General features: G+C 44.4%; 2 protein-coding genes and 1 long non-coding RNA gene across 7 annotated transcripts; 2 read left to right on the forward strand and 1 right to left on the reverse strand.

Moving 5' to 3' along the window:
- Positions 1-9,458: 9,458 nt before the first annotated feature.
- RTP1 (receptor transporter protein 1) lies at positions 9,459-12,019 on the forward strand. The gene is made up of 2 exons (XM_057740162.1): positions 9,459-9,730; positions 11,500-12,019. Exons 1-2 carry the CDS (start codon positions 9,459-9,461, stop codon positions 12,017-12,019), a joined length of 792 nt encoding a protein of 263 aa, XP_057596145.1.
- A 7,073-nt stretch (positions 12,020-19,092) lies between these two features.
- Positions 19,093-81,146, reverse strand: MASP1 (MBL associated serine protease 1). Of its 5 annotated transcripts, XM_057738597.1 has the most exons (17): positions 80,798-81,135; positions 75,110-75,341; positions 55,889-56,066; positions 54,147-54,278; positions 51,790-51,986; positions 50,183-50,330; positions 48,729-48,847; positions 47,688-47,766; positions 41,346-41,483; positions 40,466-40,540; positions 30,672-30,809; positions 28,421-28,534; positions 27,357-27,542; positions 25,488-25,555; positions 25,194-25,256; positions 23,393-23,492; positions 19,093-22,948 (listed from the first exon to the last, which is right to left on the reverse strand). In XM_057738597.1, the coding sequence occupies exons 1-17, from the start codon at positions 80,800-80,802 to the stop codon at positions 22,758-22,760; spliced, it is 2,163 nt and encodes a 720-aa protein (XP_057594580.1). In that variant the 5' UTR covers positions 80,803-81,135; the 3' UTR covers positions 19,093-22,757. The 5 variants fall into 5 exon arrangements, 4 of the variants coding, with proteins under 4 accessions (XP_057594580.1, XP_057594581.1, XP_057594579.1 ...); XM_057738598.1 differs by lacking the exon at positions 25,194-25,256 and having other exon boundaries at positions 80,798-81,133; XR_009054278.1 differs by lacking the exons at positions 25,194-25,256; positions 25,488-25,555 and having other exon boundaries at positions 22,825-22,948; positions 80,798-81,136.
- LOC130855267 (uncharacterized) lies at positions 80,331-85,051 on the forward strand. The gene is made up of 3 exons (XR_009054279.1): positions 80,331-80,702; positions 81,090-81,169; positions 84,430-85,051. It is a non-coding gene; the product is annotated as an uncharacterized LOC130855267 (long non-coding RNA).
- The last annotated feature ends 59,128 nt before the right edge of the window (positions 85,052-144,179 follow it).

Consider the following 144,179-nt stretch of genomic DNA (forward strand, 5'->3'; position numbering starts at 1 on the left):
GGAATCCTTTTAGACTATTCTTGTGCATATAAGGTTGTCATTACAACGATAGAAAGATGTATCGAAAAATTCAGACCACAAAGGATTAAACTAGATGCCTATAGCTACAAGTTACAAGAAGCATGGGTTCATGGTTTTCAAAGCAAAGTTAGGAGAGAACGAAGAGCAAAAGAAAAAATGCTTATTTACTTTTTATTATGGAAAGTTTCGACATAAGAAAGTAGAGAGACTAGTATAATAAATGCACACGTACCCTCCAACTCAAAGTCAAAACTAATGAACTCGTGGTTAATCATGGTTCATTTATACCCTCACCCATAATATTTTGAAGGAAATCTCAAATATTATGTTAAAGAAAATGGTTTAGAATGGCAGAAGCCTGCTGGTTGTTGAAGCTGGGTGATGGATACGTGGAGTTTCACTGTTTTCCATTGTTGTTCACTTTCATATGTGCTTGAAAGATTCCGTGACAAACCGATTATCAAATAGGAACTGTTTCGCTTTTGCCAGTACAGAAAATTATGTCAGAGAATAGAATAAATAATACTCTTTCCCCTAAAGTTGTGTTTCAGCTTCGATATAAGGTATTCTTAATAAAAGCTTTCATGTTTAAAGAATAAAAAAAGCAGTGATGCTCTGACAAAATAGATTTTGACCAATTATTTAAATAGAGGCTTCCAACAGAAAAAGTACAGCACACTTTCCCCCCTCTAAAAGTAATTTGGGACTTCTTAGGTGGCACAGTGGTTGGGAATGCAGAGGACATGGGTTTGATCCCTGCTCCAGGAGGATCCCACATGCCGTGGAGCAATTAAGCCCATGTACCACAATTATTGAGCCTGGGCTCTAGAGCCATGAGCCACAACTATTGAGCCCATGTGCTGCAACTACTGAAGCCTACTCGCCAAGAGCCTATACTCTGCAACAGGAGAAGCCTCCACAATGAGGAGCCTGCACACTAAAATGAAGGGTAGCCCCCGCTCACTGCAACTAGAGAAAGCCCGTGTGCAGCAACGAAGACCCAATGCAGCCAATAAATAAATTAATTAATTAATTAAAAAAAAGAAACAATGCTATCCAAGAGTACTTGTTAAAAAATAAAATAAAAGTAGTTAATTTATCGACTGCTTACTGTGGGCTAGGACTTTGTTAAGTGCTCTGTATTGCAAGGCACAGTGAATTGAGGTTTCAGGGAGTGAGAGGTCAGCATACAGCTAAGAAGACCTTTTCAACAGCCAGAGCTTAGCTAGATCTGCTGCCTCTGGACAGAGTGCACTCCATGACACTGGGGGTGTTCATGTCAGGCTGGGCGACCGTTTGACTATCAATGGGCCTCTGTGATTACTTGGACTTCAGTAGTAACCCTAATCCTGGATCACTGGGTCTGTCTGAAGACAGAGAGTGAATGGTCTCCTTACTCTGGACGAAGAGTTGCCTTTATACTAAATTAAAAGCTGATCATCTTGTGTCTATGTAAAGCTTCACATGTGATAAATTAGAGTCACTGGTGCATCTGATCAGGGTTGGACTAGATAAACCCCCAGACCTCTTCCACTCCTTGACTCTGTTCTCTATACACTTCTGTCTTTTCAGATCAGGTGGTAGAAGCTGAGCCAAAGTAATTAAATGTAACTGTGATCCAGGATTATTCTGTGGCTGCCGTGAAAGACACATTTGCTGTCCAGAGCAGTTTCCCATCCCTTCCAAAGAAGAGAACCACATGTTCTCGTCTCATGGCTTTTCTTGGAAAGGTCAGGTTTGGAAGGAGGACAGTGTGTGGTGTGATGGAACTTTCTCCTCCATTCCCTACACTGCTTCTTCCTTTACCTTGCTGAGTAGAGGATCTTTGATATATGAGAACGAAAGGACAGAAACCTTGCTAATGAATCAAAGTCGCGCAATGGTAGGTGGTCAGTATCAGTAGGAGGAACATTTATTGCTTGTAGATGCTTCACTCTAAAGACTGAATCAGGGCCCTGAAGAGAAAGCAGAAGAGGAGAAGATAGAAGGGAGATCAGAGTCTATGGCCATACCACCTTGAATGTGCCTGATCTTGTCAGAAGGGAGATCAGAGAGAGAAGGGAAAGTTCTAGACATGCATCCTAGGTGGATTTTCAGTGGACTGATGGGTGACTTCAATGGAAAAGTAAAGTTGTACCTTGTCCTCTGATAGTGCCCTGAAGGATAACAGCACATCGGACTCACAGACTGGGCAATAGCTGAGAAAAGAAGCTCAGCGGTGGTAGTGAGGGCAGGAGGGGAAGGAGAGGAAGGGATTCCTACACATCATGATAGGGCACGCAGGGATGTGTGGTGGTGGTGAGCTGAGTACTTGCAATGCTTTCCTTTACTGGGTTTCAGGGTGAGCAGCCTACTGCTCCTTTCTGGTTATGTTTTGAGTTCGGGCTTGCTGGATTTAGTTTACTATTTGACTGCTTTGCCTCTCTGATCTGTAGTTTCCTTTTCTGCAAAATAATGTCAACCTCAACTTACATCATAGAATTTGACGTAGCTTTTTCGAGACACTAAGCTTTGAAGGATAAGAACAAACTATTGGGCATTGCGGTAGATAGTCTGCAAAGGTGGCCACCAATTCCTTTCCTCCCTGTAGATATATGCCACTTCCCTATCAAGAGGTGGAGTTTATTATAAGCTTTTACACAAAAAAGGAAACCATAAACAAAACAAAAAGACAACCTACTGAATGGGAGAAAATATTTGCAAACGGTATGACCAACGAAGGCTTAATTTTCAACATATACATATAGCTCATACAGCTCAGTATCAAAAAAACAAGCAACCTAATCAAAAAATGGGCAGAAGGCCTAAATAGACATTTCTCCAAAGAAGACATACAGATGGCCAAGAGGCACATGAAAGGATACTCAACACTGCTAATTATTAGAGAAATGCAAATCAAAACTACAATTAGTTATTACCTTACATTGGTCAGAATGGTCATCATCAAATAGTCTACAAATAATAAATGCTGGAGAGGGTATGGAGAAAAGGGACCCTCCTACACTGCTGGTGGGAATGTAAATTGGTGCAGCCACTATGGAGAACAGTATCGAGGTTCTTTAAAAAACTAGAAATAGAATTACCATATGATCCAGCAATCCCATTTCTGGCATATATACAGAAAAAACAAAAACTCTAATTTGAAAAGATACATGAACCCCAATGTTCATAGCAGCACTATTTAGAACAGTCAAGAAAGACATGGAAGTAACCTAAGTATCCATCGACAAATGAATGGATAAAGAAGATATGGTGTATATATATGTACACAATGGGGTATTAGCCGTAAAAAAGAATGAAATAATGCCATCTGCAGCAACATGGATGGACCTAAAGATTATTATACTGAGTGAAGTAAATCAGAGACAGACAAATATCTTATGATATTGCTTATATGTGGAATCTAAAAAATAATACAAAGAAACTTATTTACGAAACAGAAAGAGACTCACAGAATAGAAAACAAATTTATGGTTACCAAAGGGAAGAGCAGGGGTGGGGAGGGTTAATTTAGGAGTTTGGGATTAACAGATACACACTACTATATATAAAATAAAAAACAAAGACCTACTGTATAGCACAGGGAAATATATTCAATATCTTGTAATAACCTATGATGGAAAAGAATCTGGAAAAGAATATATGTATATACATATATATAGCTGGATCCCTTTGCTGTACATCTGAAACTAAAACAACATTGCAAATCAACTATACTTCAGTTAAAAGAAAAAAGTGGGGACTTCCCTGGTGGCACAGTGGTTAAGAATCCGCCTGCCAGTGCAGGGGACACAGGTTCGATCCTTGTTCCGGGAAGATCCCACATGCCGTGGAGCAACTAAGCCCATGTGCCTCAACTACTGAGAATGCGTGCCACAACTGCTGAAGCCTCTGCTCTCTAGGGCCCGCAACTACTGAGCCTGCGTGCCTAGAGCCCGTGCTTTGCAACAAGAGAAGCCACCACCATGAGAAGCCCACACATGGCAACGGAGAGGAGCCCCCACTCACCACAACTAGAGAAAGCCCGTGTGCAGCAACAAAGACTCAATGCAGAGAAAAAAAAAAAAAAAAAAAAAAAAAAAGTGAAGTTTATTTTCCATCTCCTTAACTCTGGCCCTGTGATTGCTCTGACTCCCAGGACATGATGGGAGTGATGGTCTGGGCTTCCTGATGTAGCCCTAAGAGGACTGGCAGCTTCCACTTCCTTCCTTTTGGAATGCTCCTTCTTGGAAACCATCCGCCAAGTAGTGAGGAAGCCTAAGCAACTGAGAATACCATCATGGTGACTAGGGCATTCTGAAAGTCCACAAATGACAGAGCATTGTGGGGAAGGAAGGGAAACCTATGTCCATAGTAACCGTCTATTCCAGTGAAAACAAAGTTCTGCCCATTTCCATTTCCCTGATGGAAATGGCCCAATATAAACCAAACTGCTACCAGGTGGTTGCAGTGTTGATCTCTGCTATGGTCATCTGGACACTCAGCAGTGAACTTAGAGGATACCTTATTTGCCACTGTGATGTTCTGTATAGAATTGCTTCTGACTAGGAACAGGTCTTTAAAGCAAATGAAATCTGGCAATGGGTTTATGCACGGAATTCATTTGTCTTACTGTATATCCCATCACTCTGAAGCAGCTGGCCCGACGGAACAGTGGGAGACCTCTGGCAGACTCAGCTGCAGAGCCATCTCCGTGACAATATCTTGCAGGCCTGGGGTATTGTTCTCGAGGATGCGGCATGTACTCTGAATTAGCATCCAAGGTTTGGTGCTATTTTCCTCGGTTCCAAGAATTAAGTGGAAAAGCTCTCTCAAAATTACCTCAGGTGGTACACGAGTGATGTTAGCTCGTTTATTTTTTTGGTTTATTCTTTGCTTCCTACCCCCCACAACTTTGGACTCTGCTGGTTTAGAGGTCTTGGTTCCCAAGGGAGGAATGTTTCCACCAAGGAAGGAAACAATGGTTTTATTAAGTTGGAAGTTGAGACTATTCGGGCTCTTTACACCAATAAGCCAACAGATCATGGATGGGCTCACTATTTGGGTTCAGCAGAGGTAGGTCATTCTGGGAAGGAAAATTCTTTTTCGTGGAACTGTCAGGTACATTTAGGTCCTTGGTCTCCGGGCACTGCATGCCAGCAGAAATTTCTATTCATTGATCCAACCCCCAAACATACACACCCCTCTTTCCAAATGCCCTTTAGGGATATGGAATTGTCTCTGGTTGAGAATCACCTGTCCTTAGTGCATTATTTCAAGAGTTTATTTTTGTAACATTTTGATAAGCAACCATAGAATAATAAACTATAAAATATTTCTTATTGATCCAAATAACAAATTAGAGACATAGCTTTCTTTCTTCTCTCCCCACCCCCCCACCCCCACCCCGCCTCCCCTGCCACTCTGTTTTCTAGTTGGGGATTTAGTTTTAAACCATTTTATGGATTTAAATGTGATCACAAACTTTAAGAAACTGGTCAAGGTGAGGCCATTGGCTTTAAAGATGTCTAGATTTTAGACAAGCTAGGACCTGGGACCCTTTGCTGCTGTGCTTGTACCTGGACAAATGTCTCCTTGAGCAACAAAATACAAAGACACTGTAAGGGACTGAACAAAACTGCATGCCTGTGCCATTGGGGCAAATTATGAACAACAAGATACGAAAAGACCAAAAACGCAACTGCCACGTCTGAAGAGTCCAGAGCAAAAGCAGGGACTGGGCATGCCTCCTGCGCTCAACACCACCAAAGAGGCAGGCAAACCACCGAAGCCACCCCTGCGGCACCATCCCTGGGCCCGCCCCAACCCTTATCCCATATAAAGAACCAGCTTGCCCCCTATCCCCACCCCAGGGAGTGAGCAAGGGAAACTGTTACGCGTTTTCACTCCCTCCTGCTACAGCACAAGTCCCAGTAAAGCCTTGCCTGAGTTTCTCTTCTGGCCTCTTATCAAATTCTATTGATTAAAGGGTCCAAGAACTCTGGTCAGTAACAGGTTGGCAATCTCTAAACTGTAGATTTCATGGCATCAGAGTTCATTTGATAGAGAGCTAGTTGCAATACCAGAGGGTTATTTGTCTTGATAGAAACATCATTTTATTAGAGAAAACATTCTGCTATAAAGAAGGATGTATGACATTGCTCTCTGCATAGTAAGCTCAGGTTCTAAATTAAACTTAATTTATGCCAATGGGAATTGCATCAGCTGGTTACACACACACACGTGTACACACACACACACACACACAACTCTGGTGATTCTTACCTTCCGTGTTCTTGTTTTTCATCATAATGTTTATTGTAGCAACATCTGCAAAATAATTCTAGAGAATTTGTTCCTGGTGTTGGGTAATACACTTTGGCTCCAGGGCACGTTCTATAAGCTTCTCTCAGCTTTACATACTTTCTGGAAATGTCCTCAGTTTCCATCCTCTCCTTGGCCTGTGGCTGCAATATGAGACAGCTCCCATCACACCTCTGAGGCTGGTTAAGTCAGTTTACTTCTCTGGGTATTGACTGCCTTCATTCAGAGGCAAGAATACTGACTCGAAGGATACAAAGCTTAATGAAATTAAAAACCCTTTCCAGCATTAATGTTCAGTGGCTCTGATTTAATTTCTGTCCTTCTTACTCTGTCCAGTACAAAGCTAGTGGAGTGACACCTCCCCCGAGGTCTTCAATTATGCAGCAGCCCCCAAGGAGACAGCCCCTGACTCCAGGCACTACCTGCAATGCCTCATTAGAAGCATCCCTCTTCCATCTAGTAGCCTCCATCCCCTACCTCCCGCCCTCCAAGGATTCAGGTTTCTAAGTATAAAGCTCTTTGAATTCATTTGTGGCTACAGCCAGAGGGGACCTCAGCCTTGCCATCTATTCTAATTCTTCACTGAACAGAGGAACAAACTGAGACCAAGAGAAGTGACTTGCCCATGGTCACAAAGCAGGGCTGCGATGAATATTGATATATCCTGCCTTCCAGTTCAGTGTTCTCTCCACTGAACCCGGGTGCCTGTCATCAAATGATGATGACTTCACAGGAATGGTGTTTCTAAAGATGGCTTTATGCACTGTATTTCCTTTGGTAAGATTTCAAGCTGAATTTCTCTTTCAGTTCTAAAATCTTTACACTGGGCACCAGGGGTCTGTGGACACCTGCTCCGTGAAGCTCACATGAAGCTCAGCAGCAGAGGTGGCATCCACAGTGGTCCCAGGGAACCTGGTGGGTTAAATACACTCACTCCTCACTCCTCTTTCCAGGGGCTATGGCCTCAGGGTGGCCTACTGAAGTATTTGCTGAAAGGATATAAATTTCAATTCTCTGAGTCTGGAATGGCAATCTCCAGTGATGAGAAGGTAGAAAGGCACATTTATTTAGCAAATGTTTTGTCTTAATATTCTATGCTGAGCAGTGTAGTGATTAAGCTGGGGCTTTGGAAACAATTTTTTAGGTTCAAATCCCAGTCCCACTAATTATTAGCTGTTGAATCTTGGGCAAGTTATCTAATCTCTCTGCTTTAGTTTACGTATTTGCAAAATGGAGCTGCTACTGATATTACCTATATAGAGAGATTATTTTTAAGATGAAATCAATTAATATGTATAAAGCACTTAGAAAAATGCCTAATACCTAGTAAGTGCTACATAGTGATTGCTGTTACTACACAAATTAAAAATATATTCACATAAAATATCAACACACATTCTGAAATGACACATATTAAATATATTAGAATAGCTACCTACGAGGATATAAGAGCATTCAAAAAAAAAAAAAAAAAAAAAAGAAGGAAAACCAAACCCCAGGCAAATAATTCCAGGGCTCCTACTTTCAATCACTAAAGACATTGCTTCCTTATTATCCCATTGCCAGTCTGAATAAACCGAGGCTAAAATAAAGGATGCCAAGGCATCAAGCGTTCATGCAGAGGCAGGAGAAGAACTTGGAAGACAGTGTCCAGAATCAGATGGGAGTTTTAGGCTCTTCTTTTTCATCCCTAACCTTCAGAATCTATATGTTATCTACAAGTTATACTACTTGAGGAGCCTGCTCAGATTCTTCTAGCCACACCAAGCTTCTGCAGGGAGTAGAGTCAAGAGTGTGTTTTCCAACTGCAGGAACCATCATCTCTGATGCCTGAAATTCAGGTCCATGAACTTCAGCGATAAGTTTTATTCAAATAGCAAGCAAGAGTGTAATTGTGAGAGATTGAAAAAAATTAATGCCCTCAAAAGAATGGTTGCCTAAATAAATCATGCCCAGTCATATAACAGCATATAGGCAGCCTCCAAGCTGGAATAATCTTAATGACCTAGACCTAGAAAATGATCTAGAAAAATATTTGTGACATATTGTTATTTAAAAAATAGATCACAGCGTAGTATGTAGAATGTGTGTATATATACACACATGCATATAAACATGTACATATACACACATACATGTACAGAAAAAGAGCAGGCACTGTGTGTACATCATAATATTAACAGTGACTATCTTGAGCATGGGTATTAGGAAGAGTCTTACTTTTGCCTTATTTTATCTATATTTTCCAATTTTCTATAATAAGCCTGTATGACTTTCATAAAGGGAAACTAATTTATTAAAAAATAGCCAAAGAGGCACCAATAGTAAAGGCTGCTTTTCCCGTGGATGTTATGTTCCTCTTCTATAATCAAGTTGAAAATTATCTTTTCTACTCCTTCCAGGCTGATACAGCGGCTTCACCTTTGTGCACAGGTGGCTGCTCTTATACACAGCTGTCACAGCATGGATCCTGTTGCATTCTGGTTACTGTGTGCATACCCATTTACAACCATCTGGCATATGTAGAACCTGGCACATGGGTATGTTTGACACGAATGAATTAATTGGTGCGGGCTCAATAGCTTGGATTTGGCTACGGGGTCTGCCATTTATAAGCTAGGTGAGTCCCAGTCCCCTGATCTGTACAGCGGCAATAACAATTTGGGGTTGAGAGACCTCCAGTAGTTTTTGTAAATGGCAAGACGGGTGAGGGTGCAGAGAGAGGGTTTATTATTATTGCTGCATCTATTAACAGGTCTACATCTTCCCATCCCTTATTTCTCTTTGGCTCCCTAAGGCATCGTGGTTACCATAGCAGCCAGATGCTGATGATACCTCCAGGGGCAGCCAGGTAAAGCTGAGCCAGTTCCCAGGTCCTCGCCTCTGCATGCCCTTGGCAGGCCAGTGTGAGATGGTCTGAAGCTCAGCTTCATTTCAGGCCCCCCACTCTGCCTAGGGTCACTTAGATCCACAAACCTTGCCTCTGCAGCCTCAGTTTGGGGCCCTGAAACACCCCTTCAGAGACTCCATCCTTCTCAACCTCTGTCTCTTGGCGCCCTGCCTGGTTGCCGTGGAAACAGGTTCCACTGCGGACAAAGGAGGGAGCTGGGTCCTGCTTGCTCCCGGTCCTGCCGATGAGGATTTTTAGACCGTGGAGACTGCGCTGCCCTGCCCTGCACCTGCCCTCACTTCCCGTGTTCTCACTCAAGTGGAGCTTGCCCTCCCTCACCACTGACGAGACCATGTGTAAAAGTGTGACCACAGGTGAATGGAAGAAAATCTTCTATGAGAAGATGGAGGAGGCAAAGCCAGCTGACAGCTGGGACCTCATCATCGATCCCAACCTCAAGCACAACGTGCTGGCCCCTGGCTGGAAGCAGTACCTGGAATTGCATGCCTCGGGCAGGTGAGTAGCCCAGGAAGTAGGGGCCCTGCAGGCAGCTCCTGGGACACCTTCCAAGAAGAGACAGAAAGAGGGAGAACCCAGGTGCTAAGGGTCCACCTCACTGTTGGGCCACTTAGACTGGAAGAAAGCATAGCTAACTGGGTGTTGGGACACCTGAGTTTGATTCCACTGAGCACCTGGTAACTTTCCCTCTCTGAGTCATCATTTCCCCTTCTGAAAAAGAGGTGGAATATATTTATTAGTTCTAAACGCTATTTTACATATTTATATTTTAATAACCTCTTAAAATGATTGAAAGCCAAGAGAAGCAGGGGCATGTGGGTCAAGAGGTCTGTGTTCTGGTCCTGGGACAGTTCAGTTTCAATCTGTTTAACTCGGCTTGACTTAATATGAAATATTGAACACGTGAGGTGTGTGGAAACTAGCTCTACTCTTTAGGGTCTTTGAGCAATTCAGTTTCCTTCTTGGACCTCACTTTCCCCACTTGCGGAAGGAATGGGTAGCATAGGTCCTTGCCTCGTGGTTCTTGGACCAGCAGCAGCAGCATCACCTGGAACTTGTTAAAGATGCAGAATCTCGGGCCTCATTCTAGACCTACTGAATCAGAATCTGCATTTCAACAAGGTCCCTAGGTGTTTTGCATGTACAATAATGTCTGAGATGGCTCTCCAGCACTCCTGTCCATGGGTGGGTTATGTAAAGACTTACCTCTAGGACAGGAGACGTGGAGGCTGAGTGGTGCAGCCTGTGGGCTAGAAGCAAGGCCTTTCTTCCTCCCCTGATTCAGTTCATTCAGTTCAATTCAAGGAACATCTATTGGGCACCTGTTATGTGCTGGATACTGGCTCTGCCTCTAACTCACTATGCGTACAGCTTTCCTACTCTCTGTGTCTCAGAGTAAAACAAAGCATTAGTTACGTGATTTCTAAGTCCCTCCAGTTCTGACATTTTCCATTCCCTGTTTTGTAGTCTAGTTTGGGAGAGGGAAAACAGTCCCCAAAGGATGTGAGTAAAAGGGAAGAGATGAGAACGGACATGTGGAACCCTTTAACCAGCTGATGGGAGGGATGCAAAGGACTGGACACTTGCTGACAGGGCCCAGGAGTTTCTCAAACACCTGGAAGCCTTGTGGGCTGAGGGGGGTGGGGAGTGTGTATCCTCCCGACCTGGCCGATGACCTGAGAACCCAAGCTGGCCCCAGTTAGCTCACTCTGGGCCTACACTGCCTCCACCTCCAGGCCTCCAGATATGTTCATCCTGACACTGGCCCAGAGGCTGAGAAGTGATGATGGTGTCATTTTCTCCGGATTTGGGTCTAGCCTGTTCACAGTCAGTGTTGACAGGCAACTGTGGGGATGGAGGTTGCATTTTCTATGCAGTGCGTGCCATCTGTTATCAGACTCAAAGGATATTTGAGCGGGAAGGACTCTTTTAGTGTAATGTGCACATGTTACAGATGAGGAAAGCTACCCAGAGCCAAATGCCCAAAGGCAAGGCCTGAGGGCGCTGAAAGGGAGGGCACTGAGCCTTCTGCAGGGCACAAGAGGAGGGCCCAGTGATTACAGAGCGCTGCTGGATGCCAGGTGCACCCTGAGGCGCCTGCTCTGGTCCTAACAGAGCACACAAGGGGGCAGCCACCTGGGGAAAGCTAACGAACCCAGAGGGCCATAAACACACCACCTCTGCCTCCAGGCTCTGCCCACTGCGCCTGACCTCCTTCCCAGATCTGTTTCCACCACCTCCACTCCGTCCTCTCCTCCCCTTCATAGGTTCCACTGCTCCTGGTGCTGGCACACCTGGCAGTCGCCCCACGTGGTCATCCTCTTCCACATGTACCTGGACCGCGCCCAGCGGGCGGGCTCGGTGCGCATGCGCGTCTTCAAGCAGCTGTGCTACGAGTGCGGCACGGCGCGGCTGGACGAGTCGAGCATGCTGGAGGAGAACATCGAGTGCCTGGTGGACAACCTCATCACCAGCCTGCGCGAGCAGTGCTACGGCGAGCGCGGCGGCCAGTACCGCATCCACGTGGCCAGCCGCCAAGACAACCGGCGGCACCGCGGCGAGTTCTGCGAGGCCTGCCAGGAGGGCATCGTGCACTGGAAGCCCAGCGAGAAGCTGCTGGAGGAGGAGGCGACTACCTACACTTTCTCCCGGGCGCCTAGCCCCACCAAGCCGCAGGCAGAGGAGGGTTCTGGCTGCAACTTCTTCTCCATCCCCTGGTGCTTGTTTTGGGCCACGGTCCTGCTGCTGATCATCTACCTGCAGTTCTCCTTCGGCAGCTCCGTCTAAGGTTCCCTTGCTGGGCCCAGGGGACGCTAGGGGCCCAAGGCCTGAGGAGCCAGCCAGCTGGTGGGAGGGCGTGAAGAGAGACCCGGGTTGGAAGTGAGGTTAACTTCTAGCGCTGGAGCTGCCACGGACTCAGTGGGTACCCTGGACAAATCACCCAGCTTTCTCATCTATAAAATTGAGGGTTTGGGCTAGATCACTGGCTTTTCAAAGTGAGACCCAGGGCCCCAATGTTCTGCATAGGTGCCTCAGGGACTTTTGGCTTTGGAAGGTAGACTGAGTGAGTGGGTTTCCCATCCTGGTCACACCGCCCATCCCCAACTCCTACCTACACCTCTTGCTTTCATCAGAGCAGCTCCAAGTTACATGGAGCTTTATTTAAGATTTTTGTATGAAAAAAGGTCCAGTGCTTCTAAAAAGTTTGAAAATTACAGGACTAGGTGATCTCAAACGGCCTTTCCACAGAGATGAGCTCATCCTTGGTTTCGTGTATCCCTCAGCCCTGGCCCTTATTATCGCACACATCCGGAGCTGCAGCCTTAAATCAGCCTCTGTCTAGTGTAGAAGTCTCTCTACAGCTCTCTCTCCACGCACACCGCAGAGGTTCCTCTTGAAGAGAGAGAGGTGGGGGCACGAGGCTGCCCCTTTGTTCCTGGGTACGCAAGGTCCCTTGCTTCTGTTTTCCACACTCCCAGTTTTCAGCTTCCCTCCACTCAGGGTGGATTCTGGGGCCTGTCTGGCACGGAGATAGTGATTAGGGTGGAGTCCCATAGAGCTAGGCTTCCACCCACTGCATATGAACCATCAGAGAATTTAGGAGAGATTTAGAAGGTAGAGTGTTAGAAGCAACGCACAAAATCCCTAGGAAATAAATATAGTGCCTCTCCATTATCATGAAGAGTCTTCAGAGTTCAGGATCCAGAATTTAGGGACCAGGTCCAACTGATTCTCAATGGTTCTGATGGTCAGAATACAGGAACAGGAACCTGGCTTGCTGGTTTATTTGTTGAAACCCTTGTTGAGAGGCTTTCCTATATTGGCCAGGCGTGGGCCCTCTCACCCATGATCATCTGCCCCCCTAGAACCACAGGAATGGGGGTCCATTAGTAAGAGAGGGAGCATTAAAGATGTGAAGTGTTTTGTCCGTAGAGAAGTGCGTAGATATGTGGGAGAATCCTAATCTCTTTCCAATGGGATGTAATATGGTTTGGAGAGGGAGGAAAGAAGACTTTCTGATGTAGGGGTACAGAGTGATGTATGGGGGGGGGGCAGAAAGCAAGAAGTGGGACGCCACCCTGCATTTCTGAGGGTCCTCATTCACCTCACCTTTGTTAATACCTTGACTCCTCCTCCTTCCCCCACGGCTCCCCTTCCTAATGGAAAGTCACCCCCACCTGTAGTGGTGGAGGGAGGAGGGCCACTTCTATAAAGACAGGGTACTTCAATAAAGATGAGATGTCTTCAAGCAGGCTTAGTAGTGGTTAATGTGTGTTTGGGATGCAGCAGTGTTCCTGATCTGCAACGGCCTGTTCCCTCTCTCCTGTTTCTGGGGTCCCCACATAAAGCTTGAGCTAGCTCTAGCTTCAGGGTCTGGGCCAATCATGAACATAGTTAGGAGGGAGGCAGGCAGCCCTTGGTCAGTCATCCCGGGGACTCAGTGAAGGTCACTCTTACCCTTGCTCTGATTCTGGTAACTGGCTGGTGCCTTCCTTTACTTCGTGTACACAGTATCTATTCCTTTATCTGGCAGACACATCCTTAGTGTCTTCTGTCTGGCGAGGCCTGATTTGGGTGCTGGGATCCAGTGGGCACGAAGGGGCAGGCCCTGTCTCCCAGACGTCTCTGCTTACTGCAGATATTCTCAGCCTTGGCTGTACTTTAGAAATCCTGGGTCGCTTTTAAAGAAATGTCCGTGCGCAGCCACCAGCTCAGACCAACAGAATCAGAACTTTTAGGTGTGGGGCCTGAGCGTTTGAATTAGAATAAGACCCCCAGGTGACCTACCTGAGCTGCCTGGTGTAATGCCTCCTCACTGAGAAATAGGCTTCCTTCTGCACCCAGGCTTATCATAATGAGCCCTGAGATTCTCCTTGATGACCTGCCTTGGATTCGCTGGGACTTGGACACAGCTTCCCCACTCTCTCCCCACTCACTGCCCTGGGGACTTGACCCTCCCTCAAACCTCCCAGCTCCTTCCTGTCCACCTGCTACAATGGCTTTCTCCTGCTCTGAGAGTCTCCATCTCTGAGCTCTGGCACCCTTGTCAGCTGTTTATCAACTTTGTTGTGATTACCTGTCTATAGCTCTGCTCCCTGCTAAAGCACGATCACGGTATGGAAGTGACTTACCCCAGGTCCCACTGCCAGGTAGTGGCAGAGAAAGGAGTCCAACCCTCACCTAGTTTTAGTCCGGAACTCTTTCCTAAAGCATTAGGCCTCCTCCTGCTCTGTAGGAAGTTGTCTACAATCTAAGAACGCCTCCTCTGTCTCCCTTATTGTCCCTTATACTTGCTAGGCTTGCTCACAGTGTAGCCCTTGTCTTAGCAAAGAATTCCCTGGGACAGTTCTTTCTTTGCACACGTGGCCACATGCCACTTGATGAACTTGTTAGATGTACGCTTGGTATCATACATAAACTCCTCAGGGACATTCCAGGGCCCCAGCCCTCCGCCACTGGTGCTTCTATGCATTAATTTTGATGTTCAAGCCAGGAGGAGACCTGCAGGCACTGAATTGGGGTTCCAGAGGTGGTAATCCTTAGTGTATGGTCAGCAAGAAGTGCCTTGATCACTCCCTTCAAACTCAGGAGAACAGGGGACCAGCCCCATGGGAGAACCCTTCCTGGGGCTCAGGAATCCTGCGAACCCAGATCACCGACTGAGGACAATTGCCGATATAAAAAGTCCATAGGCCATCAGAGCTGTGAGACAGTTAGAGATGTCTTGATTAAGTGCCCTTATTTCATGGAGAAGAAACTGAAGCCCAAAGAAGGTACAAAAGTTGACCAGCACTGTAGAGCATAGAGGAAGGCAAGATCATGAAATCTGGGGTTAAGAAATACCTGAGTCCTAGTTCTGCTACTTACTAGCTGTACGGCCTTAGGCAAATTAGTTAAGCTCCTTGAGCCCCAATTTTCCTCCTTGTCAAAAGGGGAATAATAGATCTGCCATGGAAGGCTATTGTAAGCAATAAATAATACATTATCTATGACATTCCAGATACAAAGCCCATATTCTTTCTCTTCTTTCTGATGAGACTGAACACTCATGTCTTCTTCTCCTTTCCCTCTCAATTGGCAGCCTCATCTTTGAGTCCTGAAAGGCTCTTTTCTCTTTGTGATTTCAGTGCTGTTGGTAAATACTTTAGGGAAAAAATGGGAGGTAAGCATTAACTTCCCAGCCCAAGGGTTAGAGCTGGTTTATTTTAATATATGTAGTGTCATTTCTTCTCTTCTCCTCATATATCTTTCAAAGCAAGACTTCATTTTTTCCAGCAGCATGGTAGCTATTCTTCATTATTCAAAGACAACTATTTAAAAAATCTCCCCAAACAGAAAACATCAGTGATTTCTGGGCTCCATTCCCATTGGCTGTAATACCCCAAAAGGAATTTAGTTCTTTTCCAAGTCCCGTTCTGGTTCTCTGTAGGACTCCCAGCTAAGAAATTTCCTTTGGGACCATTTTTGGCATTGCGTGGGTATTGCCACATGAATCAGGGAAATGAAATCCGCCTGTTGTATGGCTATTTTGTGACAGGCAGGTGGGGTGTTGGTTGTAGTGTAGAAAGCTCATTGGCCTGAGAGCCAGAAACCTGGGTTTCAGCTCTGGCTTAGCCATTATCTAGGCATCTAGACTGCTGACCTTGGATGACCTAGTCTTCTCCCTCCGCTGGATCTCAGTTTCCTCATTTTTAAAGCAAAGAGGTAAGGTGATCTGAAGGGTCCCTGCTAGCTCTGACGTGGCTCAAAAACTGCTGCTTAGCCTTATTTTGTCCTCTGGCATTCGGGATGGTGCCTTGACCCTGTCCTCTCTAACAGGCCATTTAGTTGTTGCACCAAGATTTCAGTCTGCCTAGGTCAGCTTGGGGTTGGACCTTCGTATCTGAATATTCATAACATTTTCCTTTCCTTTCCTTTCTGGAAGCAAATAGCTATGCATCTTACTGTGACTCAATCTCTCTCTACCTGTATTCACATTTTAAAATATTTTTATTTTTATACATCTTTATTGGAGTATAATTGCTTTACAATGTTGTGTTAGTTTCTGCTGGACAACGAAGTGAATCAGCTGTATTTATACATATATCCCCATATTCCCTCCTTCTTGAGCCTCCCTCCCACCCTCCGCATCCCACCCCTCTAGGTCATCACCAAGCACCAAGCTGATCTCCCTGTGTTATGCAACAGCTTCCCACTAGCTATCTATTTTACATTTGGCAGTGTATATATGTCAATGCTACTCTCTCACTACATCCCAGCACCCCTCCCACCCTGCATCCTCAAGTCCGTTCTCTATGTCTTCGTCTTTGTTCTTTCCCTGCCACTAGGTTCATGAGTACCATTTTTCTAGATTATATATATATGCATTAGCAGACACTATTTGTTTTTCTCTTTATGACTTATTTCACTCTGTATGACAGACTCTAGGTCCATCTACCTCACTACAAATAACTCAATTTTTTGCCTTTTTATGGCTGAGTAATATTCCATTGTATATATGTGCCACATCTTCTTTATCCATTCCAGACACTATAAAACTCTTAGAGGAAAACATAGGCAGAACACTGTATGACATAAATCACAGTAAGATCCTTTTTGACCCATCTCCTAGAGTAATGGAAATAAAAACAAAAATAAACAAATGGGACCTAATTAAACTTAAAAGCTTTTGCACAGCAAAAGCTTGTGTTTCATAAACAAGATGAAAAGACAACCTTAAGAATGGGAGAGAACATTTGCAAATGAAATAACAAACAAAGGATTAACCTCCAAACTACACAAACAACTCATGCAGCTCAATATCAAAAAAACAAACAACCCAATCCAAAAATGGGTGGAAGACTTAAATAGTCATTTCTCCAAAGAAGGTATTCACATTTTGCAAGGCAGTTACCTTGAGTGGTGTCACCTTAATCAAGGACTAGGTTGGTAGTGTTGGAATTTCAGACTGTGTCTTATCCCCTGACTTCTAAAATAAGCCCAATAATTCTTCACTCCCATCTTAATAGGCTTATAGTATTATTTTGAGGACATAATATTTCCTGTTTTCAAGATTTTTTCACTCAACAAATGTTTACTGAGTACATATTATGTGCCAGGCATTGTTCTAGGCACGGGGGATATAGTGGAGAGCAAAGTGACTAAATTACTGACCTTATGGATAGTAGAGAAACTAGATGGCAAACAATATGAGTAAGCAGTGTGGTCTACTAGATAGTGTTAAGTACTAAGGAGAAGAATAAAGTAGGCAAAGGGGATAGGAAGGGCCGGGGATGGAGTTACAAGTTTAGATTAGGTAGCTAGGGAAGGTTTTACTAAGAAGGTGACATTTGAAAAAAGATGAAGGAATTGAGTAAGGGGGGAGCGCATGTGCAAAGGCCCTGAGGTAGGAGCAGCCTGGAATGTTGAACTGTGAGGAGGCCAATGTGGCTGGAATGCAGTTCAGGCTTAGTAGTCATTACTAAGTGGGGGGATCAGAGCATATATGCCATAGGCCATTATCAGGACATTGGTTTTTAATTTAAATGAGACAAGGAGCCATCGAGGGTTTGAGCAGTGGGGTGATGTAATCCAACTTACTGTCACTATGTTGAGAATGACCATAGAGGGACAAGAATGAAAGAGGAAAGATTAGCTAGGAGGCTCCTACAACAATCCAGCAAAGAGCGGATAGTGACCTGTTCCAGGGTGGGGACCTGTACCAGGGTGGTAGCAACTGGGATTGAATTTGGCTCTTTTTTTTTTTTTAATTTTATTTATTATTTTTTTGGGGGTACACCAAGTTCAATCATCTGTTTTTATACACATATCCCCGTATTCCCTCCCTCCCTCGACTCCCCCCCCCCACCCTCCCCGTCCCAGTCCTCTAAGGCATCATCCATCCTCGAGTTGAACTCCCTTTGTTATACAGCAGCTTCCCACTGGCTATCTACTTTACAGTTGGTAGTATATATATGTCTATGGCTCTATTTTAAAGTCGAGCTGAGGGGATTTGTTGGTGACTCAGATGTGTCATCAGATGTGTGAGAGAACCAGGAATCAAAGATACCCCAAGATTTTTGGTCAGGTCAGCTGGAAGAGTGGAGCTACTGCTTTCTGAGATGGGGAAGGCTGTGTGAGGGACAGATGTGGGGGCCATATCAGGAGCTTGGTTGTGGACATGTGAAGTTTGAGATGCTTTTTAGATATCCTGTTAGACACTGAATACGAGAAATACCAAGGCAGTTGAATAGTCATACCTGTGGTTCAGAGGAGATGCAAGTGAAGTCATTAGCATTTCAATGACGTTAAATCATGCGATTAGACGAGATTACTCAGGGAGTGAGGGTAGAGAGTACAGGAAGGAGGCCCGAGGACTGAGCCCTGGGGCTCTCCATGTGTAGAGCTGGGAAAGAAGGAGAAACTCACAGGAGACTGTGGAAACTGAGCACATGCTCCACTTGAGCTTTCAGAACCATTAGGCAGCAGAGCTGGGGCTGGAGCCCAACTCTTCAGGGTCAGGGCTCAGATCTCTTTCCACGCATTCAACTCACGGCACCGACTTACTCCTTGAATGGGAATCCTGCCCATTCCCCCTGCAGGGGGTGTGTTGTTTCATCAGATCTGAGCAGAACGTGGGTTTGTGTTTTTCTCTCTCTCTCTCTCTTGTTTTTTTGGTACATTTCAAGTATTTCATCATGTTGAAATGCACTGAAATAAAAAGATTTAGTGGGAAGGCTAGACTACTACCATGGATTGGGCATTGGACATGCAAACTCAGACCAAAGGGAGTTGCTGGAGTTGTTTAAAGTGTTGCAGAAAAAAACTGATCCCACGAGAAACCAAGCACAACACTCGGAGAGTTGGAGAACTCAGGTTTATTGAGCCGGCGGACCCAGATGAGCTAACGCTCCAAAATTCTGGGGCCCCTTTTCAGGGGAGTCTTCTCCTTATATAGGTTAAAACATACAGCTATAATTGGTACAAACTGATTGGCTACAAATTACTATAGGTCACGGGCAGTTACAGAGCACCGAGTTGCCATGGGTTACACACATAGCAGGGGGTCCTAACAGGAACTTGTAGGAGCCGGACATTCCATTCCTATCAGGACTAAGGTCACAACTGGCATTCTCATACTGGTTGCAGGTTGAAGTTAACGGTCACTTAACAAGTCTATGTGCAAAGGGTCTCAAACAAAGGCTTGGGGGTGGGTGCCTGAGAGCGAGACATTCTTCCCTTATCTGATCACTCTTAGTCATTCATTTTACTGTTTAACTGAGAGTGGCGAGCAGGCCTTTGCAAGATAGAGGAGAGTAAGCAATTACAAGTATGGAAGTTTCAATTTCCTCATCAAAAGGAAGGATTCTATTGTCTGGGATCCTGTTGGCAGGTCTGGGCCACATGTGAGGATTTAGTGGGCATGGATTAAATAAGCCGAATGGTCCTGGGAGATGGGCAAGATAGAACAATGTCACAGGATAAACATCTCCAGGGGAAATGAGAGTCCTCACTTTCAAAATAGTTAAGCATCATCTGAGACCTCGGCCTGGACCACATCTACACTGCACCCTTTGGTGCTATTGAAAGATTGGCATACTGGGATATTTTGATAACTTATAGGAGCAATAGCACACTGTATTTAATCAGAACTGACCTGAGAAGCCTAAGAAGTGCTTTCGTATCGATAATTTGATCTTCCCATAATGTCTCTTTCTCTCTTCATGGTACAGGGATCCTAATCCGATACAGAGAAATGTTGATAAATGAAAACACAACTCACCAGAACCATGAGTACGTGAAAAACATACCAGCCAAACAGGATGCTTTGACTCAATACAGATGTTTACTGGAACAAATGTGCAGTTATAGCTACACATGTTGTACAGCAACATCTTTTCTGCTTCTGATGAAACTGGGCGTGACCATTATTGCTAAAACAACACTCATGGTACTGATTCATAGCTTTAGATATACTAGCTATATTCTGGGAGGTGGATTTCTGTTGCATAGAAGAGAGACCTTTCTAAGAGACAGCACATTTTGAAGTTGCAATTGGCTATATTTGGAGGTAGTGAATTTTCCATCTTTAGATATGTTCAGGAACAAGGTCATAGAGTTAGACAGTATGGTCCTAACAGACACTCCAACCCTCTGCTTCTATGAAATTCTGGTTTCTTGGATGCTAGCAGCAGTGCAGGGGCTGGTATATCTAGTAAATTCTTGTAAATCAAGGGTGAGCTGAAGCCCAGCAGCACATCTAGATCCCTTAGAATAAGGATGAAATTGCATTGGGGGAATAAACAGGATAAACTGGGTCCAGGCAGAGTTGTCTAATTTGTATGCTAATTCTGAGGCTGCTTCAAGTCCCAGAGTTGTCTGATTTTAAGGAGAAATGTTCTAGATGTTAGCTCTGATCCTGGAGTCAGAGCACTGGTCTGCTGGACACGTCACTTTTGTGAGAGAAGCTAGTGTAATCTCAGGAAAGCCTGAGTGGACCTGTCCTCTTGCTGTCTTTCTACCTGGAAGGCCTCCCTCTGTCTTACCTGTGGAAATGCCCACCCTCTTCAAGGCTCAGCTCCAACACCATCTCCTCTGGGATGCCTTCCTGAAGTCCCCTTCTCCAATGTCTCCATACCAGAATGGCCTTTCTTTCGCCTCTGTGCTGTTCTGACACCTAGCACTTGGTGGGCTTCATTCTGTTTATGGTAGGCACTTGTGTATGTCTCAGTTCTTCCTGTAGGAGCTCCTGGAAGCTATGAATCATGTTCCCCTCATCTCGGTGGTCTGCATAGCAGTCAGCACAGCCTAGCACATGCAGACACCCAGGCAGTGCTATGAAATGGGGAGACACGGTATTTGGAATGCCTTACAGTAGTTCCCAAACTCTGCACTGCAGTCTTCCTCGGTGTCTGAAATAGAGCTCCAGTTTGCTTGACACACGTCTGGTGGGATTGAGTATGATTTCCATCTCCCGTTTACAGAATAAATAGCAGGGCACAAAACGGTAGAATGGCTTGCTCAAAGAATCAAAAGCAGGCTGTGGATTGCTGCCCCCGAGTGGTCAGCCTAAGGCTTAGTGTCCATAAGTCCTCATTGCTCAGTATCTTCTTCTTTTGGCAAGAGACCCTGAATGATTTCAGCAACTGCCGTGCAGGTCAAGAACTGAAATCTCCCATGAAGACCAACTTTGATACAACAGATGTCAGGGACTTGGGGCTTCTGATCCCTTGAAGGGCTTAAATCTCAGAGCTCTGGAGGGGAGGAGGTCCCTGCAAGCTTCCTGAGAGGGGATAGCTCTTGGAGAGGTGAGGCATTCTGCTTGAGAAGCACTTATGACCCTGCAGGGCTGGGGTCTTCAGGGTGAGGAACAAGGGAATGGCAGCTTGGGATCAGCTGTGGACACAGGGAGGGAGAGTGCAGGGGCCTGAGTCTAGCCTCCCAGGGCCTGTCTCCTGCAGCTCAGGTTCCCAGGAAGAAAAGGAGGCGGAGCCTAGAGCAGAGGCTCTGCAGAGGAGTGAGGAAAGGCCCCTTGGCTAGCGCTTTGCCTGGGCTATGTTGTCGCTGGGAACCAGGGTGTGGGGCACAGGGGTGGGTGTTGCAGTAGCAGCTGTGTTTGGTCTGCATCAAAGCTCTATTGAACCTAAGGCAAACTTTGCCTTTTGGTTATTTTAACTTTAACTCATTTCATCAAGGAGAAATGGCTTCATTGGCTCCTAGACTGTCAGAGCTGGGAGGGTTCTTTGTGATGAGAGGAAGGGACTTGCATAGAATCACAGGGAGCTGGGGGCAGAGCTGGTTCTAGAACTTGGTATCTGACTTCCCAATTCACCATTCCCAGTCTCCCTGTGCCCTGCTTCTCTCCCATCCCTGCTTCTCTCCCATCCCTGCTTCTCTCAGGCACTCTCAACGTTTGGTAGCCAGCTCATGGTCACAAGTACATCACTATGGGACACGCCATAGACTAGGAGCCTTGTCTCTTTTACCTTTTTACGGGGAGGGGGTGGGGATTGGGGTTGGGAAATACATGGTAGTAAAGAAGCATAGAGCATTCGGGGGCAGGCAAAGGAGATGCTTGAGGTTGAGGGGAAGGGTGCACACCGATCAGCCCTAAGGCCCAGCCAGGATTTGTAAGAGAACGTAATGTGCCCGGTAGACACACTGGCCTTCTGCTCAGTCACATGTATTGAGCACTTAGTTTATGCCTGCCCTGTGCTAAGTGCTATGTATATATTAACTAAATTTGACCCCCATCAGACTTTTATGAGGTAGGTAAGGTATGCCATTTCTATAACATGGAATGAGGAAACAGGCTCAAAGAGGTGAAGTCACCGGCTCAGCATTGCAAAGCTCGTAAGTGGTACAACCTAGATTCTGACCACCCTGCCATTCTGCTTCTTTAAAGAGAGTGAGGAGGGGGCTCCTTTATTGGCCGGTAATAGATGGGCTGAATGAGGCGCACGTAGGGCGCGGGGCGTCTTGCATCAGGTAATCATCAGAGCATGATTGACCATAGACAGGTGAGGAGGAGGGTGTGGAGCTGCAGTCAATTCCTCATCCCAGTGACCCTCTGGATCCAGTCCTTGTTGTGGAAGATGTAGGAATACACTCCGTAGCGGTCCTTCTTTCCGCAGTCCACACCCCAGGACACCGTGCCCACCAGGTGCCACTGGCCTCTCTCTCCATCCAGGGTCACCATTGGCCCTCCAGAATCACCCGCACAGGCATCCTTCCCACCTAGAGGAAGAAGTGAGGCAGGTGAAAGTGTCTGCTTCCCTAGCCCCACATCCGGAGGAGCCTCCGTCTCCCCGCAACTGACTTGTAGCTCAGAGAACTGAGCACCAGGGGGCGCAGCAGACCATTGGACCCAGACCTGGGCTCTGAGCCGCTGCAGGTCAGGCCCCCTCAGACCTCAGTGACTTTAGAACGCGCAGGCTCGGGACTCTCCATTTCACAGGGGAAAAGCTGGGCCGGGAGGAGGGAATTAAGGAAATTCCTTGCTCGGCACACTTGTCTCTGATGCAGCTTCTGCAGGGGAATCCTTCCTCTCACGGCCATCCTCCCCCTCCCCTGCCTCTGTTGCTCAACCTGCCGGCTCGAGGTCTGCAGTCCTTCCACGGCTGGGCTTGGTGCCCCTCCCGGGCTGGTGGTGCCCTGTTGTATGCCGGCCTCTTGACTTACCTTCTGTCTCCCCAGCACAGATCATGTCTCTGGTCACTGTCTTCCTCAGCGGGGCATAGGCCTCCTGGCAGATGCGGTGATCAACGATTGGGATTTCGATCTGGAACACAAGGCCGTTGTTGGTCCCCACTCCTGGCTGAGGAGTCCTGCTATTCGGACGCCCCTGGAACTGACTCCTCTCCATTCACTTCCTGCACGAGCCTGGGTCTGCCTTAGACCTGACCTCAGAAACTGCCCTATGGTGTAGGTAAAGGAACACTGAATGCAGAATCGGGAGATCCATGTCGTGGTTCAGTCTTGATCATGAACTTGCCGTGTGACCTTGTGCGTGTTATTCGCCCTTTCTGGGCCTCAGTTTTCTTATCTGTAAAATGGAGTTGATAGTACTTGCCTAGCACGCGCATTATGTCAGATATGGTAGTGTATGCAAAACATACGGGCCATCTTCTTTTCCCCACCCTTACATTACTGCTTGTGGGACCTGGGGCATGTAGCCTTCACCACTGTTTTTTCAGATCTTTGAAGCTCTGTTTCCTCATCTGAAATATGGGAGTCACAATATTTGACACACTAGTCACATAGAGTTGTTGTGCAAAGAGGAGCTGAACGAGCTGATGGTCTGTAAACTACAAAGACTGCATACATAGTAGTGGTGTAGGGGTTAGCGAGGCTCACCTTGCAGCAAACATTCACTTACATTCTCCCCCACCACAGTGTGAGCTTCCAGACATTTGGTCTGTATGTTGTCCATTTCTATTTTACCTAGCTTGGAACATGGTCAGTACTCAGGAAATGCTATTTTGAATTTACGTGATAACACTGATATATAAAGGTAAGGTATCGTGATTATTATTGACCTTGATTCAGTGTGGGTATAAAAATTGGAGTGGATGTCTAGAAGAAAAAGAGGAAACATATGAGTCCCATTCAGCCAAACCGAGAACTAAATGGGTCACATCCCCCAAAAGCACAACTCCTGTCGGCCCTTGCTGGGAGGGGACAAGAGGCATTCAGATCCCTTTGGGGCCATGGCCTTCCCAGAGAAGGGGGGAGAGGAAGTCAGCCAGGGTGGTTGTGAGCACCCGTCCACAGCAAACTGCCAAGTGCCTCTATCCATTGCTCATACATCATTTAAGTGTCACTTCCTCTGGGAAGCCCTTCTGCTCCCCTAAAACAAGGTCAGAGCCCCTATTGTACATTCCAGAGCATCCCGCACCTCTTCCCCCTTCTATGGATCACATTGATAACTACTTTCTGTCTATCCCACCTGACGGTAAGCCCAGGGAGGCCAGGGCCCAGATCTGTCCTCTTACCTCCAGCACACCTAGAAGCTAATACAATGTCGGTACACGGGAGGCACCGAATAAACACTCTAGAATTAATGATTGAAGGGGTAAATGGTTGTTGCAAATCCAAAATTTTAAAGTACATTAACATTATGTATGTTGAAGGGTTTAGAGACTACCTGTGGCAGGCGTAGAACCTGGTAATGTCTGAGCCAGGCAGCTCTTGGAGGACATCTAGTGTTGCCCCTGACTTTGCAGCTTGAGATACTGCACTGCGGTCTAGAGAGGCAAGATGATTTGTTTAAGATCACCCAGCACGTTACTAGGAGCCAGGACTTGGACCATGACTCCTTACTCCTGGTTCAGTGTGCTTTTCTGAAATGACAAGAATGTGAACTTCTAAATGCAACAGTCAAGTTCATTGCTGCAAGGACTGCTGCTCTCCAGGCCCATTCCTTGGCCCATTCGTGGTTACTCTATTATGTGAGTCTTCATGATATATATAGATGGCTCACCTTTTGGGGTGTCCAAGCCTGCTGTTTTCTGGGAGAATTTCTATAAATTGAGCCTTTAATAAGCTACGGAAACATTGAACAATGTTTAAAGGCTAGAGCCCTGTGACATGTAGAACAAACAGGTCAAACTAGTTGGAATTCAGTCTCATTTAACTTAGGAGTGAATCTGGGCCCCTGGAACCCCTCTCCCCCACCCCCTGTCCATGCCTCCAAACCCCTGAGGGGCACTATGGCACAGGAAGGGCCAATGAAGGGCAGAGGCATCACTCCCTGAAGGGTATAAATGAACTTCACCTCCATCAGGGTCTTTGGGAAACTTTGCAAGAACTGCTTCCCCCAGCCGCTGACGATGACCAGGGTCCCTGGAGGAGAGAAGACACAGTGAGAGCAGAGAGGCTGTCTGGGGTTTGCAGAGGGTGGCATCTTGCAGCCCCATCATCCTCTGCCTGTGGAGGAAGGGCTGAGTTTGCCCCCTCAGAGAACGGCCGCGTGGTGGGGAGGAAGAGGTCCCCTGCCACAGAGGTCTGGGCGTTTGTTTCTATGAGACGTTAGCTGGTTTATTTGTTTACTTGTCTGTTCTCTCCCACTCCCAACTAGCTTGGAACCTAGGCTCCATGAGAGTAGTAATCTCACCTGTCTTACTCAGTGCTATGTCCCCATGCCTACAGCAGTGCTGACACACAGTAGGTGCTCAGTCAATAACTGAATAAATACAAAGTCTAGCCTAGACCACAATGAGCTATGCTTCCTCCCCTTCTGAGCCTGTTTCCCCATCCATAAAATGAAGAGGCTGGACTTGGTATTCTCTAAAACCCTTCCCAGCTCTGATATTCTAGAAGTCTATGAAGTTGGCAAATCTGGAGGCAATGTGGAAATAGGTTGAGCACTGACAGAGCACTTATCTCTTCATTTGAAAGGAGGCTGGATTCTGAAAACAGCACTGGGCTAGACGTTGGAAGACCCGGATTCTAGCCTCAGATCTACTTCTTATAAGCTGAATCTTGGGTAAGTCACTTCACTTTGCTGAGTCTCAGTTTTCTCATCTGGAAAATGGGATGACAATACTACCTCACAAGGCTTTTGTAAGTAGTACATAAATTAATTAATATAAATCAAGTGGTACGTGGTAGGCGCATGGCATCTGATGAATCAAATCCATACCTGTGTCTTTCCTGTTGGCTTACTTCCCCTGAATACTTCTCAGATTCCATTCAGCCATTTTTAAAAATAATATCTTTGAACTACAGGTGGTTAGTTGTGACTTGGCACCACTGAATTTAGAACAGGATGAAACGAAAGCCAACTGCCCTGGGTCAACTCTCACTCTACGTTGGATATGTTTGACTATTATTTCATTTAAACATCACAACCACCCATGGGGTATTCTTCCCAGCTTAGAGAGAAGGGGCTTGTTGTTCGGCAACTTCCTCAAGGTCACCCAACTAGGAAATGGCAGCACGGGGATTTGAGATTGTGCTGGTGATTAAGATACTGTCTCTCAGCTCTAAATGTACCCTTCTATACTCTGTGATGCTGCAAATGAGACTCTGAGTTGGCAAGTCCGCTTTGTCAGGGGCGTTCCTGAAAATAGGAGGCACTTCCAGGAGGGCTTGCCATTACTGTTGGCATCACGCTAGCAATGGTTCCTCACCCCCAGCAGTGGCTGCTGGTTCCAGCCATTGTCCTTAGCACCATCAGCACAGGACCTCTTCTGCAGAGTCTGAATTCCTGCTTCACAGGGCTGCTGTTCAAGCTTCTAGATTCTGTAACTCCAAACTCTTCTCTTTGTTCCTTCAGCCCCAGCAGTGGTGGTTTCTTCCTGCAAGTGCTGTCTCTATTATCTCAGCATCCCCCTTTACTTCTCCAGTCCTCCGATATCCTATATTAAATTCTCTCTGATATAACAACTAGTCTGGTTTCTGTTTTCCCATCTGGATCCTGACAGATACAGGGCTTGCAGTACTGATTAAGCCTGCCTGTTTACTTGTGCCACCTTGGAACTAGTTTTGACTTAGCTGTTTTAGGCTAAGGAGGCAGGTGAGGAATCACACAGACAGGGTCAGCTGGCTCAGTGGGCACCAGAGCCCGATCACTGCTGGAGAAGAAGGTGCTATAGAGGCACCAGGTGCCCAGCAGAGGTGGAATCACGGGTGGGGGCAGTACCTTCCTGCAGTGGCTGCTGGGGCAGACAGATGGGCATCACGAAGTCATTCAGCACTGGGCTCTTTGCCAGCTCCACCAGAGCCACATCATTCTCAAACGTGTTGGGGTTATACAGGGGATGGAGGAAGATTTGTTTGATGCCAAGACTCTGTTCGTTCTCATCTGACTGGTGCCTCCAATGCTTGCCTGGGCAGGAAGAAGGCGTGTGAGGCATGAGGGCAATGGAAGCTTAGAGGATAAGATCACACCTTGTTCCCTGTCAGCCCCTGTCCATCCAGCCCATGTTTCCAGGCTTAACCCTTATACTGCCCTTTATCTACCTTCTCCAAGCCATCCCATTCTACATGCCCTGCTCCATGTATTCTCAAGGGCTCCGACCTCTGTCTTTCTTCATGATCTGATCCCATTGCCTTGTAATATTCATTCCAGTGCCCATTGCCATATGCCCAAACCATCATCACCCTTCCTTGCCCGGGTCATGTATTGCCTCCTCCGTGAAACCTCTCAGATTCTTGAGTTAGATTCTTCAGTTAGAAGTCTCTGTCCTATGAACTCCCAAACACTTTATCTGTTCCTCTCCTATAGAACTTACTGTTTCCTACTTTATATTAAAGGTCTCTTTGCTCATATTTTATTCCTTTATTAGACTATAAGTCCTTGTGGGCAGGAACTTGTGTTGTTAGATCCTGGGATAGTGTCAGGACATAGATATGTGGTGAACTACACTGAATCAGCCAGTGGTCTTGATTTTACAAAGGGGAGGAGAAACTTGGGTTGTTGCTGTATGATCCACTGGAAACCACAGATTCACAGAAACCTGAGGCATCTTTGGAAATTATCCAGATGGGGCTCTTTATGATAAAAACTGCACCTCACCTTCAATAACCTGCTCATGGTCCCATCATCTAAGAGTCACAGCCTTGGACTTAGATGCAGTTCCCTGGACTCCAGTCCTGACTTGTCCTTCATCCCAGGCACCTTCCCTGATGACTGATTGAATACGTGGACACACCCCACCCCCAGAACCACAGCTGGCGTCAGAAATCAGCTTGCCCCGCACTCACCCATGATGATTTTGAAGGCAGAGGGGCTGAGCAAGTGCAAGTCACGAAAGGTTGCGTCCTCTGCATCCAGCAATTCGTGGAGGCAGTGAGCCGCGGTCACTATCCATTTGGAGCCTGAGAACAGATTGTACGCATACACTGTCCTCATGGTCCCAACCTGCTTCCCACTGCCTCCAGCTGAGGGCGTTCACACCCCTCCTCTCCTTGGCGCCCCTCTCCCTTGCATTTCACAGCCCCAAGTCAGAAACTCATATGATCCCAGTCTGAAGATGAGCAGTGGCATCTGTGATTTCATCTGCCTTTTCCAACCGAGGCCCAAACTGCACGTTTTAAAGATGATTGCAGGTCTCCCTTAAATCCATGGGCTTGGCGAGCTCCAGACAGCCCAAGGTGTCCACAAAAAAAACTTCTTGCTCACTGGCCACCCCTCAGGCCTTGCTACTCAAGGTGTGGTCCCTGGACCAGTAGCAGCGGCCTCACCCGGGAGATTCTTGGAAATGCAGACTCTGAGGCCCCACCTCAGGTTCACCGAATCAGAGTCTGCACTCAGTAGGAAAATCTGAGGATTTTCATAAGCTCTCCGGGTAACTTCTGTGCGTATTAAAGTTTGAAAAGCACTGCCATACATGGTTCTTCTCAACTTTGGGTGCACATTTAGAATCACCTGGGGAATCAAAAATAGCCAAACAAATAAATCCCTCCCAAAAGTGCCTGGGCCTGAAGCCAGACCATCTAAGTCATGGGAGTGAGGTCCAGGTACAAATACACTTTAAAGGAGCCCCAGATGCTTCTACTGCCACAAGGGCTGAGAACGGCGGCTCTGATCCAAACCTCTCCTTTTACAGATATGGATTCTTAGGCCTGGAGGAGAGCAGGGATGGCAGGGCAACACTGCAGGTTGGTGGCAGGGCCAGGGCCAGACCCTGGTCTCCTGATGGTCAGCCTAGCACACCTCTTATATGTAGGCTGTCTTTTCCCCTTGACGGACAGATTCCCGCCCTTTGCTTAATACAGGGTCAGGTTCATCCTTAAGGTGGAACAGATGACAAACACATAAATAGCTGAGCCCAGAGACATCCTGGGATCAGCCAAGCAGAAAGGAAGGCCCCAGGGCTTTGGGAAGGAGGTATCAGGGCAGAGTTCAGAGTCCAGGGCAGAGGTCCCTTTCAGGAGCAGGTCCCAGCTCCACTTGGCCCTCTCAGGAGCAGCTATGTGCTCTGGCTACTGGCTTCTGGATAGAGCTCCACGGAGTCCACCTTCTTTTTCCCCTGATGGCATTTTTGATTCCTGTCCATAGCCAGGGACTGTTGGCTAATTTTCCGGGTGGATAAAGCGGGATAAGGTACCCAGATTAGGGAGCCTGCCTTGGAGCAAGGCTCTGGGCCATTTCGATGAATATAGGGTATGCAGTGGTGAGTCCAAAGACATGGCTTTGCCTCCCGGCTTTGCAAATACCGAGCCCTTGAGCCAGGATCCATCTGCCCAGGCTTCAGGGTGGGCACTGAATAGGTGCGTTCCCTCTTTCTGTCCCTCAGGTCCTTCCCTGCTTCCTCCGCCCTCTCTCGCCTTTCCCTTCTGCTATAAAACTAGAACAGGAGGCGGGGAGAGATTCTAGACAAGGAGAGCTGTGGGGAGGGCTAAGTATCTGCCTCGTTTCTCTCCCTCGTCCGCTGTCCTTGTTCTGAGGCTGATGACTTCTCTCCCCACTAGTGCACTAGAGTCGCCTCGTTGGACTCGTGGCTTCCAGATTCACCCTTCTTTCAACCCACGCTGACCCAGGAGACACCTTTCCAGAACATGCTTGTCAACCTGGAGCAGCATTCAGGATAAAAATAAGTTCCCAAGCATGGCATTCAAGGCTTTATAAAGCTGCCTTCTCTGGGTGGGTTTCCTGGTTTTCCCTGGTCCCACAGCACCGGCACAGCCTGACTTTAAGCCGCATGTAAGTACCTTGTGTTGTAATCCATGTTTAAGGGTCTGACTCCCTAACCCTTCTTAGTGCCAGAGAGGCTGACCAGGGCTCGGGTGGTGTTGTTGGCTGAAGGAGCCAGCTAGAGCAGAACACGTCTCCTGGCACCAGCTAAGGGCTCTTCTACCACGTTGTACTTCTGGGCCCTGCTACTAGCGTGGAAGATTCTCAGTAAAGAAATCTTGCCAGTCTCCATGAAGAGGGTCAGGTCCCTTCCCTTCTACCGTACCCTCTATTCCTGGGTCCCCCCCCCCCACCACCCCGCTTCCACCTTCTCCTTACCTAAAAGGGAGCCCCCGCAGAAGGGCTGCCCATTCAGGTGTGACAGCATGGCAATCCAAGGGGTGGTGCCCTTCTGGGCCTGGTGTCCACTGATGATCCTGGCAATCAGATTCCGGGAGAATCTGGGGATCCCACACACTGCAGCCAAGGGAGGGAGGACAGATCACACTCTGGGCTCCACCTTGCCCTTTGCCAGAGCTGCTAGCTCATCACCCTCTGTTAAGAGCCTCTGTTATTTTTGGTTTCTCATCATCCATTGCTCCTTTCAGTACCAGCACCCCAATTTTCCTCTGGGGTCCACTCCTTCTCCATTTCTTGTCCATATAGCCTGAGTTGCAATGATCTTACCTCTGGCTCTAGGGGTAGGAGTGGGACCCAGATCTGACTAATGAAAGCCTCTTACACACTGGTCACAGTGATTGCTTAGAGCTGGGAATGTAACCTTTTCATTGGCCAGGCCAATGAAAGCCTGCCTTGGGAATTTTGCTAGAAGGTCCTTCTCTGCTGGGGTTGCTAAGCTGCTGCTATCAGCCCAGATCTGCCAACGATCACTTCATGGAAACTTTGTAAAAAAAAAGTTGCTACTAACAGAAAAAACAAAAACAACAAACAAACATCTAAAAAAAATCCTCCTCTCCATCTGCTCCCTCTGTAAACTTCCTTCTCTTCAAGAACTAATTCTGAGCTCTGGATCCCTTCACTCCCAAACTCTTAGGGACCTGGTTTTGAGGATTCGTACCCCTCTCTTCTATCTTGCATCTCTCCTTTGTCTATGCCTCCAAAACATGATCAAGACCTCTCATCCTGAAGAGCAAATTTCCACTTTCCCTGCTTCCCATTCATGCCACAGTCTCTCCCTCTTCTCTCTTCCACAGTCAAGCTTCTGGAAAGCAGAGTCAACACCCAGTATCCATATCCTTCCCTGTCCTTTGGAGGAGGCTTCAAAAGAAGAAAGTGCCACGCTCTGCACAAACTTGGACATAAAGTGGCCCTTTGAATATTTAATAGATCTGTAATCATACATGGAGATATTGAATAGAATGGCTCTGGGCCCATAACTGGAACTTCAATGGTGATATTTACATGTGTAGGAGAACGCTACTTTTGAAATTTTATCTCACGTATTATTCACTCTAGGAATTCTCCTTGCCTTGTGGCTGCCCACTGTTAAAACTGGAGCATCTGTTGTTTTAGGTGAGGCTAGATACAGATTTGACTTTTGAAAGAGCAAAGCAGAAGCCAAAGTCTGGAAACACAAACTCATTTGAAGAGTCAGACTGTGATAAGAATAAGAGATTTGTAGGTTTCAATGAAGCAAAACCTGGAGAACTGAGCATAAAAGCCACAGAGAAGGGAGGATGTAAGGTCAGTGTGCTGCCTCTGGAAAGAGATAAAAATCTAGGAGAAGCCTGGAGAGACAAAGAGAGAGAAGGTGGGAGCTTGTGAGAGGGAGAGAGAAGGTGGAGGGGTGGAGAAAGAGGAGGAGGATTAAGGATGAGGAGGATAAAGAAAGGGGGAAGGAGAGTTGGGGACTTCAACATAAGCACATGCCTGCTCCCTGGATCCTTTCTCAGAGCTGACAGTAGAGACCGGGTCCAAGCACCCAGGAATGTCCAGCCTGGAGGTGTCCTCTGGACTGCCCTGGGTCACTTGCATTGTTGAGCACTTCATCCTTCTTGACATTTTCCCTCCTTGACTTCTGAAAGCTCTTCTCTTCTTGTGTTTCCAATTCCTACTTTTTGTCTCTTTCTTGAGGTTTCTCTCCTCTCTGTGCCTTCCATGCTGGTGTTTCCCTTTTTAGTCCTCAGCCCCCTTATCTTTTCTTTTCTTTTACAGTAGATAATGCCATCTCCTCCCATGCCGTCATACCACTTAGACCCTGATGAATCTCAGATCAGTGTCTCTAATGTGCCCTCGCCTTTGAACTCCTCCTTCCTTACATCGCCAGCTGGATTACTCATGAATGTCTCAAACACAGCAAAACCAAGTCCTGGTCTCCACCCTTCGCCGCCGGCTCCCCTTTGTTATTCCAGATGTTTATTAAAGTCTGCACGGACTGCATCCTTGTTGCCTCCCTTTTCTCCAATCCCTGTATTTAATCAGCCACTAAACTGGTAGAAAAGTCACCCAGAGAAGCAAGAGTAATGTCACAATATGCTTTCCATGCAACCTTATGAAACCTCAGAGTCTCAATATATCACAACATAAAATCCAAATATCTAGAGGAAAGTAAAAATCTGAAATATAGTAAAACACAAGACATGATAATCTTTGAAACCAGCTACAAATAAAGTGTAAAGCATAATGTAAAAAGCGTGACAGTTTCATTATGATACAAACCTAGACAAAGGCAAACTATGAGTGTACCGCGTGGGGAGACCTCACTAACAGATTAGCTTGTGTTACTCCACACCTCTGTATCTGCACTACTTCACGTGATGCCTCTACACCAAGCCCTGCCAGATACACTACTTAAGTGCTTTCAGACTCCCTCACCCCCACATCTGCAGTGTCATGTCCTAGGTCTGGGGGGTTTCCACCACCTCTCTCCGGAATGGTTGCAGTAGTTTCCCAACTGCTCTCTCTAACTTGGTCCCTAGCCCCCACCCCCACTTTCCACAGCGTGCTGCCACGCTCCGGCCTGCTGATTGAGAATTTCCCATAGGTGAGACCCAGGAATCTGCATTCCTAACAAGCACCCCAGGTGGCTCTGATATACCCCAAATCAGAGAATCATTGGTTACAGGACAGAGCACTAGTACGACCTTCGAGACTCTCTTCACCCTCCCCTTGTCCCTTCCGCCCTCACTCCACTCGGGCACACTTTCCTGCTCAATCTTTGTCCTCTCTCCCCTCCCCTCCCATCTCCCAGTGTGTCCTGTGTAATCTCTCTGCAAAGCTATCCAGATCCCCTTCAGCTGTATGAAGCCCCTCCCCCCCGCCAGCTTCCCTTACTACTGCAATCTCCACTCTTCTAATGACGTTGAACTCCCTTTGCCAGTGTGCGCCCTAGGTGCACACCATCTAGCCTTGCATGCTCATTTGAGCTCTTTGAACTCAAGGACTTAAATGATGAAACAGGCAGGCACTTCTCTGATGGAACAGGCAGCCTCCAGGAGGACACATGTGCATAGCCTCCTCATCACCCTTTCTTGGATGATGTCCAGGTGACAAAAATTGCACTCGTTCTGCCATGGGAGAGATTTTGGCTTAATGAGGGGCCAGATTTTCTTTAAAAAGCCAAAACAAACAAGCAAACAAACATTGACAACAACCAAACCCCCCAAAAGGCTGTTGGTTATCCACAGAGTTTATTTCCACTTTAGTCCCTGATGGGAGAAATAGAGTGCAGAGGCACCTTACAGAGGAGTGACGTTCGTGGCATAAAATATACAGGATACAGCATCCTCTACATGCACTGCGCTTACACATAGGAGTGTGCTTTCAGGGCCCGGCTGGAAAAGCGGATGCTTCCCAATTGCCCTCTTGGAAATTCTCTCAGGGCTTCTTTCTCTGATGGAGAGTCCTCAGGAGAATGAGCCCAGGGAGAAGGAGGACGATCAGGCCTGTGAGGGCCAGGGAGAGGCTGCTGGCACTGGAAGCACTGGCTGCTGGAGCTGGAAGGACCCTGAGGGGGATCTGATGTCTTCCTTTTACAGATGGGGAAACTGAGGCCCAGAGAGGGAAAGTGATTTGTTAAAGGTTACACAGCCAGTTGGGGGCAGAGCTGGGGCTAGAACCCAGGACTCTGGGCTCTGCATCTCTTCTCACTGCCTTTCTCGAGCAAATCCCTACTTCCTTTGACTCTGGCTCCTGGAAACCAGAGGAGTGGATCCCTCTGAATATCCATGCTGGGTGGGTTCTCTGTAGAGCTCAGACCGCAGGCACGCCGGGCAGTCTGGTGGGGTCGGGTCACTCCCATGTCTTGAGCTCACCCTTCTTCCATTTCCCTGCCCAGAGGCACAGCAGGGCACGGTGTAAGCCTTCTCTTGCTCCAAGCAATCCGGCTGAGTCTCCACACCTGGAACTGAGGCTCAGGTAGCCTTTTCAGATGACACATTTCAAGGCTGGAAGGTTGCTTCGTGTTTGTCTGGAGTGTCAGGTGTGGACACCTGTGTTGTCAGCTGGTATTCGGGAGTGACGTATGGGTCCAAGTGACATGTTCTGAGTTGACAGTAGGAAGGTGACGGGGTTGGGGAGCCTCCCACTGGTCTTCTCCTCCCCTCAGTCACCACAGAGCTTCCCAGCATTCTCTTTGTCCTTTGAAATTCCTTTATCAGGGAACAGAATGGATAAGGCTTGGAGTGCAAGAAGACTTTAGGAGAGAAAACCCAGGAACGAAAGTACTACCAGGCATTACACTCGGAGAGAGAGACCTCTGAGGTGTCATCCCTGTCTCCCCAAACCTGAGGGGTTTTCTGCTAGAAAAGGGTTTAGAATGTACCCAGAGGGCAGAGCTGGGAAAATACATGGACTCAGCTCAAGGCAAGGAAACATTTTCTAACAGTCAGGTCCAAGCTCAGTTACGCCAACAGTGGGACCATTGGGTTTGACAAATGCCTAGGAGTGAATGAGGCCCCCAGGGTAAGGATTCTGGGAGAGGAGTGGGGGGACTGGCCCCAAGTCTAGCTCCCTCATCGGACTGCAGGGGAGCGAGGCCCTACGAGGGGAAGGGACTCCCCCAGGGCCAGAGATCCAGGTCTCCTGTGTAGAGCCTTTTTCCTGTATCACGCTGCTGCCTCTTGGGGTCCCAGGGGCTGTCTTGGGAGGGTGGGAGCGGCGTCTTCCATCCCGCTGGTCTCATGAGTAACATGGAGTGTGCCTTCGCCGGGAGTGTATGGTGCAGACTCGCGCGGGCCGGGCAGGGCAGGCACCCCGAGGAAGCCAGGCAGCTCACCGCTCCACCTGGAGCTCCCCCAAGCCCCACGGGGAGCCCATCTGCTCCCACACCCAGTCCACGTAGTTGGAGACCTTGGTGTAGACCCCATACACCTGCTTGCTGCCACATTCTTCGGGGCCCCCCCAGGACACCAGGCCTTGGGCCACCCAGCGCTGGCTCGAGTCATCGAGGATGACGAAGGCCCCACCGCTGTCTCCCAGGCACGTGTCCTTGCCGCCCTCATAGTAGCCGGCGCAGAACATGTTCTCTGTGACGCTGTAGTTGCCAGACCGGGACTCATAGCTGGTCTTGCACTCGGCGTGCGGCACCACGGGCAACTTGACGTACTGCAGGACGTCGGACAGTGTCCGCGTGCCACTGCTGATGATCTCGTCCACCGTCACGTTAGGATTGGAGATGCCCCAGCCGGCTACCAGCCCCAGCACGTGGGGCGCCGGGCCTTCAGGCTCCGGCCGCGGCAGGCAGACGGGCATGATGCGGGGCCCCAGGGGCACGGGCTCCCGCAGCTGCACCAGAGCGATGTCGTGGTTGTAGTTCTGGATGTCGAAGTCTGGGTGGAGCACCACGCGGGCTGCCGAGCTGTTGACGGCCCCCGACTTGTCCCGCACGTCATGCAGGCCCAGGTAGACGGTGACGTGCTCCTTGGAGACGGGTGTCACGGTGTTGTCTCTGCGCTGGGAGCGCAGCACGTGGGCTGCTGTGAGGATCCAGGACTCGGAGAGCAGGGCCCCGCTCCCGAACCACTTGTCGTTGGGCACCCTCGAGGTGTCCTCCACTACGATCAGGGCCTGCCACGGGAAGAGGCCAGGCTCGGCGTTCCGGCCCCCAATGATCCGCTTGACCAGGTTTGGCAGGGAGCGGGAGGGCTGCCCGCACGCTGTAAGGAAAAAGAGGGAGTGGGGACAAGAGATGGAGACTGGTCAGGTCAGCCAGGTGAAAAGAGCCTCTGAAAGAAATTCATATCTCGCCCATTGTAGATTTTGCCACCACGGACGCTGCTCTACATCACGGGGCCATGCTAGCCTGGGAGAGCTCTGAGTGGGGTCATCTTTGGCCTAAGCCTTTCTAGTCTGGTCCATCTGTAGTCTGCCCCTTCTGTAGCCAGGGCCATCTATGGACCAGACCATTTTATATGTGGGCCTTCACCACCCTGAACACCCTGAACCACTCCAGCCAAGATCACTTGTGGCCTGGAGCATCTTTAGCTAGGACTATCTCTAGTAGTGGTCACTTTGCCCCTTTCTTCCCTAGAAAGGCATCTCAGAACCCAGATGTGGTCCATGCTTTGGGCACTAAGAAAACTTCTAAAAACCACAGGTCAATGGCTTTGAGAGATGGAAGGAAATCAAAAGACTGTCTAGCAGGTCACAACAAACACTGGATTGGGAACTGAGACACCTAGAGCCTTTATCTGGCTTTTCTCTCCTCTGTCCTGTGTGACTCTAGGTAAGTAAATTTCCTTCTCTGGATTTCAAGTTTTGATCTGTTAAATCAGACAGTTGGTCAAGATGATCTCCAAGGATCCTTTAAATTCCAAATTCCTTTGATTTTATTTCATTTGCCCTGGCCACTCCCATTTTATAGGTGAGTAAAACTCTCCAGAGGTTAAATGACTAGCCCAAGGTCACATGGCTATTAAGTTGAGTAGCAAGGGCTTAACTAGATTCTAAGATGAGTGTTTTGTCCTGTATCCCACAATGCCTCATTACATATGAAGACCACGGTCATGGGCCCTGTAACCGTTTCCTCTCTGGCCTAAAGGACACTTGCTATGAAGGGATGCCCAGGGCATCCACAGTGAGGGAAAGGTGGCATAATCTACATGCAATGATGCATGGGCTCTGCTCTGAGCCACCCATCATTGCACCCGGGAACCCAGTAGTACCTGCAGGGGGAGAAGAAAGGTCTGATCAAACTTCGTTGCACCAAGTGGTCCCCCGAGCACACACATGCAGCACCAGCCTCCTGCAGCCACGCACCTTTGGCCCGTGAACAGAGGGGCTTCAGTACCAGCCCCCCGCTGGCTAAGAACAGGCTCACAAAGGCCCCACCCAGCAGGGTGCTTAAGTCTGCAGGGTAAGCCTGATATGAGCGTGCACCTCCTCTTGGTTGCAAGTTGCCAGACTACACCCCATGGCCCTGCATACTTTCAGCAATCCTTTAAAGACCAAGGAGCATTTGAGTTTTCTTGGCAACTTCGAGAGGTCAGGCTTCCAGCAACCTAATGCTTTTCAGATGCTCCTCTTCCGGATGCCTTATGTGATCCTGAGGCACCCTGCTGTTCACCCCAGGCCAGATGTGAGCTGGTTTTTGCTAATTGTCTGTGGCCTGGCCTTTCAGAGTTGAAGGCCAGACTCCCAATTACAAGCGGCAGCCTACAAAGTGACATCTCGAGGCAGGTCTGTGACTGGCCCTGCACGACAACACATTGAGTGTGGAAAGGCCCTCAGCAGATGAGGGACATGTCTGTGGCTCAGTCCATGGTCATAGCAAAGCCAGAGCTGAATGGTGCCTTTTTCCAACCAAGGTGCCAGTGGTATACCCCAGGGCACAGAATATCTGAGCTGGAGAAGCTTGGAGAACAGCTAACTTACAGATGGAGAAATTGAAGTTCAGAGAAGGCAAGTGACATACTCAAAGTCATTAGTGGCAGAGCCAGCAGTGGAGCCCATTTCTTTTGACTCTAGCTTCATTTTTTTCCACCAAAGCCTGTTTTTCTTCTTGAAATGCTCTTGTCCTTTCAAGAGGCTGAATGATGCAGCAAGCCTTTTAGAGCGCTCATTGAAATGGGGCCGTTCTTTTGGGCTGCTACCATTCTCCATCCAGTCTTTCCTGGGGCAAAGGAATTGCCTTGAAATACTAGGGCTTCAGCTGTGCTGAAGTCAGATCTAGGCTCTAGAAGACTGGGGGTACTGTGGGAGGGCCCTAAAAACAAAAATGTGATATTCTAGAATTCTGGGTTCATGAGGATGGCAGAGTCAAGAGTTCAGCATTGCTTGTGTTGACATCAAAAGCCTTAGTTCTGCTTCCACCATTTTGTAGGTAACCTTGGAAGAATCATTACACCTCCCTTAGCTTTCTTATGTGTAAAATAGGGGACAAATAATATTTTCTTAACAGTTTCCTTGGAGTGGTGGGTATTACAATGCCAGATGAAATGGCTTTCTCCATTCTGTCTTGCCTTGGGTTCAATCTCGGTGTTTTAGGAGGAGAGAATTTAGAATTATCTGGACTTGTTCAATGATACAGAATGTTAATACCAGGTTTTAAAAGAATTTCATGACTCATTGTATCCAAGATGCTTTGTATAAATCTCGGGAATGATGACCACTGAGTCATAGAATGTCGTGGATCACCTGGTTCTGCTCCCTCACTTCTGAGGTATGAAATCCTAGCCCCAAAGAGGTGATGTTACTTACTAAGGACTGCGATTAGGAAAAGACAACCAGGACTAGGACCTGGGCCGCTGACTCCCAGCTCAGTGCCTTGTCTCCTTCTAGGTGTCACAACGTGGCTGCCCAGGATGGAATCCATCTGCAGTGTCATTTTCTTTGGCTCACATACTACTTGTATTTTAGCAAAATGGGGATCTGACCTCCAGTTTGCCACCGCTCCACTACTCCCCATCTTCTCTGAGGCTTCCCCAGCTGGACCCTTGGGTGTGCTCCTGGGTAAGCCTAACTGAGATGATGGGGATCAGAAGAGTGTGGATGGGTTGACCTTTCCCCTTTTCCAGCTCCTCATGAATTCTTTGCGTTTTCTTAGAACTAAAGTTCCCCTCAGCGAAGTCTTCCAAACCAGTCTTCATCCCTCTGCTCCCAGACAACCGCATGCAGGGACTTCTTTCTTCTCTGGGATCTCGTAGCAGCTGTGATGGCCAAAGCTGATGCCCAAATGCTAACACTTTCTTCAGTTCTCAAGGATAATGATAGCTCCATAGCCTTTCCACTTTAATGTCTAAATCTAACAACTAGAAGCCAACTGAGTGCCTATTAAAGTTTACTAAAATGCACCGTTCAAATAATACACTATATCAGTTTACCCAACACTAGTTCAGTAAAATACGAATGCTGCCCAACACTTAACCATACCTCACCGCTACTGAATGAAGAAATCAACACTGCTCCTCAGTGGCATCTTGAATGATTACATCTTTCAATCACTGCTACTCTTATTTCTTTTCTAAGTGTAAATTTCCGTGGTGTGACCATTAAATTTAATTTTTGTGGGTTATTTATTTAACCAAAAGGTGTGCATTTGGGGCTATAATTTTCTAAGTCACTGTGAATATGTGTGTATACCATGACTGTCATGTAGATCATCCATGCTTCTAATGCTAACGTAAATATCCGTTAAATATCCCCCGCATGTGTGTGCACAGGGACACTCCCTGTTACCAGCATATTCCGTGTTCATTTTAAAGTGGGGACAGTAGGCAAGCTAGGGGGAGGCAGCAGTCACTACGACTTGAACACACTGCTTTGGAAGGATGTGTTGCTCTGTCCTATGGCCATTTGGTATTTGTCTGATTTGCACCTCCTCTACAACACAGGAAGGGCTTGAGGATGGGGTGCCCACTTTCTCACTTTTCCTGGTGCACAGCCGGCGCAAACACCAACAGTGTGGGGTGAAAAACCTGGTGGCAAGGGAGCAGAACTGCAGAGAGAGGAGGCAGCAAGGCTCCTGGTGTGATAGAACAGGTTGAAGGTAGAGGCTGGTTGGTCTGAGAAAATGTGGGGCTAGGTTTTTCTGACCTTTAACTTTCTGAAGATATCTCTTAAAAATCAATCAAAGCATCTTGCCCCCTGCCTCCCCCCCACCGACAGCCAGAGCATCTGTGGCCTGAGGGCCTTGCATGGGAGACCTTGAAGCAGAGAACTTGAGGGTGAGGTACCTGGCAGGCAGGTGGGCTGGCTTCTCCCCAGGACTTCATTCATCCAGACTCCTTGGGCAGAACAGGTATATACACCTGGGGAAGGGAGAAAAGGTTGAAGAAGAAGAACATCGTTGAGTTATAGCACATGGAAAATAGATCCGGGCTCTTCACTCCTCTGCTGGGGATCACTGCACGTCTTCCAGAGAGTCTTCCTGATCCCATTCTTTCTGAGCCAGTCCTGTCTGCAACTTGAAGCATCTTTCTAAAAATGGGAATCTGACCTCCTCCTGTCCCTGCTCAAAATCAAAAGACCCCCCCCACTGGCCTCAAAAATAAACATCATGCTCTTCAGTATGGTGGCCAAGGTGCTGAGCAGTCTGACTCCTGTCTGTCGGGGCCCCGCCCAGGCCCTGGAAAGTGCTGCTCATCATTCGTCGCACAGCTCTCTGTGGTGCACTTGCCCTGCCCCCGCTTCTCCACGTAATAAACCCTTGCATGGACCACACTCGTGCGCACCATCTCATGAGGCTTACGCTAGCCCTGTGAGCTCTATCACTATTCCCCTTCTGGAGGGAGGACTTGGAGGCTTTGAGAAATCAGGAGAATTTTATTAGTGCTAGTCTGTGATGGAGGCAGAACTGACTGGCCTTCACATCTCCTTGGGGGTTCCTTCCCTGCCAGGGGCTGTGAGTGTGTCTGTGTGGGTACTGCGATGCCATGCAGCTTAACTTGTGGGGAGCAGACCTGAGGCAGGAGAGGTGAGACAGGTCTCCAAGGGTTCCTCCTCCCAATTCCTCCCAAACTGTGGCCAACGGGATGGCTGTTTCAGCTCCCAGCCTAACCCTGGGACCCAGAGTGTGTGAGGAGGGAGTGGGCTGGTTTAGCACAGAAGGCTCACCTGTGATACTGTGTAGCATCTTGTAGTAGGGCTGCCGGCAGGAGTATCTGATCTCAGATTTGTATGTGGTAAGGTTGTTCCTGGTGGAAAAGGTGAGCAGCCCGTTTTCCAGCTCTGCTGGGGCTCCGCAGTCCGCAACTGAGAGAGAAGAGAGTGAGATCCCGCAATTACCCCTTCCTCTTCTTCTTGGGGCCATCTGGTGGGTCTGTCTCATACAGTGTGCAGGTTGTACCCTGCACACAACTCCAGAGAGCAACGCTGTAGCTTATGTGAATGGCGGCCTGCATGTGGGGTCTCTCCCGTCTACGACAGTGCTATTGTGTGGTCAACTCACCTGGCCTTGTGTCAGTTGCAGGGCAGAGGCAGGTCTGCTGAGATGCAAGCAGATCCCAGTCTTTTCCCCACCAGGGCCCCTTCCTTGACTTCCAATTCTATCGTGCAATTCTCTTATCCTCTTCTGCCCAAGCATGAAGCCCATGGCTCAGTGAGAAAATTCTGGCTCACACGAACCAAAGAAACTTCAGTTCTTCCAGCCCCGACCATATGCTGAATAAGAGCAGTTATTGTGCTTACTTTGGAGTTTGGCATAAAAAAAACCAAAAACAAACAAAAAGAAACCCAGCTCCTGCCTGAATACACAGCCCCAGCCTGCTGGCTCTCTGCAGGCACAGAAGGCAGGAGAGGGATGAGGGTGGATCTACTTTTAGACGTAGCCTCCTCGTTTTCTCTGGTTGCTGGTGGCTGGACGCTGGGACTGGCTGCAGGGCAAGACCAAAGATGCCTGCTCCTCAGAGGTGGTCTTAGGAGAGCTTACCAGTCCATCCAAATCTTAGGGGAGTTGCCAGCACGAGTCTGCCAGGAGCCAGGTCAGGGGCTGTGGACCCAATTTGTCAAAGTCCCTTCAGGGGCCTTCATTAGGGGACGGTGCTCATTTCTAAGGAAATCCTAATTCTTAGCCTCTGCCAGAACTGAAGAATCCCAGAACTTCACAGGTGGAAAGGAATCTGAAGTCAGGCAATCTACAACATCATCTCTACTTACAGATGAGCCCAGGGAGGAGACTTGACTGGTCTAAGGTCACACTGTGAGTTACAGTCAGAGAACTAGACCTGACCTTAAACTCAGTGTCCTTTTAAGTAAACCAGACTGATGGTTCTTAGGATGTGTTTCCTCGTGAAAATGGCCTATAATCAATACTAGCTGGTTAATGGTGGATATTAGCTGTCCATCTTCTGATAATTTCAAAGGATTGCATCCTAAAGCCAGAGTTTCCCTCCTGAATTTTACCTGCTCACCTTGGGAAACAGAGACAGGGGCAATTGACCCCTGAGAAACTACTCAGAAATTGTGATTTTTGACTTCAGGACTCCAAGTTTATCTTGTTTGATTGAACAGAGAGTTATCTAACTTAAAATATAGGTGATTCTAAGACCCTCCAGGGTGGAGGAGAGGGATGAAGGAGGAGAGTAAGTGCAGATGGGTACCTCCTATCCACCAGGAAGGCAAATGCCAAGAGAACCGCTTAGTGTTGTTTCCTGGCCTCCAACCCTCCTGGACAAATCGCTCCCGTTTGTTTTCATCTCCCAAAAGTAGAGACACCCTTCTCCTCTGGGGGGAAGGTATAAGGTCGGCACTACGATGACAAGAGGCAATAATATTTACTATCTAAAACTATAAACAATTTTAAATGTATTTTCCTACTGAGTCTCAAAGCAGATTTTTCTTCCTTTTTTAGGAAATACCATTGATGAGTGCCCGGATCTTTGTGCTACTCTTGTCTCTCTTAACTTCGGTCTGGCAGTTTATTTTGCCCAAATTATCCTCAAGACCTAATACCTAGTTCTAGGTGGAGGAATTCCAGGGTCAATCTTAGACACGGCAAGGTGGTCAGGCCATTGAGAGCCTGTAGGCAACAAGCACTGCGTACAGTGCAGAGATTGTCTGGACTGAGGGCCTGCTTTCACTTCCCTCCAGAGAAGTAACTTTGCCACTGATGAAGCTGGTCTTACAACCAGTCAGAGCGGGTGATGGATAGGGGGTCACTTCAGCTTGGGTATAGTGAGTGGGGAAGAGGTGAACCTTTTTCCCAAGTCTACAGTGGCAGGCAAAGAGCCACGTCTGTCTGGGACCTGGAGACAGGACCTCTTGGAAGGTCCTTTGAGCTCTGCCTGGCACAATCCAAGATGCTAGATCCAGACCCTGCTTCCTCACTTAGTCTATCTTCTTTGCTTGAGAAAGGGTCTCATCATTGTCTCTAAAGTGTGTCTGGCCACTTCTCTACTCTGGAATGAAAATGCTCTTCCTTTCCCCGTTTTCTTGGCCTCCCTTTCTTATCATTCTCTGGGTTGGGTGGTGCCACCCACACCCCCTCTCCACCATCACTCTTGCTGCCATTTATTTTCCTTCAGACATGTCTTTCTTGACCTGCCATCCTGAGGATACTTTGACACAGTCTCGGGGCTTCCTAGGGAACCACACACATAGGCTTACGTGACTCAGGCGCCAGGGATGCCCCTGCCCCGCCCCACCCAGCTTCATCTCCACCCCTCTCATGCTGCCCTTGTGCTCGCATCAGACCCCTCACTGTACTGCTTTCCCCACACGGGAAACCCTGCGGTTCATGCTCCAGCCCTTGATCAAACATCGCTGCTTCTTGAAAGCCTCTTCTCCTTCTTCTAATTGGAGAGGGCTTCCTCCTCACCTCTCCTTGTATGGCCCTTTATTCATTGCTCTGTGATGCAGGTACCTTATGTTGCCTTGTATTGCAATTATTTGGGTTCATGTCATCTTCTGTCTAAATTATGATCCCCTCTATCACGCTGTGCGTGTTATACTTTGTGGTCTTAAAAATATGGATTCAACTGATGCTTATCGTTAGCGATTGCCCCATCACCTCCTTGACCTAGGACGGTGCCACAGTCTCCCAACCTTTCGTTGTCCAACTTTGCAGGATTCTGCCCTCATTAAGAGGCCTTTCAATCCGCAAACAGACTGAGCAGTCACAATGTAATGCAAGGGTTCTCTCATATGTCTACCCAGGTTTTGTTCAGGCGGAAGCAGAGATTCCCAGCCTCCACAGCCCTTTCTTTATCATTATTTATGACCCAGTGGTGTCCCGTGGCACTAGAGCTGAGGACTGCTGCTTTCAAGCACGATGCCTATCTTTTGATAAACTTTAATGAGGAAATTTTCAGAGGTGCAAAATTTATACGCCCCGGAGGAGAGATCCTCTGATGGTGGAATTTCAGCCCTGTGTTAGGTACAAGGGGAAGAGAAACTTCTGGGCGGGAGAATAGGTCTAGGTTTCCTAAAAATCCATGCTATATGCGTTACTGTTAGTTTCACCTACTCATGGTTGTTAAGAAAGTAGCAATGGGTACAAATATTAAAGTCATAAAGTCACAGGCATTCTGGCCCATTTAAACGTGAAGCGTGGAGTGGAAATCAGGGCCCGCTTTGACCTGGTCCACCTAAGACCATTTGAATGTATATTGTCATGCGTCTCTAGAACCAAAGCCATTTTTCCTTTGGGAAGAGTATAATCACATAGAAGTGCTTTAAAAAAAAAAAATCCCCCCATTGTCATTTCATTATTTTCCAGCATACTGTTTGAATGATGGGTGAACCCTCAAAAGGAGAATTTTTCTCATACACGCGGCAGTTGCAACTGCTGGGGCCTGCGTTGCCTGGTTCAGCATCCATTCTAATCCGCACTGAAATGGGAAATGGAGTGTTGGCAGGAGGGGGAGGGATGGAGGAGCTCTGGGACCCAGGGCTCCTGTGAGTGGTCCATTCCTGGATGTCTGCCCTGTGTGGGGTCCCGTCATTCACTCTGCCACTTGCTCTGACTCGGGTCCGCTCTCCACATCCATTTCCGTTTCTGCCACCATGATGATCAAAGAGGGGTCAGGAGGTACAGAGGAAGGCAGCAGAGAGAAGGAGGGAAAAAGAAAAAGAAGAGAAAGAGAAAAATTAGCAGGCAAAGCAGAAACAGTTTATGCAGGAAACACAGAAACCACTCCACCAGAATTAAGAACGCATAGTGCAGGTACAGCCAGTGTGAAGGACAGCTTGGGATTGTGGAATGTGTACCATTCTAAGAATTTGCACAGTCATAAATCCTGGTTCACGGCAATGATAACATTCTGCCCCTGGAGCAAGCTTTGCATTCATCTTGTCCAAACTCTCATTTGACAGATGGCATCAGAGTGGAGCAGGACTTGTTCAGGGTCACCACAGCAAGATGGAGGCAGGGCAGGAACCACAACCCATATGCCCCCTTCCAGTTCTGGTGTAAGTTTCTTCCCTGCACATGCACACATCCTGTCTGTTCCCAGCCCCTTTCCCCACAGTTCCCGGGGACTCTCAACTTCCCAGTCTGTTTTGTCTTTTCTTCTCCGCTAGGACCCAGCACATGCCTGGGACAAAGGCGCTCGATAAATACCTACTCAGTGAACAAGCAGCAGTGCCGGGTGTATCCAAGTGGGGAGTCTAATAGTCCTGATTCAGGCTGTGCTGGGAGAACCAGGCCACATTAGGGGGAAAAAAAATTCCTCTTTTCTTTAGTACAAAGTAACAGGCATACTTTTGTATACTAGCATACGCCACATAAAATAGTACCATCAAACACATTAGTGCCTTATTCTATCAACAGTTCTGTTACAGTAAAAAGTGTGGTTTCATCAGGGAAAAGAAAAATTATTACCAACGTTTCCTACTTTCCAAGAGTATGAATGAGAGACACCAAACCTCTTCCTGTGAGGGGGTTGGGTAGGGAAAACTAATGAGCTTTTATTGAGTTCTTACTTTTTCTTGGTGCTCCAGAAGTGTGATATGTACATTAATTCAGATGACAGAAAAGTCAGGAACACAGGAAACTCAGGCCAAATGAGTATGAGTCAATTGTTCAGGGACACTGAACTGGTGGAGCCTGGGTTTGAATCTAGAACTTCCTGTCTCCAAAGCAACTGCCTGTCTTCTCTACTCACACCCTCTGCCTCCTCTTTCAGAATGCTTCCTTGCTTTGTCCCACAAAGTGCTTCACACAGAACTCAGTCACAGTACCACACATGAGCCACATGTTGGAGGAAGTGGTGGATGTGTCTACTGGCATTTGAGTTCTTTAATGTCTGGACTTTGCTTTTCCATCTGAATTCCCTACGGGTCTCTGCACAGCCATCCAGTAAGTGTCTACTGAAACTTTTTGTTGAAGCCATAAAATGACCCCTTTCCCACACTGGGCTCTCACTCCAGCCACATCATCGTATAAAAAAGAAAATTAAAAACAAGCACTTTCTGCTCCAAAATTATGCCTGAGATTTGCCTCAAGGGAGACCCACCCTGACAGTGTCCCCGTGGGGCAGTGGGAGTAGATTTGTCTGCCTACTGGACCCAAGCCATTTAGGAGAAGGGACGAGGACAGCACTCTAAAGTTTGTATGAGGTCATGAAATGGGTCTGAGCAGGAGCTACGCTAATTCTTGACTTCTCACCTCTCCATTCGAAAATAAACCCTCCTTCCCTCCCTCCCTCTCTTCTCCTTCCTTTTCTGTCACGAGGCCTCCTCTCATCACCGTTGCCACAGATAAGTTTTCTAAAATTGTGGTCCTTGCAAGTCTTGCATTGAAATCACCTGGGTAGGGGGACAAGGCGTGGTGGCTGGTGATTTGTACTTTTACAAATCTCACTAGGTGATTTATACAGACTACACTATTTCAGAACCAGTGGTATATATTCTAGAATATTAACACTAGTCCAGAATCTTTACTTTACAGCTAAGGTGAAGAATCTTGTCCATGGGCACAGCATGGGTTGGGGCAGAGCCAAGGCAAGAACTCTGAGTTGCAAGAACCAGCACAGAACTGGTCCCCTGCTTCATGTAGGTGCACTGTGCTGACAGCACAGCCCTTCCTGCACAGCCCTAGCTTACGAGCTGTCCCAGGAGACAGTGGATATGACTGATGGACATGTAAAGACTGGCAAGGTCACTGGGCTCTGGACACCCATGCCAAAACAGTTCCCTGACTTAGCAATTGCCAGAGCTAGTGTAGAACCTGGAAACAAGCTATTCCTCTAGCAAGTCTGGCAACCTGTCTGCAGGCAGAGGTAAAATTGGTATTTAGAAAGCAAACTGGGACCCACCAGGTCCTTTTGGAATCCTAACATCTTATTGCTGAAAGAAACATTAATAGACTTTTGTCCAACCCCAATGTGTCTGTGGAATTCCTGAGCCAGCCCCCTCAGAGGGCACCTGCCAGGTTTTCCCGCTTGTGTGGGCTCTGCTTGGACCCCACCAGTGCTGGGAACTCATGATCCTTATAAACAACTGACTGTGTTTTCTTACTTTTACAGGTGGGAATCTTGTTACTCCATGTCCCATCCTTCAGACACTCAATCTGGAGCGTGTCCATCTCCACGTTATCCTGGGAAGAAACATGAAGAAGGTATGGGAAGAAGGAAGAGGGGTGGGGTTTGGGGTTTTTCCCCAGTGAAACCAGCTCGAACTCCAAAGCTGGCTTTCCTCCACTGAGCTTTCCCAACTGTGGGCCTCCAAGGGCTTGAAGCTAAGGGGAAGACAGACCCTGGACTCATGGCCCCCGTTCCTACTTTGGAGAGATGCCAGGACTATGTGTAAGAAGTGGTCTGGGAGGCTGTCTCTGAAGGGAAACCTGGGCCTGTGACTCCACAGCAGCGACTCTCAACCCTGAGTGGGCAACAGCCTCCCTGAGTCCCTGAGGGCTTTTGCACAGATCACTGGGCCCCGCCCCCAGAATTTCTGAATCACTGGGTCTGGCCTGGGGACGACAATTTTGCAGTTCCAGCAGGTGATGTGCTGGTGTGGTGGGGTCCCCACTTGGATTACCATTCCTTGAGAGCAGTGGTCCACTAGCCTGGCTCACATCGGACTCACCTGGGCAACTTAACAGAAAACAGACACTGGGCCCCGCCCCAGAGATTCTGCTTTAATTGATCTTAGGTAGGGTCTGGGACGTGATTTTGTTTTAAGCTAACCGTGGGGTTCCTAGGACAACCACTGCTTCAAAGAGTGAGCAATGCCCACCTGCCACCTTTAAAATCTCTGCTTCTGTCCCAGGTTCCCCCCAAAAGCCTGATAAACTGTGTTAAGGCTGTTTGTACTGATTGTTGGGCTGAATGGATTTGATGTTTTGCTCGACTTTTGTGGCACTTTCAGAAGTGAGAGTCAGGCGTACACACTTTGAATTTTTAGAAGGCGGAAATTTCTGGTGCATCTTGGAAGTTTATGGGGAAGCTAGGAAATACTGTGGTGGGACCAGTACAAGCTCTGGAAGCCCATCTGCCCTGAGAAGCTCTGGAGAATTCCTCTGGCCTGGAGGCCCTCCCTCGCCCCGGCAGGACCCTCTACCTTCAGCACTTTGTAGCCTGTGTCACAGCTGATGAGCACCTGGTCTTTGAAGAAGTACTTGGCTTGCAAGGGCTCGATTTTCCCATGGACAGGAGGCTGCAGCTTGGAGCACTCATTCCCTGGCGGTGCGGGGCGGGGTGGGGGGAGACAATGAAAGGAGTAGGTGAGAAAACAAGGAAAAGTCTGGTCCCGAGAGGCCATTCCCTAGAATGAGGCCTGATGGAGGTGGAAATACCATAACACCATACAAAAACCATACCCTTAGGGTATGGGGCCCGAACATACCAGGCCTTAAAGAAAGCTTACTTCTGAAACTTGAGCAGGTCACTTTCCAGTGTGGACCTCTATTTCCTCATTTGTAAAATGAGGTGGCTGGTCAGATGATTTCATCAAAACTCAGAGTTGGAAAAGATATTAAATGTCACTGAATGCAACTCTTGTCTGGTGTTGCCTTTACATTTTCCATAGTAGAATTCAGACATCTATTTGCATTCCTACAGGGACAGCTCAATACCTCCCAACCTGTACCATTCATACCAGACTCCTCTGATTAAAGGGACAGAATTTTCATATTCGACTGAAATTTATACCCTTGTAATTTTTACGCAGTGGGCATAGTTTACTCTTTTGGGCCACTCATGATGACCCCACTCTTTCTTCCCAAGACCATTCTTCAAAGTGTTAGAGAGACTGTGATTATATGTCTCTGAGCCCTCTCTTCAAAGGGCTAAATTAGATAGGATTCCTATCCCTGATGTGTTTCCTGGACAAACTCTCCTTCATTAATATCCTCTTTGTGCCTCTCCCCACGAGCAGGCACTGAATGTGATGAGGTAGAGAAGACCAGGATATAGAGTCTCTGAACCTCATGTCTTGTCACTGATGTCCGTCCCCTTCTTCCCTGAGTTACTGCAGGCCCATTGGGTCAAATAGCTTCAGCAGGCTTTGGACCAGAACTGGGTGCCTTAAGGTACTGGGGCATGAGGCCTGTGGGCCTTGTCAGTCTGCGGGGCACAAGGAGGCAAACTGCCATAATGAAGCATTTTGAGCTACAGGCTCACACCCAAATTCCTGCCCTGGACTTGGGGAGGGCTGGCGCTGGAAAGGTCCTCCCCAGACCCAGTGAGGCACAGTGTGAAGGGGTGAAGGTCAGGAAACAGTTTTGTTTTTTGTTTTCTTTAATCTCCCTAGGTGATGCTGAAGTGCAGGCAGTTTTGGAATCTACGTCTAGTCCAAACCCACCATCGTTGCTGCCCTTGCCCCTATTTTACAGGTGGGAAACTGAGTCAGCAGAGAGAATTTGCCTTGGTCCCAAGCTGCTCGGTGGCAGAGCTGGGAGCCCTGCCACATCCCTGGAGGAGCCCCAGGCCTGCACCCACTCACTCCCAGACACTGCCCTGTGAGGGCTGAGCACGGAAGCCAAGTGTGACCCAGGAGCGGAGAGGCCGCGTTACCTATCGTGCTGTATGACAGCCGCCAGCCCCGGTTCTCGCCCGAGTTGTCACTGCGGAACAGGATCTGGACGCTGTGGCTCTGGGTGTTGATGGGTTCTGGGGCTTTCTCTCCACAGAAGGGCCCCAGAACTTTTGGACCGGCTTTAATCTGTGAGGGGCGAGATAGAGAAGGAGCAGGAGAGCTGCTGCAGGGATTGTCCCTACACTGCACTGGGGTTTTCTGGAAGCTTCCATGTGAGCCCATGATGGTCACTCACATTTGTAGTGGGCACTACCATTCACCAAAGGGTTCCATCTGCACTCTCCCATTTACAGTTTACAGTGATCCTGGAAGTGGACAAGGCAGGTTAATAATCCTCTGCTCAGGGATGAACACATTATGACCTGGAAAGGGGCAGAGCCCTGTCCAGGTGCACAGGACAGAAAAGGCCTCTGCTCTCAAAGACCCTGCAGTCTAGCCGGGGAAGACTAATAGATAATAAACAAAATAATTACAGGCTGTGGTAAGCGTTATAAAAGTAATCAGGATGATATACATATATAATATAAATATATGCTATATGCCTACGATTTATGCCGTAAAATCCATGTCACTTGTATAATTCATCATTAATATAATGGGTAATAACTTTAAATAGATAGTCAGGGAAGGCCTCTTTGAGGAGGTGACATTGGATTTGAAATATGTAGGATAAGCAGGAGCTTGTTATTTGAAGAGGAGGGAAGAACAATTTCCAGGTAGAGAAAACATATATAAAGTTGGAGGCCAGGGAAAGAGCCTAGCAAGTATCAAGAAGAGGAATAAAGCCAGGGGGACTGGAGCAGAGGGCATGCCCTGGCTCAGGGTTGGAAAGGCAGGCAAGGGCTGTACTGTGCTGAGGAATTTATGTTTATTCCAAGTATAATCTTGATGTAAGCTGGCTTTTATAAAGTTTACCTTGGATGCTATGAGAGAGCACACCGTGTAGAGCAAGAGTAGAAGCTAGAAAACCCACCAGGTAGCTTTGCAGTTGACCGGAAGAGATGGGGTTTGCACTCAGGTAGAGACAGTGGGGATGGAGAGAAAGGAAGAGGCACTCTGCGCTGGTCTGGATTTCCCAGATCCTAGGCGGGGGTCTTGCCTATGCCTTTAACTCCTTCTCCTTCCACCTCTGAGGACCGGCATTCCTTAACCCTCATTTGATGACGTCTATGATCCTGGGTGCATCTTCATCTTGTCACCCTTAGTGTGGCGACAGGGAAACGTGAAGCCCCAAGGGGTTGTGTGCCTGTATAAGGCTCATAGCATAGCTCCTGGGATATGATATGTGGTAGACAGAGTTCTAAGATGGTCCCCATGACCCTCACCCTGGTGTTACTTCATGATGATGTCGTGTTACCTGGCAGAAGGGATTTTACAGGTGGGCAAAGGGCGAATTTGGCATCAGGGAAGATCCTTAGACTGGATCCGATTAAGCCGGTAGATGTTATTTTAAATAATTACTTTTTGGGAAGCAAGCTGGTCGGCCCCCTATCCTGGGAGAAGGTAGAGGGCCAAGAATGTCAATTTTCCCAATTCAGCCAAGATTTTTCAGCATCCCCAGGGCATATGCCCACTGTCGTCTTACCTTGATGTAGTCATAGGGGCAGGACACCTCAGGATGGTCCTCGATGTCGAAAATGTCCTCAAACTGCAGGCTGATCATGAAACCCTCCTCCAGCTCGATGGTGTAGAGGCATTCAGAGCTCTTCGGGTAAGGGCTGGGGAAGTCAGGGCTGGTGATCACACCGGTCCTCTGGGTGAAGAGGTTGTCACTGCACTCCACTGTGGAGAACACATCGGAGCAAAGTGGCACACCACACCCATGGCCATGGCAACCGCTTTCTTATCTGCTATGGTACAATTTTTCCAGTGGTCCTGAGAGGCAAGTAGCGAAGGAGTCACTATCCCCATTTTACAGATGGCAAAACTGAAGTTTAGTGAGGGAAGGTGTTTTAACCAAGGTCACCCAGTGATTTGCAGAGTCAAGACTCAAAGCCAGTGAGTGTGATAAGCCTTTTTGTCAAATTCTCTGGTCTTGGTTGGTGGTGGGGGGGGTGGTGCGGGGAGTGGCAGGAGGGGTCTGAGATGGAAGGTTTTGAGATGGAATGGTCAGAGAGAAAGTCTGCTCCTCTTCTGTCCTGCTCTTGGCCCAGGACTTCATGAATTCTCAGCTCAAAGCTTTCCTTGATCCCCCACCTAACACAGGACCCTGACCTGTACCCTCCCCCTCTGGCCCCTGGTCTTGCTTTGTTTCTCTTCATGCTGCTGACCACTGCCTACCATTATGAATCATGTTTGTCAGTGGATTTTCCTGCCCCCACTAGACGGTCAGTTCCCTGGGCTCAGGGATTCTGCTCTGTTCCCCATCACAGCTACAACCCAGCACCCATTGTCCTGGATCTTGGCCATGGCTTAGCCCTGCCAAGGCCCCGTTATTTGCCACTGAACTATTGTCCTTGGGCTGACCCATCCTGAATCTGACCTGTGAGTTCTTCCTAAGCCCTTGTTTATCCTGCTCATTTGTCAATGAGAAAAGTGTGGCCAGAAAGGGGGCGTGACTAACCTGAAGTCCCACAGCTCTGAGCTGCAGAACAAGGTTTGGAGTGGTCTCTGAATCCCCATGCTTTCATTTTCTACACCAGCCACTCCTCATGGGGATGATATCGCCCCCAGGGGGGCCAAAATTGGTTCTTTGGGTGGGGCAGTTGTTACTCTTTTTATGCAAAATGCACAGGTAGACATACAGTGTATAAGCATATATACAGCACGTCTGTGGTATTAAAATGCCATGGGTGAGGCAATTAGGAAGAGAGTGTTTAAAAAGGCTCCTGGGGGCAGAAGTGAAAATGAGAAACAGAATTGAGAAACACTGCTCATTCTTAGCCCCTCTGTGCTTGGCACATAGTAGATACTCAATAAATACTTACTGAATGGAAACCATGGAAAATATAACCCTCTTGAAGAAAACTCCTGTGTGCTCCTGCTTTATACTGATGGGTCCTATAGGGTTTTATTTGGAAGTTAAATAGAAGGTTTTGAAGGAGGAAGGAGAAGAATTCTTGTTTCCAGCCTTGCACTCCTTCAGTGATCCCTCACTTAGCTTCCAAGTGATCTTTCTAAAACATAGATCCTTACTCTGCAGTCGTACTAATCTACTGGCAATTCCCCAAACATTCCAAATTCTGTCATGCTTCTGAATGTTTGCAGAAGCTGTTCTCTCTGCCTGGAGTGCCCTCCTTTCCTTCTTCTTTTTTTCTTCATCAAGGGCACCATCTCTGGGAAGTGCTTGCTCACTTCTCCATGCAGACTCAGGTCTGATGGTGCTACATTTTACCATTTGCCTGTGTGGCTATTACCCGCTAGCCAGGAGGTCCTCATGGACAGTGGCCGAGTCCTCCTCTTTCTCCACCCCTGCCTCAGCCTGGAGACTATGACAGAGAAGGCACATTGATGAGAGGTGAAAGCAAAGCGATCTAGAAGGAATGGGATGTTTTCTTGCTGTTTCTGTCTTTGCCTCTCTCTTTCCTCTTCTTTCCCTTGCACTGAGGTTCTCTCTTTCACAGAGGAACTTGAAGGGTCATGAAAGAGCAGAAAAAAAGGACCTGGTGGGTGAAGCCTGGTTCATGGTTCAGGACTGGGAAATCTGGGTTTTCCCTTGTCTTGGCCAATTACTTACACTAGGAGAGGAAATAGGGACTAAAGAGCAGAAATTGTTGCTGCCCAGGAAGAAAGATGGCCTAGAGGCTAGGGCTTCTCAAATGCGGTCCTCTGAGAACCTGAACCCGACTTCCAGGCTGCTGGGCATTTCAGCGTCTTTATCCCTGTGGTATCTGAGGCACAGCTCTCCAATTTCATTTTAAATTGTTCCTACTGCATATCTGTCCTTCCTCTGAGCCTCCCCGAATCTTGTCGGAAAATACAGTACATAACAATGGTGCCCACCTCGGCACGTCCTGTTGTCTGTGTGGAGGATGTAGCCAAAGCGGCAGGAGCAGTAGTAGCCACCGATGTAGTTATGGCAGTAGTGGTCACAGGACAGCTCCTCGTCCTCCCGCTCCGTGCACTCGTCCACATCTGTGGGGCAGGTAGAGCCTCTCAGTCAATCATTTCAGATGTGATGGTGAAGAGAACAGCCAACATTTACAGAGTACTCAGTATGGGCCACTTGCTGTGTTGGGAGGTTCCTGTACTCCCTCGTTTAAGCCTCGCCTAAGGCCCATAAGTAGCCATTATCTCCATGTACAAATGAGGAGACTTAGCAAGATTACAGAGAGCCTGATTCAAACCCAGGCTCCACTCGTGGTGGCGCCGCTGTTCTCTAACAGTTGTGATAATAGCGAGCAGGAGCCTTATGGTCCCCTTTCTATAGATGATGAAACTGAGGCTTAGAGCCATTAGAGAACTTACTTCAAGTCACACAGAGAGTAAGTGGTGGAGTCAGCATTCAAATCGAGGTGGGCTGGCTCTAGGATCTGGGCTCTTAACCTCTCCTCCGTGATGCTTCTCTCTAAGTCCCTAATGTGGGTCAAGCCCCATCCTAGGCATTGGAAATATAAGGATAAGAAGATGGATGTTCTCAATCTAATTTAAAAACTGGAACATATATTTCTTCCCAAAAGATGCGGGAATGGCCAAGAAGTACATGAAAAGATGCTCAGCATCACTAGGTACCAGGAAAATGCAAATTAAAACTATAACGAAGTACCACTCATTGTGGTACTTCATTAGCCCTCCAGAATAGTTAAAAAAATTTTAATTGATAACATCAAATGTTGGTGAGGACATGGAGTTGCCAGAAGTCTCATATATTGGTGGAGGGAGACAAAATGGTGCAAACCCTTTGGAAAAAGTCTGACAATTTCTTATAGCACTAAACATACACCTACCCTATGACTCAGCAATTCTGCTCCTAGATATATACCCAACAGAAGTGCAAACATGTTCACAAAATGGCATGTACAAAAAGGTTCACAGAAATTTTATTAATGAGAACCAAAAAATGGATAAAACCCAGGTGTCCATCAATAAGAGAATGGATAAACAGATTGTAGTATGTTCATACAACGGAAAATTACTCTGCCAGGACAAGAAACAATTACTGATGGATTGCAACAACATGAATGAATTTCTAAACCTTTACGCTGAGTAAAAGAATCCTCACCTTACAAAATATATTCTGTATGTGTTCATTTATATGAAGTTTTAGAAGTGGCAAAACTAATCTATGGTGGAAAAAGAGTCAGGACAGTTGTGGCCTCTAGAGCAGATGGGAGTGGGTTGTAACTGGGAAGAAGCATAAGGGAACTTTTTGAGTTAATGGTAAAGCTCAACATCCTATTAGGGGTTTGTGTTACATACAGATATAAATTCTTCAAAACTTAAATGTACTTAAGATTTGTGCATTTCACTGGATGTAAATTTTACATTAATATGCATGCTAAAGTATTTAGGAAGAAGAGTATTGATGTCTGCAATTTATTTGAAATGCATCATAAAAGATGAATTGATGGATAGAGTATCAATAGATGGATAGATACATGATAGAGCAAATGCAGTAAGGCATTATTGGTAGAATCTATGTGGTGGGTATACAGGTGTTCATTTTAAAGAAGAGCGGACAAGGGACTTTCAATCTTGAGAGAGAAAGGGAGACCTGGGATGGGTCACCCACTTCTCTAACTTACCCAAAGCCATGTAGTGGGCATCAAAACCTGTGAATCTCTCCTCATTGGAGAAATCTGACCGGAAAGTGATAGACATGAAGGAGCCAGGGGAGAGGACCACTTCCTGGCCAGGGGTCTGTTCTGTGTCCGTTGCCTCCCTGCCACAGAAGGTTGCCAGCACCTGGTCTTCAGTTTCTACCTTTGGGGTCAAAGAGAAAGGGGACAAGATGAGCAGCTTCCCAAATCAGCTTCTCTGCTGGTTTCCAGGAGAAAAGACAGAGGGGCTGCCCATGAGGAGACCAGGCAGCCTGGGAAACCCATAGAAAGGGGTTTAGGGATTCTGGAATTTGAGGAAAGATGCATTACAGGTTAAGTCAATGTGGCTGTCCAGTGATTGTTTCACTCATTTTGTTTAGGTCCATCAGAAGTAGCTTGACATTTGTCATTCCTGTTGACAACAAAATGGCTTATTTGTTAAAAACAACTCAATTTTAAAATAAATAAATTTTAACATTTGATAATAGAATACATAAATAGGGCTTCCCTGGTGGCGCAGTGGTTAAGAATCCACCTGCCAATGCAGGGGACACAGGTTTGAAGATCTGCCCTGGTCCGGGAAGATCCCACATGCCTCGGAGCTACTAAGCCCATGCACCACAACTATAGAGCCCGCACTCTAGAGCCCATGCTCTGCAACAAGAGAAGCCACCGCAATGAGAAGCCCACGCGCCACAATGAAGAGTAGACCCTGCTTTCCACAACTAGAGAAAGCCCTCGTGCAGCAACAAAGACCCCGCACAGACAATAAATAATTAATTTAAGAAAACCCCTTTTCTTCCTTTAAAAAAAAAGAATACATAAATAAAAAGAGTTAGATAATCTCACAGATAGATTCTATACCCAACAGGAGCTTACATTTCCTGGAAAAGAGACTTTATACACAATATAAGTCATTCATTGAGCATTCAGTGTGTGCCTACATGGAGCAAAGCGTGGGATGGGGATGATGGGAGATGAGTAAGACACCGAGCTGTGCATAGGGAGGCAGTGTTCAGATGGAGGGAAACAGACAGAGACAGAGCTGGCATACAGTGTGAAAAGTGTCTCATTTGGAATGCTCTCAGAAGGAGAAGGATCGCCATTAGAATGTACCCTGTAAGAGAGTGGGAATTTTAATTAACTAATTAATTACTTTTTAATTGATACATTGAGCTTTATTTACAAAATTATACAATATCTGTATCAGAAGTGGAAGTTTGTAAAAAATTGAATATGCTTTTTATTTATTATTATTTTTATTGTAGTATAGTTGATTTACAATGTGTTATTTTCAGGTGTAGAGCAAAGTGATTCTGTTAGATATATATACATCTATTCCTTTTCAGATTCTTTTCTTTACATATCTGGCTTCAGTGCATGGAGCAGGAACTAGAACATAGCAGATACCCAATAAATATTTGTCGTCAAGAACTAAAAGTGCAAGACCTATTCTGAGAGCAATGAGAAGCCAGGGAGTCTGTGGGAATTGTAGGAGGAGATATATTTGGAGGGTTAGGTTGAAACTAGATTACAGTTGACCTTGAATGACATAGTAACAAGTGACTCAATTCTGTGAGTGAAGGGAAGACATGTAATCAGAACTGTATTTAATAGGTAGTCCTAATGATACAGAAACTACTGGAATCACCCAGAAATAGTTGTATTTGTATTAAGACTCAGATGCAAAAATTGCCTATTTGCTAAAGAATTCTCTACTTTGCAAGAGTCAGAGGCCCTGGGTAAATTCAGAGATCCAAGGAGAGATTCTAAACTGGTTGCCTAAAGCAGATTTTGTGTGTTTAGCTTGGGAAGCACAGTGTTGCAGCTGGTTGGTATATTTATTTCACTACCAATACTTGGCCTACCTACCATTCTATCATTTATACCTACCCCAATCCTTTTAAGGTAGTGTTTCTGTTTGCAACCTCTACATTGGTATTTCAACCAAGATGCATGAGAAAAATCTCTGACCAAGAATGATTTCTGCTGCCTTTCAGAATCGTTAAAGGAAAGTGCTCAAACACTGCCTATCTCTAGAAGCTTCTAATGAATTCATTGTTTTGTTCATTAGCTTAGTATGTCAGAAGTATCTTGACATTTGACACTTCTGTTTTGAAGCTAATGGTTTATTTATTTAAAATAAGTGGGAGTTTTAAAGAAAAACAATTTGCCCTGGCAACAAAACACAAGGACAATTAATCACTAACTTTGGGAATGAAGTGTAAACAGAAGATGAGATCATGGCTTTGCTATTTTTTCCTCTTGTCTGTAGATACTAGCCAAACACACCAGTCTTATTGCTGTAGAATGTGCCTATGTGCACACGGCTGAAATGTCACTTCCTTGAGCATCACAGATGCTTTGTTGTTGTGGTGATCTGAGTTTTCCAGATAGCTGAAGTTTTTCCTAGCTGTAATTAAAAAGATTTTTTTTGGGGGGAGGGGGTGTGATGCTTTTTAAAGTGGTTTATTCAAATCCCTGCTTTCTCAGGTAAAACATGCTAATCTTTCTTGGTGATCCAGAGACACTGTTATGAACATCAACTGTCTTGGGGATATTGAGTTGTATAATGTTGTTTGCCCTGCGATGAAGGTCGCCCAACTATAATGCCTTAGCAATTCTTCTGTCTTCTTTATGTAGTGTTTTATTTACTGTTTTAAAATCTGTTTATTAGCTGAAATATGTTGTAAGATAGAAACCAGTGAAGTTGCTATCATTAGAATTTAATAAAAATAAGACTAAATAGATTTAGAGTGAGGGCCTGGGAGAAGGCTTCCTCTGTGAGTAACTGCATGAGCTGGGGTGCACTATCTTGGTGACCTCTGCTTTGGAGTAAAGTGTATAGACCTGGCAGTTAAAGATCCTGAGCCCTATTCCTGACTCCATCATAAACTGTTATACAGCTGACTCCTGGCGGCTCTCAGTTATCCACCTGGTAAACTAGGGGTTTGAAGTAGCTGAGCTCTATGTTCTCTTCCAGTCCTGACAAGACTAGTATTCTAACAAGCCATTGTATCAATACATTAAATAAACCAACTAGAGGATGGTGAGCAGGAATTTCAAAACACAGATTGCTTCCTGCTGAAGAATTTGATGAACTTTAACTTGGTGGTGGTCTTTAACCATGCGATACATAATCACTTACTAATGAAGAGTCATGCCTTGAGCGTTAACACTTGCAGACACAGCAGCCTCCTTCCTAATTCAGTATCCCCAGGGTCTCTGGGAGTCTACAATACCTGTAGCATGGACACTTTCAAGTGAAACCAACCAGAGATAATTTGGATTTCAGAGAGACCTAATGAAGATCTGTGATAAAAAACCTCCCTCCTTGCAACTTCTAGGCTTAAGGACCATTTATGATGGCAGATAAATGATCATCACCTGAAGAGCCTCACTATTTCAGAGGATGGGTAGGCATACCTCAGCGGAGACCCATGGGAAAATCTGAGCCAGATATACCTTTAGAAGCGGAGAAGACAAGGCCCCAGGGCCCTGGGAGTTCAGCTTGCAGCTCCAAACAGAGTCCTGGAATATCAGAGCCTGGAGGGAGGGACCTTTAAGAGCTGTTTCAGTCCCCCTCCTTCTAGAGGAAACTGAGGTCCAGAGAGGGAAAGTGACTTGGTCAAGAGTAGAGAGAGAACCACAAGCATTTCCTGATACCACTTTTGCTTTTGGACCTGTTCTGACCCTGGAGGAAGGAACTCACCAACCCAGAGAGTGCAAGGCACTTTGCCAAACAACTTTTCTGGCTCAAGGGCCTCTTGAAACTTTATCTTGGGTGCATGGACTGTCTCCCAGAGAGGATGTGGCTCAGTGACAGCTCTGGCCATAACCTAAACAGAGGGGTTACTGGCCCTACTTAATATATGCAGCCCTTGCTATGATGGTAAAATTTTACAAAAACCATTGACTTCTGAGTACAGAAGGAGGATTGATCTTCCGTTTGGACTGTCCCATTTCTAGGGTCATCGTAGTGACATGATGGAGGGAAATACCTTATCAAATGAAAACACAAAATTCATAATAATAGAGAATCATCTGGCCGGGGAATCACAGACTCTTCATTTTTCTGCTTCTTCTTATGGGCAGCCGTGTCCTTTCAGACTATTGTGATTTAGGGCACAAACCCTTTGTTTCATCTCAACTCAACAAATATTTATATACCAAGTTCTGTCTGCGTTATAACGTGAAGCAGGTCAAAAATTACTTATTGGTTGCATATGCTTCATAAACAAGTCCCCTGCCTCTGGGAATGTAAAATTTAGTAGGAGAATAAGTACTCAAGTGTGTATGTGTTAGAGAATCACCAGATTATACTTATTGCAATGAAAGCTAGGAAGCCCCTGAGGTCCTAAGATGGGAAAATATTGCATCCAGCTGAGAGGAATCAGAAAACACTTAGGAAGAAGAGAATGTTCTTTGCGCTGGAGACTGAAAGGTGAGCAGGATTTAGGCAGGTAGAAACGGGAGGTGGAGGGTTGGCAGGGGGGCAGTGGGGAGGACATCGCGGCAGAGGGAATAGCGAAGTCTTGGGGGTATTTGGAGTCTCAACTGCCACTCCCTTCCCACCACCACCTCATGTAGGAAAGGGGTTCTATCGAGGACAGGGAGCAGGGAAGAGCGATCTAAGAAGGAGAAGCCAGAGCCTACTTTCTATGAATTTTCTGCCTTAGTAAAAACAGCACACACCTCCTAGGCAAAGCTAAGGCAGGGCCGCAGAAAACTGGGTCAGATTTCTGTGGGAGGACAGCTATGGTTGCTTTCCATATGTCCATAAAGTTATGAGAGCTTAATGAATACACTGACAGCCACTCAGTGAAAAACTTGATGCCCAGATGATTTAAATGAATCAAGCAAGGTTAGTATCTAGGGAGTGGTGGCTTCAGGTTCACAATGAAGCATCCTGATTTTCTAGCCAATAATGCTTATGCTCCTTTAAGACATGAGGCAGAAAAAAAAAAAAAAAAAAAAAAGGCTGTCCTCTACTGTATGATATCACTTATATGTGGAATCTAAAAAAAAAAGAAAAAATTAACTAGTGAATATAACAAAAAAGAAATAGACTCACAGATACAGAGAACAAACTAGTGGTTACCAGTAGGGAGAGGGAAGTGTGATTCCCTGATGTTCCCAAGCTATAGCCTGGAGCCCCTCTGACATCTCCTCTGGTCCCTTGAAGAGCTTTTCTAATTTAATTCAGGGAGTGTGCTGGATTTTCCTGCTGTCAATTTAGTTAATCTGAGAACCATGTTCCCCAGAATCTCCTTCTCTCTATAGTTCCAGGTTACACCTGGCCAAAAAGAGGAACTTGTGTGAGTTTGGAAGGCAATAGTCCTTACTCTCTGAAGGTCATTTTATGATCAGATACAGAGATGGACAGATGTAGACATGCCAATAGGTTCTAATTGTCTTCACTCGTCTCCTCTCTGGATCCAGCTCTTTACAGCTTCTGGCTCTGATGACCAACAGTGGCCCAGGCGCCCCAGAGGCTTGCAGGTGGAACCCACAGAGGTAGTAGCTGCCCAGAGCCAACAGCTTCTCTTAGACTTCTCTCCATGAGCTCCTCCTTCATGGCCCAACTTTGGCTTCTTCAACAGGCTTGAATTCTCAGATTTCTCTGTAGATGCCAACATTTCCATCCATCCCAGGGCTTCATGAAAATGGATAAGTGAACTTTTGTGGTCCTCCAACTCTCTGTCTATGAGAAGCTGGGACCTTTACTTTCCTTGCTCCTCCTATAATTACATGAGTTCTAATGCCTATAAATAGCTGTTATCTCACAATACTCACAGAGGCTCTGCTTTTCTGACCGAACTCTGATTGATACAGATGGGAGCCACACGCATGACCTCAGGCAAATCCAGCCAAAGGACCATCCTGCCAAGCCTAGCCTAAACTCCTGACTACAGAATCATGAGCAAATAAAATGGATGTTGTTTTCGCTACTCAATTTTGGAGCAGTTTGTTACATAGCACTAGATATGATGTGGGGAGTAAGGAAGTAATTTGGGACAAAGAAAGAGACTGACATTTGTGAAGTGAAATTTTGAGAATTACAACCTCAAGCGTTCTTAGGGCCTTGAAAGTTACCTCAGCCAACCTCTTATCTTTCTACCACACCCTTATGAAAAACTCACACCACCTTTTCATGATCAGTTGCAGAGATGAGAAACTCACTACCTTCCAAGGTAGATCAAGCTATCTTGGGTTATCTTTGGCTTAGAAAGTTCTTCTTTGGCCCCATATCTGGGAATATAACCTAGGGAAGATATTGCAATTGTGGAAAAAAATTTATGAACAATGATGTTTATAGCAGTTGCCCGTTGTATATAATGATAGAAAACTGGAAACAATGTAAATACCCGGTTCTAGGGTACCGGTTACATTAGCATTAGCTTAGTTAAGCAGCTATTAATTATCACATTAATGGAGAATTTTCAATGATCTGGAAACATTCTTAGTAAGTTATATTAAGTGAAAAAGCAGGACAAATTGTATGTTCACTGTAATTATAACTATGTTGAAAGTATGCATTGAAAATAAAAAGTGGAAGGAATTAAAGCAAACTCAACAGTGGCTACTGAAACAATAGGTAAGTTTTCTTTTCCCTGTTTTTATATTTTAAAAGTTTTTTAAAAAGAAATTTGGGCCCGCAGCTACTCCCGTCTGGCTTCTACCCAATGGCATAAAATCAGTTGGTTTAGGTCAACAACCAAAGGGAACACACAGGGGGCAACTAGGCGAGGCTTCAAGTTCAGGGTTGGCGTCCAGTCCATCTCTCATAACCACCTGAGTCTTCCCTTCCTCATGGTCATGTGTAGAGACCCCTCATCACTCTCTCACCTCTTTCTCTCATTTTTTTCTAGCCCTTGGGTCTCAACAAAGCTGAAAAAGAGATGAAAAATTTTTTCTTTAATTCCATACAAACAACACGGTGAAAAATAAAATTCTGAGAAAACAATCAAGCAACTCAGAACAGCTAAAATTCACATATGGCAGTGCATGGCAGGGACAGTCTCGTGTCAGGAAACAGTTCTTGTGATTGTCAAGTCCAAGAGGGAGTCAGTGGATGGGTATAAGTGGAGAGATGAGGGGAGATAGAAGAGATGCTTGGTGTGAAATTCATCAATACTTTAGGGGAAAGAAGAGGAGTGGGAGAGGGGGCCAGGGAGGACTGAGCATTTAAGAATATTTGTGATAAGAACATCTCTGCCCTTTTTTGGTTCTCAATCGTTTAAGTTTTCTGGTTTTTGGATGTACCCCTTTACTGAGGCTAGATCATGTGGGACCTCATCTTTATATAAGTTGCACATGAGGGACTTCCCTGGTTGCTCAGTGGTTAGAATCCGCCTGCCAATGCAGGGGACATGGGTTCAATCCCTGGTCCAGGAAGATCCCACATGCTGTGGAGCAACTAAGCCTGTGTGCCACAACTACTGACCCTGTGCTCTAGAGCCTACGAGCCACAACTGCTGAAGCTCAGGCGCCTAGAGCCCATGCTCCACAACAAGAGATGCCACTGCAGTGAGAAGCCCATGTACCGCAACAAAGCGTAGCCCCTGCTCTGTGCAACTAGAGAAAGTCCGTGCACAGCAACGAAGACGCAATGCAGCCAATAAATTAATTAATTAAAAAAAATTTGCACATAAGTCTTCACCAATTAGTAGATGTTAGGAAAATTACTTAAACTCTCTGTGTTGTGGGTTAAATTGTATTCCCCTAAAAGACATATTCAAGTCCTAACTCTTGGACTTGACCTTAAATGGAAATAGTTCTTTGCCTATGTAATTATGTTAAGATGACATCATACTGGATTAGGGTAGACCTTAATCCAATGACTGGTGTCCTTATAAGAAGAGGGAAACTTGGACACAGAGACACACGCAGAGGGAAGTGTGAAGACAGAGGCAGAGATTGGAGATATGCTGCTACATTCAGGAAGGCCAAGGACTGCCAACAACCACCAGGCAGCCAGAAGAGGCAAGGAAGGATTCTTAGAGCCTTCAGAGGAAGCATGGCCCCACCAACACCATGATTTCAGACTTCTGGCCTCCAGAATTGTGACAGCATACACTGTTGTTATAAACCACTAGGTTAATGGCAATTTAGGAATTGAATATAGTCTGTGTGTGTATATATATATATATATATATTTTCTCGTTTGTAAAATAGTGAAAATCATAGTATTTATAAATCATAGGACTTTGTGAACATGACATGAGTTAATATATGTAAAATATTTAGAAAGTTACCTGAAATACAGTTGGCACTCAGTAAATCAGTGAGAAAAATAGGACCACTGAGATTCAGCCAACTGAGGGGACAGCTTTCTGGACTCCCAGCTAAGTGGACCATGGGTAACTTCACATATTTGCAGAAGAATTAAGAGACTGAAACCGTCCCTGGATAGCCTCGTGTTTCCTGGTTCCACTCTTTCATCCCTAATCTCACTGGAGTCATCAGCACAGACACCTCTTTTTATGAGGCCCCCAGATCCCAGGCTGATGGGGCAGGCAGGGGACCTAGGGAGCCCTTGCAACCTGGCCTCCGCATATGGCAGGTGGCATCTTAGGTCCCTTTGGCTCTCTGCACTTTACAAGCGTCCTATCCGTCCTGGGAAGTGGGTGACATGGAAAAGATAATATCCTAATTTTATGAGAGGACCAGAGTAATTTATGGGATCTCTGAAAGCTTTCATCCACAAGAGAATAATATTAAGTCTAGGAATTCCTTTACTTTCCTGTGTTTCAAAGGGTTTCTCTAGGGGTGTGAATTTAGGCCAGTCTTTCAGTGACAGCCCTGGGCCCAGGACTCCTGTGCTCCTGTGGTCGCCTTCACTGCAAGTCTGTCACCTCTAGGGACTGGGCCAGGGGTTAATAGCCCAAATTGCTACTTTATCCAGCTGCCCAAATTGTGGTTAAAGATTATAAGAAGGAGTAAATTAAAGGTATCAGATGCCAGACAAGAACCTGGAACTAGAAGAAAAAAGGAGATGTGTGAGTGTGTGTGTGTGTGTGTGTGTGTGTGTGTGTGTGTTGCACTTCAAAAGCTCTTGAAAGCCATGTAAGTAAAAAGAGCACAGCTGATGGGGTTAAGACTCAAGTTGGCCACATTTGAGAGGGGCTGCAGGTTGTTGCTCCAGTCCTGGATTAATGATAATAATAATTGTAGTAACTGTGCCCCTGCCCCGGCCCTCAGTGTGGGATTTTCCGTTGATAGGATGTTTTCTTCTTTACTTTATTTGCTTCTGATGGTAGTCTTGTAATGATTGCACTTCAGGGAGACTTTGCGATTCCCAGACCAGGCTGGTGACATGAATTTCCAAGGTCACATAGCCTAGGAGAAGCAGACCTGAGACAAAATCTAGGTGTCCTGACTTCCAGCCCTGGTTTGGTAATGGAATTACAAGACCATAGAAGGTCAGAGAGAAAAAGGATATTAAAGGCTATCTATCTCTTTCCTCTCTTAGGTGGGGAAACTGAGGCTCAGAGAAGTGAAGTAACTGGTTGAAAGTCACGTGGCCAGGTAAGGGGAGAGCCTCCATCAGGGCCCAGGTATACTGATAGCGCCAGCAAAGTGTTCTTATATATTTGTTCATCAGAATAAAAACCTCCTAACAGAGCGGGCTGAGCTGCTAGGAAGGTGTGTATTGTGTACATGCAAATGCCAGGTGCCATTAATGCCAGGGTGAGGGCCTAAGACCCTGCTGCCAGGTCCTTAGAGTCCAGGAATCCCACTGCTACCAGGAAGGATTGCCCAGACGCAGGGAGGGCTCCGGGCAGAAAAGGAGATGGTCTCCAGGCAGCAGAGCCAGGGAGAAGAAAGAGCTGGCTGGGGAGGGGTGGCCGCAGCTTGGGAAACAGGCATCCCGCAGGTGGGAAACTGGCGGCGCCCGGCCGCTCAGCGCGGCGGGGTGGGGGCGGGGGGGCGGGAGCGTCTGGGAGCTGTGGCTGCGGAGGGGGGCCAGACACGACTTTACTCTCCATTGGCCCGCGGATGGCTTAGACTCCCCACCTACCCCTTGTGTGACTTCAGAGCCAGACCTATTCACATGCAAATCCCCTCTGGGACAGGGAGGCTGAGCCCCGGACCGTTCGGGACAGGAAAATTGCCTGGGGACAGGCAAAAACAAAGCCTTGCTGTGTTCTCCTGCCGCAGAGGCAGCCTGGCTCCAGGTCAGTCGCAGTCAGCACTGGGGTGAAAGCAGTGATTAAGTAAGTGCTGAGCGGAGAGAAGGGACCCTCCACGGGCCACTGTCGCCAGGCACTTTCCAGGAATGTGCGAGCTGCTGGGTCCCTCCGCCCCCGCCCACGACCCTGCCCCGCACCAGCCGGAATGCACATCTTCAAATCTTCCCAGGGAAAATTTTCAGGAGAGCTGGAATAGGGACAAAAAGACCTGGGTTCTGGTCACCACCCTGTCGCTCACACGTGTCATTTTAACCTCCCCAGACGCTGGTACCCTGGAGCTGGCTCACACCAACCTACAGGAACCAGGCGTCAACTTTTCAGGGATTTTCGCGATGCTGTTGTTTAACACAGCCATAGTGAAAAATTCAGTGTCATAAACTTACAATTAAATACATTAGATTAAAAAGAAACAAATTATATAAAAACTCATTACCTCCTAACTATTCTATCATCTTACTATTATCTCTACACTTAAGTTTACTGTCTAGAATATCTGAGTGGTGAAGAGCGGGCTACTGCAGATGTCACTTCCTCGCCCTCCCAACCCACCTCACAGTCCAGACCCTGTTGTAGATCACTGGTAAGTACACCACTGGGTTCAGCCTCAGTTTTCACAAACATACTAAATGGACCTTAATTCTATTCTCTAAGAGTCGGAAGGTCAAATGACATGGGGCAGGAAAGCAGCTTGTAAGTCTGCCATTGCCTGTCAGCATTTAGCAGGAACAGACCTTCCCAACCCCCTCCCTCCACCCTCTCCCCACCCCCCAATGAGGCTCTCCTTCCCTGCTCCCCGCTGTCCCTCTGCCTTCATCTCCCATCCCCGTCCCTCCTGCTGCAGCCACACTGCCATCCTTGCTGGTCTTCAGACACACCAGGCACTTTCCCACTAAGGTCTTGGCTGTTGTCTCTGGTTGGGATGCTTTTCTCCAGAAAGCCACAGGACTGACTTTCTCAACTTCTTCAAGTCTTTGCTCAGATGTCATCCTTTCAGCAAGGACCACCTTGATCAACATATTTACATGTTTCGATTGTAACACCCACCCACCTCTCTGGACCCACTTTACCCTGCTCTGTTTCTTTGCTCTGCCTATCACCTCACTGCTTACTATGTACTTAACTTATGGGTTGTGTTTACTGTTTATTGTCTGTTCCCCCCAGTGTCATGTAAGCACCTTGCTGACAGGCATTTCTGTCTTAATTAATGCTATACCGCAAGCTCTAGGAAAGAGTAGGCATTCAATGAATATTTGTTGAATAAATGAATACCTCCCCCTCCTTACTTGTTCTTGTATGAGCACACCAAAGTAAATTCAAGCCCTGCTTTTCACCAAGGTATGTCTGAAAGCAGCCAGTGTACACATAAGCACACGGATTTGCACACCAGGGGCACCTATTCCCCACAGCACTCCCACCTCACACTCGCCCACACTCGCCCGCATTCTCTGTCCCAGTGCTGGGACCTTCCTTCTGTTTTCCATCACCCCAGAGCCTGTGCTGTTTGCACTTTCTGCATAAAACAAGCTTTCGTCACGCTTTTTCTGAAGCTCATTTTCACTTCCTGATTCTTCTGCATCAGCTAGAATGGATTTGGGAACCCGGCGTCTCTGGAGTGAAGAGTTTCACTAGGGAATACAACTGAAATGTGTGAGAAACATTCACCCATTCCTTTTTTCCTTCAAGGGCAAGGCCTCCTGTCTATCCCCAGAGAATGAGCAGAGCTGTGGCAGTGGCTGAAGGTCGAGGACATGTTCAGAGTAAACACAGAGCACTGCACAGAAATTAGGATCCCGGGGGTCAGAGGAGTCAGTCTTGGAGCAGGGCCATGGGAGGGACTTATCTCTCAATTACACAGCAGGATGCAGACTGACCCAAGGAGGCTTGGGAAGGGAGCATCAGGCCTGGAAGGGCTTGGAGAGGCCAGCCGGGCCCATTTCCTCACTGAGCAGATGGAGGAACTGAGGCCCAGAGCAGACAGGTGACTTGCCCAATATCTCAGCAGGAGTTAGTGGCTGATCTCTAGACCAGGGCCCTTTCCTTTATGCTCACCGCCAAGACACACCCTCTTTTTCCTGTTCTGCCCCAGGACTGTGCTCACTACTGGAAGTAAACACAGACAGAGGCCCTGAACTCATGGGGCTGACAGTCTAGTGCAATGGCCTTGAGTTCACCATTAGAACTTGTGTACCACAAACAGATAAATCGAGCACTTTCCCAGCCTTCATAGCTCAGACTCCATTTCCTATTATTTTTGTAAAATATTTTTTTTTCTCTCAAAGTCAGGATAAAAGACAAAGTTCTTTAACAAAGTCCAGATAACACAGGGACCCTCAAGGTCCTTCAGTTTTATGAAATTTTACTAAATTCCTCTTATAGCTAGGAAGCATATCAAAATCCTGAAATCCTTTCCAGGGTAAAACCTATTCTGAGAAGGGCCAAATGAAGAGATGCAATCATGACTTGGGAGTCAGAAGACCAGGGTTTGAGACCTGGCTTTGCTTTAAAGACCTGAACAAATGCATTCAAGCTCTTGATACCCAGTGTCCTTTCCTGTAGATTAGGTGTAATAATTCTGGCTCTCCCTAGTCCATGAGAATCGAAGGAGGTGATAGATCAGAAAGTGCCACGAACTTGTGTTACTACAGGGTGAACACACGGGAGAGATAAACAACCTCTTGCACTTGATTAGTCCCTTCAGAGTACTTTTCCACAAATTGCCTGAAAAACTGAGTGACATGAGCAAGGTCATAGGCAGCCAGTTAGTGGTAGCATCAGAACAGATGAGAAAACTGACACTCGAGCATCTGGTGATACCAGCAGGTACTTCAGTGCTTACACCCTTGCCATCATTACCACTATAGTAACACTCACTGAACTAATCACATAGGTGCTGGACGTATGTCAACAGAGCATTTATCTCACTTGACATTCACAATAAGCCCAAGAGATAGGTATTACCGTTATCCCTATTTTACACGAAGTAGTGGAGGCAGGACCTGACTAGGTCTGACTGGCTCTAGAGCCTGAGCTCCAAACCATTGAACATGTTTGCTTTCTGCAGTATTGACTCCACTCATAGCCATCATCCATCATTCCATTTAAATCCTGGCACAACCTGCAAGGAAGGTACGGTATCCTTAAGAGAGTTTTTGTTTGTTCGTTTGTTTGAACCAGTTATAAAACCAATGCTTAGGGAGATCAAGAAGTTTAGGGAATTGCGCTGTTAAATTCCTTTTTATGCTTCAAGACTTATCTCAAACATCAACTATTTCCAAAGCCTTTTGTGAACACCCAGCAATGACCACTCCACAACTTATATATTGCCTCATACTCTTGTGTTACTCTGTCCAGGTTTAACTTATTAATTATATGCTTGTCTCATGGCACACTGTGAAACTGTGAGTTCCTGGAGGGCAGAAACTCATCTTCATCCCCTGTCTTTGGTGCAGTGTCCAACTTATGGTGGATTGTCAATAGAATTCTTGGACTTCATTCCATAGACAGCAGGGAACCACTGAAAGGTTTTGGGAGTGACACAATCAAAGCAATGTTTAAGAAGATCCCTCCGGACATACGTAGAGAGTGGACTGGATGGGGAGAGATTGACAGCTGGTAGACACTTAGGAGGCTATTGCTATAAACTAGGTGAGAGGAATAAGAATTGGAATGAAGGGGCTAAAGTGGAGAGAATGGAAGAAATGTCGAAGATATCAAGAAGATAGGGTGAAGAGGAGAAAAGTGGTATTACATCATATGAGCATTAAACAGATGCCAGTTGAGCTATATGCACTCAATGAGAGAAGGAAAAGAGAGAGAATAAAAACCAAATGCAGGTTTTTATCTCCTTTTCCAATGAACAGGTGCCATTAAGTGAACTTGAAAATAGGATGTGTGAGTCTGCTGTTCCCCTGGTGGTTCTGGTTTCTGAGTACCTTTTTCAGTAACTATAGCTCCAGGGCTCCTTTCTCAGCACAAGTGAAACTACTTCATCTGATGCTCAACTAAAGGAACTATAATTCATTGCATTTTGGAAAAAAGTCTCTTCTGGACATTCTAAAATACAGTGCTCTACTATATTTAAGAGACTAAGTTTGACTATAGACAATACTTGCCTTACATTACACTTACATTACACTTAAAACCCTAAGCATCCGTAAGTTGGGGGACTCAATATTTTAAGAGTCACTTAATATTTTTAAAAGAAAAGACTGAGAGTTTTTAGATATAAATTCGAGTCCCAGTGTGACCTTGGCCCATGAATTGCCCTTCCCTGGGCTTCAGTATGATGATCACAAAGCTGAACCATGATTCCTGAGGTCTTAGATACACAGAATATCAGGGCCAGGTGGGCCTTACAGACCATCTGGTTCAACTCCCTGTATGTGAGAGAGGAGGAAGCAGCATCCCCTCTAAAAGTAGTCGCTTGCCCAGGGTTACTTAGTTAGTAGAGAATGGCCACAAGAATCCAGGGCTCCAGTTCCCTGGCCAGTGTCTGTGCGCTGCCTCTCGCCTGCAGCGGTAACCAGCTGTGATTCGCATGCCTCATCTGTGCCCTGCAGGAATCCACACATTGCAGCCACATTCCAAAGAAGCAAATGCTGTCCTGCAGATGTGCCTGCGCCTTGAAGACCAAGGACTGCGGGAAATCAGGCTGGAGAGGAATTTTCATAAAATGAGAGCATCCGGACCACAGCCTTGGGGTCCTGCTCTTCTTCACGCTGCTGGTGTGCAGTGTCAGCAACTCTGCCGTCATCACCCTGACGGGCCAGGGTGGGAAGGGCAGTCTGTGGACTGGAGCCAGGCCAAAAGGATTCCTGTCCTTTAAGCCCACTCCCAGGCCTGCTAGGGGAATTCAGTCCCAGAGAGGAACAGCCTCAAAACGGGGGATATTATCCCATCAAAAGGAAATGAGTGATATTCAAAGTTCCTTGGGAAAGGACAGCACTGGCATGGTATATTTACAAGTTTTCTTTAAATGACATGTCGCTCAGGCAACCTCAGCAGACGATAGCCTCTTATTGGAGTGCTCATGGCCACGGAACTTCAAGAAGTGGCTGTTGCAACGTATTATTACCGTTTTCTGGCATTACCCTAACTAGGATAATGAGGGTTTGGTGGGGTCATCTGGAAAGCTCTGGCAAGGAGAATTAAGATGAAAATTCTGGAGTTTAAGGGACCTTAGGGATCATCTCATCTTATTCCTCATGGAACAGATGAAAAAACAGAATTTTGTAGAGGGGTTTTGACTTTTCTGAGGGTGACGTGGCTGGCAAGCTCATGCTTCATTCAGTTGCAAAGGGAAGAGCCTCCTTCTCATTCATAGCCAGGAAAGCCACATGTTCTGGGGGTGGAGGGTTAGGGAGAGAACACAATTAGCAAAAGTCAATGGGTTTCAACTATGTGGGGAGGTCTTCTGGGTTTGAGAGTTCACAGATGAGAGTACTAGTCTTATCCCTGAATTGGGAACTTAAGGAATATTCAGGCTGTAATTCCTGCAAGGGGTGACCTTCAACGGGACCAAGGAGGATGAGTGGGCAGAGTGAGCTTCTGAGTCAACTTCAACGCAAGCAGGCTCACTTCTGTTTCCTATAGCAGCACTGCTAGAAGATTTGTAAGGAGAAAATGTTCACTGGGGAGAAAATATTTGAAAGACCACAATAGCAACAATGATGTGGGACTAGGTGGGTCTCCAGAAGGCCCCTGTGGCCTCACATCCTGTGCGTTCTTGAGTCCAGGAGGGGACGTGCTGGGCACGTGTAGGTAAGGACATATGAGCCTGTCTGCATAGGAGCACTCGTCATCAGCTGACCAGGGTGCAGTGTCCTGTGAAGGAAGGCCTGCTCAGGCCCCATGACTGCTAGAACCTCTGCAGGGAGGTACCTGCTGGTGCTGGGGTGGCATTCTGCAAGGAAGTGAGCTGTGCAAACCCAAGCAAAGAAATATCTTTCTGTCCACTATGTTAATCTCTTCCTGTAAAGGAACTGGAAAAAAGGGTTGGAATCAGAGAAGCAAGGACTGTTGGGTGCTTCGGGTAGGCAGCTCAGTCTCTGTGTTGCCTCACCCAGACTGCTTCTTTGCTACGCTCAGAGGTCACAAGTCTAATTTTGGAGCAGAGAGAGTGCTAAAAGATTGTCTTGTCCACTCCAGATCATTTGGAAGTTAGTGGCAGATCTGGGACTAGAACAGGCATTTCCTAAATGCCAGGCAAGAGCCCAGGACCATGCTGCCCTTCCAGAGGGCCTAGTCCCATCTCCTTGGGATTTCAGGAAGGCATCTCACCACCCTAGATAAAAACCATCAATCAATTTCCAAAATATTCTCCAGCCAGGAAGGTCAAGCTTTGGGTAGAAATGTATTCCAGTGTCCTTAATTCAGGGTCAGAAGAGGTCTTCACATTCTATTGTTGCCCTTGAAAGGTATCATTTTTTCCCCCACTACAAAATGTAGCTGATGTCAACTCTTTAATCTGCCTTGCCAGGAGACTCAGTTTATTTGAGGGCAAAGGAATGAGTTAAATCCTCTGTTGTGTGTTTATCATCTTGATAAAGGAGTCCTAACAAGGTCAAACTTGGCATCTGTCTAAATAAGAGGCCAATTTGTGAGAAATGATTGAATATTAATTGAGAGTAAATTCTTGGGGTGGAGTAAGGGAGGAATAATGAAAATAAGTCATTGTCACAGCTAATGAAAAAAGAAGTCTAATTTCTGTGATCTTGAGGTCTCAGCTACTAATAAAGGCAAATGTTTCCACTGGCAAAATTTCCAGATGGTTGCCGTGTTTGAAAGTAGAGGAAAAAAGCAGTTAGGAGGCTCACATCTAGCCTTGTCTAAATCTATGGAATTTACTCTTGTATTAAGCCAATATTTGGTCATTTTTCTTTAGCTAAGTTCACCCACCAACCTAAATGTTTGAGAAAACCATGGCTGTATGGCCAGCATTAGCTAAGGGAATGGGCTGGAGAATTCTGCTAGCCTCATGCCCCCTACCCATGATGCATCTGGGATCCTGGAGTTTGGCTCTGCCAGTGGCTAGATAACATCTTAGAAGACATAACTAACCTGTTTGTTAGAAATTTCAATTTAGGATGGTGCACACTTAGGTTCTTGGTGGATACTTCCTGCTTGATCCTTGTGACCCTGAGAAGTTGGCTCCTTTTTCAATGAATTTATAGAAACTGTATGTTGGTCTAGATCACCAAGCCACATTATCTCTTAGAGCAACCAGTTTTACCTTTTCTCATTCTTTATTTGTCAGTCTTTTATTGTCATGACTCCTTTCTACCTTGTGCAATGGCTTTTTCCCTAGGCTCATCTCTGTTTTTAAGGGACTAGATTTTTGTGTCCTTAAATTCTCAGTTTGTAGCAAAGGACATTCAAAAACGAGCGGCATTGCATAGAGGGAGCTACGGTTCTAGGATGGGGAGATTCTGCTCCTCTGTGGATATTGATAACTGCTGGAGACATTTTTGGTTGTCACAACTGGAGGGGGAGTGCTCCTGACATCTAGTAAGTAGAAGCCACAGATGCTGCTAAAAATCCTATAATTCCCAAAATAGCAGCAAATAATTATCTGGCTCAAAATGTCAATAGTGCTAAAATTGAAAAACTGCCATGGAGTACCAATTTTAAAAAGTTTTTGGTCACAAAAAACTTGCTTTAAATGGGATACTTGATGCATACCCAACATCTATAATGAGCAACACCCACCATTTAAAATGAGTTCATCAAGATAGGGGTTCCCAGCCCCACTTACCAGGGAGGCCCCCCCACCCCCAGTGCTCTTGTCAGAATCCTGCAGTATCCTAGTGGACCACAGCTGGTGAGCAGTTTGGTGGAGCCAAAAGAACATAGTGAAAGTCACAAGACATGGGTTTGGAATCTTGGTCCGTCACGTACTAGCTGTACAACTTTGGGTGAGTTGCTTCACCTTCTTGGGGTTGTTTCTTTGCCTGTAGATGGGTTAGCAGTACCTGTCTCATAGGACGGTTGTAAAGGTTGAATGAGATTTTAAGTGTAAAAGCACGTTGTCAACTCACTTCTTTGCTATTGATCAAACATTCTGGTTAATACCAGGTTAACTCTTATTGAATTGCAGACTGTGGAAAAATGAGACTATATTAATCCCCCCAAATATAGAAAGTCTACTCTAGGGTGGTTTGATGAGAACTTCTTCCAGGAAGCCAGAGAGAGGTTATTAAGTAGGTTGTTAGGTCTCCACATCTTTTTGAAGCAGATACAACCTTAATAAGTGTCATCTCTCAGAAGTACTTTAATTTTCCTTAGCTCCACTTTTAAAAGAGAACTGCTTCCCATCCATGGCATTGTTTGTGGGTTCTCCTTAAATTCAGGGAAATACTGCTTTAATGTCATAATCATTTCCTGCTCCTCTTCCATTTGTTTTTTACATCCATCTCTTTAGTGACCCACCACTGTTGCCCATACTCTTTGCTGATAAAATCCAAACTCTTTAGCATCATATTCAAAGCCCTTCAGAATCTCACCCCAATCCAACATTCCAGGGTCACCTCCTGCTGTCTACTATGGCATACTCTACACTTCCCAAACACTTGATCATTACCTAGGGAACTGGGCAATGCTTTCTAATGCCTCAGCTTTGGATATAATGATAGCTTACTCTGATTAATGCTTACTCTGGGATCTCTGCCCTTTTCTGCTTGTTGAATTAAAGGTGACGTTGGAGCAGAGGTTAGTGGAAACACGAAAGACTTTGAGAACAGAAAGGAGAAGCGAAGGTTGTGTTTCGCTGACTCACACTTCGCCAGTTTCAGTTTCCTTTCCCTCAAGGTCTATTCTAGGTCTTCCTACTCAGCCTGCACCTAGCATACCATCCCCAACCCTCATTCATCATGTTATAACATTATACATCTCCCTCACTGGACTGCCAGCCCGGGTGGTAAACATAGCATCTAATTCATCTGAGCTCTTCTAACTCCCAGCAGATTCTCCTGTAGAGAACCTGGCCCAGTTAGGGAACATCAGGGGGTCTCACCTTCACATAGTCGTATTCACATAGGTAAGAGGATTCCAAGTTGAAGTGCATGAAGTAAAGCTTGATCCGAAATCCCTCTGGGACAGTGATATTCCACGTCACCTCTGAATCACTTGGATAGGAGTCTGGATATCCAGGCGACTGGATCTGGCCAAACATATTGCTAAGCTCCACTATGTGGGCTGAAGCCTTCAACAAGGAGAAGCACAGAGCATGAGACAGAAGGAGCCACCTGAAAGACATGAATGGATTCACTTACATTCACAGACACCGGTCCTTGACATTTAACTAAATCAACAGCCAGGAGACCAAGTTCCCAGCGTATCTCTGCCACTGACCTGCTGTAATTACTTTGCCTTTATGGGCCTTGCTTACCCAGCCTATAATATTGGAGGATGGTAACTTGATTTCTAAGGTTTCTTCCAGTTGTGCTCTTTTAAAGATTTGATAATAGTATTAAACTTTCCCAGAAAATATCATATTTGGAACTCTGAGGCATATCAGTTTTTGGTTGAAAATATAAATTTCATAAGTAAAAAGTTTCATTTCTTTAGGTCAGCTTCACTTAAGAATCATAAACTCTTGATTCAGTTTTCTAAAAAGTAAGTAATAGTAATGTGGTAATATTGAGTCTTATCTCAATATTACCATATTACTCAATGATGGGATCTGCAGTACCTTAAACAAATGTCACGAAATCAATCAAGAAATGCAAAATTTTGAATGAAGAATGGATGAGCAAATCGAGTTTTTTCCTTTTGTCAAGTGTTCTTATAAAAGGATCAACAACCTACAATTTATTTCCAGCTGCAGGAGTCAGCGATGATGGACTGTTAGAGTTGCATAAGCGGCATGGGAAATTCAATAAAACTTAGCGAACACAACCAAAGTGGCTGATGCAATAATGAGGCAGAATGTCTAAGGCTGGTCAAAATCCTCACGGTCAATATACAACACAACCAAGGCATCTAATAGATTGCTCCTCTTGCAAGACTCAAGGACCTTGAACTCAAACATCCCAAACCTGGCTCATCAACTTCTCCATTAAATCCTATGTATTCTGCTTCCTATGTTTTGGAAACCCCTCTGCTTCTCTCCAGTCAATTAATTTAAATGTTCTTATCTGGACTGTTGCTATTGCATCCTAACTGATCTTCCTGCCCCTCACTTTATACCATTCAGCAATCTTCCGCCAAATTTGATTTTCTAAAACGCAGATGTGTCCACACTGCTCCACTGTGCCTGCAGGGCAAAGCATATGCTACCAGGATGGCTGGTGAGCCCTTTTTGACCTAGTGCTGATTTGCCTGTCCAGCTTCATCTCATACCAGCCATGCTGAGGCAGATCACTCTGGGAGCATGCCACGCCCATCCAGGCCTCGGTCCATTACACCTGCCCTGCTCGTTCCTCTCCTGGTTGTCTTGTTATCCTCCACCATCCAGCTCAGATCTTCCCAGGATACCACGGAGTATCCTTCACTCCAGATTCCAACTCCCTGTATGTGCTTCCAACTAGAGGACTGCTTTAGGCACAGCCCTTGAAGTTAGGTGTATTTCGGTTCAAATCCCAGTTCTCTTACTTACTGGCTCTGAAATTTAGGGTAACTAGTCTCTGAGCTTAGGTTTCCTCAAATGTAAAACGAAGATTATAATCTCTAATTTATGGAGCTCACATGAACATTAGAGATGATGTATGTAAAGCACATAATACAAAGCCTGATCTATAATAGATGATGAATGAATGACTGAATGAACAAAAGCATGAAAGTGGGACCAGAGTCTTACATAGCCTAAAAATTCAGTGTCAGGAAGTTACACCAGCATTTTAGGATTAATAGTTACAATTTGCCTCTTCGGGAAGTTGTTACTCCCCAACCTGCCACACCCTGCTTGGTAAACAGATGCATATATGTGTATATATACACACATATGAATTTTAGAATGTGTAAACACAGTGAGATAACTACAGTGAGATTACCTGTCTTCTATAATATTTACATAAAAGGTAAATACATAAGTGCAAAAAGGTCTAGAAGGGTGTCAGTGGGATATTGACAGTGGTTACCTCTGAAGTGGTAATATGAGTGTTCTTAATTTTACTTTTGTGTGTATAAAATGTTCACATGTGTCGAGAAGGACCTTCTGTTATTTTTTAATTAAAAAAAATAGAGTTATTTAAATTTTTTCCAAGCCCTCTGCAATAGAAACATGTGAGACACAGCTAAGGTAACAAAAATGTTTCAATCCAATTGCCAGTGTCAATATTTTTATAAACCAACCTGTGGAGGAAGGGCCTCCAAGGCAGAAAGAAGGGAAGGCACAGGTCCAAGCTCTCCCGTGAACTACTAGGAGAGGGGAGTCTAGAAACTCTGGCTTGCAGGGCTCAGGCAGCCCCACTTTCGAGCAAGGAAATATACGGACGGTACCAAGGCTGGCAGTTCTGGTTCACTTTCACCTGGGGAGGGGAGAGCACTGGTCTTGGGTTGGAAGAGCTGGATTAAAGTTCAGACTTTGACTTTATTTATCTGACCCATCTTGGGGAAGTCGTGTAAGGTCTCCCTCTCAGTTTCTTCATTTGTTAAGTGGTGGTAACAATGACTTGCCCAGGGGGCTGCTATCAGAGTAAGAAAGATTGGAAAGTAAGTACTTGTTAACTGTCCAGCCCTAGGCAAACATTAGTAATGATTACTCCATCCTGCTGCTTCCCAAAAAGCAGGAGTTAGGAATGAGCTTTGGCTCCCAAACTCTTCCCTACAGCAGCTGCACCCAGATTATGCAAGGCTGAAAGGTCAAATTTCTCCACATCTGCTTTTTCCAGACCACGTGGAGGAGACTCTGAACTTCCTTACGCTGGTTCTGTCAAGGGCTGGCCGAGGCTAAGGGCTCCATCTATACTCAGAGGCCTGGGACCACGTGTAGCAGGCAACTGGTCAGCGTGGGAGGAAGGCCTGTGACGCTTTCTGTCCTATTTTGTTTGCATCTCAAAACAGTTTCAAACATATGAAACAAATCTCTCTTTTCACATAATAAGCCTGAGCATATGCTTGCTTGCTTGCTTTCAGGGCTGCAAATCAAAGAATGTAAGTGGCGGCTTTCATTTCCCATCACTCTCTCTGAATGTTTTTGGCTTCTTATCCACCAGGCACCGGCTGTACAAATGCTGACACCTGCTATCTATTCTCCAACTAATCAAAAAGTTTAGTTACATTTGCTTGAAATGTCAAAAGTAATATATAAAGCTGGGATTTCATACGCTCTACTGTAGGAGCAGGCTCTCAGGAATGCATAAAAAATGCCAGCATGTATCCATGGTTGTGGAAGGAGTAGCACTTTCTATCCTTTCCATTCACTCCTCACTTCAACCTACACTACACCAAGACTGCTTTGGGGTAGAAGAGTTGAAAAGGACTGTGTAGACCCCTTTGACAACACCCTTACTTGACAGGTGACGAAAAGGATACCCCCCAAGAGGTGACATGTCATGCTCAGGGCCATATGGCGAATTAGCTTCAACAGAAGAAGGGAATAACAAAAGCTCACAGAGGAAGCTGGGTCCATGCCCGTATCATGTCCAGGCATCTGGCCAAAGCAATTAATCCTGTGAAAAAATAATTCAAAAACCCATAGCTTTATGTGAAAATTAAAAAAAAAACAAAAAAACAAAACTAATACAAAAGCCCCTCCCCAACAGATTTTAGTTTAATTGGTCTGGAGCAAGGCCTGGTCATGGGCATTTTTTAAAGCACCATAGATTGTTCTAATGTGCAGCTAGAATTGAGAGCTGCTGGTGTAGAATAGTACTATATACCTGGTTGAGAGTCTGGCAGAAGATAGCAGAAAAAAATCCTGAACTTGGAGCCCGAAGATCCAAATTTGGGTCTGGGCTTTTTCAAGATCATCAGTGTGGCTTTGGGCAAATTGCTTTACTCTTTTATCCTCACTTCTCCATAAAGCCTTACCTTATCCAAAATCTGAGGACCAGATGAGACACTGCCTATAAAAGTGCTTAGCAAACTCTGAAGTGTTGTGTCTACGTGAGGCAAGACCTTTTACAGATTTCTAGTGGAGCACTTGTTCAGTAGTGGTTTTGCTATTGAACCACTGAATTCAATTCAGCCAATATTTTTTTGCATGTCTAATAGGAGACAGACATTATACTGGGTACTCGGCATATGAAGATGAACAAGCCGTAGATCCTATTCCTTGAGGACCATTCGGTCCTGGAAGAGGAGGTGGACATTTCAACAAGGAGATATTAAGAGAGGGAGCTCCCCAGGACAGAGATATTACAAAGGAGAAGATGCTGACTCTCGGGATGCTGGGCAGGGAAGAGGAGGTGATGTCTGAGCTGGTGATGTTTGGCCCTTTAGAAACAGGGGCAGTTAAGAGGGAAAACTATTCTGGGTTAAGCGGTGAGCAAAGGCAACGGTACGGAACTGATCATCGGCCCTAGAGTTTGGCATGCCTTGGGCACTTGGGTGGTAGGGTGAGATTTGAATAGTGAACAGATCAATCAAATTGTCATTCCATGTAGATGGGCATAAATCTCATTTCTTTGAAGAGAAAGGAAAATGAAGTTAGAGAGCAGCTTTAACATTGCAATGGATTTAAAAGGAACAGAATGATTGGATTAACTTTAAAGACCTGATTATCTCTCTAAACCACAGGTAATCTGAGTTCGAAGTTAACGCGGCCCAAGCCCCCCACTAGCCCCAGACCCTGAAAAGGTGCCAGGTGACTTTGCAGAAGAGAAACAAATAGAAACCCTTTTCCAACTGAGAAGACAATTAACGAGAAAAAGGTGTTTAAAGACTTATATCTGCAGAGTGTTTTTTTCTCCTTTTTTGTATTTTTAACAGTATTAACACTTGTAAGTAGTAAAAGTAATTATGGTGGTTGGATTTTGACACTTGGAGAGGAGAACTTACAAGAAATATCTGGTAACAAGCATTAAGTAACTCTAAGTATAGGCTGAGGAACAGGAAATATTGAAGAGCTTGGAAACAATTAGAATTTAAAGTCCTAGGTTCAGGACTCCAAAGCTCTTTTTTTTTTTTTTTTTTTCTTTTAATTTGAAATATCCCTTTAAGAGCCATTTGGTGCAATTCATAGCCTGATTCATATCACTGGCGGCCTTTGATTTCAGTGAGAAATGCAGAAATTTATAGGGGACTATAAAATGGGGACAGGTTTTTAGTTTTCTAAATTGAGGTTTTAAAACTAGCAAACTTCTGAAGGTTTAGGAAGCTGAGCTATGGGAATCTGGTTTCTTTTCCGGTCAGAACAAATAAACACGCAAACACACATCGAACTCACAAAGTGTTAGAAGAGATAAACCAATGCTCTTTGCAAAGGAGGAAAACAAAAACTCAGCCTTGTGGGCAACAGAAGAAAAGTCACATTGGCCAGGAAGCAGCACCCTATGCTGGCAGAGGGAGAAATCTGAGCTCCTGCGGCATCGGGTGGTATTCGCACACAGCCTCCCGTTTCAAGTTGCATGTCTCCGGAGTCCCAGGGAAGGCCCCAGCCCGGCTCCCTTCTCAGAGCCCGGAGGACTGGTGAGAAGCCCCTGCACCACCCGCAGGACACGCAGGTGAGTCTGCCCAGAGACAAGGTCAGACCTTCCAGAGCTGCTTGGCACCTGGTCCCTGAAAGGACCCCCGTGCCCGCTCCTGCCCTGGTACTTACCTCATTTTCCTGCTTTGGGTGCTCCTGGCTGCCTGGTCCCCCCTGGCCTGACTTGTCTGCGAGCTCGTCCCGGTGTGGTGTCAGCGATGCCTTATCTTTGTTCTGAGGTCCCTGTGTGTCTCTGGAATTGGCTGGCATTCTCCATTCAGGTCACGCCTTCCCCTGCCTGCAACAGATCCCCTCTCCCCCTCTCTCCCTCTGCCTTTTCCTCTCTCTCTCTCTCTTCTCTGACTCGCTCTTACACACACTCAGAGGAACCTGACAGAACAGAATCTGTCTTCTTCCTTAAAAGATCTGCTCATCCGGTTCCCTCCTTCATCCTGTTCAGCTGCTTCCAGCTCCTGAGAGAGAATAACTGAGCGGCTCACATAGGTATTTGTATCACTGTGTTCATGTGTGTGCGTGTACATGTGTGTGCGTGTGTGTGTGTGTGTAAAGGGTGGAGTGGGGGACAAAGTCTGATCTTTCCCCAGTCTCCTTGCTCATCTTCAGGACACTGGCAAAAGGACACCAATTAAACAAGGACAATCAACTAAGAAGGCAATTCTAACATCTATACTGGGAAAGAAAAAAGATCCAAATCCCAAAGCTTGTCTGTCTGCAAACAACCGCAGGCTCTCCCATGAACAGAGTGGCTGGCCTGGCATGTGAGGGAGCCGCCAGTCCTGCAGTTGCCTGGTTGTTCTTGGCCGCTTAAAAGCAAGGCTTGTGCTGTTTACCAACTCAGAGTGTGCAGAGGCCTGATGCAGCCCGGAGAGGACCCACCGCAGCCAGAAAGCCCCGCAGCCCATGGCTGTAGAGGGACCTGGGCCCGTATGCGTGGCAAGACCCAGGGTTTGTGGAGCAAAGCAGCACCAGCTCTAAGCTGAGCTAAATAATAAGACAATTCCTTTCTCTACAACGATGACCACCAGTCCTGAATAGGGAGAGAGACGTCTGGGTATAAAAAGCAGATTTTTATTGAGAACCTTTTCTGTGTTAGGCACAGGGCTGGGCACAAACGTCATCTCAATTACTCCCACAAACCTGGGGGGGTCATACTAGTATACTCATTTTACAAACAAGAAAACCGAGGTGCAGAGAGGTATACCTCCTGCCTGGATTATACAGCCCTTTAGTACTCCTTACTGCTACCACGGCTAACAGTTCACATTTACTGAGCACTGTGTGTCAGGTACTGTTCCAGTAATGTATTAACTGCTTTCGATCATCTTTACATTTTGTGTAGCTGGGTAGTAATATTTTCTCCGTTTTCCAGATGAGGAGACTGCCCAGAGAGTTTAAATAAGTTACGCAAGATCACACAGCTAGAAAGTGATAGGCGAAGAATCTGAGTTCCTACTCACTATGTTGTACTGCTTTTCACTAGAATATCATGATGCATATGGCATTTAAAATACACACCACATTCACAGAGAAACTCAATTTGAGGCATTTTGAAAACAGCTATTAGACTCAGAGTCAGAGTTAGTTATAATCTTTCCTTTCTATCCCAGGTGGCTGTGCACTTTGGGCCCAATAGTTAACATCTCTGATCCTGTTTCCTCATCTGGAAAATGAGGATTGCTATGAGACTTAAAGGAAATTATCTTTGTCCTTTTTTAGCTGTTCAGTGTACCCAAAAGAGGGCTCCCACCCATTCTAACCAAGGTGGCAAACACATATATTCTCCACCCTCTGATAACACAGCTTTGGCACATTTTGGGGAACAGTGCCTCGAATCTTGCTGCAATTCTTCTTGGTCCCTTTTCTCTCTGGTTTCTCTATTTTATCACTTTTAAAGGTCAGCTTTGCTAAGTTGGGCGTTAGTAAGAGGCCATATTTGATAATGTGGGTGCAAGTACGTGAGATCAGAGAATATGTTTGAACTCAGGCACTGTTTTAGCAAAATATTACTTTCTGTTTTAGGCAGGATAGAAAAAAATCCCTTTAAAAGCCCCATCAAGAAGACTCACAGACTCCTCAGACATCAAAAACTCTCACACAAGATTTTAATGATTTAAGTGTAAATGAATCAGAAACACATGGACTACATTTCTCTTGGAATATACAAGGGTTTTAAAACCAAGGGAGAAAGAACTTGGCACGAAGCCCCCTGAGCCATGCAGAGGGCCCTTCCCCTAAAGGCATTGCCTCCATTAATGCTACAGCTGAGCCGTCCCTCTCCTAATTTAGGGCACATCCAGGGAAATGCAGTCATTTGTTCTGGGCACAGAGGGGAGAGCTTGGGAGGGAAAGGCATCAGCTTCTCCTTGTAAAATGTCAGAGAGCAACTGAGCCTCCTGGAATAATTTCCTGGCCATGTTTTTTTAAGGCTGCCAGTGCTCAATGGGAGGCATTTGAAATAGGTTCTGAGCCAAAGTTCTGCCAATATACAGCAGAGCTGATATGTGCTTCCCTGGGAGTTAGCCAAGGCTCAGATAGAATCTGCTTGAAAACGGGAACTGTGTGGCTCAGGACTGATCTGGGTGGGATTCAGCGCAGTTTCCCATTGTGTTGGGCTGTATTGGTGATACCATCCTGACCTTTTGATGAAAACTTCCTGGGGTGTCATGAATAGATCTTGGGGAGTGGGAGGAATGGAAAAGAAAGTGGTCTAGGAATAGACTCAACATGGGTAGGCTAACTCGTATGTGACCTTGGGCAAGTCACCTGCTTTCGCTGCTGGAGAGGGGAAGGAGGAACACCAGTTTGCTCCACTATAAAACCAGGGGTTAGGAGTCTGTTGAGATCATAGAACGCGTATAAATGTGGATGTGAGCACTGTGGAATGCTATCATAGTGGATGTGGTAAGGTGAATTGCTAATGATCTGTGAAGAGAGTCAAGGAGTCCAGAGTGGCCTTCTAATCTTGACACTTGCTTTATCTGTAGTCATAATAGCATTATATTACTCAGGATTCAATCATAGAGATTCAGAAAGATAACTTTTAAGAAGATTCAACTCGTTTTTAAAAATGTTGATGAAAAGGTTAACAGATGCATATGAGGAACTAACAGTATGTCAGTTAGAATCATAAAAGTACAGAATGGTGGATGTGGGCTCAACATCTCGTTTATAGGCAGGGAAAGAGATCAGAAAGCTACTACTAAGAGAGTAAATACTCCAGCATTCCTACAACTAGAACTGGGCTTAGTTTACATGTTCTACCAAAGTATTTATTATATGCAACTCTTGAGCCCAGACTTTCTGGAATTCCATGAATGTAAAATATTCGGGCAATGAGTTTTTGTTGGCAAACTGTGAATTCCAGGCTTCCTATATGATATCTAAAAACTGATAAAGGGCCCCAAGATTACACCTTAGAATTAAATTTTGGGTTATTCAACACATCAACTGACAATATGCTGGAAACCCTGATTTTAGAACCTATCAGTTCATCAGACTAATATGGGAAATTAAAAAAAAAGTACAATGCCTGAGCTTCATCTCAGAAGATTCAAATTCAGTGAATCTCTGGTGGGGCTCCTGATTCTGTACTTTTAAAAGCTCCCATGGGTGATTTTGCCATTTTGGGTACCATAATGGTGTACCTTATAATTAATGGCATCTTTGACTTGATGATATATTCTTAGTATCTGCCAGATACCTTCATATACATCATTACATGTAATATTTACATATGTTTACAGGTGAGGACACTGAGGTTCAGAGGGACTAAGTGTGCCAGCAAGACGATGATCAACATCTAGAGCCCAGGACTCCTGCCCCTAAAGCCAGACTCTTTCCCCTCATATATAGACTCCTGATCCTGCCTGTGGACTTTGAGCATCTATGAGCCATGCTGTCATGTGACTGCAAGATTTCAAGGAAGGGAAAAGTAATTTATATTCAAAAAATAAATTGTTAGGCTCTATTATGGGCTAAATTGTGTCCCTCCAAAGTTCACATATCAAACCCGGTACCTCAGAATGTGACTATTTGGAGATAGTACCTTTAAAAAGGTGATTAAGTTAAGAGGAGGTTACTAGGGTAGGCCCTAATCCAATATGACTGGCATCTTTATAAGAGGAGGAAATTAAGATACAATACAGACCAAAGACCACGTGAGGAGACATCAAGAAGGTGGCCATCTGGGAGCCAAGGAGAGAGGCCTCAAAAGAACAACCTCGATCTTGAACTTCCTTACAACACCTGTCAATACCTTGAGCTTGAACATCTAGTCTCCTAAACTTTGAGAAAATACATTTCTGCTGTTTAAGCTACCTGGTCTATGGTACTTTGTTAGGGCAGCCTGGGGCTGCCATAGCAAGCCTAGGGCCCTAGCATCCTCTCTTACGAAGTTCTGCCAAAGCATGAGGGCATACTCCCATGGTGTCAAGCTGATTTCAAGCATCACATGGGCAGAATTAACAAATGCTGGGTCTGTTAAGATTCTGTTTGGTAGGTAATAAGAGGAACCTTGATGAATGCTGAAACAGAGTTTATTTTCCTTGTGTGGCAAGCCGTGAGGCAGTAGGTAGGTCTGGGGACATGTTCTTTTTCTCTGTTCTGCCAGTCTTAGGAGCTAGGCGATGTGTAAGGAAAAATCCTGGGGTTCTCAAGTACTTGAGACATAGGCCATTTGCTATGGGCTGAATTATTTCCCCCCAAATTCATATGTTGAAGCCTTAACTCCCTGTCTCTCAAAATACGACTGTATTTGAAGATAGGAGCTTTAAAGAGGTGGTTAAGTTAAAATGGGGCAGCTAGAGTAGGCCTAATCTAATTATAAGATGAGGAGATTAGGATACAGAAAACACAGGTAGCCAGACACCGTGTGGGGACACAGTGAGAAGGTGACCATCTGCAGGCTCAGGAGGGGGGTCGCCAAAGAAACCAAACCTGCCAACACCTTGATCTTAGACTCCCAACCTCCAGAACCATGAGAAAATAAATTTCTACTGCTTGAGTAACCCATCTGTGGTATTTTGTTATGGCAGCCCTGGAAGCTCATATACCACCCACACCTCCCTTACCTTTGCTCACCTAAATCCATCTGATAACAATTGTAGTTTCTCTGCACTCACATCAGGTCTCCCCTCCCCGAGAAGTTCCTCAGATGCTAAGATTACATGGATTAAGCAGTTACCACCATAGGACAGGATTAATTAGGCCTTAAGAAGCAAATGGACAGCTGGGGTTAGACGGTGTGAAAGGCAGGATTCAGATCGGGGGGGGGAAGGTTATCACTTCTCTAACTCCCTGGTACTGTTTCAATGACCATTACTTTTCCACCCTCCCTCCGAGTTCCCCTGCTCTCCTATCATTCTGGCACACCCTACTCATCTCTAATACTGTCACCTTCCAATGTCTTGGTGCCATCCTCTGTTCCTTTCATTAAGAACTTAGGCATGTGTCACCATGCTTACCTCTTCTACCCAATTCCTCTTGACATCCTGAGTGATACTGGGCTCTCATTGCTTGATCTCCTCACTTCAACAATGACTTCTTCCATTTCACGGTAGCCATCTACTCTACTTAAAGCCACATCCACCTCTGAAATCTTAAACTTATTACATCCCATTCTCTGACACCATCTCCTATCTTTCTAAGTCTTTGACCTCTTCAGTAACCCTAGACTTCAACCTCATCAGAGACATCTGGTCCTCTGACACCACTCCATTTCCTATCTATCAGATCCTCTTGGCTTTATATCTTTTCTGAATCCCACAACTAATCACCAGCACTCCTTTGTGGATTTTTCTTTCTCTACCAGTTTCTTGACTCTCTTCTTACTTCAGAGGAGTGATTCTTATCACCTTTCTGGTGAATCATTGAGAATCTAACGAAAGCTAGATTCCCTTTGTCTGGAGTACCCCCAATAAAGCCACATAGTTCACACCTTCACTCCTTCAATTCTTTCTAAAAATGTCACCTTTTCAGTGAGGTCCTTCCTGGCCACTCTATCCTATTACTTCTATTTTCACCCACATTTGCTCTCCCCGTAACCTGTTTCATTTTTCTTCATGGCACTAACCACCGGCTAAGATGTTATTTATTTTAAGTTTTTATTGGTTTGTTGCTTGCTCCGCATCCCATTAGAATAACACAATCTCCAAGTGGACAAGTATTTTTGTATTTTTTGTTTACTGCCCTATTCCCAGTACCAAGAATAATGTCTTTGACTTGCACAAAGTAGGACCTTGATAAACATTTGTGGAATGAGGCTTCTTTTAAGCAACATTTAAATAGGCACGTATTCTTAAAATTCAGCATATAATTTCAGGAACTTGATGGTTCTCCTGAAGCCATGAAGCTCAGAAGCTCAATTTTAACCATTCTTCCTGAATATTTCTCATACATCCCACCACTATAGTTTTAAATACCATTACATACCGATCCCTACCAAATCTATTTCTTTAGTCTAAATGTCTTCCCATAGTTCCTCACCCTCAAATCAAATGTCTATTCTCACCTCCATCCAAAAGTTCCACCAGGAGGAGGTCATTATCTTTCTCATCCTGACTTGTTCAGTCTCTCATACAAACGATGCCTATGAACTACCATCAACTCAGAAATTCAAGCCAGATATTTGAGTGTCATCCCTGATTTATTTTTTCCCTGTCTCCTCATATGCCATCAATCGATAACTCCTATTGTTTACATATAAGTATCTTTCAAATCCATCATTATGTATAACCTCCACTCCCCACTGCATTAGTGGAGGGATTCATTAGTTCTCCCTAGATTATTTCAACAACTTCTCATTGGCTTCTTGGCCCTTAGTACCACTCTTATAAATATATAAGTCTCATTAATTCTCCCCCTTTGTCCAATCTTTCAGATCCCTCCTTTGCTTACAGAATAAAATAAAAATACCTTAGAATAGCATTTGAACCCTGAAGTCAAACGTTGACACGAGGTGCCGTGAAATTGAAGTAGCCTGCGGAGCTGAGCCAACATGGGGAGGGCAGCTGCCCTGGAGAATGGCCTGGATCCACAGTAGACTTTGCATAAGTGGGAAAGAAACTGTTGTGTGAAGCCATTGAGCTTTTGGTATTGTTTGTTACTGCAGATAATTTAGCCTATTCTGATGAATACAATACTCTTATATGGGATTGCTCTTTCACCTCTACATTCTCCCCCACAGCCAGCACACTTACATATGCACACTTTACTGTCTTGAACTGGTACCAAACTAGTTGCATATTACAGATCTTATCATGCTCCCTCATGTCTGTATGCACTTACATAGTTGATTCTCTTGGTCTTTAATGCTATTTTCTTCCTCATTTGCCTATAGAACTTCCTCTTATTTATCATTTGAAATCTTGCTTAAATGCCAGCTCCTCTGGAAAATCTTACTCAATCACTCAACACAGAAGTAAACACTACCTTTGTTCCTTACCCTTTAAATTATACTTTAAATTACGCGTGTCAAATTTTAGAGCAAATTTTTGTTTACTTGTGTCACTTTTTCATCACAATAATTTGAAGGCCCGAACAATATCCTTTGTACCTGTGGCTCAATAAGTCCTTATTGAATGCATAGATGTCTAAGTAAATTTTTACAAAGGCATCAAGACAGGTAAACACACAACTAAGTCTATAATTATAAATTGTGATGAATGCTACGTAGGAAGAGAACAGATTTCTGAGAGAGGCTAACACAAGGGCTTAATTTATGTAAATTGGTCAGCAAAGTCATAGCGAGGTGGCATCTAAGCTGAATAGGAGGAGTACAAGTTCGCTAGTGAAGAGCTGGTGATTTCAGTGATGGACGACACTACCTGGACTTCCACACATGTGGAAATTCCCAATTTTTATAACCAGTTCATAGAAACAATAAAGATATAGAAGTGAGATTAATAAATGAACAGCTGCACTCATAATCAAGAAAAGGAATTACCTGTGAATGTGGAAGTGGGAAAATCCATGAAAGGAGGGCGGTAGATGAGAAGTTATGGCAGTGAAGTTCCCACAGTGGGAACCCATCCTGACCATGTGGGAAGTCTTCACAGTCCTGCTGGGAAGCTGGGGGCTGACAAGACTGTATGTGAAGTCACTGGGGAAGGAGTGGGAAGCACCACCACAGAAAAATTGCCAAGCCAGAATCAACAAATATTTTTCAAAGCCTGCGTATGGAAAAGGGTTAATAAACTCAATAAGAAAAGGATCTCATGGAAGGAAATAGACTTAATAGAACCATAAAAACAGGATTTTAAAGCAAGCTGTCTCCAGAAAGCTAAAGGAGGGGGTATCATCTATAATACAAGAAGATGAGAAAGATTGAAACAAAAACAGGTTGAAATGCAAAAAGAAGCAATTGGATAATTAATGAAATTAAAATTAAAATAACAGTTTTGCATTTATTAAATATATTTATTGAAATTAAAAATCACATGCAATTGTAAGTATAAATAGCTGAATGGTCACAAATGAAGAATTAATTAATGATTTGGAAAATCAAGCTGAGGAATTCTGCCAGATGAAGAGATCAGAAGTATGAAAAAAATAAAGGGGTATAGATTCAGAAGGCGCTACACATGTCTAATAGAATTTTCATTAAAAGCAGAATAAAGAGGGGAAATGGGAAGCAATCTTTGAAGAAATATTGGCCTCAGTTTTCTAAGAATTGAGAAAAGACAAGAATTCTCAGACTGAAAAGATCTACCAAGGCCCAAGTGAGATATTTATTTACATAAAATTACATAAATTTTATTTATCTACTTAAAATTAGACCTAGATTCCTTGCAGTAAAATTTCAGTGTATTAAGGATAAAATTAAAATCTTAAAAATTACCAGAAAGAAAGAATGAAATTAGATGATCATGCAGACATTCTCACCAGCCACCTGGAAACAAAAAGGAAATAGAGAATACCACATGTGCAAAAGGAAAATACTTTTAAATCTATCATTCTATACTAGCTGAAGGATTATGTAAGTGAAGCTGAAATAAAGACATTTTCAGACTCTAAAAAGCCAACCTTTTGCCGGCCCTTTCAGAAAGAGTTACTGGCTGATGTTGGAGCTGGTCAGTGTTGGAGTGTTGGTAACATTGTGGAGAAATAAGTACACTCATACTGAGCATGTGGGAGTAGAAAGTGGCCTGGCTACTTGGAGTACAATCTTGGGGTATCAACAATATAAAAATACACATATCCTACAAACCAACAATCTTACCTCAAGATATCTGTCTTAGAGAAATATTCATTTGCAGACATGTTTATTGTAGCATTATTTGTAAGGTGAAAAATGGGCATCAGTTAAGTAATGGCTAAATATCATATAGACATACTATGAAACACAGAGCACCAGTTAGAAGGGATGAGAAAGATCTATATGCATCAAGCTGGATTTATCTCCAAGATTTACCATTGAGTGAAAAAGGCAGGTTGAAGAATGATACGTGAATTAGGATACCATTTATTTAATGAAAAAGTGATAGGCTCAACCAGCAATGCATATTTTGCACACATCATAGATATTTTGCATGTATTTTCCATATATCACTGAAAAAAGTGTGGAAGGAAATATACCAAACACAACTAGTTACTTATATGGAGGATGTGGTGAGAGGATTTATTCATATTTGTAATAAGCAAACCCTTTTGTGCCTGGTCAGGGCTGTTTAGGCAGGGGCTTTTCAGGATAAAAGAGGACTCTAGGTATTGTGAGGAAAATGGACTTGGAGGATAGAGGCAGGAAGACCAGTCTGAAGGCTATTGCAGTATTTAGGACCATTAGGCACAGTGGGCACAGAGCCTGGGGCCCATGAAAATGTTTTAATTTTAATTTCTTGTAAAGTCAGAATTAAAAATAAAATAATAATGAACATAATAAAGAATCCATTTACCTTTATAGCAATGCAGCACTAAAATATAATTTATATTTATTTTTTTACAAATAAAGCCCAGGTTAGGAGAGAGGATGCTTGGATGGATCGGAGGGTGGCAGCCAACATGGAGACAAGAGGATAAAGAAAATGTATTTTCTAAGGAGGAGAGCCTGAACCTGGCCACAAATGGAGAGTGAGGAACTGAGGGAGAGGAAGACAGCAAAGATAACTCCCAGAATTCTGACTCAAGGTGGTGTTGGTGCCATTCACTAAGATGGGGAAGAGAGGTGGAAGGTGAGCAGGGGTCAGGGTGTAGGGAGCCTTGGGTGCCAGAGTAGATGTGCAAAATCTACTAGGCAGGCCAGGGATTCTCAGCTTTGGATGGATGACAGAGTGATGTGGGGAGCTTCAAAAATTCAAATTTCTGCCACAGCTCCCAGACCAAATCCCATCCAGAATCGTGAAAGGGTTGAGGGGCGCTGAATTTTTAGGCCACAACGAGACAGAAAAGATTTTTGAACAGAGAATGACATGATCAGATAGTGTTTTACAAAAATTAATATTTAATAGCAGTATGGAAGCTGGAAACGAGTTGGCAGGAGACTGGAGGATAACCAGGAAATACAATACCTAATGAACCCAGGTCGCCTGATTCTCAGGCCACTCCCAGGCTAGGAAAATTTTAATGGAACTAAAGCAGTTTGGAAAAAAGCTGAAAAGACCTCCCGGCCAGACACAGCCCAGAGCACAGCTTGGCTGAAGCCCAGGGGCATTTGGAGCACATGGGCCTTGGGGCCATCAGCATTCTCCCTGGCCAAACCACAGTGCTAATTTAAAGGTTCAGTTGTCACAACACAGCAAACTTGAACCATAACGACTTTTTAAAAGCAGGATTTTGACACCAAAAATACTTCACAAAAAAGCATCTCAGGAAAGCTGGTTACCCCTCAGGCAATTGTTTTAAAAGGGTGGGCCTCCAAATATTTTCGGCCCCCAGATGAAGGGGCTGAAGAGGGAAGCGGTACAGAGCTCCAGGGACCGTCTATCTTTTCCTTCATCTGACTGTGAATAAGGGTGACTCTTCTGAAGGCACGCCAGCAGGCCCTGATAGCTGAGCAGGATAGCAAGATACTCAATGCTATATTCATCAGGACAGTGAGGGTATTTGGGTAAGCTATGGCAACTCTTTGGACCTGAGTTGTTTTGTTTTGTTCCCCCCCCCGCACCCCACCATAAAATGGGAGAAATGATAACACTTCCCTTACATATTATTTTGAGGACACAGTTGTTCTTAAAGTATTTTAAATGAGTAATACCTTTGAGAATCTAATGAATGTTGACCTTCTCGGGAGAAAAGTATACAATTTTCATGAATCTGTGTGTTTATAAGATGGGTAATTAATCCTTGGTAATGTCTATAAGTCACCTGCAAAGCTCCTGGCCCTTCGTGGAGACTCAACCAATAGTAATTATTATTAATATAATTAGAAAGTACGGGTAGGAGGATCATGAAAGGTATATGTAGAAAGTGGCCTTTAGGATGGGACTAAAAAGATGGGTAGGATTTCAATAGGCTAAAGGGAGAACAAGAGCTACAGTAATGGCAAAAGTGAAGTGAGAATCTGTGATGGAGACATTATGCAGAATGAGTAATAATACCGACCATTTGCTGAGCCCTGGCTATGTGGCAGGCATTACACGCATGATCTCAGTCGATCTTCACAAGTGAGGTATTGTTAGCCCCACTTTAGAGAGAAGGAAACCGAGAATTAGGGAGGTCAAGAGTGAGGCAAGAGTAGAGGCAGCATCTTACCTTAAAAGTCTCTATTTCAGGTCTTTATGCAGTTGTCTTTAATTTGGGGAACGTTCAAAAATTGCTACAATTTCTACCTGTGCAACTTTGCTTCTCTTTCTGAGTTTCAATATTTCCATCTGCAAAAGCAGGGCATTAGTCTACGACAATCTCCAAGAGTCTATGAGTCTATGACTTTTGTTCAAAGAAGAAATTATTCTTACTCATAATTCACTAAATATTTTTCTTTCACCTGTTAATACTCCTACTTTTTCAGTTAGCTCATATTATTTTGTTTTAAAGATAGCTTTGTGAGGTATAATTGACATCCAATAAGTTACACAAATTTAAAGTGCACCGTCTGATATCTCTACACCTGTGAAACCATCACTACAATCAACATAATGAGCATATCCATCCTTTCCCAAATTTCCTTGTGTCTCTTTATGATCTCACCTTCCCACTCAAACTTGCCCCTGCTTCCTTATTGAAGGATCGACCTGCTTTCTGTCAGTACAGATTTGTTTGCACTTTCTAGAGCTTTATGCAAACAGACTCATACAGCATGTACTCATTTTTGTCTGGCTTCTTTCACTCAGCGTAATTATTCTGAGATTCCTTCATGTTGATACAGTCCCTCCTGTATCATTAGTTCATGTGCCACCGTTTGTTTATTCATCTGTTAATGGACATACGGGTTGTTACTAGGTTTTAGCTATTACAAATAAAGCTGCTGTGAGGCATTCATGTATGTGTCTTTATTTGGAAATAGGCTTCCATTTTGCTTTGGTCCATCTCTAGGAGTGGAATGGCTAGATACTATGATAGGTGTATGTCTAATGTTTTAATACACTGCCAAACATTTTTCCAAAGTGATTGTACCATCTTACATTCCCACCAAAAATGAGTGAACATTCCAGTTATGCCATACCTTTGCCAATACTTGGTAAGTTCAATTTTTGAAAAATTTTACCCATTCTCATATATAGGTAGAGGTATCTTATTGGGTTTTAATTTGCATTCCCCTAATGATTAATGATTTTGAGCATTTTTAAGTGTTTATTGTGCATATATCATATTTGGCAAAGTGTTCAAATCTTTTGCCTATTTTAAAATTGTGTTATTTTTTCTGATTATTAAGTTATCTGTGTATGTCCATTATATGTACAAGTCCATTATCAGATGCATGATTTGCAAGTATTTTCCCCTAGTCCATGGCTTGTCTTTTCATTACCTTAATGTTTTTGCAGAGGAAACGTTTTTAATTTTGATGAAGTATAATTTATCATTTTTTTCTCCTATAGGTCATGCTTTTGGTGTTGTATCAAAGAAATCTTTGCTTAATCCAAGTGTCCACCATAATAAAATACCATGTACTGGGGGGTTTCAATAACAGATACTTATTTTTCACAGTTTTGAAGGCTGGGAAGTCTAAGAGCAAGATGCCAGCAGATTTAGTTTCTGGTGAGAGCCCTTTTCCTGGTTTGCAGACTGCCTTCTTGTTGTGTCTTCACATGGGAGAAAGAGAGGGTGTCTGTTCTCATAAGGACACTAATCTAATCATGGGCTCCATCCTCATGATCTTGTCTAAGTTTAATTACTTCCAAAGGCTCCACTTCCAAGTATGATCACATTGGGGGGTAGGGCTTCAACATATGAATTTGGGGGGATACAAAGGTTCAGTCCATAACAGCAAGGTCACAATAAGTTTCCCTGTACTTTCTTCTAGAATTTTTAGATTTAGATTTACATTAGGTCTATGGTCCATATGGAGCTGATTTTTTTATATGGCACAAGAAATGGATTGATATTCATTTTATTACATATAGGTATCCAATTGTTCCAGCATCACTTGTTAAAAAGACAATCCTTTCTCCACTGATTCGCCTTTACACATTTGTCATTTGTCCTTATAAGTGTGGGTTTCTATCTGGTTTCTCAGTCTTCCATTTATCTATTTGTCGATCTTTATGCCAATACCACATTGTCTTAATTACTGTAACTTTAGAAAAATCTTGAAACATGCAGTGTTAACTCTCCAACATTGTTCTTTTTCAAAGTTGTTTCGGAAAGAGTTTGTCAGTTTCTACCAGAAAGCCTGCTGTGATTTTGATCGGGATTATGTTGAATCAACACATCAGTTTGGGGGAGAATTGACATCTTAAGAATATTGAGTGTTCATAGTAAGAACACTCAATTTACCATATTAAAAATATGGTAAATTTTTAACATTGAAATTTTAAATATTAACAAATTAAAAATGAAAAATCATGTGATCATGTAAATAAAGGCAGAAAAGGGAATTCCCTGGAAGTCCAGTGGAATTTATTTGATTAACTTTTATTTGATTAACTTTAATTTATTGATTTATTTTCTTAACTTTTCCAAAAGTTAATCTTTCATTAACTCCATTTGGTCATGATATATTATCCTTTTTGTATATTGAATTCAATTTTATAAAATTTTGTTAATAATTTTTTAATATATGGTTTTGAGGGCTATTGGCATGAAGTTTTCTTATAACATTTTAATCTGATTTTGATATCAGGAGAACACTGGCCTCATAGAATGAGTTGAGAAGTATTCCTTTTTCTTCAATTTTCTGGAAAAGTTGTGCAGAATTGGTATTATTTCTTTCTTAAGTGTTTCTTAATATGGTGAAGTTATGTAGGCCTGAGTTTTCTCTCTCCCTCTCCTCTGTGGGAAGATTTTTAACTGTAAATTCAATGTCTTTAATAGATAAAAGGTTATACAAGTTATCTGTTTCATCTTGAGTAAACTTTTGTGTTTTTCAAGGAATTTGTCCGTTTTATCTATGTTGTCAAATTTATTGGCATAACATTGTTCATCATAGTATTCCTTTATTGTACTTTTAATATTTATAATATCTTTAGTAATGTCACTTCTTTTATTCCTGAATTTGGTAATTTGTATCTTCTCTCTTTTGGTGCTGATCAGTTTATTGTAGATGTTTGTCAACTTTATTACCTCCTCAAAGAGAAGGGTGGTTTCAGTGATTTTTTTCCCCAACATATCTATGTTGTATATTTTGTGGATTTATTCTCCAATCTTTAGTATTTTCTTTCTTCCGTTTACCTTGAGTTTAATTTCGGTTTGATCTTTAGTGCTATAAATTTCCCCATAAGTACTGCTTCAGGGATTCCACACATATCTATATACCGTGTTTTTGTTTTTACTCATTTAACATTCTCTTTTTATTTGTTGACTTCTGGTTATTTAGAAATGTGCTATTTGGTTTCCAAATATTTGGTAAATTTCCAGAAATTATTCTGTTATGGATTGCAAATTTAATTCCTCTTTGGTCAGAAAATCTACTTTGGAGAACTCGAGGTTTGGGGGGGCGGGGGGTGAAGGGGAAGCTGAGACGAAGTGAGAGAGTAGCATAGACATATATATACTACCAAGTGTAAAATAGATAGCCAGTGGGAAGCTGCTGTATAACAAAGGGAGTTCAACTTGAGGACTAATGATGCCTTAGAGGACTGGGAGGGGGAGGGTGGGGGGAAGCCGAGGGAGGGAGGGAGGGAATACGGGGATATGTGTATAAATACAGATGATTGAACTTGGTGTACCTCAAAATAAATAAATAAAATGAAGAAAAAAAGAAAATCTACTTTGTGCGACTTGGATCTTTTTTAATTTATTAAGATTGGTTATAGGCCTGAAATATGATCTATCTTGGTAAATATTTCACATGTCCTTGAAAGGTATGTGTATTCTGCTGTGGTTGGATGGAGTTGTATTTAAGTGATGGGTTGGTTGATCATGTTATTTATTTATTTATTTTTAATATTTATTTGTTTTTTGGCTGTGTTGGGTCTTAGATGCTGCACATGGGCTTTCTCTGTTTGTGGCGAGCAGGGGCCACTTTTCATTGCAGTGCATAGGCTTCTCACTGTGATGGCTTCTCTTGTTGAGGAGCATGGGCTCTAGGCACTCAGGCTTCAGTAGCTGTGGCATGTGGGCTCAGTAGTTGTGGTGCACGGGCTTAGTTGCTCTATGGCATGTGGGATCTTCCCAGACCAGGGCTCAAACCTGTGTCCCCTGCATTGGCAGGTGGATTCTTAACCACTGTGCCACCAGGAAGTCCCAATCATATTATTTAAGTGGTCAGTATCCTTACTGATTTTCTGTCTGCTTGTTCTATCAACTATTTAGGGAGGAATGTTAAAGTCTCTAACTATATTGTCAATTTTTCTACTCCTCCTTGCAGTTCTGTCAGGTTTTGTTTCGTATATTTTGGAGTTCTGTAATTAGATGTATAAACTTAAGATTGTTATATCCTCTGTATGAATTAACTCTTTTGTTTACCATTATGATCTTCTTTACCCTGGTGATATTCTTTGTTCTGAAATCTACTTGTCTGACAGTTAATATAGCCACTCCAACTTTCTTGTTTTTTTTTCCCTTGTCTTATTTTTTAAGCTCTTTATTGGAATATAATTGCTTTATACTCTTGTACCACTTTCTGAGGTACACCAAAGTGAATCACAACTTTCTTTTAATTAGCATTAACATGATATATCTTTTTCTACCTTTTTACTTTTAATCTATTTATATCTCTATATCTAAAATGAATTTCTTGTAGGAAGAATATTGTTGGGTCTTACTTCTTTATTTAATCTGACAACCCCTGCCTTTCAATATTGTGTTTAGACAGTTTACGTTTAATGTGATTGTTATTTGGTTGAGTTGGAGTTTATCATATAGCTTTTTGTATCCTTTTTGCCCCATATGTTCTTTGTTTTCCTTGTGTTTTTTTCCCTTTCGGATTAATTTAGACTAGAATTAGTGTATTTGTTATTATTTTATGTACTTTGTTGGCTTACTAGCTATAATTCTTTGTTTGGTTATTTTACTGTTCCTTGGGGTTTAACTTATTACAGTCTACTTCAAATGATATTATACAACTTCATATGTATTATAAGAACCTTAAATAGTGTACTTCCACTTTCCCACTCATGTCACTATATGATTGCTGTCATTAATTGTCCTTATACATTTATTTTGAGCCACTTGTTATATTGATGTTATTTTATTTAAACAGACGATTATCTTTAAAATAGATTTAAATAATTTAAGAAAATCTGTGTTTACCCAGGTAGTTGCCATTTCTGGTGCTCTTCATTTTTTGTGTAGATCTATATTTCCATTTGGTATTATTTTCCTTCTGCCTGAAGGACTTCCTTTAAAATTTATTTTAGTGTGGGTCTGCTGGTGATGAATTGTTTAAAACTACACATCTGAAAAAGTCTTTACCTTGCCCTTGTTTTAAAAAGATATTCTCATGGAAGCAGAAGAGTCCATATTATTTTGAGTGTGAAGAAAGGCGTAATTAAAGTGTCAGTTCACATACATCAATCACTTAGTTTATGCCAACAATCTTGTGAGTTAAGCATTATTATTATTTGCGTTATACAGAGTTGGAGACTGAGGCTCAGAAAAATTATTTAAGTTTTCCAATGACATACACCCAACAAGTGACAAAGTGACATTCACATGACCCTAAAGTCTCTAATCTTAACCACAACATTCTGCTGTCTATCAAGAAAACAGAGGATATGTGAGTACACACTCCAGGAAATGCCTCATGCTTATATTTCTGAGAAAAAAAATGAAGTCACTTTAGAGTCATTCCAAACTTTTTCCAGGACAATGGCCTTAACAGGAAACTCCTGGAGCCCTATGAAACCATACAACTCCCCAGAGACATGCCTATAGAGAATAAAACCAACAAAGCTCCACAACACAGCTAGTTGGTAAAGGCCACCCAAGGTCATTCCCAGAGGCTGAGAAATGGCTCCATAAAATTGGCAGCTGGGGGTTGGAATAGATGCTCTAAGGGGGCATTTCCCAGCGGATGGCTGTGCAAACTCATATGAAAATAGAGCCCCATTAATTGTGTTGAGTAGGGTGGCATGCTCTTTTCTCAAGTGTTCTGTGGAAGTAGCATGGACAGAACAAAGGGCACTGGACCTGCACCCATGCTACCTGGATGGATGGATTCAGCTCTAAGAACCTGAGCATCCCAAGTTACTTGTCTGGACCTGTTTCCTCATCTATAACAAAAGGACACATATGGTCATTCAGCCTACCACTTGGTGCTATAAAAATGAGAGGGATTATTACTGTTGTTGCTATTTTTCTGAGTATTTCAGAATTCTGCACAGGGCTACAATGAAAACATTGTATATCACACATTGAAAAATGAAATATACCAGAAAAGCCTGCATCACATTAGAATTCGGAAAAACAGAGATTATTTATAAACCAGGCAATGCTGCTGGGCTACACTAATTCTTCTAATGCATTTTAAAAGAATTAAAAAGAATTAAATTCTTTTTAAACTCTGGCTCCATGGTGTAATGGTTTTGGAATTGGTAACAATGAAACATTAGTTATACTGGTAGTAATGGTTTTATTTAAAACAGGATGAAATGTTAATCCAGTGGTGCCCAGAACAAAATGTAAGACCTTTAGGTGGCTGCCCTGTGAATGTCACAGGCGGAGGTCACTGCTAGCACAGCTACCTGCATTTCACCTCAGCATTTCACCTCGCTGTTTTACCTATGCCTCAAAATCCTTTTGGGAGCACTCAACAATGACTTTTTTTTTTTTTTTATTGGCAGAGACACTGGGGCTCAGAAAACTTGATTTGGTCAAAGTCTCACGGCTTGTAGGGGGTGCAGAGCCCGAGAGGTCATGACAGTGCAGAGAGCACAGTGTGACATGTCAGTTGGGGTAGGTACTTGTGTAACTGGGGAACAGTTACTATGTGAGAACAAGGATAATACTGACTTCATGGAGACTAAAATGTGCTTACTCGGGGCCTGGCACTTACTTAAATATTTAATAAAAGTTAGCTCTTCTTCTTCTTCATCTCCCATCTCACTTTCCACTAGAGCACATGGGGGTCTTGACAAACATAGCCACAGGCAAGCTCCCACTTACACAGTCCCCCAACCACCAGCAACATGCCCCCAGCAAACCAGTCTGGAACGGACTCCATTCCGCTCTCCCCCCAGCTTGTGAGTCCTGGGCTTTGGAGATGCTCCCCTATCGCTCCCTTCTACCACCCCCCACCCCCCGCACACCCTGGCAGTCAGAACTTCAGCCTGGGCCTGTCCTCACCTGGCTCAGGAGACTTCCCAGGGGTGGGGGCAGTGTTTCATTTCAGGTGGGAAGGGAGAAAAAAGAGGAAAAGCTGGAGGATCCCTCTCTTGGGGGGGCGGTCGCTGCTCTGATCTCCTATCAGACCCCCTCCCGTCTGTCATCCTCCTCCCAGGCAAGTACTTGGCATTCACTGTTTCCTTTCGCTTTTAATTTAACATTTTTTAAAGTAAATGTTATTTATCCCGGCATTACAGATTCAGACTCTGAGAGGTTTGGCTGGGACAGGGTGAAGAGAATATGGTGAGAGTATACAGACATAGGACCACAAGTGTACGACCACAGATAACATAGGACATTATTGTCTTGTGGAACACCTGCACTGTACAAATGGGGAAACTGAGTCCCAGAGAGGAGAAAGGACTTGCCTAGGGTTGTAGAGAAAGTCAGTGTCTACTAATTCCTGATCCTGTTTTCTGTCCCCAAACCTATCAATAAGCATTTTCTTATATTTTAAAACTTGTTTTCAAACTCTTTATTTTGAAGTAATTTCAGATTTACAAACAGTTGGAAAAAAGTATAGATTTCCTTACATCCCTCACTGCACTTCCCCCTAAAGGTAACATCTTACATATTCACAGAATCAAAAACTTGGGGGGGGGTTAATAAAACTTTTTTATTTTGAAGTAATTGTAGATTTACATTCGGTTATAAAAAAAATACAGAGTGTCCCTAAGCATCCTTTATGGAGTTTTTCCCAATGGGATCATTTTATCCAGAACTTTCATGTTTGTGTGTTTTTGTTTTACTCTTCAGATTGATCCTCACTCAGGAGAAAGTTCTCAGATCTCTTCTGAGCAGAGAGAGAAGACAGGATATGAAAAGAAATACGAATGGAAAGGGTTTTCTCAGCAGGGAAGATGGGCACCTGCGTTTTCTGGACCCACTGTTGCTTCTCCAGGGACCACCGATGCCTTGTAGCGAAAACCTCTGGGGCTAAGCTTCTGAAGGTGCCCTCCAGAGACACCTGTGCGCGCAGCAAGGGAGCAGTGGCAGCGTTCCAGGGACTTACAACCTCATGAAACCTTGTGCTTGGGAGGACTCTCAGAGGTCAGCCACCCAATACTTCATCCGAAGCTTGAGTCTCTATCAACCTCTGCTGGGAACTCACCCCTCTTTGAGAGCTTTGATAACTTGGAGTGCTAGAAATTTCTTCCACTGGACATGAGAGCAGGACTGTGCTTTCTTGTTCACTGTGATATTCCTACTCCCCTCCGCCCCCTGCCCCAGTGCTCAACAAATACTAGTTGAATGGATGGATGAATGAATGAACTACTGAGCAGACATTCTGCCCAGTTTGCGTGGTTAGAAGCACAGTCTTCCTCTGAAGGAGGGCGGGCAGGGGCTGCCTGGGACACTGCCACCGTGACCCAACCCAGCCTGTGCCTTGCTGAGGGTAGGAGCCCTTGGAACTTGAGATGGATGGGAGAGTTCCAGGCTGAGAGGTCCCAGGGGAGGGGAGATGACTCTTTCAAGTGTTCTGAGTGCCAGGGCCGGGTGGCTGCCTTCCTCCATGGCATGACTTATTACATTCCTGGGTAAGTCGAGGGAAATTCAAGCCATATGTTCTGGGGTTATTTACACGATTCTAAGCAAGATGCCGCCGTTGTGTAAGAGCCAGTTGACGTCGATGGCGCGGCTTCCTTTTTTCCATTCTGAGAAGAGTCCCTGAAGAACAGCCAATTCCACTGTCCCTGAAAAGGGAGGGGAAGAGCACAAGGAACAGTCATCTGGGGCTGCCCTGCTGGCAGCACAATGTCTGGGGAGACTGTTTTCAGTGAGTCTCTGAGTCTCAAAGGGGAGGCTGAAGAAAGAGAGAGGGTCCTGCCCAGCTGTGCACACACATGGGCTCTGCTGGCAGCTTCCAGCACCACCTCAGTGGTGGGTGGGGTGGAAAGGGCTTACGGAGTTGCCAAAGAACAGGGGGGAGCAGCTGGTGCAGCAAGAAGATGGGGGCTTCCAGGAAGGGCCCCTGGGTTGCATTCTGGCGTAACCTTGGGTAACTTACTTCCTCCCCCCACGCAGGCCTCAGTTTCCCCTTTTCCAAAGTGTGAGGCTGCATTTATGCTCCACCATCCTTACATGTCCTGATAGACTATTCTAGGACCCGTTTTTTTGTGTCTTATTGTGAATATTATCTGGCAATGCCTAGATAAATATTTTTTAAAAAAATATTTTTACTACAATCTCTAGTAAGAAATACATTTTACATAGTAACCTAGTACACACACACACACACACACACACATATATATAAAACTGAATCAAAATTTTCACAAATCAATGCTTCCCCTTCCTACAAGGATAGATATGTAGAGCAATGGAATGGCAGAAAGTGTCCAGAAATAAACCTACACATTTATAGTCAAGTGATTTCCAACCAAGGTGCCAAGGCAATTCAATGTGGAAAGACAGCCTTTTTAGGTGGTAGTCCACAACTGGATATCCATATGCAAAAATACACACATACATATACAAATACATATATGCCCTTCACCCGTATTTCACATGATACACAAAAATGAATAAAAATGGACCTTAGATTGAAATGTAAGAGCTAAAAGTAAGGTGTGAACTGTGTGTACATGTTAACAGCAAGAGGACCCTCATGCACATTGTGTTAAGTGAAAGAAGACAAACATGAAAACAAAATACTTTGTGTTTCCGTTTACAGGAAATTTCTAGAAAAGGAAAAACATTAGAGACAGAAGAAAGCAGATCAGAAGTTTACTTGGGCTGTAGGGCTGCTAACGGGCCTGGGGGAACTTTGTGGAGTGACAGCAGTGTGCTAAAATTGAGGTGATGATTACACAGCCCTATAAATTAGCTAAAAATCATCAAATTGTACACTTACAATGGGTGAACTTTATGACATGTAAATTATAACTCAAAGAGACACGACAATTAATAAAATTAAACCTGAAGGATAAAGATGGTACATGATTTTTTCACTCGTGTTGGGTTCTTTGGGTGCAACGAGTTAGTTCCAAACCACCACTCACTGCCTTATTAGTCTCTCTTCATAATGTCCACAGCATCACTGCACACAGACATACTACTCATAAATACTAGTCATTTGGAAAGAGTAGAAAGAATAGGTATATAGTGATTAGATTTATATTGAAGACAAAACTTGAGTTTATAAATTTAAGCAAGTCCTCCAACATCATGCAACAGCAACACATGCCATTAATAGACCATAATTATCCCTAGTTTCAAGCATGTAGTTTGTCATACTCACCAGAGCATAATCTGATAGTTCTGAATGTTTGCAAAGCACAAGGGAGAAAGCTCTGTCTCTCCTCAGTAGCTTAGGGTGGGAACCAGACTGTTCCAAAGATTTCCTAACCAGTTCAGTGACTTCCAGACCTAACAGATCATGAGGGTGATTCATGGACAGGCTCCCACCTCACCCCCAAGACCGATACAACTGGAACCTCTGAGGGGGTGAAGTTTTAGGATTCTTTAGTCTTGCAAAGCTTTCCCAAGGTGGTCAGGGAGATTTGTGAGTTTCATCTGGTGAAATCAGTGTAATAAGATTTGAGATAGAACACAAAGATTGGTTTCCGATTATAGTTAAAAGATCAAGGTTTGCAAACGAATGACTTTAAATATATATATAAAGCGGAGTATAGATGAAGTTGTCTCAACAATCACACCCACTCTTCCTTGCCTTCATACCTTTAGAAATGGGTAGAGTAACAGTTGGTAGGCTAGAATTCTGCAAATCTCTGGGATCCCACATTGATAACCTTAAATTCTTAGCTTTTAAAAGCCTCATAATCCTTTTTTAGTTAAATGGAGAATATTATCAATTATTAATTTTTTAAATTGTTGGCTGCCTTCAGGTTAAGTTGCCCTCTTATATTTGTGGAAGCTAATTTTTAAACCAAGTGCAGAATTTACATTTGCACAGTTGAAATTAGTTTCTAGCTCTTCACTTGAGACTCTTGATATCTTTTTGACTCTTAATCCAGTTATTTAACGAACTCACTATTTCTCCCAGATTTATATATCAACTCAAATTTTGACAAGGTGAGTTTACACATTTATAGTATTGATATTTGTTTTCTTTTGTCCCTTACTTTAATCAACCCGGAAACCTATTTTCACTCATGCTTTTCCCCTTCCTCTCATCACCTGTCTTAGGAAAGAAGGGTCTCTCTTACTGCCTTGGGGGCTCAGGACCACTCCCCAACTGCTGCCTGCTCTCTGGGTGCTCCCTTCCCCAATCACCTGTCTCTCCTGGACTCTCTGCCTTGATGTCAGCCCACTCCTCCTCCAGAGCTTTGAAAGGTATCCCTGTCTTCCCCATCTAAAACCAAAACGAGTCCGCATCATCGTTCCCTTCCCATCCAGCCTCCATTCCCTTTCTCGTTTTCTTTCCTAGTCAGGCTTCTGGAGTGAGGGAGGAAAATCTCCTGAGTGTCAGTGTTTCTCCCCTGCAGGGACTCCCTACCCTCTGTTGTCTGTTCCATAAACCCCTGCTGGGTAGAGTCATTAAGGACCATGCAGTTACCCAAATCCAATCAACCCGTTTTCTGTTCATACCTACTTTAACCTTGTCATGTTGAGTTTGTTTTGGAGAACTAGTCTCTCCTTCTTCAAACAATCTTCCTTTGGTCTTTCAGGTGCAGCTTCTCCCTTCCCTTTCCCAATACCCGACTGTTTTCCCTCAATGGCCCCTGGGAGATATCTCATCTCCTTCACTTCCCATCCCCTACATGTTGCCCTCCATCCTCGGCTCTCTCCTCCTCTCATTCTCCTCCATGGTTTCTCAAGGGCGCCCTTAAGCCATTTGTATCAGAAGCACCCAAAGAGTTTGCTTCTTGCTGAAAGTGCAAATTCTGGGACCCTAGCCCAGACCTACTGAATCAGAATCTCTGGAGGGCACCCGGGAATCTACATTCAAGCTATCTCTTCTGGAGATTCTAAAGCACACTGAAGTGTGAGAATAATAGCTCTACAGACGTCCCCTGGGCTACATCCTTTAATCTAACGTTTGCTGATTCACTGACCCCACTGCTGCCCAGACCCCATCTCACTGTTCTCCTTCAAATCTTGCAGGGGGAACTTGCCCCTGGAAACTGAGGCTAAGTGCCCAGATTCTGGTGTTAAAGACCTCTGTCACTTGGCCCTTGTGAGGCTCTTGGGTTAGGCTTTTTCTCCCCATAACTCTCAAATTTCCCCACACTTCAGGTATACCCTTAACACACCTGCCTGCTCGCAGGCCTGGCTGTTCCTGCTGCCCAAGTGCTTTTCCACCAAGGTTCTCCTGAATTCACTGCCAAGTCTCAGAAACTGCCTTGAACATTATTCTTTGAAATTACCCTGAGCTTGATAGCCTCACCATGTTCTCCTTTTGCCCTTAGGGCACCCGTATGTAAGACTCCCCCTCTGTATTGTCCTGGATGGGCCTCCTACCCACCAGAGCTCTGCATGAGGGGACCCGCATCTGCTCTTTCCAGGGTCCCGGGGCATGGGGTTCCATAGCGCAGAACAGGAGGACAGTGGCTGTGGTGACAGATGTGGCAAGGCTGCCACTGTTTCTGACACAGGCTGTGCTGCTTGCCTAGGTGACGGGCAACTTCTCCCATCAGTTCATGCGCGCTAGACTCCAGGCTGGGCCATGGGTTTGGAATGTGAATGGTCTCTGCTCTCAAGGGTCTCTTGTTGAGTGAAGGACGCAGAAAAGTCGGCGGGGATAATCTGGGTGGAGAATGCTGTTACGGAGGGAAGTGTGGGAAGCTGTGGGAGCATGGAGGAGGACAGTCATCCTGGACCTTGGCTCCAGGTAGAAAGTTCCTGTCCTAGGAAAAGGGCAAAGTGATAGGAAAGGTTAAACACGGAACACTTGCACAGGATGGGAAAGAGCTCCTGAAGGACAGTGAGAAAGCTTAACCTTCAATCTGGGCTCTGCCACTGATAAGCTGTGTGACACAGGCTTATACGACCCCTGAGACACAACTTCACGTAAGTAAAGGGAGGAGTTTACACCGAGCTCAGTTCTGATACCGTTGAAAAGATCATAGACGTGAACTTGATACAAATGCATGCTGTGAAAGGTGCATTAATAGTATCAGCCACCAGATGTCAGGCGAGGATCTATTTTTGCACAAACTTGGGGCTTTGCCTCCATCACTGATGGGGGCGATCCATTAGAATTGGGGCTGGCCACCAGCTCTAGACTTGGCTTCTTTGTAAGAGGCTCTTCTGAGACATATGATCAGCAATTCTTATTTAAAAAACAAAACAAAACACCCTCACTTTGGGGGAACTAGTCATTAGTTGTCTTTAAATATACATACTTGAAAAGCAGCCCCCGTGATGCTTGCTGACACACTTTGGAGGCTGTTCCAGTGCTGCTCTGCTGCAGCTCGCGTTCTGACCCCATGGGCTGGACACGTGAAGGGAGATGTTTTGTTCAGGTCCCAGTGGGACAACCTGCCCACCCCTCACTCTCTGTGGGGGTAGGTATTGATCACAGGAAATGGCTGGGCTGCCTCACAAGGGACCTATATCCCATCCCTGAAGCTTTGAGCAAAGCTGGGCAGCTGGGGGCTAGGGAGGTAATTTCAGATCTTCCGTGGCTGGATTTGAATCAGAGACCCCGGTGAGGATCTGATGGACGTCATAGACCCTGTCCTCCAGAACACTCATGATATATATGTTATTTCAGCAGCTTCTCTGACCTTGTGTCTAGGGACCCAGGCTATGGACCACTCAGATTTCTTATCAGCCTTAAGAACACAATGTCCTGTATTCACTCAGTGGTCAGCTATGCACATTAGCTTTCTAATTTGTGGTAAGACTAAATTCTTGGTTATTTATTTCCCTTCGAGAAGAAGTCGCAGGAGGGATGAATCCTGAGTCTTACCATGGCTAATAACTGAATAGCAGACCATGAACGATCAGTTAGATATAACTGCAATGCCTTTGGCTCCGGGTTTCCTGTGAGCACTTCAGCGGTGCAAAAAGGCTGCATTCTCAAGCTCTGCTCCAGGGGAGGCTGGAGAGCTGCATATGCTTCCAACCAGTGCCTGCCTGCTGGAACACACCTTGGCTGCGAGCTATGTGTCCACACCTCGGTCCTGAGTTTCCTTTGAATATCTTTCTCTGTGCTGGAAAACCCCTGCTGCCTGCTTTTCTGTGCCCTGCACAGCCCCTCCGCACACTCATGGCTCTGGGGTCCTTCGCCCTCTGAGGCCAGTGACCTAGACGCATCGGAGGACAGAACAATGAGCACGGACCTCGGGGTGGGAGTCTCTGGTCCTGTATCTGCCATTTATTAACTGTGAGTCTCTGGGCCTCAAATAGCAGGGATGGTGATCCCTTTTCTGGCTCCACGGGGTTCATTTATTTGACAAATATGCACTGGAGCCTGTTATGTGCCCCTCCCTGTGCCAAACAGCATGGAGACAATGAAGGAGACAGACGTCGATTCTCAGTCCAGGCTAGTTTGAGAATCAAATCAGAAAACAAATCTGAACACCTTGTGTTACCTACAAAGAGCTCTGCTGACATGCAATCTTCCTACTGTCTTTGTCTGAATGTTTTTGTGGCCTGTTGTGGCAGGAGACACAGACGCATGGTTCCAAACATGACGAATATGGGGGAGGTACCTTCAAGCAGAGTAGACGGACGTCGGTTCTGCTCGGTGGGGAATTGTAACCGGGCTGGCCGTGCCCATGCTCAATCCTTCTTCATAGTCTTTCTCCTGGAAGATAAGTGGGTGGGACTGTGGCCTCCATTATTCAAACAAAACACAAAGTCCTCCACTGAGCTTTGGACAGACAAGCGCGATCTTGTGGAGAATGTAGGTGGGACGTCGCTGGCCAGGGCAGCACCCCAGGACACCCCCGAGTCTCATGTCCCTCACGTGTATGTGTTCTTGCCCACAATACCCTGAGCCTCCCAGGCAAATTCACTCCTAAGACAACCAGTTGAAGGTTTCCGTTTGGTCTTACTGCTTCACAGGATCCCAAATTTCCAAGTCATAAGCTACATACACAAAGTAGTTTAATATTAGTGATGGCGAGCTGGGAGACCCTCCATCCTCATTTCCACTCTTTGCCTCTTTTCGTCCCCAACAAGACCCTTTCTCCGGGTTGGGTTCTGTCTGGGCAAGATGCCATCGGTGGGTAGACTGACACTGTGTAGCAGCAGGAGTCCGACAGCCCAGAGGACGCTGGATGAGAAAATGGGCTTTGTCCTCACCCCAAGTGCTAAGAAATGTAAACCATAGCCTCTCTCTCTCCCCAGTAGCCATCTCAGTCATTCGAATGCCCATCCCTCTCACGGGGTGGGCTTTACATCAACACTGATGCTTTCGGACAAGGCCTGCGTGTTGAGGTCCTGAGTTTACTCAGGAAGGGGTGTGAGTGTGTGGACATCGTTAAAGTTGCATTTTTATTAAACAATATGTTAGACTTGAGCTATTCTATTCTGTGCAAATTATTCGGAAAATGAATTTTCCTGGACAGAAGGAAAAAAAAAAAGAGCACGGAAAGGAGGAATTAATTATTAGGAATTCTGAGGACAAATCTTTCTCTCTTGTTTCTAAGAAAAATTGAAAAGCATTTGTGTGTCTGCTTTAAAGAAGACATATGTACAATTTTTGTGTACAAAACTATTTAATGCAACCCTTCCTCTACCCTCGCTCCCAGCCATGTACATCTTCTCAATACCAAGAGTGTCCTGTGTGTCATGTGGGGGCTCAGGCCCCAAACCATGCTGTCTTTGTGACCCCTCTCCTTCTCTCATGCCACAGATGCAACCAATCAGGAAATCCTTTTGACTCTACTTTCAAAACGTATCCTGAATCCAACCATTTCTTACTTCTCTTACTGTGATCTGAACTCTCAGGAGGATCAGTGCAATAGCCTCATAATTGCTCTTCCTACTTCTCCCCTACACTCTATTTAAAAAAAATTATAGCTAGGGTGGTCCTGTAAAACCTAAGTCACATTAAATCAGTCTCCTTGCAAACCTTTCCATCAAAAAAAATTATAAACCATTTGTGTTCTCTACTGACCTGGGAATGTCTTACAAGCTGGGCAGAATCTATGTGTCCTTTGTTCAGTAGTATTAACTACCACCAGCTTTTGGGTTTGGATCTAATTCTCCTATAGCCTCTGAAAGACTGAAAAATCCTGGAAATGACGTAACAGCAGAAATAGGCTGAGATTTCTTTGAGGTTATTAATTTTTGTTTCTCGCTAGCTAAATTGGGCCTGAGGTTCCCCTAAGAAGCACAGAGCAATGATTCTAGCAGAGCCCTGCCAGCGTAGGTCCAAGGGATCCATCCAAGTCTGGCACAAGAAAGCAGTCGGAGGAAAACCAAAAGAGCCCATCAAAGTCTACTGGAAATAAATGAGCCTTGGATAAGCTTCATTAACTGGCAAGTTTCTCCCCCTCCTCCCCTCACCCAATGTCTTTCCTTTAAGGGGCTCTCTGCCAGCCAGGTTCCTAGACCTTCCTGCTGCAAAATCTGAGTTCCCATTCAATAGTGGGAGGTAATATCGACGATGGCTAATAATTATTCAGCATGTATTTTGTGCCAGACACTACTCTCGACATTTTATATCCATCCATTCATTTTTCCACTCATTCAACAAGTATTTATTGGGCACTTAATAAATCTATAAATAAACAAAACAGAAAAGTAAACCCCTGCCTTGCAGAGCTTACATTTTGGTACAGGGAAACAGAAAATACACAAGAACTGTAATGAATAAGTAAATTATATTGTTTATTAGGAAGTGATGGGGCAGGGGAAGGGAAAGGGAGCATCTGAGAGCAGGAATCACAGTTGTATAGTTGGTCCAGGTCTCGCTGAGGAAGTGACATTTGAGAAGAGATGGAGATGGTAATGAAGCTATCCATGTGGTTACCTGGGGGACCAGTGTTCCAGTGCAAAGACCCTGCAGAGGGAGCAACCTGGATGCTCTGGGATCAGCAAGGACCCCTGTGGCTGGAGTGCAGGGAGGGGAATGAGGTCAGAGTCTGTGAAGGGATCAGGAGGTCAGTGTAAGGACCCAGCATTCTCTCTAATCAAGTGGGAAACTATGGGAAGACTTGACTTAAGGTGAGCTATGTTTTACAGCACCTGACTGCTCTGTTACAAATAGAATGTAGGCTGCAAGGGAAGAATTAGGGAGACCAGTTAAGTGGCTGTTACAATAATCTTGGTGAGAGATGATGACAGCTCAGCAGAGGGCAAGAGAAAGCTTTAGTTTCCAGATATGTTTTAAATGGAGAGTCAGTAGGACTTCTTGGATCTGTGGCAGGAGAGAAAGTGAGGAGTTAAAAATAAATACCAATGCTCTGTGGTGACCTAAATGGGAAGGAAATCCAAAAGAGAGGGGATATATGTACATGTATAGCTGATTCACTTTACTGTACAGTAGAAACTAATACAATATTGTAAAGCAACTATACTCAAAAATTAAAAACAAACACAAAAACGAATACCAGGTTTTGGCCTACGTACCTGGAAGAATGGAGTCGTTCTCAGCAGAGACGGAGAAGAATGCAGATGAACAGACTTTTGGAGGAAGATCAGGCGCTCAGTGTGGGGCATGTTACGTTTGTGGTACCTATTGGAGTGGGCAGTTGGCTATGTGAGCCTGGAGTTCACGGGAGTGGCTCAGCTGGAAATATACTTTTAAAAGTCTTTGGCACATAGATGGTAATTAAACCTTGAGCTTGGATGAGGTCACTGAGGGGGTGTATGTTGTATGGATATGTAGATAGAGAGGAGGACCAAGGACAGGACCCTGAGTCTGGGAGAACGGGAAGGACCACCCAGGGAGGATGAGCAGGACCAGTCAGAAAGGGAGGACAAAGCCAAGAGCATGTAGACCCAGAAGCCAAGGGAAGAAGGGCCTTGAGGGGGCAGCAATGATCTGGTGTGTCAAATGTCACTGGCAGCTCAGGTAGGAGCAGGGCTGAGCTGGTCAGTGGGAGTAGCAATGTGGAAGCCGTTGGTGACCTTGACGGTGATTGACCCTTTATGTGGAGTAAAGTGCAGGAGAGCCTAGTTTGAATATGTTTAAGAACAAATAAGAGAGGAACGGGAGACAATAAGTATATCAACATAAGAAGTTTTGCTGCAAAGGGTTGCAGAGGAGAGAAGTGGTAGAAGGCAGGGAAAGCAGGGTCAAGGGAAATTAAAAACAACATATATTTTTTGAGATGGGACAAATAACAGCCTGCGTGGAGCTGATGAGAGTGATACAGTAGAGAGGGAAAAACTGATGCTGTAGGAGGAAAACGTCTCAGGTAGTCCAAACGGGATAGAATCTAGTCACTTTAGGTGACTAAAGGCTTGGCTTCTGTTGTAGTTTTCTAGAGCTGCCATAACAAAGTAGCACAAGCTGAGTGGCTTCAACAATGGAAATTAATTTTCTCACCGCCCTAGAGGCTAGAAGCCCAAGGTGAAGATGTCAGCAGGGTTGGTTCCTTGTGAGGTCTGTGAAGGAGGATCTGTTTGCAACTGGGCCTCTGGCTTCTGGTGGTTCGCTGGGAATCTTGGTCATTTCTCGGCTGGGAGGCCCATCACCCTTGTCTGGCCTTCCTTTCCTCTTGGCATTCTTCCTGTGTGTGTCTGCCAACAAATTTCCCCTTCGGATAAGGACACCAGTGGTATCGAATTAGAGGCTCGCCCTACTCCAGTATGACCTCATCTTAACTAATGACATCTGCAATAACCCTATTTCTAAATAAGGTTACGTTCTGAGGTACTGAGGGTTAAGATTTCAATATAAAGTCTTGGAGGGCGCAATTCAACCATAATAACTTTCGATAGGAGGAGGACAATTTATCTTTAGTAACAGAATGGGAGGTAGAACACTGAAAATGCTGGCAGATTTATAGATGGATTGGTGGGAGTCCATGGAAATGCTCTTGTGATTGCTTTTATTTTCTCAGTGATATGAGAAGCAAGGCCATTAGCTGAGAGTGCAGGCGAAGGCAGATTGAGCAGGGGGGTGTTGTGAAGTTGTTTCCAGCAGGGTGGGAGGGTGGGTGGTCTGAGGGGATATAATATAGCAGCTGGGTAGTCTTAAGGGCACACCTGTGGTCCCTGGTCCTGCATCTAAAGCGAGGCAGTCAATGTGGTCCTGAATTTTCCTCAGGCTCCCCTCAGCTGCAGAAGGGCAGGCAGAGAGTGCGGGGAGCGTTATGATTCACTAGGGTGTGATCTTGCAAAGTGAGTATAGCACACAGAGGAGAAGGAGCCGCAAGGGAGTTGAAAGTAAGTAGAAGGAAGTTGTAATGATAGACTGTGGAAATAAAATTGGATAACAGGGAAGAGAGGATCCTGTGTGGAGATACTATCATCACTCTGATTTCACAGATGAAGAAAGTGATGGGTAGAGAAGTGAAGTACTATTGAGGGTTCAATCCGTGGCAGAGTCAGAACCCAAATCCAGGCAGTGCAGCTCAGAGCCTGTGTCCTTAGAGACAAGGCCAGAAAGGTGGGAGGAAGGAGGCAGGAAGGACGGGGCACCAGCAGTTCTGAGACTGTTCTCTCCAGTGACTCCACGTGACTGTAAGCAAGGCAATCCTATCCCCCAAACACGATATTCCATGATTTCAGTGCTTGCCTCCTCTGCGAAGAAGAATCTTTTCTCTGTTAAGACAGATATCTGTGTCCCTACTAACCTCCCCTCCTTCCTTGCTTTCCTCCTTTAAATATATACACTGTTTCATTGTTCACAAGATAATTTTATGTGCATTTTCACACAGTATCCACAGCCAGCCTGCTTTGACAGTTATTATTTTCAAGATAAGGAGTCTTAGAATAGTAAAGAGATGAACACAACAGCCAGTTAATAGTAGACCTGGGCCTCAAATCTAAACCTTTAATTTAAAATTCAATTCTCTTTCTATCTCCTAGGATACTTTCTTTAAAAATGGTGATTTTCTGCTCTTGAAATGGGGTGGACTGGTGGGCAGGTGTATCCCTGACGTTGGAGAAGTTCAGGAACATAGATTAACACCCCTCTGGGATTCTGTAAAATAAATTCTAGCAATAATTGTGATGTGAGAGTACATGCCACTCACACGTTCCACCCTAGACTCCTGGGTAAGTCAGGGAATAAATGTCTATGTTAATAGAAGGAAGGCTAGTTAAATGGTTTAGTTATGTGACACTATCTTATTTTATTTTTACTATGGTTAACATCATGTTTAATGTGATAGGTGAAGCTGTCTTATTGGTTCTTAGGTCATTCCTTGTGTATCAACAAAAATGCTCCTGCAATATTTGGTAAAGAGCCTCAGTGAAATTTATGCACCCAAACATTCAGTCATTCATTTATCATACTTTTACTGAGCCCTTGCTATGAGCCTGGAATTGTGTTAGGTGTTGGATCCTTGTCTTCAGGACATCCATAATCCATCAGGTAATATAGACCTATCAATAAACACATACCCTATAAATGCTGTAGGGAGAAATGAACTAACTGCTAAGGAGCACAGAGCCGGGACTGACCAATTGCCTGGGCAGAGGAAGGAGGACTTCAAGTTGGAGGTGACACTGAAGCATCTTAGAGGAGTTTTCCAGGCAGTGCGGAGGAATAACTACACAGCCCCCACAGCTCTCTCCGTTCCTCTCCACACCAGACTGGTCTTGGTGTGACCTCCACATCTGTACTGACAAAATACATGCCACACTAATAGTTTAAGACAAGCGAAGAGCAGAATGATTTCTCCAGCTCCAAGAGGTCATAGAATTCAAGAGTCAGACATTGCCGTGATCAACGTGATAATGGGCAGGAGAGAGGGCGTGAGCGGGCAGAACCAAGGGTCCACCTGGGCTTCTTGTACAAGACAGTAACTCTACCCAGGCTTGTAGTCAGTCATGGGTTCCTCTAGCCAATAGAATAAAGCAAAGTCTTCCTCCCTCAGAGAGAAGGATGGACGACTGGTACAGAGGACACTCAGCCAATGACCTGTGGATAGATAGTTGCTGACCATTTCTCCTCCAGGGCCACAGTTCAGAAACTATGCAGCTGATATTGCTGACTGTGATGGGCTTATGGAGACAAGTTTTTTCTTTAAATTAATGTAGTTTTTCCTGCATTTTCCATATTTTCTGCAATGAGAATGTTTTAATTAACTGAAAAATGTTAATGTATTTATTAACCTTTAAGAAAGTGACAATGAAGGGGTTGAAGTAAATGGCTTCTGAGATCCATTCCAACTCAAAATCTGATTTTAAAGAAAGAGTAGAAATAGAGAAAATAAGCAGATAGTATTGACTTTTGGTGGCAGTAATACATTATGGTGGTGATGCTTCTTTACAGTAGCCCTCATTTATTGAGGGCCAAGTCTTATGTAAAAAACTTTATGTACATATAGAAATATATAGTATACACATCTAGCTATCTGTGTATCTGTAGGCACAGTGTATACCTATATATAGCTATTTGGATAGATATCTATATATATCTATATATCTCTAGATATATTCCTAGAATAAGGAGAAGCAATATAGTGAAGTGTTTGGGGTACTCTTGACTGGGGGTTGAGTTCTGGCTTGGTCTATATAGTCCTCATCTGTCTCTGAGCCCAGCTCTGATAAAACTCAAAGAGAGACACACTTACTCTTTATGTGAGCATCAGCTGTGTACTTCCCCAGGTCCCGATGGCCTCAAGACCCACGGCTCATGCTTTCCATCCCCACTTCCTCCCTTCAGTGAGCCAACAGCAAGCTGCATGGGTGAGTGCCCTTTGATCAGGATGGTGCCTCTGAGTGCTGGGGCTGCAAAGAAGGCCAGTACCCATCACATCCAGGAGCAACTGGGAGCTCCCACATCCAGCAGTCTGGCCACAGGCACAACTCATTACCCACAGCACATCCCACCCCTCAACCACAGGGCTAGAGTCAGATCTGGGTAAGAAAAAGCATTCTCAGGTGCCTTAAAGGCAAATTCTAATAAAAGTTGAGCATGTTACTATGAATTGCTAAAGATTTAAGGAAAACAAATATTGTATAAGAAAAGAGCAGGACTTCCTAGGTGGCACAGTGGTTAAGAATCCACCTGCCAATGCAGGTGACACAGGTTCAATCCCTGCCCCAGGAAGATACCACATGCCACGGAGCAACTAAGCCTGTGCGCCACAACTATTGAGCCTGCACTCTAGAGCCCATGAGCCACAACTATTGAGCTTGTGTGCCACAACTACTAAAGCCCATGTGCCTAGAGCCTGTGCTCCACAAGAGAAGCCACCACAATGAGGAGCCCACACACCATAATGAAAAGTAGCCCCCACTCGCTGCAACTAGAGAAAGCTTGTGTGCAGCAACAAAGACCCAACACAACCAATAAAAAATAAATAAATAAATTTTATTTAAAAAGAAAGAAAGGAGCAAAACTTAACAAACAGAAAAATTAGCACCCTAGAAAAGAGAAAGTGGAATAGATAAATATGGAAAAAAAGGTGATTAATGTTTTCTTTTATGAAACAAGAACAAAATGTCATGAAAAAGTACCAGTTAGAGATTTCAGAAATGATAAAAAATGCTTGTTGGAAAGAAAAAGTGAATAAATGAGGTCCAGAGCACATTGGACATAATTGAAGAGAAAATGAGTGTGTTGTTAGCTGGAGTTGAGGAATTCCACTAGTTTTAGAACACAAGGACCAAGAGACAAAACATACAGAGATAGTTAAGACACGTGGAGGACAGAGTCAAAAGTCCAATATGTATTTATTTAATAAGAGTTGAAGATGGAGAGAACAGACAAAACAAAAGAGAGAAAAATCAAAGATATAGTAGAAAAAAAATACCCCAGTCCTGGAGAAAGATGCTTTTAAATTGAAGGAAGCACAGCTTGCTTCTGAGTAGAGTAAACAAAACAAAATAAAAATTCAACCTTAGACACAGCCAAGTGAAATTTTGGACAATGAAGGGAAAAGAACAATCTAAAAGCTTTAGAAAAAATTATCTACAAAGAAGGAGGAATCAGATACAACAAGTTTCTGATGACTAATAAAGGCTACAAGAAATATTGGAATAATATCTTCAGTGTTAGGAGAGGAAATAATTTTGAGCCTAGAATTTTATACTGACCCAAATAATCATTAAAATGTAAGGTCAAAATAAAAGGATTTTAGAATACAAAGTCTGTGCAACAACTCTTATCTTAAGAATTTCTGAATGAGAGCTATAGTCCAGCAAAATGAATATAAGAGAAAATTATTACAGAGAGAAAAGTTTTAATTAAATCTTAACAATTGTTGACTATAAAAAATAAATCATTATGCTAGATCCCAAATGCAAAATGATTCCCATGTACGATGTAGAGAAGAGGAGGTTACCATTTTTATTGTTATAAATAGGGGAAAATACAGGTCTGGTTTAGTTTTAGATTATAGAAAAATATATTTATTGTGTTGTTTGGACTGCAGCAATAAGTGTGGATTGCTTTCAGAGTCTGAAAGGAAAATCAGAAAGATATGTATAAAAGAAAAATAGGAATCCTTCGTCAAAATGGGAATAACATTCTTAGCTAACGCCTCAATTACTGAATAACTCGTTTGCTGCTAACACCTATTAGCTGACTGTTTAAGAGTAAGAAGGGAGCTGTGAGTCTCAAGCTTTGCTGCACATTAGAATTACCTGGGAAGTCTTTATAACTCTCAACGCCCAGGCCCCACTCCACATTAAGTCAGTATCACTGGAGGTTGGGACCCAGGCATAAATAATTTTTAAAACTTCCCAGGTTATTCCAATGTGCAGCTGAGTTTGCTAACCAGGGAACAGAGGAGGGTACTTCTAGGGAAAAGGTTACACTACACTTCAGGTGGGATGAGATGGCAGAGTGACTCTGGGTGGGTCCTTGCACCCTCAGGCATTCTCTGAGCTGTAAGAGTTGGTATGCAGGAACTTTATGGGCCCCGCCAGAGCTGAGGAACTCTGATTCTATAAGACCAGTCTCAGAAAGAAGAGAGTGTGTCTACTCCCTTCTAAAATGTACCGCACGGGACCAGTATGCGTAGAGGGCTCACCCCGACCTGGTCATCAGAGCCGGCACCCATGCTTTTGCTGCTCGTGCACTACTGTAGCTGAGCCTAACCCCTTCTCATGAGAAGCTTGCCCGCAGCCTACAGGTAAAAAAGCCTCTCAAGACCTTTCTGGTCCATGATAATCGTTAGTGTCCTCGCTGAGACTTGCTGCTGGACCCAGTGCCAAGCCTTGCCCAGTCTAAAATATCTTCTCTCTCCTTCCCCCCTATTCAGGACCCACCCAGTTTCTCTAGGAAGATATGGCTTCCTTTTCTCAACTCCTAGTAAACATTATCTTGGCTCCTAAGTAGATGTCAACCTCCTATTTGGTATTTCTTTTTAAAATCCTCCAAATGCTTGTTTGATCCTAAGTCTGATGCAAGGAAGAGACATTTAAGCCTGCAGTGCCTGAATGAATTCTCACCATAGCCACTAATGTGTAGGTCAGTCTCTTTCCCCATTTGACATGAAATCCAAACGCCTTTGCATGGCATTCACACTCTTCACAACCAGGTACTCGTCAACTGCACACGACATCACTTTCTCTGCCTTTCAGTGACGTCCATTCTCCAGCCAGGTGTCCAGGGCTCCACACCATCACTGGTGTGAGAACGTGGTACTCACACGAGTACTCCATTAATGTTCTCTGTGAAGCGTTCCTGGACTCCCCACTCAGAGCTGAGTTCACCTGCCTCTGTTGTTTTCCTCCCTCTGTGACAGCAGTCATCGCTGTGTATGATAATTACATTTCTAACATGTAGTTTTTCTTGCTAGACCAGAAGGAACTCAAAACAGAGTACCAGTCTCTGTCTTCCCTCATGGCTAGCACACTGCCTGACACTGAATAAATATTTATCAGATGAATGAACGAATCAATGGGTGAAATGATTTAAGACCCTAACTGCCCAGGCCAAAAAAAAAAAGCTCTTCAGCTTGGCTGGAAATCAGAATTAACACCAAAATTTATTAAAATGCTTATTCCTAAGGTTCAGTCCAAAATGATTTTGATTCAGTAGGACCAGGGTGAGGCCTAGCAATCTGCATTTTCAACACCCTCCCCCGCCCCGAGTCGTCGGATTTGTAAGATCTGGGGAGCTGCCATGGCTTTGGGAATTCTTCCTTGGGAAATGATGTGCTTTTGCCATTGTCCCAGCGCTCAGAGTCTGAACAATGCAGGTGGTCATGGGTTTGTTCGACTCTTCCCTTTCCAAGAGGGCCAAAGAGGACAGTTGCCCCTCCGGCATGCTGACCCCACATAATGAAGGGTCTTTACAGCTTAAAACTTTCTGAGAGCTGTGCCCTGAACAAGGCAGACCCGTGCCCATGCAGACATGCCTGGTTATGGAGCCCACGTTGACAAAAGATTTGCATTTTGGCTAAATTCTAAATCTGAGAGGATGTGAAGAAAACACAGCATCATTCTGCTGTTGGGGTCCTGTCATCCTATTACTTTCTGATGTGATTGACAATCCTCGTATGAGCAGTCTGCTTTCCAGCCTCCATCTTCCTCTAAATGAATATTGATGTTGTGTTTACCTTTAATTAATATTCATTGCTATAAAGGAATTACACTCATTCACTTCTAATTATATCCTTCTTACATAAAAAGGCTTTTAATAACAGATTTTTCAGGGTAGAAAAAAACAAGCTCTCTGCCCCCAGCCTTGTCTGATGCCAGGAAAGCCACCTCTGCCGTTGATAAAGGGAAGTTCAGTTTGTTACTTGGTGCTGTGGGAGGAGCCGTGGTGGAAAGTTAGCTCTTCTGAGTTCTAGCTCCATCCAGCTATGACAGAGCTACTGTGTGTTCTTGGGCCAATTCCTTGCCCTCCTGGGCTTCACCTTCGTATCTGGAAAATGGTGATGGAACCCAACAAGTCCTTCTCATCCCTGGCTGCCTATGGGGAAAGCCGGGGGGACTTACTGAACAATGCCAAAGCCCAGGCTGCATTCCAGATGAATTAAAACAAAATCTCTGTGGGCTGGGTCTAGGCACGGGTGTTTTTAAAAAGATCCTCGGTGGTGTTCTTTTTATGTTGGGAATTATGGGTATCATCCTCACCAGACTTCTAATTGCTTGCGACTCCTGCCATAGGGGCAGACGGCACAGGACCCAGAAGGAGGGCCAGCACGGACCTCAGGAACCAGCTCAGCCCCGCCCTGGTGCCCCCCCTGTGCTGGACGGGGATGCGCATCCTGGGACTGGCTCAGCGGTATTCTCTAGCAGCAGGGAGGAGGCACAGTGTTCGCCGAGCACCTGCTGTGTGACAGGTGCATCCGATGTCTCATCCGTCAGGCATTTAGACATGTCTCCTGTCTTCTTCGTGCCAGGCATGGGGGGCGGTTAACGCTGGTGCGTAAGGCAGTTTCTGCCCTCACAGACTTTATGATCTAATAGGGGAGAAAGACTTTGGTGCATGTAATTAGCAATTACATGAGCTTAAGGAGTTGAAAGGAAAAGTACAGGTTGCAATCAGAGCACATAACAGTGGTGGGGCAGTGTTGGTAAGAGAGACCTGCTTTATGAAGCAGCTTCTAAGATCTAAGGTCTGAGGATGAGCAGGGCTTAGTTCAGTTCATAGATGGGGAGGAACGTTCGTGTAAGAGGCAGTGCTTCCATGAGGCAGATGCTGGCACTCCTGTTTCACAGACAAGCAAACCCAGTCCCAGAGAGACCAGGTCCAAAGCAACCTCCCTGATTCTGACTTTTCAGCTGGGAAATCAGAAATCACTGAAATCACATGGTGGGACAGACCTCATTAAAATGACCTCGGCTGCAGATGGACAGAGCCGAAATCAGGTTGAAATAGGAAAGGAATGAAGCCATAGGCCTAAGGCACGCTACAGGCAGAAAATGCCACCTGCTTGGTTGGGCAACAGGCCACATGTAGTCCTAGGAAGGAAGACACAACACAGTGTCCAATTCGAATATTGTATGGGAGTGGGTTTCTCCGCGAGGCAGACAGAGACGGGTGGCGTGACCACAGGAGGGGTCCAACAGCAGGGGATGGTTTGATGATCCTAGCAGGTGGTCCAGAGCAAGGTTTCAGCCAATAGCGGGTCTCTTCCTGTTAATCTGGAGTTGCGGGATGGGACCCCAGACTCTGAGAAAAGCAAAAGGATGCTCTGCCTATCAGGGCTGGTCAAGCCTGGCAGTGACGCTCCCTCAGGGAACGAGGTGAGACCACATCTCGGCAGCTGGCTGGGGCTCAGCGGTGAGACTAAAACAGGAAGTCAGGGCCAGTTCAGCACCAGGGGTCTCGGTGCTGAGATCCAGAGCTCGAGGACAGGATTGGTGCTGGAGGCTGTGGGGAGGCTTATCCTAAAGGCGAGGATCAAGTCATTCCATGGGTGGGGGGAGCAGGTAGGCAGAGGCTGGAGGCCGGCGGTCCATTCCAGTGGTTCTCAGTAAGCATGAGATCTAAAATCCCCTGAGAATCTGCTTCAACATATCAGGGTGGGCTGCGGGTACCTGCATTTTTAAGAAGCTCCATAGGCAATTCTAGTGCATATTTCAGATTAAGAATCCCTGAGCTAGACCAATCCCTTCAGTTTTCAGATGAGGAAACTGAGGCCTAAAGAGAAGAAGTGACTTGCCCAAGGTCCTACAACACACTAGCAGAAATAGGACTAAAACCTTGGTTTCTTCACTCCCAGTCCGCCACCTGCCACCCGTACGTTCAGGTTAGCAATTAACATCCACAGCAGTAGCAGCAGCTCTTGCGACGCCTGCCCCCTCTGATACCATCTGATCCTCTTGGTTAGGGATTACGTATGCCCCAGGGTACAGAGACGCAAACCAAGATGGTGTCAAGTGAAACAGTTTGCTTGCTCAAGGCCACATCGCTGGGCTGGGGCTGGAGTATATTCCTCTTTCCTAGTCCTGAGATCGTTCTCCTGCTTCAAGCACCACATTACAAAGCTGGAGTTTAGGCTTCTCTCCCAGGAGGCAAGACCTGACCTTTCTCAACCTGGATGGTCTAATGGCCTCTAAGCCATTTCCTGTGCATGTGGCCAGCAAGTCCCTAATGGAGCGCAGCTGTAAGGCTAAAGTGCAGCCTGGTGCCTAGCGGCCTAGAGGCATGAGTGACATTCGGACGATTGGCCGGCTGGCTGCAGTGCGTTTGGCACCCCAAGGGCTCCAGAAACTGGAGCCGAAGTACCAAGCATATCAAACGCATGTCACCAAGGTCTGCGCTCAGCTGCTCCCTTAGCATTTGCAAAATGTCCTGCCCACACGCTTCGCCTTGCATCCTCCCTTGGCCATTTGCAGGAGCAGATGAGTTGAGGTTACATGCAGCTGATCCCAGACCTGCTGGTTAATTATCTTGGCCTGTAATTAGTGCTTCCTATTTCTCGCTCCTTGCCAACTCCCACAGTTAATGTATCATTTCTCTCTCTGCAGAGACTCCTTTGGGAGGGACCCGAGGCCTTGGAATGAACGTTTCTGGTAGCGGCAGGCTTTTGGAGGTGTTCCATCTGCGGCCTGTCCCACGGCTCCTTGGCATCATCCCTGATCCCTCCCACCTCAAAGTCTACATCCGTCACCAAGTCTTCAGTTCTCTCCTGAACAGTTCTTGACCATGTCTTTGTTTTTCCATCACTGTGCCTCTGATTTGATCAGCCCTCATCATCCCTCATTTGGACGCCTACAGTATTTTCTTAATGGGCCTTCCTGTCCTGGTCCTGCAAATGTCTCCCCTGCAATATAGGAAGAATCATCGTTCTAAATTGCCAATCAGGCCGTATGACTCTCCTACCTAAAAGCCCAGTCTTTTTAGTTGGGCACATAATGGCCATTGTGGTCGGCCTATTTTCTACCCCCTCTTTCACATGGTTTTTACATGGTTTTAAATTCAGAACTGCTGTAATTTTCTCCTCTCCTCTCTCCCTTATAGGTCCCAATACATTTGTCCCTGTGTGTATGCAGGCACAAGCATCCACACACACACACACACACACTCTCACACGCCATCCATCCATGCTGCTCCATGACCAGGAGGGCAGAAGACAGGGCGGGAAGGGAATTTGATTGGCTTGGGCAAGCACTCTAAGAACCATCACTAGGAAAGCAAGAAGGGAGTCATTCTATGTGGCTTTAGGAGAGAGGACTAGAAACTATTAAGTTCATTTTAATATTCAGAATAGATAATTAACTGACAGAGACAGAGGAAAGGGACAAAATAGGTGATTAAATAATCTCACTAGGGGATTGTAAATAGAGAAAAAAGTATGGGAGACTCCTGTAAGTTAATGATCACTCAAGAAAGCAGGCTTTCTTAGCAACAAAATCATGTAACAGAAGCATGAGACATGCCCCTCAAACAATAAAACAAGGGTGGAATGAGACCCACATCCTCTCCAGTGAGGTCAGCAAGTTAACGATTTCTAGGACATGCTTCCCTATACGTGCTAAAAACAAAAATATAGGGAAAAGGTGACATTACACGGAAACCTGAGATGATTTACCATATTTTAGTATGTTACCGCCCTTTGGCCCATTTCCACAGCACAGTAACAGTCCTGGTTTGACCATGTAGGAACAGCAAAGCCCCCTCCCTGCCCGACGTGGAGGAGGAGCTCATGATGGAAGTTTGACATCTTTCCCCCTCCCCACTTTTCCTTTGATTATGAAACTGTAGCCCACTAAGCTCTCGGGTGGCACTCCCTTTCCTGCGGCTTGTACCTCTCCCAAGCGTCCTATACTAATAAACTCTTCCCTTACCCATCACTCTACCTCCCGCTGAATTTTTTCTGCACCGAGGCAGAAGAACCTATGCTCTACTGAGTCCCAAAACTTGTTCTGCAGTTTTATAACCATTGAAGTTGTTTGAGTACAAAGTGAGCTCCCCCAGGAAATAGTGAGTATCACCTGGAGGATGCAGGCAGAGGCTGTCTGTTGAGATGCCAAAGGTGCAAGTCCTGCGCTGGGCATGGTCTGGGAGTCTTTGGCCCTCAAATAACATTCTAATTCCAAGACTCTGTAAATCTCTGATACAGAAGTCACATCAAATTTTGCTATTTCCACAGAGACTTTCCTGTTTGGGAAAATCTCTCATTTCTCTGTGCATTTGTGTCCGCATCCCCTCCAAGCACATATATACACACTCCACACACACACTTCCCAACACGGAACTCTCTGCGAGACACAGAGAACTTTACCGCACGTTGCCTCAAATTGCTTCATATATCTGGTGGAGGCACACCTTACACTCACTCGGCTATGAAAACTGGAGGGGCAAGAAGAGCAGGAAAATAATTTGAATAATGTGGGGGTCCTCCTGGCCTTCCGCTCAATCAGCAGAGGCCGCAGGCCAAGCTGAGGTACAATGGGAGGTGAGTGCCTGCCGTTTCCTCACTGTGTCTCATTCCCTTTGTGCCACCGGAGCTGTGAGGCAGCCTGAATTTTAGAGCTGCTGAACACAAGCCAGCTACGGCAGGTGGGACATCACCAAAGAGCTGAGTCAGTCCCATCCTCGAAGGACCGACTAGTGGTGTTGGACCCGATGGGAGACATGAAGTCAGTTTCTGTTGTGGGGCATTCCAGGGGGGAGTTTAAAGGGAATTTTGGTACGGTTTGATTTTTCCCTCATATGTTGACTTCAGAGGGTATTAAGGTACAACTCCACTGTGCAAGGTCTATCACTGCATCTGGTGTGGACCACAGGATGGAAAGGCCCCAGATCCTCTACTACCCTCATCTCAGAACCCTGAGAGAGCACGGCACTGAGAACCTAGTTATTGAGTAATTGTTTAGAAGTTACTTTAGTCTTTCAGGACTGGTGTGGTAGAAGAAACACGAGTCTCATGGTTAGTGACCCAATCACGGTACCTTCCAGTTCTGTGATTTCATGTCAATCTCTTCCTCTCTGTGGAGCTCAGACTCTTTATCTGTGTACGTGGAGCGTGTGGGGAGTGGGGCGTGGGGAGGGGAGAAGAGTACGGATTAAATGACCTCCATTCTTCCTTCCAAAGTGAATGTGCTAGGATTCTGATTTTTTCTGATTTTTTTAGAGTTTGGCAAACTTTTTCTGTAAAGGGCCAGACCTTTTAGGGTCTGCACACCACACAGTCTCTGTACCAACTACTCCACTCTGCATTAATGCATAAAAGTAGCAATATAAGAATGAATGATTGGGATTGCCATATATACATTACTAATAAGAAAAAAATATCAAATTGTACACTTTAAATATATGCAGTTTATTGTATGTCAATTATATCTCAATAAAAGTCCTTAAAAAAAAAAAAGATGAATGAGCAGCTTTGTCTCAATAAGACATTGTTTACAGAAACAGGTGGCAAGCTGAATTTGGTTTGCTGACCCCAGGTTTGTGGACTATTGTTCTAGTCTAGTCTATCTACTCCCCCTATAATAGCACTATCATATTCAGTCTGAACTCAGTGGTGCGACTCCATTCTATACCACTCAGTTGCCTGTGTCATGAAGAGACTCTCGGCAAAGCTCCTTACTTCTCCTCTGCCAGAGTCAAGTGAGTCCAACTTCAGTAAGCCTTTTCTTAGATCATCTCAGAATTCTGCCAAATTCAGAGCTAAGAACCCTGTGGTGAAGAAAGTAATAACCGTTGACCATTTGCACTCTGTCAAAGAAGTCTAGGTTTTCAAGATTTCCCAAATCACTATGATGAGTGGAAAATTCAGTCAGTAACAGATGTATTGAAGCTTTTCAATCACAATATCTGGGAAGAATATATCGAGCAGGACACACTGGCCTCCTAAACTTGGTATCCAATATCCTATTGATCTTTCATCAGTGGCTTTTACATACCCTCCTATAACCACCACCAGAGGTTGCATCAATTCTACCACTTCTAAGCTGTGTGACTTCAAAGAAGCTATTCAACCTCTCTGTGCCTCAGTTTTCTCAATCTAATGAAATAATTTGTTTTAAAGAGCTTTGCATAGTGCCTGGCATACAGTAAGCACTTGACAAGTACCATCATTATCTCCTTGTCCATGAGCATCCTTCACATTTACCTGCCTCTGGGCCTTGGCTAACCTTCATCCCCGCACATCTGTATTCTTCCCATTCCTCAGGATTGAGCTCAAATACTGATTGGCCAGGAAGAGTTCCCTGAACCTCTTGCTAAGAAATAACCTTCCCCTGTCCCACTCATCCCTTCATCTCCCTCTCCTTCTCACGGTTATTTTCCACTTTGTCATAGTTTATTGGCCTCTGTTACTATAAATAACTTAGGGACAGAACATGTCACTGGTTCTTTTCTGGATCCCCTCCATGGTGCTGAGCGAAGTGCCTCAGCACATAAAGGATTCCTGGTAAGTGTTGGTTGAATTAATGAATCAAGTATATCAAGAAAAGCCTCAACAGTCAGATTTGACTTTCCCTTTCCTTTTGCATTGTGACACTTGGTTTCATGAGGATGGGGCTCTACTGTCAGTTTCCAGTGAAAGTTTAACAGGCTTATTAGTTTTCAGAATATATTGGATATGAAAACTGACAGCGAAGCGATTCTTGCTCAGGTTTCATTTGAGTGTAGGTGGATGGTTTTTCTCGATAACTGGTAGCCTATGAACTCATTCGTTTATACCACATCTAGGCACAGGCTGGAGATTGGAATTCTATGCCTAGGAGGCAGCAGGAGCAGATGGACTTGGAGCCTAGGGCTCAAGAGAGAATTTGTCAAGTTTTGCTAATTAAGCCTGGGATCCATCTCTCCCTCAGCCTTCCAGGATGATGACGATGGGTTGAAGCTAGTCATTTTACTAAAGAATTCCCACAGTAGTTTTTTTCTGTTATTAGTGAGAGAGAAGTCTGTGTGCACTAGCCACATATCGAGGCCATACTTTACCCCAATTTGGAGTATATATTTGGTCCTACTTGATTTCACATTTATCGAGTTGAGTTTAGCTTCAGGGAAATTTTGGTTCCCAGACCTATGATACTTCCAAGTGCTGGATGAATCACAGACTTTTAGAAAATTGAACAGGGTCTCAGAGATTAATGATCTAATGTCTGATGCATCCGTCTCCCCAACTGTCTCTAAGGGAGCGCTGCGCAACTTTCTCATGCACGCTGCCAGTGACAGGGAGTTTTACTGCTATATGAGGAAGCCCATTTCTTTTTTATTGTAATTTGAATTCTTTTTGATATTAATAGTAACATCAGGTTGGTTTTCATGGTGATTTTCTTCCAAGAAACTATCCTCACATTCATAATGTTTGATTTTCACAGAGTTGTTTGGGAGAAGCCTGGCCCCATTGGTTCTATCACCCCGACTTCACAGAGGAGGAACACAGGCCTGGATGGCTCTAAGCCATGGATCTTGTGTGGGGTACCGGAATCCACACGTGAGGTGATTCCACTATGTCACGAGTTCCCTTTTTAACAAATAGAAGCTATTTTTACTGTCAATTTTACAATAATGAAGTATATTTTCCAAAGAGGTAGAGGGAAAATGGAATACTCTAAGTATGTTTTGACCTCCCTCCCTGCCTCAGTTCTCCTTTGAGATGGCTTAACTCTGTGGCCAAAGTTCAGGGAAGCAAGGAAGCCTGGAAGAGGTCCCACTGGCCTGATTACAGTCTCCGTTTCCATGGAGCTGATTCAGGCCACTGCCTGGGATTAGCTTGCAGTGGACAATGGCTTGCACCTCAGAGGGCCAGGAGCAAAGCCCAGGAAACGTCAGCCTTCCAGTCTGTGTGCTGCTGACAGCCCCAGAGGCAGCTGACCCTGCTGACATCAGCTATCCTGTGTGGGCCAGTCCTGCTGAGGGGCACGGATCTTTTTCAGTGCCCCCTTTATCTTCTCACGAACGTGGACAACTTTATGAACTCGGTGGCCTTTCCTTTTCCTGAATTCAGGAATCCTAGCCTGTCTACCCTTTGCTGCTGATGTACCTGGAAAGGGTCCTACACCTTTAAGTCACCAACAGCCTGATCTCAGTGGTGATGAAGGAGCCTGCACTGGCTGATGGTGCTGGCAGGTCTAGGCCTGTCCTCACGAGAAATGAAAATACACACATACAGAAGCAGAAGCAGAAAAAAGAGAGGAGGGAGGAAGAGGAGGAGAAGAAGAAGAAGAAGAAGAAGGAGAAGAAGAAGGAGAAGAGGAAGAAGAAAGAAATACTGGAAATTTGAAAGACTGAGAAGCCTAAAAGGAGAGCTATAACACTGAGACATCAAAATAAAATGGAGCCTGTTTAAATAGAGGCAAGAGAACAAGAAAGAGAACTAGATGATATAAATTTTCAATGAGATTCAAGAAGATATTACCAAAGAGAAACCTGATAACAAGAAAACACTCTAAACTTAGGAAAACATAATTTAAAAGACAATTTCTGGAATTAAAACAATCTAGAAGAAGTGACAATATATGGAGGGACAGAAAACTGAATTATTGATCTCAAAAATAGAGCAAATAGGACAGAATATAGAGCAAAAAGGACAAATGAATGAAAATTATTAGTGAAAATAAGAGAGAAATGGAGGAGAGACTCAGGATACATAATTGACAAAAAAAGATAAGCAGCTCAAGAGGAGAAAAAGGAAAGAATGGGAAAAAAAACCCTAAAAAATAAAAATAATTTCTCTGGAGCTAAAAAAAGACCAGCATTTTTGGATTAAAAGTCACAGAATTGTACACAAGATTAATAAAAATAATATAAACAAATATTTTCTGATGAAAAGTTAATCTCCAGAAATATAAAGCACATATTACAAGCTTTTAGAAAGCGAGGACAACTTACTTACAAGGGCAAGATAATTATTTTGACATTAGAGTTCTTATCGCAACCCTGGAAGCTAGAAGATGTTGAGAAATATCTAAAGAATATCAACGGAAAAGGACTGTGATTCTTTGATTTTCCAACTGAGAACTGCGAAGGACTCAAAAAGCACGCAGCCATGGGCTTCTTACAAAGGACTTGAGAAATATGTCTTCTACATTAAAATGTAATTGGGAAAAAAAATCAGCTTGGGGAAGATAAAATATGTAAGAAAAACACTGATTTCAATGGATTCAGGAAATCTCATTTTTAAGTATAAATGAAGTTTCTTACCACAGAATACTGAAACAAATGTTTTAACAATTCAGAATAAAAACCCCAATCATCTTAACAGGCAGAAAGAGGATAGAGTGAGGGAAAGCATTCGGAGAGCCTCTTCTTGAGGGACTATAAGCATATACAATGTACAAAAATCAAATGTATTCATATTTACCTGCAGCAAGCAGTTAAAACATTAAGTTCTACAAGTATATCATTTAAAAGGGCACAACAATATGAAATATCTAGGGTAAAATCAAACAAAAGCTGTTCGAAACCTATCTGCAGGTAAGCTTAAAATTGTTGAGACATTAAGGATGACCACACTAAATGGGGAGATACAATTATATTTATGGACTGAAGAGGTATTGTAAATATGACATTTCTTCCAAATCGATCTAAATGTGCACTACAATTCCAATCAAAATCTTTTTAAAAAAATTTTATTTTATTAAGTTTTTTGTTTTTTAAAATAATTTGATACAATTTTGAAGTTTACATTCCATTTATAGTTATGACAAAATATTGGCTATATTCCCATGTTGTATTGCACAACTCATCCTCGAGCTTATATTACACCCAAGAGTTTGTACCTCCCACTTCCTCATCCCTATTTGCCCCTTCTCCCCTCCCCACTGGTAACCACTAGTTTGTTCTCTATATTTGTGAGTCTGCTTCTTTTTTTGTTATATTCAGTAGTTTGTTGTACCTTTTAGATTCCACATACAAGTGATATCTTTCAGTATTTGTCTTCCTTTGTCTGACTTATTTCACTTTGCATAATGCCCTCCAAGTCCATCCATCTTGCTGCAAATGGCAAAGTCTCATTCTTTTTTATGGCTAAGTAGTACTCCATTGTATATGTATATATTTCATTCATCTGTTGATGGATAAGGTCTTTGCTTTAGGAAGCTTACCTTACATCTAGCTCATTTAAGTTCCATTCTAACACATAGTAAAACTGTTATTCATTGCCACTAATGAGCTTACAAACTAGTCAAAAAAGCAAAACATACAAAGAAATAGTAATATCTATAAGTTAAATTAATATAAAACAACTTGTAAATATGCTAAGTTGAATAAAGTTATGATAAGATCATCAGAATGGTGGAAATAAGTGAAAAATACCACCTGGAGAAAGTTAACTTCACTGTTTCCCTTCCTGCCCCAGTCACTACATAGCCTAGCCTTACCACACCAGACCGCTTTCATTTCTTAGCACACCTCATGCAATTTTATCCTGCGTTGCTACTATTCCTATTCCCTATACTCCTTCCCCACTATTACTATCTCTTTTTTTTTTATTGGAGTATAGTTGTTTTACTATGTTGTGTTAGTTTCTGCTGTGCAGCAAAGTGAATCAGCCACAGGTATACATATATCCCCTCTTCCTTCAATTTCCTTCCCATTTAGGTCACCACAGAGCATTGAGTAGAGTTCTCTGTGCTATACAGTCAGTTCTCATTAGTTATCTATTTTATACATAATAGTGTATATATGTCAATCCCAATCTCCTAATCTATCCCACCCCCTGTTCACCCTTTGGTATTCATACATTTCTTCTCTACATCTGTGTCTCTATTTCTGCTTTGCAGATAAGTTCATCTATACCATATTTCTAGATTCCACATACATGCGTTAATACACGATATTTGTTTTTCTCTTTCTGACTTACTTCACTCTGTATGACTGTCTCTAGGTCCATCCATGTCTCTACAAATGGCACAGTTTTGTTCTTTTTTATGGCTGAGTAATGTTCCATTGTATATATGTACCTCATCTTCTTTACCCATTCCTCTGTTGATGGACATTTAGGTTGTTTCCATGTCTTGGCTGTTGTAAATAGTGCTGCAATGAGCACTGGGTTGCATGTATCTTTTTGAGTTATGGTTTTCTCTGGGTATATGCTCAGGAGTGGGATTGCTGGGTCATATGGTAGTTCTATTTTTAGTTTTTTAAGGAGCCTCCATACTGTTTTTCTTAATGGCTGTATCAATTTACATTCCCACAAGCAGTGTAGTAGCATTCTCTTTTCTCTGCACCCTCTCCAGCATTTATTGCTTGTAGATTTTTTGATGAGGGTCATTCTGACTGGTGTGAGTTTTGATTTGCATTTCTCTAATAATTAGTGATGTTGAGCATCTTTTCATGTGTTTGTTGGCCATCTGTATGTCTTCTTTGAAGAAATGTCTATTTAGGTCTTCTGCCCATTTTTTTGATTAGGTTTTTTGTTTTTTTGATATTGAGCTACATGAGCTGTTTGTATATTTTGGAGATTAATCCCTTGTCAGTTGCTTCACCCAATAAAAATCTTAAAGGATTATGATTATGATAATCTTAAAGCTTATCTTTATAAGCTGATTATAAAATTTATATGGAAATATGAAGTCAAGCATAGCCAAAATATTTTTGAAAAAGAAACCGAGGTAGGAAGATACACTGTAAAAATATGAAGACTTATTATAAGGTTACAGTTATTAAAACAGTGTAAATTTAGCACAGGAATACAAGCCATTGGACTAGAACAGAGAGCCTAGAGGCAGACTCCAGTATATATGGATGTCTGATATGTGATATATGTGACAATTCAGAGCAGTAGAGAAAGAACAGTTTTTTTCAGTAAGTGGTATTAACTTGTTCCCTACCTCATAACATATGCAAAAATTAATTCCAAGACGATTTAAGATCTAAATGTGAAAGACAAACAAAAAAATACTTTACAAGATAAAATAGGCAAAATTCTTTATGTTTCAGGGAAGGTAAATCTTTCTTTAAAAGGACACGAAAGGGGAATTCCCTGGTGGTCCAGTGGTTAGCACTCCCTGCTTCCACAGCAACTGGCAAGTGTTCCATCTCTGGTTGGGGAACTAAGATCGACAAGCCTCATGGTACAGCCAAAAAGAAAGAAAGAAAGAAGAAAAGAAGAAAGGAAGAAAGGAAGAAAGAAAGAAAGAAAGAAAGAAAGAAAGAGACATGAAAGCAATAAACATATAATAAAAGAATGAAAAATTTGAGTATATTAAATTGAAGAAATTACGTTCATCAAAAGATAACATTCAGAGAGTGAAAATACAAGCCATAGAAAGGGAGAATATTTTTTCAAGGGATTCATACGCAAAAATATAATTAAAAAACAAAACAATAAGAAAATGGCAGATAATTCAAGAGTTGGCAAGAGTCTTGAACAGGCATTTTATAAAAGATGAAAATTTGTAGGAAATTAACATATGAAAAAGCACCCACTTTCAATAGTAATCCGAGAGATACAAAATTAAAACCACTGGAAGATATCACTACACATTCACCAGAATGACTATAATTAGAAAGACTAATCATATCTCATATCAGTGAGAAGGTGAAGCAATAGGAACTCATACATATGGGAGTTATAAACAGGCACAATCCCTTTGTATAAGTTAGGCAATCTCTACTAAATTTAAATATATTCACCATGATCCAACAATTCCACATATTGTTACACAGCCAATGGAAATGTGTGCACAAGAAACTTGTTCACAGCAGCATTATAAAATAGCCCAAACTGGAAATAGCTCAAATGTCAGACAATGGTGGAAAAGAAAAATAAATTGTTGTGCATTTATACAATGGAATACTATACCACATCACTACCAACAACCAAAAGCTACAGCTATACATAACAAGAAGAATAAATATTTAAAATATAATATTGAGCAAAAGAAGTAAGACATAAAAAATCTATACTGAGTAATTTCATTTATGTACATTTCAGAAACAGGCAAATCTAAATGAAATGAAATTTATGTTTGGTGGTTAAAATATGCAGAGAAAGGAGGCAATGCCTATCAAATCAGGATAATGGTGGCATTGAAGGGGAAGGTTGAGAAGAACTGCTTGCTTTTAGAGTTCTGTCAACATTCTACATTCAGTTACTTGAACTGGGTAGTGGTTAGATGAGCGATTCTTTAAGCCATACATTTATGTTCTTTGCCCCTTTTTCTGTATATTTCATAATAAAAATTTAATGTATATCCTTAAAACACAAGAAAACCCCACCTAAAAGTGTCAATGTTAATATCAGATAAAGTAAAATTTGAGGCCAAGAGTAAAAATGGAAAAAGATAATATTTTCCATTTGATTAAAAACACCAAGACTAGGAATTCCCTGGTGCTCCAGTGGTGAGGACTTTGCGATTTCACTGCTGTGGCCCAGGTTCAATCCCTGGTCAGGGAACTAAGATCCCACAAGCTGCAAGAAGAGGCCAAAAGAAAAAAAAACCAAAAAACAAAAAGACCCCACCAAGACTATATGTTTGTCATAAACTTTCATGCACTCTACTTTAAACAATACACAGCAAGATATACAAAGCACAATTCTTAGAAATAAAAACAAATTTGATAAAAACAGAATTGAAGAGTTTTTTTTAACAGCCTTGTCTCAGAATTTGATTGACCAAATAGACAAAAAATATTAAAAGGATATAAATGAGTTTAATCACATAATTAGTAGGATAAATTTACTAGATAATCTAGTACTTGATAACTTACAGAGAATATATACATTCTCACATGCCCATAGAAGTAGAAGAAAATCATGGCGTATTTAGTCATGAAGGAAATCTTGAATAATACATTTCAAAATGTAAAAATCCCGATCACATTCTGGGATTATCACAATCAAACTAGATCCACATGAATGGTATATCAAGACAAAACAAAACAAAACAAAACAAATAAAATCCTACAATTCCTTTAAAGAAATTGTAAATGAAGTCAAAAGTATACTCTGAAATCATCTAAAAATCAACAAAAATAAGAACAGTGCATAGCAAAACTATGGGTTGGTGCTAATAAGAACTATTACAGATTTAAATGCTTTTACTAGTAATCAAAAAAGGCCAAAGATAATTACCAAACTTTCCACTCAAGGCAATAGAAAAGTTAATAAAATAAGCCAAATATACAAATTATATATTATAATTAATAAAATAAAGGCAGAAATTAATAACTTAGAATGCTAAAAATAAAACAGAATTAATGAATAAAGGAAGTGATTCTTCCAGAAGATAAAATAAGCAAGTCCCTAGGAATTTGGGCTTTGAATAAAAGGAGAAAATGAAAGTATAAAGCATTAGGAATGAGAAAGGTATAACTACATGAAGTGGCTAAGTGAAACACATAACTCTTTAGGAAAGCTGAAATAACGAAAATTGACTTGCAACAGGGCTCTCTGGCTTTCCCACCTTGTATATGTGGGCACAGGGCTGTCAGTGGAAGAGGCCTGTGCTCTCCAGCACATTTCACCGACTGGGAAGTTCAGTTCAGGGGGGCCCATGAGAGCTGCAGAGCTCTCTATGTTCTTCAGTCCAGCTCTGCCAGTAATAAAGGGCATGCTGTGTTTTCATTCCCTCCTAGGGCCAGTAGCTGTTTTTCAATGCATTCTGAATATGAATAGAAGGAGGTGTGAGTAATTAGCTTTCCAACATATTTAGCGTGTAAATGAAATGAAAAATCTCCCAAATCTTTTTATGAGACCAACATACACCTGACACTAAAACAATAAAGACAGCTTAAAAAATTAAAATATAGACAATTCTAGTTTATGAATGTTATATTGTGTCAACTGACTTAAGGGAAAAGGGGACCTTATGTTCATGTTACCAAAATATATGGGAGTATGTCCTTTGGAATGCTAGAACAAGTACTTAAAGCTTCCCTTTGTGCTGGTTTCATTCCCAAGCACACTTCCACGTGGCTGTGGCAAGGTGTTTGCCAGTAGTACAAGCTAACATTCTATGTATTAGTTTGGAACTCCAGCAGAATAAGAGCACCTCTCTCCTGACAATTCCAGCACAAGTCCTGAGAAGAAGTCTCACAGGTCTGGTTTGGCTCCAGTGCCCATCACTGAGCTGTTCATTGTGGCCAGGAGACTGGTACTCCAGCTGGTCAAGAGTGGATTATGTGCGCACACACCGGGGGCTGGGCCGGAGGGTCACAGTGGTTTCCCATGGTGACGGTCTCTTATGTCTGAATGTTGACCTATAATAAAGATAACTTAAAAAATAAATGTTTTCACTGCAAAAAAAAAAAAAGAGTGGATTATGTTTCCACACCTAGAGCAGGGATAGAGTTGGCCTGACCAGATCCTCATGGTTGGGGAGTGAGAAAGCAGTAATTCTCCAAAGGAAAACTGAACCTCTTTTTAAGAGAAGGGAGAATAGATTCACAGTAACAAAAAAGACAAACACATACAACAAATAAAAAATATGAAACAACAAATAAAAAGTATGAAACAACAACATCTAATAATCTAATGTAAGATTACTTATAAAAAACTAAGCAAATCAAATGCAGCTATATATTCAAAGAATAGTATGTGGTCAATAAGAAAAGTTTATTCCAGGAGTGCAAGGAATAAAGGAAGTATTAGGAAGTCCATGAATGCAAATCATAACATAGATTATTAAAAAAAAAAAAAACATATGAAGGAAAGACATTGGACTTGACTCAGAACCTATTTCTGGTTAATTGATTCATTCCTTGGACAAGTATTTCTTGAACACCAGCTATGTGCTAAATGCTTTTCTAGTCATTGGGTATAGGAGTGAACAAAATGGACACAACTCCCTGCCTTGTAGAAGTTACATATTAGTGATTAAAACTCTATGCGAAATAGTAAGAATATGAACCATCTTAAGTATGGTAAAAAGTATCTGTCACATGCTAATGGCAAAATATACATTAAATATTGAAGTATTAAAGACATTCCCATCCTAGAATTTGTATTTTATTTATCTCTCAGGGCACAATTTTAATAAGATTTCTGGAAAGAGCTTAGGTATATACTATCTGAGTTCTTACTTCTTAAGAATATCTTTTTCCTACCCTTGCAAGTGAAAATAACTTGCAAGATTTTTCAGCCTTGAATATTTTCTCTTTAAACTCTGCAAATGTTGCTTCTTCTCCTTCTGGCATTTAATATTAATGAGAAACTATCTGAAGCCAACCTAATTTTTGTTTCTTTGTAGGTAAGCCATTTCCTCCCACTCAATTAATTAAGAATTCCACAGGACTATTCATTAATTTACTTGCTTTTCATGAAATCCTTTCAAACTGAAACATTGTCTTTCTTCGACTTAAGAAATGCTTCTCCTTTTCTTCCTTTTGTTTCTAACACACTTTGCACTTTTCTGCTCAGGGTTTTATTTATTACCTACATGGGCTCTTCTAAAGTTGTTCCCTATGTCTTTATTTGTCTTCAATTGTTCACCTCCTCCCTTTCCTTGGATTTGTGGAGACATTTTTGAAAACTTTCTCCTGCCTTTTTTTTTTTTTTTTTTTTTGGTATTTGTTCCCCTGCTGTTTGTATTTTGTTGGTGTTACTCTTTGTGAGGCTGACCTAAGGAAGACAGGCCTTTCTTTATAAAATTGCACAATGTTGTTAGAAGAAATATCACTTAGTTAAACATTCTCAGAATACAAATTAAATATCCTCTCTTTCTTTCCCTAACAATTTTATTTAATAGAAAGATGATGCTCTGATTCAAAAAGTCCATGCTTTCTCAATATCAGATGTTAAGCCTGAATCTGTCAACACTTATATGTTGACCTTTTAGACAAGGAGAGACTGGAAAAGGTTAGATTTACAGTAGTTTTCCTTTCTGGCTCTGCATTCCTAAAGCCTGGGAAGGGGAGGCAAAGGTCCAGCGACAGGGATGGTTGGGATCTTTGCATTCTTTGCAGGGCTTCTTTCCTTTCTTGTATTTTGCATGATCTAGGAGTGACCTGGGGCAGTAGCCTCACCTGCCCACCTTCAGGGTCCCGTGGCACCTGGCTCATAGGTCCTTGGACATGCACCAGTGACAATATACCTTTATGTTCCAAGGACCAGGAAACCTAATTCAAACAGTTCCAGGCTATAAAGGAGAATGATGTGCCCAGTTAACTGAGATAAGGTGAACTCCGCAAGCCTCTTTTTTTTTTTTTTTTTTTTTGTACCACATCCCAGTGATGTTGTCAAGGACGAAGTTTCTTCTGATCTCCCTTCTCTGCCTCTGAAGTGTCTGCTCCATGCCTAGGCTGAACTTCCTTAAGGAGACACAGTAGCTGCAGAGGTTCCAGACCACATGGTCCAGCAGGAGAGGAAGCTGACTAGCACAGAAAGGGGCACCTCAACCTCATGTGACTTCTGAAGGGGAATACAGTTTCACTAATTAGCTTAGACCAATCTTGGCACTCCTGCCCCAGGGCTGGGATGAGCAACTCACTCTTGCCTACCCCATCACACAGCTGCTGCCTAAGGGAGAGGGTGGAAAGGGTGCTGAGGACCCACCCATAATATATTCAGATTTTTAGTGGGTTTTTTTTGTTGTCATTTCCAGAGTTAGAGACAGCTTCCAGAAATGGTCTCAACAATGCAGGGATAGATTTATCTGGCTATGTAAGTCCATTATATTAATTACTTGGTTTATTAAAACCATGTAATTCAATTTTGAGAGTGAGCATTTGGGAAAACCCCTTAGCTATTATTTTGGTTTTATTTCCCTCTGATACTCTATCAATCTAAAATCAAGGAGAGGGGAGCAAGGAGGCTGCACGATCAGAACCTCATAAAACAATACTATATTTTGGACATTTGGGTTCATTTATGTGTGTAACAAACACTTTTGAGCACCTACTACTTGCCAGGCATTTAATTCCTGAATGTGGGGGTACAATGGTATACCAGCTAGAAAATGTCCTTGCTCTCAAAGAGCTTAAGTCACAGAAGAGATGACAGCAAAGCCAATAGATTTGTGAAAGAAAAGGAGAAATACCCGCTGCTATAAGAGCACACAGGGTGGGTGCCAATCCAGGCTTGGGGAAGCAGTCAAAGCTTACTTGTCAGAGAAAAAAGTCAACTGAGCTAAAACGTAAGGGATGTGTAGGAGTTGGTCAGGTGAAGAGGAGATAAAGGAGCCTTCTAGTCAGAGGGTCAGCACGTAGAAAGGCCCAGAAGTGAGAGAGGCAGCAGAGCAATTCTAAAGCTAGCGCCCCTGGGTCTGATTCCTGGCTCTGCCACTTTGCAGCTGTGTGATAGTGAACATTATGTTCTCTGTGCTTCATCTGAGAAACAGATAAGAATAGGAGTGACCTCACAACATTAGGAAGACTGAGCAAGTTAATATTTGGAAAGCACTAAGAACACGGCTGCATTTGTGACATAAGAAAAAACCCATAAATCTTACATAAACCATAAAACTCATCTTTCCACACTGCTTCAGTCAACAATGAGTAAGAAAAGTTATTTTTTGTGTCTTCTGTTCAAGAGAGCCGTGCTTTTTCTATAACTCCACAATAGTGGGTCCAGCTGCCTGAACAAGACTGTCTGCTCCATCCCCCCAGATGGAACCCCTGGTCCACTCAAGAGAGGCTGAAGCATGAGATCATAAGAGAACAGTGAGAGTTGGAGATGAGAGCTAGGTCAGCAAGTAAATGTGAAGAAGGTCAATGAGGAATCCAGGAGAGATGGTTGCGTACGTGGAAGGTGAAGGCAGGGGCAAAGGAGCAGTCAGCCACCCAGGCAGGTTGTCAGAGAGACTGACAGCAGGTCTTTGTCAACGTTTCCAGACCCCATGCACAGAAAAGCCACCATCTCGGGGAAGCCCGACCAAAACTAAGCCAGGCCCAGATCCAGGGAAACCACAATGCCAGGCAGTGATTCTTTCATGTGCCAGACAACATGCCAGGTGCTGGAAGTATTAATAATAAAACATTACCTTTGCCTTCAAAAGGTTTAAATTAGTGACACTAGTGAGAGAATAGACAGTAAATAACATAGTGCTTTGATAAAAATATTCACAGGGCACCATGGTAACAATCCAAAAGTTCTGAGCTTACCAAGCCCAGCTGTAAGGTGAGGGGAGAGGCAAGGAAAGGGAGCAGGATAGAGAGAGTGGATTAGGAAATTCTTCACTGAGAAGAAACCCAATTATTAACATAAAACCAGAACAAGATGGCTTCCAGACTGGCCTGTTGAAGCCACACCATAGCATGACTTCATTTCTAGAACTTAGGAGTTGTAGTGTGCAAGGACAGAATCATATAATGAAGGTAAGGACAGTGTCTGAATGCAAGAGAAAAAAATGCAGAGTATCCATCAATATGAGCAAACCTCAAGAATATCACCATATAGAATGTTATTCAGCAGTAGAGGAATGAAGTACTCATACATTCTACAACATGGATGGACCTTAAAAACATTATGCTAAGTCATAAAATACCATAAAATTGCATGACTCAATTTATATGAAATGTCCAGAAAAGGCAACTCTATAGCGACATAAGGTAGACTGGTGACTGCCTACGGCTTGGGGGTTGGAGGAAGATGGGGAGAGGCTCTCTAAGGGTGCGAGGCTTCTTTTTGGGTGATGAAAATGTTCTCAAAGTGATTGTTTTACAGCTCTGTGAATATACTAAAAAACTTTGACTTGGTACACTTTGGGTAAATTGTACGCTATGTGAATTACATGTTTAAAGAGCTGTTACAAATATAAAATAAATAAAAAAAATTGCTCAGTAGAGGAATAAGGAAAAGCTAGTATGGCTAGAAATTCAAACATATAGGGTGTAAGGTGTAGTGACAGATTAGTCTCAAGCAGTGGTTCTCCACCAGGGGTGCATTGGCAATGTCCAGAGACATTTCTGGTCCTCACAACTGGGGAGGTGGTATGACTAGCATCTAGTGGGTAGAGGCCAGGGATGCTGTTAAATACCCTAGAATGCACAGGAAAGCCTCCCACAACAAAGAATTATTTAGCCTAATCTGTCAATAGTGCCGAGGTTGACAAATCCCTGCCTAAAGAGGCAAGCAGAGTTCAGGTCATGAAGGGTTATGGGGTCAAGTGGAGGAGTTTGGCCTTCCTCTTAAGAGTAGTAAGGAAGCACGGTGTTTGGTGGGGGAATGGCGTGGTGAGATCTGAATTTTAGGTAGATCACTTTTGGTACAGTTTAGAAAATGGATTGAAGGTGGAGGGGAGGTAGAGATAGTGATGACCCAGCTAGAATGGCAGGAGAAGAAATGGAGAGATTTGAAACATATTAACTTAGAAGGAACAATTGACAGAATATGTTGATTTGTTTGATTCAGAGTTCAGGAAAAAATCGAGAAAGAGAGGCAGGTTTGTGTCTCAATTTCCAGCTTGTGCTAACAGCTGGATGGCTGTAATGCCATTAACTGAAATAGGAAACAAAGGTAAAGGAGTTTGTTTGTGAAAATAAAATAATAAATTATATTCTAGATGCATTGAAAGTTCAGTGGAAATCAAAGTGAAGATGTTAAAGGGATAATTGAAGATAAAGTTATGAAACTTGGGAGAGGTTGGAACTATAGATGGGCATCAGGGTGTATAAGGCAATTGTACATGGGAATTCCTGGGATAACCTAAGGAGAGTGTGGCTTGAGATGAGAAGGTGGAACTCTGAGGGACACTAACTGGCATAGAAAAAATAATTTGCAAAAGAGACTAAAAGAGTAGCCAGAAAGTTGAGGAGAAAAACAAAACAACACAAAACAGAACTCTGTGGTATGATAGAAGTCAAAGGAAGATTGTCTCGAAGAGGTCAATAGTATAAAATTCTGCACAGAGATCAAATACTTTAATATGAAGACTGAGAATTACCCAATGAATTTAGCAACAGGAGCTTGAGGGAGATCATGGTGAGACTGGTTTCAATGGGGTATCAGGGATAGAAGCCAGATGTTGTAGGTTGAAGAGTAAGTGGGAGGTAAGGAAGTGGAGGCAGTGAGTGTAAGTGACTTGGCTTTGATGGAGGGAGAGAGATCAGTGGTAGCTGGAAGGTAATGTGGGGTCAAGATTGGCAGCTTTTTGAGAAAAAAGACTTCAACACTCTAAATGCTGAGTGGAAGGGGCTGGTAGGCAAAAAGATGAGAGATATAGAATAGGGAAATTAAAATGTCAAGGTTTTGGGGAGGGGCTGAAGTCATTGCTTAACTTAGGTTAAAGACATCTCTGCTATCAAAGCAGTAGAGAAGGACAAAAGGATGGATGCAGACAAAAGAGAGTTTACAATTTTGGCAGCAGAAAACTGAGGATATTTTCATCTGAAGATTTAGCTTTCCCCATGAATGGGGTAAGCCCATCTCCAGTGAAACGGCAGGGTTAGAATTTTGTGGAGAGTGGACACAGTTTGAAATAGCTATAGTAGAGTGGAAGAGAAGGAAGCATATGGATAATCTAGAACATGACAAGGTCAAGTACATGGTCATGGGATCAGATAACTAATAAATGGAGGTGAAGGTCATTGACAATGAATGGGGTCAGGAAATTAAGATGGAATTTCCTCATTGAAGCTGACTTGGCAGAATAAAAGTATATCATGCCTCTCAGGGTACATGCAAATTCTAGGTAATTTTTTTTTTTTTGGTTCCCAATTGGCTTTTATCCGTAAATCTAGACTCAGTAGTACTTGTTACACTTCAAATCTCTCTAGCACTTGCACTTTAGGAAATCGTGCAGAGAAGAATGGAAACATTTCAGAAGGCTACAAATGAATACAGACCATGATGTGCTCAGAAACTTGAAGGTTGCTTTCTCTTGCACATGAAAAATCTTTGGTCATTTCAGGTAGCCATCTGTCCAGTGCATCATCCCTTCCTCAAGGTAAGTGGTTCCATTTACTCCATCTTCCCTCTTCTCAAACACTGGCTTGTACATATGCAGCAGCTTTCTCCTCTTCCAGCAGGTACATTCCAAATTCCCTCCTTAGCTTACATACTCCCCAGTTTTCTCTGAGGGAAAAGCCTACCAGGAGATATGATCTTCTGGAGGATGGCACCCAAGTTCACTACTCTACTGCATACTTGGGACATTGGGACAACCTGATACTGGGACTAATACGGGGTGCAGGAGGATTCTTTTACACCCCCTAATGTAGATTCAGAGTCCTGATCCATCCACGGAATACCAGAACTGGCACTGAACTCAGAGACCATCTATTCCAATGCTTTATCATGCAGAAGGGGAGGCTGAGGCAGGCAGGTGATGCAATGTGTCCAGATCATGGCAATCAGCTGGTGGCACAGCCTGGATTCAAATCCAGATCCTCTCACCCCTAATCTGATCCTCTTTATGCTTATCAAATTCCCTGGGACAATATCTCATTTTCTTCTCCCTAAATATCTATGCCAGAATGATTTTCCGGCTCAGTTGCACATATTGGCACTCTGAATATTTATCTCCCAGGCCTCAGGAGCTTCACAAGCACAAAAAAAAAATGAATCAAAAAAAATTAATCTGTTATTGGGTGACATGGATTAAAACAAATACAAAGTGGGAGAAAACGCACAAGAAAGTAAAACCTCAGCCTGTTTACAGCCTTATGACAACCATCAGGCCATGACCAAAATTGGAGATGACAGAGCATTATAAATCATAGGGTTATAAGGGAAGAACAGGGAGAGAAAAGAGTGCTATAGTGCTGATGCCTTGAGCAGCATTCATCGCCTATAATCTCCCAGCCTTAATCTTCTGAGCGGGTCACATGCGCAGCAGGTTTTGTTCTGAAGCAGCAGCCCTCACTGATCTCTCTCTGCAGACCTGACACATTCAACTGATTCCCAGTAATTAAAGGTGATCACAGGGCCAGACAGGCTCCTCCTCAGTGAATCAGTGTTATAATGCATCTGGATTTTTAAAAATGAAATCGAAAAAAAAAATATCTCCGAAGAGTTGGCAGGGAGAGAGATAGCATTGACCTCTTTTTCCCCAACAACAATGGAAAACCTAATCTTCAATCTTGTGGCTGAGAATGAAGAGTGCCCCATGGAGAGATACACAAAACAGGCCATCACAGTGGCCTGTCAGAATGAACTTGGGAGAAATCAATAACTTCAGTGGAAGACTCTAGGTCAGGTTGTAAAACTACTTAGGGGGCCGATTCTGAATCTTTGCAAAACACATACACTGAGGTCAAGATCAGGAGTCCTTTAGCGCACTCACCAAATCACTCCTGGGTGAGTCTGTGGCTTTGAGCCTGCTTGTTTCCTACTACTGGCCTGGGGTCCTGGCTGCTCTTTGCACAGGCTGAAAGTTCTCATTGACATCAGGAGGGGCCACAGGGCTCGCACCAAGGCCCCAGCTGCACTTTCATGGCCAGACTGAAGCTGCAGAAGTGAAAAGCCAAGTTCAGCTTATTGGTGTGTGTGGGAAGACATTCTGGAACCTTTTTGAAACATTGAAAATGTTGAAGTATGTGGGCCGAGCGATGAGATTCAGAATGTCCTGCTTGAGCAGTGGAGGAACTGAGGGTGCGGGGCGTGGAGACTAATATCACCCTGTTTGGTCCTGAGGGATGGCTGGTTAGCCAAAGACGGGTAAGATTCCTCAGAGGAGGAACAACCTAAGACAGGCACAGTCGCAGAGGGGCCAACACGGGTGGGGCACAGACCCTTAATCCTTTTGAGAGAGGTCTCCTGCCCCCAGGGCTGCTTTGCTCTCCACGCCCAGCTCAAATCAGGACCCAGGAGGCAAACAAAGATCATTGCCCCCAGTCATGTGAGGCCTTTGATTGTTTATGGGATTAACCCGGGAGTGTTAGACCCTTAGGCTATGCCGAGAACTCAATAAAAGCAACGTGGGATCAATCAGCAAGGCTCTTGATCCTAGAGGTCTTGAGTCCCCCGGTCCCATCTTTCTCTTCAGTCTGTGTCTGTGTCTTCTTCAAGCTTGCAGCACCCGTCACTCACCTCGAGTCGCTGAGTTGATCCCGGCAGGTGTGAACACCAGCAGTCTGTGTAGCATCTCCCAGCTTCACGTTGCCTTGGCCCTGGATGATGTGCCTTCATTTCTCATAGCTCCCCTCCCTGGATTTCTATGTGTGCTGCTGTTAATTAAATTCTTAACATTAGGACTATGGCTGTCTCCTGGCCTCCATCCATCAGAGAGCAAGCTGCTTTCTGGTGCCAGGTCAACTCAGCCATAATGACTAGACCAATGAAGGCCGACCTTGCCTTCCAGATCTGCATGGTGGAAAAAAGCCAGAAGTGGGATGTAAAGCACCTGAATTCACCTCCTATCTCTGCCACTTGTATGTTAGATCTTAGGATCTGCTCTGAGCCCTGAGCTTCAGATTTTTTATAGTGATTTTCATGCAGGAGTGTGTTTTGGCATCATTCGTGGAGCTTTTTAAAAATACACGCCAGGCTTTTCACTTGCAAGATCAAGGGAGAAAGCAAGACAGCACCTGGCCTCCGACTCTGAGCAGCATGCAGCTAGCTCTCTGGTGGGTCAGCCCGAACCCGCGAAGGGCTCCTCTACACCCCTGCCAGCCCATACCAGGGATATTGCAGCCCAGGGAGGCAACTGGAGCTAATCCGGTGGCAGAATACAGGGGGAAGAAAGATGGCAGTGAAGTAGAAGGACGTGGAATACATCCCTCTCCACAGATCCATCAGGAATGCATCAAAAGATACAATAATTCCCACAGAGAACCAGCTGAACACCAGCAGGTGACCTCAGACACCAGAAAGGACTGCAAAGATCCTGACATAACTGGGACAAGCAACCACTGAAGTCTGGATTACTCCATCAGAAGTCAAGTAGGAGGCTCTGGGGAGGGAGAACTGAATCCAGGATACTAGACTACTAGGGAGTCCTGAAACACAGGGAAGATTAACTGCAGAGAACTCTCACAGAGCCCTGTATCAGAGTCTAAGACCTGGCTTTGTCCAACTGTCTGCAACTGCCAGTGCTGGATACCTCACACCAAACTACAAACAAGACAGGAACACAAACCCACCCATCAGCACACAGACTACCTAAAGTCATATTAACCTCACAGATACCCTAAAACAAACCACCTGACATGGCCCTGTGCATCAGAGAGAAAAGACACAGAGCCACAGACCAGAAAGCAGACACCAGCCCCCCCCCCCCCCCGCCACCAGGAAGCTTACTCAAGACACTGGACAAACCCCACCACAGGAGGCAGAGGGCAGAAACAAGAGGAATTACTACTAGGCAGCATGGGGGAAAGGAGATGGCAAACCCTATAAATTAGACAAAATGAGAAAACAAAGAAACACCATGCAGGCAAAGGAGCAGGAAAAAACCCCACAGGACCAATTAAATGAAGAGGAAATAGGAAAATTGCCTGAAAAAGAATTCAGAGTAATGAGAGTAAAGATGATCCAAAATCTCGATAACAAAATACAGAAAATACAAGAAACAGTTCATAAGGACTCAGAAGAACTAAAGGGCTAACAAATAGTAATGGACAACAAAATAACCAAAATTAAAAATACTCTAGATGGTATAAACAGCAGAATAACTGAGGCAGAAGAACAAATAAGTGAGTTGGAAGATAGAATGGGGGAAATAACTGCCACAGAGCAGGAAAGAGAAAAACTAATAAAAAGAATGGAAGACACTCTCAGAGACCTTGGTGACAATATGAAGTGCACCAACATTTGAATTACAGGCATTCCAGAAGAAGAAGAAAAAAACAAAGCATCTGAGAAAATATTTGAAGAGGTTATAGTGGAAAACTTCCCCAGTATGGGAAAGGAAATATTTAATCAAGTCCAAGAAGTGCAGTGAGCCCCAAACAGAATAAACCCAAGGA

The sequence above is a fragment of the Hippopotamus amphibius genome, chromosome 6 (genome assembly GCF_030028045.1).
Source record: "Hippopotamus amphibius kiboko isolate mHipAmp2 chromosome 6, mHipAmp2.hap2, whole genome shotgun sequence".
NCBI lineage: Eukaryota > Metazoa > Chordata > Mammalia > Artiodactyla > Hippopotamidae > Hippopotamus > Hippopotamus amphibius.

What these genes read in the sequence shown, in the direction of transcription:
- RTP1 (XM_057740162.1), top strand. Translation starts at nt 9,459, where the DNA reads ATGAGGATTTTTAGACCGTGGAGACTGCGCTGCCCTGCCCTGCACCTG. An exon ending in GAATTGCATGCCTCGGGCAG is followed by an intron (nt 9,731 to 11,499) that starts GTGAGTAGCCCA and finishes TCCCCTTCATAG; the next exon opens with GTTCCACTGCTCCTGGTGCT.
- MASP1 (XM_057738596.1), bottom strand. An exon ending in GCTGTCATACAGCACGATAG is followed by an intron (nt 48,848 to 50,182) that starts GTAACGCGGCCT and finishes CCGCACCGCCAG; the next exon opens with GGAATGAGTGCTCCAAGCTG. An exon ending in CAAGATTCCCACCTGTAAAA is followed by an intron (nt 41,484 to 47,687) that starts GTAAGAAAACAC and finishes CTTCTCTCTCAG; the next exon opens with TTGCGGACTGCGGAGCCCCA.